The sequence below is a fragment of the Pieris rapae genome, chromosome 18 (assembly GCF_905147795.1).
Source record: "Pieris rapae chromosome 18, ilPieRapa1.1, whole genome shotgun sequence".
NCBI lineage: Eukaryota > Metazoa > Arthropoda > Insecta > Lepidoptera > Pieridae > Pieris > Pieris rapae.
Window position 1 is genome coordinate 9,102,461 of NC_059526.1, and position 126,264 is coordinate 9,228,724.

The window sequence follows — 126,264 nt, forward strand, 5'->3', positions numbered from 1 at the left end:
AAATACTGCCGTGGGCATTAATAATGTCAGATAAAAATTTACGTAGAGCATATAAACAGGGCAATGGCAGCCCTATCAACTGACTATTTGAATGCTAATCGCGGCACTCTACCTTCTTTTATTATTTCTCATTGTTCCTTTATTTATTCATAAAATTCTAGCAACTCTTTCTGATACTCTCTTAGGTGTTAGTACATTTTCTTTGACAAGCGTCTAGGTGTATACAGAATTTAAGATAAAAAGTCTATACAACTTCTGGTTTAAAACGTTTTAAAAAAGTTTCCTTTTAAAACTTATTTCAATTACCAGCACCCATTTCAAGCTTATACCCTTATTGCCACTTCTTCCTCATTGTTATTACTAAAGGATATTTGTTTTCCTGAATAGGTATATTTTGTAACTCTAATATATGTTTTCATTCTCTTTGTCTTCGTTAATTTTTACACCCATATCAGAACTCGCCTTTCCTAGGGACGCAACCATTGCTACGCATTTTATAGGAGTTTCTGCCAGAATAGTGATGTCATCAAGCCTAAGATGACTAAGATGTTGTTAATTTTATGGCAAATCTCTTATTCCTAAAATTATCATTATTATTAGTTCGTTGATTACTCAGGTCTATTTGTTAGGTCTATGATAATTAGTTTTTTTTTCATTTTAAAATAATCTAAGGCATCTTTTTCCTAATAAATACCTTATGTTTGTCTTTATATAGTAGGTATGTGAATTTTGGTTTCAGTCTCCTTAAGACAAGATTGTGTTTTTTGGAAATTCTAATGGCTTGCCACTTAAGTTGATGTTGATAGTTTAATTGTTTGTCATTGTTTTGTTTTTATCTTGGTTTATTATGAGCCCTAATTTTACGCTCTCCTATTTCAGTGTGTTTATCATTTCCTCTTGTTTGCCACAAATGTTGTTTCAAGAATGACGAGTTAGCCTCCTCCCATTTACCGTGATTCCATGTGCTGGCCAATGTATGTTATCAAAAGTAAGCTGTAGTACCGCAAAAAAATGCTTGGTGACAGAGGATCTCCATGTATTACTCCTCGGCAGATTGGTATATTTGTTTATCTTTTTTCCAATTTTATTCTGCTGGTACTTCCACTAGATGTTTTTAGTACTTTGATTTATTTTTCATTTCATTATTTCAGTCAGCCAGGGCTTTCCATTTAGAGGTATGAGAGATCGTATCGAAAGCTTTAGCGTAGTCGATGAAAGCTACGTATAGTGGTTTGTTGAACTCTTTATGTTTTTCTATTGTTTGTTGAAGTAGTAGTATGTAGTCTGTTGTTGAAAAGCCCGAACGGAAGCCAGCTTGTTCTAATGGTTGGTGTTCATCCATTTTTGGGGATAATCTGCTTTTTAGAATAAATGTGAATAATTTGTATACACTTCAAAGAAGTCTTATCGGTCTATAAATACCTACATCTTTTGGATCTCCTTTTTTGTACAGTAATGTTATATCGGAGTTCTTCCATTGTTCTGGCACCTTACCAGTGTCCAGGATATTGTTTTATATCAATCCTAATTGCGATATAAATATAAATCTGAACTCGTAGGTATTATGTGCACTGCATTCAATAATTTGAGGTTCAATAGATCTATCTAGTTTTCCACCTGTTTCACCCCACCTGTGGGGTTGCCCACACCCCGCCCCTTCATTAGTGACCCTAGCAACGTATTGGGATTACAGTCAATATTTAGTATTCAATTTTTCATCATGGTATACAAAACCAGCTTTCCGGTTAAAATATATACATTGGAATTTGAATTATTTGCAATGTGAGAAACATTCATTAAATTTTATGAATAACATAACAAACTGAAAAGAAGTAACAGTTGTGCACATTTAAGAATAATCTAGTTTTTTTTTTATAGAACAGGGGGCAAACGGGCAGGAGGCTCACCTGATGTTAAGTGATACCGCCGCCCATAGACATTCTCAATGCCAGAGGGCTCGCGAGTGCGTTGCCGGGCCTTTTAAGAATTGGTACGCTCTTTTCTTGAAGGACCCTAAGTCGAATTGAATTAAATCAAATCTCTAGAAAAGGTTTTGGGTGTTATAGCCAGAGATTCATGTATATGTATCTATTTGGTTCACAATTTTTCTTAATTGTGAATCCAGTAGATACAATAACATATTCTCCTCCTCATATGATCCTCAAGATATTTTAGGTGACCTCGAAGTTGTTATAAATATATGAATTGTACCTATTCTATGAAGAGATTTGCAGGCGGAATCCATAATTTGGCGAATGCATGACGTATAAATCTGTTAGGATCGCATTGATAGGTGCGCCTATCGGCGGTCGTTGGCCTCGGCCCGGGAGAGGGTGGCCATCCTGATTATATTCGACACTGTTTCCATTATTACACGATGCGTTATTACATGTTACGACACCAGCTCTTATACACAAATGTCTTGAATTCCTCATATTTCATATAGTATGGTCCAGGGGGTAATGGAGTTTTGTTGGAAAAGGATATTTTTATCAAATCGTATATTATTGTTCTTCATATTGTTATTTGTGTCTTTAGAATACTTTTACACATCAGACGCTATATCGCTATATGCACATATTATATTTAACAAACTGGGACACATAAGAACCTTAAAATATTATTATTGAATTAAAAATAAGATTGCAGATTATGTTATATTAAATTATATTATATTTCTTATATTTTTATTAAACTGAATTGTCACAATGGGAATATACTCATTCCTTGTAATACTGAAAAACGGAACAACCCTAATAAAGACGCTACCAAACTAATTTCAACCTTAACACTACGGGTTAGGTTCGTGTTTTCGTAGGAGCAGTAGTTTTGCAAAATTTAATATTATATTTTGTAGGAAACTCGACCTTAAATCAATGCACTAAATGTTATAATCCCACAGTGAGGTAAGGAATTCCTTATTACGAGTGCGCGGACATAAATCGTAATACACAGCTGATGTTTTTAGAAGTAGCGTCTACAAAACTCATTAATTTATATCTATATAAGAAGGCTATCTAATACACAAGAAGTGTGTATGTTTGTTGAATGTTAACAATGTTCATTATTATATTAGAGTAGACATTTGAAATAAAAAGTAAATTTAAATAGATATCTATTTCGTGTTAGGATAATAAAGCAAGTATTGTAAGTAAAATACGTTGTATTTAACATACATAATATGAATTTTTTAGATTATAAGAATTTAAGAAAGGTGGGGCATGGCACAAAAAAGGTTGGGAATCGCTGATTAAAAGAGAATTACAGTGTGGGATCTCATTTTTCTTAAGTAGTGTTCATTGTGCGATTAAAAGAGATAGATCAGTAGATGTTTTATGTGAAATATAGTCTAATTTATTTTTATATACAAAGCGTTTAAGGTTTTAAGTACTAGAAATTTGAAATAGACTTGCTATTTTCTTTGTTTTAACAAATATTGAATGGTGAAATTGTTAACCATGATTCGTGTTTGGAAAATGAAGCAATCATGAATATCGTGGAATGTTTGGAATGGTATTAAACACTGAACTACGATGTTGTAACCCCTTATGTCTAAACATGAATCAACCCTACGGTAATCTCTTGCATATATCAAATTTTAATGCAAATAGCACGCGAACATTGTAAGGCATTTTAAATAAAAAATATACCAAGAATCTGCTCATTGCTTTGAATTGTTTGATAATGTTATAAGCAAAATATTTTAAATTTTGACCTACTTTTTACTTAATATTTACAATATTATGTAACATTTTTTTAAAAATAATAGGGTAGGAGGCTCACCTGATGTAAAATGATACAGCTGTTATATTGCTAGAGGGCATCACCTACCTTCTAAGAATTGGTAATCTCTTTTATTTAAGGAAGTAGAATTTTTTCGAAAATACATCGGGGGTTTTACATTATGGTGGTGTACGGCAAAAACTGGCATAAGAAACGCTCAGAGAATATTTTGTATTCTGCTTGATGTGCGCTGATACCTAAAGCTCAGCTGCAAGTATTAATCCAAACATCTCCTGTGAAGGGTTCATGCTCCGTGGTAAATTCAGAATATGCAGAGTGACCGTATCAACATCTCCACGCAAAGCCAAGGGACCAAGCCGCTCGGAAAGTGACTGGGTCGTCGACTTTCGGTCGGTTTCCCTCCACCTACTCCACTACACCAAGCTTTTAAAACATAAGGCCTATTTAGCCTTTTCTTTTAAATGACTGCGAATCTGAACTCAATATGTCAAAGTATGTATGTATGTATGTATTCCGACGGTAGCTGTGGCTTTAAGGATTATCTTAGAAGAGAGAAGATCGATAAAGACTGCCTTTTTATCGGGAAACCCGCAAACTTGTGTTCTCCTGGGTTTAAGTTAAACTATATTAACTCGACCCCAGTCCGCGACTATAGCAGAATTTCAACAACTTTGTTCTATTTGATCGAAAACTGTCTAAAGAGAAGTCGCAGTGCCATCGTTCGCAAAGCAATGATAAATATCATTGATATGCCGAAGAAACAGTTTGGGGGACGGGACACAGCTTCGTTGTATCGTTCACGGGTGTTAGGTCGGAATATACTCCGTCAATGTTCTATTCAAACCACCTTAGAGTCAGACATTTTGGTAATGATTTAAAAAGTGTACCATAGACACTTCTTCTTCACTGGGCTATTGAAGTGATGCTAAGTATCGTCCGATACTGGCATTTATAATAATCTAAGCGCGTTCGCCCTACAAATAATTAAATTATTATTATGTAAAATCTCTAAGCATGACTCTCGCGAAACTTTTCATGACGCTTTATACTGTCAGTTGTTTTAACCACACTATGTATCTCTTTGTTTAGGAAAAAGGTTCAAAAAGCGCAAAGAAGGGGCTGCTGTCCCGTTCTCAGGGGGACAGACACACGCGACAAACATGTCCCGACTATATTTTGCTCGCCAATTGTGGAGACTTTCCGGTCATATAAAGTTGGCTCATTTGTTGGAAACATTTTTTTACATTAAGTTTCGAATTTTACAAGCCACATCAAAATAGTCAAATACTAATAGACTAGAAGAAAGAAGTATTAAAAAATATAGGATATAGCTGCATCATTCTTGTTATTGTTGCTTTCCGCCTAGGATATGGTCATTATTTACAGATTATACGAGAAGATAAATTAATAATTTCTTTAAATTGAAATAAATTTAATATTAGTGGCATTACGAACTTTTTAGGTTGGGGCCTCAAATTTATGTTTCTGTCACATGATCATTTATCAATCTAATAGGCAAGTAAGTGAAGCCTTCTGTGTCTGTCATATGCCGCAGCCGTTTTTGGGTCTACGGCAAGCTGTTCTCCGCCGTCCTCACGTTGTTTTCCTTCCCTGTTCGAGCAAACGTTAAATGCACAAGAAATTCTATAGGTGCACAACCGGGGCTCGAATGTACGATCTCAGCGTTATGTCAAACGGTTATATAACGCTGAGTCCTATTTACGAAATGAATTTGAAAATAAAGTCCTTTCCATATTTGATTCGCCATTTGTTCCGCATTTGCGCAGTTATAATTAGTTTAGACAGTGTCTTTTATCTCCCTTCGCCAGGGAATTGGTTTACCCTATACTCAAAGAGTTGTTTCTTTTTAATTTAAATTTTATTAAAAACTAGCGGACTCGACATACGTTATTCTGTATCCTTAATACAAAATTTCAAATAAAAAGAACAAAAACTAAAAGTAACTGATTGTAAATAATCTCACCACATCACATTTTTTGGTCGTAGCATTGTTAATGATAATATCAGCATGATAAGGTCCATCGATCAACTTTAAAATTGTAACTGTCTAATTTTCGTTACGTTAGTTAAGTAAATAAATGACGTAATGTTACGTTTGCTGTTAGTTACGTTTTGTTATATGTACCATGTTTTATTTTACGTTGCACAAAAACAGGATAATTATATCCTCTGTCTATCTCCTGGTTTTAGCTACCTTCCCTCCAATTTTCAGCCAAATACAGCTCATTCGTTCTTGAGGGATAAATAGTGTAACTAATACGACTTTCTTTTATTATACATAGATGTTAAGGCTTCACGTACCTTTCTAGTTTTTGGAACTCGTGTTGTAAGCTATTACTAATAGTTAAGTAATAGCTTACAACACGAGTTCCAAGTAAGTAAGTAGTAAATAAGTTCAACTTAATAATGTTTATAATTAAATACGTTGTTGCAAAACTTCGCAATGATGCAAACATGCAAGTTTTTTAAATGGAAACCTCGACAGAATTAAATTGATCTAGTCTAAATCAACTGTTTTTTATTTACAGAATATAAAAAGTAAATATTTAACAATCTATATTTCTATTAATTGTATAATGAACAGAATATATGTAATAAAAATTGACAATTCACCGACTCCTATTCCATATCAAGGCTGGTTCAACCCTTCATTAGCATTTTAAAACGGGGGTCTCTCGATCATTCACCCCGCAAATTGTCGTAACCCTTAAGTATTATGAGTAAAGTTTAATATCCCTTAACTAGTTCAGATTTCTATCAAAGCACGCTTGACCGGCAAAGGCATCAGCTGGGCTATAGATTGTGTCAGATTGCATTGTGTTTTTTTTTCTTTTATCAAAGTTAAGTGCGGCTGTCAAATGTGTGAAATCGGATTTATGTTATAAATTATGAGATAATTGTAATCTGTTATTATTCTGTTTATAGAATAATCCAAAACAGTAGGACAACTTGTGCAATTTGACTTGAACTAGAATCTTAAGGATGACATAGGATTCCTAAGACTTCTATAATATTCGTAGTGCGATAATTGTTATTATTTGCTTGTGTATCAGACGGCCTAACATTTTTCAATACTTGCAATTTAATAATAGCCTCGTAACTAACTCTAGTTGCATGCAGTTTTGGCAAGCTACGCTTCCTCGTCACAGTTCAAATGTATTATTATACAAGCCAAACCAAATCAAATAATATCTTCGTAAGGTCGGTTTTTCTGTAACAATATCTGTTTGACATTTTCTAGTACGTACACGTGAAGTTTTCAGACAAGAATAACAAATGACCCACAATCCAATCAGACGTAATTTGAAATTGAGTAGATTCAGACGGGTGTTTAATTATTTCGAAGTATATTTTAGTGTTGGTGTGAAACGAAATGAATTCCAAGAAAAGTAAACATAAAAAACCAAAATCAACTAATACTAGTGCAGTTTCAGCTCTTAGTGAAATCAATAAAAACTTAGAAGAAACTAAAATTGAAGAATTTGTAAGTCATGACAATGATACTTGCTCAAAAAATGAAAAAGATTTGAGTGTTGTTCTGGAAAGTGAAAATGTCTGTACTGAAGATGCACCAATTGCACCTGAAAAACCGAAAAGAAAAAAAGGAAAAAAGAAGAGAGAGGAACGTGCATCTGATATTTTAAGTGTTTCTGAAGCACCGAATAATGAATCTGATATTTTTAATGAACCTGAACAAACAGAGGCAAATATTGATAAAGGACATGAAGTCATTGCAACTCGAAAGAAAAGAAAAGGTAAGAAAAATACTAATAAGACCGAAGAAGGGTTTACGGATGTAACACAATCGACACCACATGTCTTTGTGGATGCGTCGGTAAGTGAAAATATTTCTTCAAGTGTTAAAAATGCAACTCCTATAAAGAAACAAAAGAAAAAGAAAGAACATTCAGATAAAACTGAATTAGAATCTTGTACATCGGCTTTTCAAAAGTTGTTGGAACCTGGAGAGTGTCAGCTAGAATCAGATCTATCTGATAACAGTTTTGCAGAGGGTTTGTCGCAAGAAAATATGGATAAATCTAACCAACTATCAGGTGCACTGCAAACAGGTAAAAAGAAAAAGAAAAACAAAAAAGACAAGAATAAGCTTGTTGAAGCTATAGCTACGCGTAACCCTTCCTCGGTTGTTATGGAAGAAAATAAAATCGAAAAGTTTGAAGAAATTACTAAGTTAGCTATCGAAGATGCAAAATCAAAAGCTGTTATTGCCAAGCCTGTAGATAAGAAGCGTAAAAATAGGAAATGTGACAATGCATCATCTGCAACTGACATTGAAGAAACAATATCCAATAATCCAATTCCTGAAGAACTTAACAAAATTATTAAAGCTAATAAGGATGCAGATGTCAGCTTATTAAAATCAGAAGCAAAGCACTCCATGATGGACAATGAGAATTCAGGAAAGCAAAGTGAAAAAAATATTACATTAGAAGTAATTTGTAATGAACAAAGTACAGAACAAAGCTGTGAAGATGTTCAAAGTGATAAAACTACGGAGTTTACGGAAGCACGCCCGAGAAAGAAAAAGAGATTTGGTAAACATACTGACAAAGAGAATATTAAAGAAACTGAACCAAGTACAGATAAAGAACTTAATAAGAGTGATATGAAGTTAAATATTGCTAGCTGTTCCTTACAAAGTGATTTAAAAGAAGAAGAATCTCATGTAACGCCAGATTTAATACAATACCCACGATCTAGTAGTCAACAGCAATTTGACAACAATAATAATAATATGGTTATACGTGAAATTAATTCCCCAGATCAGGCACAGCAAGGCATTCCCATTTTAATGTCAGTTCCTATAGTAGAAGGTTCTGGTGAATCTCCAGAAGTAGTATCTAAACAGGATCCATTAGATTTAAAAGTTATAGAGTTAAAAACAGAAACGTTAAATAACAGTGACAAAGGCCGGCCACTTAAAGAAAATGTTCTTATCCAAGAAGTACAGGAATTAAAAATGACTATTGAAAAATCCCTAGCTGAACTTACTGAATTAGAAAGAAACGACTTAGAAGCTGAAAGAGAATTTGCAGAGGTACTAGAGTATAATTTGAAAGATTCAACTGCGATGCAAGAAGAAAAATCGTTAAAAGAAATTATTTTAACTACACCCTGTGAAATCAACAAGACAGAAAACATTATGCTAGAAGAGATCAACATAATACCAGAATCAGTTGCCGCTCCTGTGTGCCCTTCAAGAAAAGATAAAAAGAGCAAGACTAAAAAAAAGGGTAAAAAAACACCCGAAGCCTGTAGTGTTACTACTACTACTACTACTACTACTAGCGGTATCAATGTAAGTGTATCCAGTTCAAGTAAGAGCGCCCAAGAAACAAATAAAAATGAAAACAAAAATAAAAAGTCAGATAATCAGGAGACTAAAGGCAAACAGCAGTCTACAAATCTAGACAAACTAGACTCCCAAGAAACATTACCAGCTTCAGTATTACCAGCTCTCTATGAACCAATTGAAAAGTTTGAGGACGCTTTAACGTCGAGTACTGAAGATATTAATGATACATTTGAGATGATCGCTAAAGAGGCAAGTGAATTACCGATTCAGAAAAAGTTGTTCCAAAAACCTGAAATAAGTGTTACTGAACCAGAAGAAGATGCAAAAGCAAAACCTATTAAAGTAAACCCTGCTTCACAGCCAAAAAACTTATTAGGTCATCCCAACATTCCTGCACAATCGAATAAGACAGATTATAAAAAAGAAAAGAATAAACCGCCGAATACAATGACAGCTAAAGTGAAAGTAAGAGACGCTAATGAAATAGAGAAAGCCCAAACTAAAGACTCTGAGACAAAAAACAATTTATTGAAGCAAGCATCTAAGGAATCGTACAGTTACAGAACTACTGAAAACAATGATTTTGTGTATAAATATAGTTTTCGAAAAGTGTTTTTACCAAATTTCTGTCATGTATGTACGAAAGAGTTGGGATCTAGAGTCGCTTGTAAATTTTGCAACTTGTTGTTCTACTGTAGTCAAAAACATAAAGATGAAGATTGGCCTCAGCATCAGTTTTTGTGCTTCGTTGTGTGTACAATGGCGCATTTAAAAGGTAATGATTAAAGTTTTTATCATACTAAGACTAGAACTTTAAGACATACAGCTTTGCGCGTCCAATTTAAATTAATGATATTATTTTACGTAATTTTTATCTTTCAGAACAAAAGTTTATTTATGGAGATGCGAAAAACATAACAGGACAGGATTACAGAGTACTAAGAATGCAACTAATAATATCGTGCGAAAAAATGTTAAGAAGAAAACTAGTCCCATGGGAGCAGGAGGCGCTGCTATATCCCAGAATTTGCAATAATAGTGCTTGTCGAGAATGGAGGCAAGATCTTTTAACCGACTGTCAAGAATGTGGACAGGTTTGATATGTAAAATATTTCGTGTGTTTAAAATACAGATAATATCCGTTTAATAGAAATTTCATTTAACTCGAGTGTTAGACGACAATTGACAAGAAAAATAAATAATTGGAATTGTCTTACAAAAACTTAATATTATGAAATACTAACTGACCCGGCGAACTTTGTTCCGTCTTAATGGCAATTAATAAGCAGTTTTTTTTATTGAAAAAAATACATAACAATTAAACACCTACATTAATCATTCATTATACGAATGGGCAATGGCACTATCATTACATTATAATTGTTAATTATTTATTTAATAGAAATAGTTTGAATATTGATTTCTTACAAATATCAAATTGTCATCTATACGTCATTACATAGCTGTCATTATACGTTAATTACATAGCTATCATTTGCGTTTTGTTATTCCCGTTTTATAGTGACTGACGTTTAATGTCAAGTCACACGGGAACGCTGTCGAACGGGATAAAAAGTATCTTATGTCCGTCTCCTAGCTCTAAGCTACCTCCATACCAATTTTCACCCAAATCTGTTCTGCCGTTATATATATAGATTTAATTGGAACGTGGACTATCGAATATGATTACATTGGGCCATAATAAAAATAACTGAAGAATAGTCGTACAAAATCAATGCAACTGGTGTTGATTGATATAACATTTGGAAGAGAGAAGAGTCTCTCCAATGCTCAGTGCTATAATTAGTATTTTTGGCGGCGCGAAGTAGGTTAGGCTCTGTTAAATCGTATGCCAAAGCTTTGCTGTTTAAAAGTTAAATTTAAATTTAAACCCATACCGTCCCGTCTTTGCCAATTCAACTTTAAATTATTTAATTTTTTTATGTGGCACGGCTAGTACCTACTAGATTCTTGAGCTTTAAAAGTCAAAGCCTAGAATTCCCTATAGATAAGGTACATATGAGTCACATCTTTAAAAATAATTGATTAAAATCGACATTTCGGTTTCTTTAACAAAAAGCCTACATTTGATTTGTTTATTGCCCTTTCAAGGTATTTTGTATTTTTAAATAATAAGGATTATAAGCCTTTTTAACCTAATAAAAACCTATAAACATTTTATTGTTATTTCATTTACAGATTTCTTACTGCACGGAGCATCCCGAACATTTGCCATTATCTCACCAACGTTGGTGCAAATCGTACGCTCTCTATCAAAAGTTGGTCAGCTACCAACAAAAACTAGGTCGGTTGGAGCCAAAGTTGCCTACTAAAGTAATGCCAGCAGAGTATCAGATGCCGGAAACGATGAACGAAGTATTAGCTTCACTATATGAAGAGAAACTTGGTAAGAAATGTTTTATTATTCCCAGTACAAACTTTTTTTTGTACGTATTTACAACTCACGGCTTCACCTTGAGCGTGTTTTATTCAATTAATTTGGAAATAAATGCGCCTATGTTACTTGAAGAAAAATATTATGGCATTGTAATATTGAAAGAACTTTAATATTCTCAGTCAGTAGTTTTTTTGTTACAAATGTACAAAAATATAAATAATCCTATTTATGATTACGATAGATAATAACGTAGTAAGTACATATAATAATTATGGCATAATAGTGATACTTTTTCTCTCATGCCATAGGCTCAAGTACTTGTAATATAAAGCATTTGTTAACATACATAGATTAAATAAGAATTACAGAACTTAGAAGACAATTTTTAATGTTTTACAGAAAAATGAAGTTTTAGAAACTCTAAACTCGTATTATTTAAGCATTTATTAGCAAAAATATTTAAACATTAATTACCATTTTGTTTGTCTACGAAAGTAAGTATTATTTATTGGACTTTTATAGATATGAACGACGTAGATTATGCAGCCGTGACTCAAATAGCGACGGCGCCCCTTACGGCAGCCTTTTGCTATCAGACGAACGGAAAGAATTTTGGGTTAAAGGGTCTGACTAAGGTGATTTTTGTTATCGTCCTCCTTTCATATTTCTATGTTGGCATGTGTGGTAGATGTTTGGAAGTCATATTCAGGCATTTTCCTACAAGTATATTAGCAATTGCAACTATTGCTAAGTGCTAATCGTATACATGAAAAATACACACATAACGCACATATTTTTAATTATTTATTTCAATCTTCATGCTTTTTTCCGAAGAGGAAACCAGACACCACGTATCCCTATTTGCTACGGTCCTGACTTACCTCTCTCGCTTTATCCACGTTCTTACATTGATCCTTCTGTAGTCCCTCCTGGATTTTATCCAAGTTGGTACATACCTGCCTACATACAAGGCCTACACGAACATATCCACTTGTTCCACTTTTTATCCATCTATCAAAATATCGCATACGTTGGCACCTCTTTAAAATATCATAGATATTGTTTTTCCTATTTTCACTTTTTCCTCTTAACACTCAAAGAATTTTTCATACCTTTTACCAGCGCCTGCAATACCTCCACCAAATATGCAAGTATTACTGGGTCGTCAGCGTATAGAAGACATTTCACTTGTAGCTGGCCCATTTTCAATCCCCGTTCACTATTTGATATCTTTCTGACCATAACAATTCTTTAGTATAAATCAAGTTCTTCAAGGTGTTTAAAGGTTTGTTACTGTGAATAATATTATGAAAACGTCAACAGAAATCAACTCTAACAATTCACATAGTGGGTGCTGAACTCCAATTCGAGGCAGATATACTGAATAAGTGGGAGGTCTTTTTCCTCCACATTCACCCTGATGTAAAGGATTTGAGGGTGGTTCTCATCAGTCGTGACCTCAACCCTTCCAACCTACCACTGGACCTGCTTAGTAAGATTAAGTAAGTAGCTCCGATTTCAAAACATGAATGAGTAGGAGGTTGATCTAAAACCTTTTTTATTACTACAACTAAACTTCATCACGAAGTTTCCATCAAGTTTGCCTTGATTGTACACCAACCCGTTCTATCATTTGCTAAGAAGCAGTAGCTATTTAAAATATTGATGGTTGTAAACATACGTTTTATATCTGTTATGCACGTCTGTCACAATGTATAACTTATATACTACTTCAAGAATAACAATTAGCCAAGGCTAATAAATTTTCCTACAGTTATTGCTATGGTAACAAATTATTTCTCATAAACCGGGTTAATGTGAATCACTAAAGCTCGATATGAAATTTGCAAATATTATATTTTTGTTTCAGATTATGTGAGAGCTGTCGTTTAAGTAGTCGGCGGCTTCTGTTTAAATTTATAGACAAAAAGACTTATCAAGATTATTTTAACAGTGACGAGTTTTTGAAACCTGACATCGGTAAGTCCTATAGTTAATATTATTAAAATATGTCTCTTTTTAATTTATATTTTTCTGTAAAACTTTTGTTTACTCCAAGTGTCATACATTTTAGATATATAGATCTCTCACTTGTAAAAAGTTTTGATCCCTAAAATGTTACTTTACACTGAATGTACAGTGTGTATGGCTTTAGACATCTTTTTGAATATGGGTTATATATAAATATATATATTTATCTATCAACATATTTTTAAGCAAATAACGTTGCTTTTGCTAATTACACATGAACAAACAAAAATCAAAACCCGACGATTCGCCCTTAATACTTATGGAAAGTTATTAGTATTTATTGTCCATTTCTTTTCAGTTTGTTCCTTTAATCAAAGCATCGAAAGGGCATCGATTTACAATGGGAGAGATCATTGGCCTTCTACAATCAAATGCATCTCCAAACTGAAGACACCGTTACTCATCACCGGCTACACGTTAAACGAATTGATCAGAGATATATCTAGAGTTCAGAAATTGTCCAATTTCAATGTAATTACTGAACCGAAACATAATTATTTTGCAAGTATAAGACCTGATAGAAATTTTATAACAGACGATGAAATGCCACTTTTATTCAAAAACTACTGTTATACTATTGTCTGTGGTTGATTTTAACGACTGTTATTTATTTAAAGACGAATTTAAGAAATCTATTTGTCTATGGTCACATGGATTTCAATGTTTACGTTCACTACAACCTCGAACCGTCGCAGGTGGCGGCGTTAGTTTCGTCAAGTATTTACTCTATGACCCCTCCAACGCGTCGATCTATAGATACCTTTGTACATTACACGCATCCTATTCGAACTATGTATGTTAGTGTTTACGTTTAGTTACAAATACGTCCACAGAGCACTTCCTAGGTTTTCTATACAAATCTGTTGTTACTATTCTATTGCGATAGCTGGCTAACTATAGAAGCAGTACTTAAGCAGTACCCGTTTATTTAAAGAATTACAAATTTAAATTAATCTTTTGTCAGAACTCCTCGTTTGGGTTTCAATTATAGGCTCTAAGGGTATATTACCTATATCAATATTAAAATAATTCTATTACATCTTTACACGTTTTTTGTATAATTGTGTAATCCTTACAATATGTGGCGCGCATCATACCTATTTGAGTAATAGTTTCTTAACAGGATTTTTCTTTTAATATGCTATGTATTGATATTCTATAACCACCAAACACCACAAACTCTGCCAACTTAGAATAGGTTTCCGTAGTGAAATAAAATTGTGTTATAAGTACGTACATTCTGGTTTTATTTTTATTTGTTCTATTTGGTAAGTTATGTTAGTTGTGGAACGTTTGAATTATTGAATGTGAAACAAAATTTAATTTGTACAACATTTTATTGGTCAGAACTATTTTTCTGACTAAGATGCCATTTTATAGATTTACACGTTGCGACATCAACAAAATTTTTTCATTTTATTTATATTATATGATATAATAATATTTAATAATATAATTCACAGACATTATGAATAAAAATAAGATGGGGAATTATTTCTTTTTTTTTTCTTCTTTTTACTACATCTTACATTTTTACTTTTACGACTAATTACATTCCTAGGCATCTTTATTAGTCAGTTTTCGCGCCATCTAGTACCCAATAGACTAAAACAACACCAGACGTTGTTAACATTATCCAACGCTTGCGATCCCATATGAGTGACCCCAGGATTTTTTATTAGGCGATAGTTGTTGATAACGTTTAACATGTGTACCAGGCCGCATAAATACCTTAATAGTACGCGGCGCGTAAGTGTTTTCAAAGTTAGTAAATATCATATCAAAAGCCTAAGAAAATGTTTAATAACACTCCTCAATTATGTTAATTTGAGGATTTCGAAGATTCCACATCTGAAAACCTTATTTTTTAAACCATTTAAGTACTATACAATACTAACACATAACTATCACCTTAACTACTATACAATATAATTTAAGGCGATGACTGCTTTAAAGAATTTGTCATCCTAACCTAAGACGATTCATAATAGAAATCTGTAAGGCTCTAATTGCACATTCAAAAAATCAAATAAATATTTAAAAATATATCGGTGAAGATAATTGGTTAAACACAAAAATCTTGATATATCTGACATAGATCAAGCAGATAAGTAGTCGTAAGCGCACAGTTTTATAATTTGAAAAATGTCTAGACGTAGTTGCTTCGATTGTAGTAAAGGAATGGGAGGGTATATCTCCGAAGTCCGATTCAAATATCTTGTATATAGTCAAAAACCATAAAAAAGGGCCCGACCAAATACAGCAGACGAGGAGTTTGAGAGACCAGAATACTTTTTATTTATTTTCTGGGAGATTAGATGTGAGGTTCTAAAGCAATGGAAAGTACCTACTTAAGCATATGTGCATATGTGGGAAGTATAATAAGAATGTGGTAATAATGATAAAGGACAAAAGTTTTTTCCAAATCTTAAAACATAAACGACAATAAATAAAAACACAAAAATGTGATTTCTCCTAATAAATAAATTATGAATTATAAATATAGCTAACCACTTCGTCGACAGATTCTGTCGGAGTGTAAAAGTCTGACGATTCACTTGTTGTTTCACGAAAACTTGTACTGGGTTCATTTAAATCTAAATGTTTCTCAACATTATCGGTTGTAAAATCTAAAATTTGTGATGATAGATTTGTGAATAAAATGATAAATTCATCGTTTATCATTATTTTCTCTTCTGAAGCGTCTACACTTTTTTCGGTTGTTGTTTCCACACCTTCAGTAGTTATTTCAGACGAAAAAATAAATTCCGAAAAGACGTTAATTGTATTTGATGTTTCTGTAGTAACCTCTTCACTAGTCTCACGTATTTGAGTCGTACTCAGATCTGTGGTAGATGTTGCCTCCGTCATCGCTGGAGATGAAGTATTATTTAGAATGTATTTATCCTCCTTAACTTTATCACCATCGACCTTAAAAATGATGCTCGTTAAATTATTAATTAAATATTCTTCTTCTAATACTGGAGTTTCTTTCATGATATTGCTCTCACTTTGACTCTCTTCGGCGAAGTTTTCTAAATTTGGTTGAAGGGGAAAAAAATAATTTTCCTCAATCGCGGGCTTCGACGTGAATTCTTCATCGTTTTGAACTTTCCGATTGTTTTTAGTATATTTGGCGACGTATGGGCCAAAAGTCTCACGTATGTAGTCTTTTAGTTTTGTACATTTCTCTACAGTGTTGACATCGCTCGAGCTTCCCCAAATAATAATACCGGAGGCCTCCGAGTTATATATAGTTTCTAAAGCTCTCGATAGGTCTCTCTGAAATAATATAATTGAAAAGTAAGAATTTTGTAAGTATATTAATTATTTTCTTTAATAAAGATTGATTTATCGCGAAAACCTACAGGACATGCAATGGAAATTTACATATCGACTCAAAATATCTTAACATTAGCGCCTTCAGTTTACATATTAGACGAGATGATACATTAATTTTGAGAATGAAACAATTATGTAAAAAAGCAATTAATTGAGATCTTTAATCATGTATTTTGCATACTGACCTCTCTCAAGAACCCCCCGTCTCTATAACGATACCAGAAGTAGGGAAGTATCGGGGTGCCCTTCACCTGCAGCCTAGACGCTTCTCGGATTCGTCCCCTGATTAGGGAAACCAGCTCCGACGATGAAAGGCTCTGTGAGCTGTAGATTGAAGGGTAAAGGCCGGTGCTTTCAGCCCAGAGCCAGTAGATTCTAAAACATTGCATCACATAGAGAGAGGTGAAAACATTCCTGTCGACTTCACTGATAATTTTTCTAAGCATAGTAAAAGTTTTTAAAGTGAAACTTCTTTAGAATCGTTGTGATTTCAAACCCGATGCAACGGAAAAGCGACAGTAAAAAGAGACAGAAACATTAATTCATATGATTTAACGTGGGAGAAAATGAGATAGATAAACTTCTTTCGAATCGTCGTGATTTCAAACCGGATGCAGCGGTAAAGAGAGACAGAAACATCAATTCATCATATGATTTAACGTGGGAGAAAATGAGATAGGAGGCATTATACAGCCTCTATTTACTGCCGCTTTTTTTTTGATCGAATTTCAAACTTTCGTTGTTTTAGTTTTTGTCAAATTAAAGATTTATATTAAACTTATAAATTAAAATGTATAATTAAAATATACTGTTTTTAAAGAACACACACATTTAGATAGTGGAAAATGATTAATTTATATTTGTTTTTGAAGGTTTCACTTCTACCATGTGTGAATTGCACAAATGTTTTTTTATCGATTATGTGATGAAAGCTGATCATAGTCATGAAAAACCTTAATAAAGATAGAAACGTAGTACGTAAGTAGGTAATGATCAACAAGTGTAACGATATCAAATAATCATACCCTGACGTACTTAATACTTTAGGAGTCAACACGGCAACACTGATTCTAAAATATAATTCAACTTTCTATGATCATTTAAACAATACGGCTATCAGAGTATAACGTGAAACTCACTGATTATTCTCTTCTTTGACATTGTGTGGACAATCCTCTGCCATGTTTTTGGCCGCCATGTTGAAGCAGTAAGGAAACCCGTAATAGCCCCACCGGGCTTTAGGCCTCATTTTCTTCGCGATGGCAATTGTCGTCTCCATAAAGTCGCGAGCCGATGACTCGAAACGATATTTTGCCTGTAAAAAAATTGTAGGAACGAATAAGTGATTTCTACTAAGTAATTAGTCAGCGCCGAGTATATACATTACAAGTTACAGATTTTATGAATTAATCCTAAGACAATTTTACTGTTTTTTTTTAAATTTTCAAATAAAGAGACACAATAAATGATGTAATATGTGTTCGATTTTAAAAAAAATTACATCCCTAGCTTGTTAATAATTACGAACTAAGTTTAAGGCTTAGCAAAATATCATCAAAACAAAAAAATATTCGGTTCTGCCCTTTAATTTAAAGTAGATTAATAATTAATGATCTTTGGCAGAAAATTATCTATCTAATCTGATCGATAAGTAAACAACTTATTAGTAATCTTTTTATTAAAAGTACATAGATACAAAAGCGCATTCCTGCGCGTGCGCGTCTCAATTATTTTAGAATATGGAACGAGACACGCCTCTTGATCTAGGGCACATCATAATATGCCAACTTCAATTAGTGTGGTATTTAAATTAAACCGTTTCTGTTATAATGATTTTCATAAGCTTGCATTATTTAGTTTGTTCGACAGGGTTTCTGGGAATCAAAACTTCTTAAACAATGATTGTTACAAATACTACTCGTATACTTACAGTGTCGCGTAAATATTGTTTTAACGGTTTCTTAAAATTAAAGAGGCGATCGATATGCGTGATGAGCTAAGGAGAGAAGGAGAAATTAAAATAAAGAAATGTGTTGCTTCATAAAAACATTCCGCGCAATAAATAGTTTTTTCATTTTTTTTTTCCGCACAGAGTGATTCGTTTAGTCCATATAATTTAACTGTAAAGTAATAAACTAACCTCAGAAGCGACCCAGCTCTCAGGCCACCACCAATGCTTGTCATATTCCTTCTTGTAGGAGATGTCTTTATAGACTGACAGTACGCCGAAATTCTGTCGAAACACTGGACGCCAAGACTCGAAATCGATTATGGCAATGCCTGAAATGTATTAGCATTTTATTATAGTTTTCAATTATTTATGCTGTTTTGAATTTAACCGTTCAAATTTTAAAATAGTTTGCCCCACAAACAACAACAAGCTAAAATATAATATAGGTAAGGTAAGTGTGCCTATATAAATAATGCGCCATATACAATTCCCTATAGCATAAAATGTTTCTTAGAACTTATTACTCTTCTGGTATATATACCAATACATTGGTTTATACTAATACTTATTTTACGATATATTTAAAATTAAAAAATAAATACAACCATCTCGCTTTAAAAAAATCATCTCAATAGTTATTGACAGTGGTCATGGAGAATTCCGCCCTGAACGATAATTGATGGTAAACGGTGACCTTGACAAGGCCGATGTAATTACTATCGGCACTATGGGGATTCAACCTATCGTTGAATTATTTGTACGTACATAGTTTACGTAGCGTGAGCCTGTCCCAACTTCGAACGACTGGAAATTACTTTTTAGATAAAGAAATAAAGTAAAGTGTCATTCTTTTTATTTGTTATTAAAATATAATTATACTAAAAACCCTTGCCCATTCCGATCCATATGAAACCTATACCTTTTGGAAGGGGCAACTACTTTATTTTAAATATTTTTATCTTAACTTTCTAAATGCAAATAAATGATTGGACTTTGACTTTTTATATTAAGTTATTATGTTATCATAGGTGTATTAGTTACGTGCGAAGATCATAACACATCAAGTAGACCGAAGGCGTTATGTCATTGAGGTTTTGTTGTGTGTTTAGCAAAAACTCATGTTTGCGATGCCGTCCGGATTTTGATTTGTCACGTCCCACCTACTTATATGCTTTAAAATTATTATGATGTCAGTGAAGTTTTACAAAGCCTGTCTTAAACATCTAGGTACACCAGTTTTCCCTTACGAGCGAGTGTTAAGGATCTGTCCGGTCGCTAAACTCCAAAAAAGTACATTGTGTCTTTCTAAGCAAATGAAAAAAATATATTATGGTGGTGTTGAATAGTTTAGGTATCAATTTTCAAAAATCAATACACGATACACAACACTTTGAATTCATTTTATAAAGAAAATTTATATAGAACATAATTTTGAAAGTAACACATTATTTATATGTTGTCGCAAACCAAGTAATCCATTTCAGAAATTTTTTTTTACATAAATTTGTAAAATGTTTTACTTCTACTAATTGTTATTACGAGCTGCGCGCCTCAGTGCTCTCCATTACGCATCCATCCTGAGACACTGACACAACAATCCGTCTTGGGATAAAAAAAATAGGTATAATAGGTATTAATACTTGCTTTTAGTTATACAGTTAAGTATAATTTCGGGGTTAACTTTTTAACGAAGAAGGTACTATTTGTAAAGGTTAGTTCATATATTTGTCATGTCTCGTAGCTTCGTTCAATATCGTTTGTATTATGAAATATGATAAGTTCGTATAACGCTTACTTGCACTTGTCTGTTTACATGCGATAAAGTTGTTGTTTGATTAAGGAATTTCACTGTTTGTATTTTTATTTAAGTAATCGGAATAAAATTGTAAACAGTGCATACGTAAATAACTTTCGTGATTAGAGAGAGTTTATTAAGTAGATATTTGAAAAGTCACAGATATTTATTTTATAAAATTAACATATTTTTATAGATGTTTAGTCATTAGTTGCAATAAAGGAGTTGAATAGAGAAGACGTGTTTAAATTTTATTTAACAATATGTGGTATTAGTATAGTGGTAGTTATTTGAATATTGAACCTTAAGTGACCGAATATTTGGTCTATAATCGAGCCGGATGAAGTAAACGTGCAAAACAAAAAAATAGTGAGCTCGGCCGCATTCCTTAGATAAGAAACCGGTTTTGATGCATTGAGTGGTCGTTTTGCGCATAGAAAGAAAAAAATCTGAATAAGTGAAGAATAAAGACGTTTTGAAGTTTTAAGATATTATATTTAAAATATAAACAATATATATATATATATATATATATATATATATAAATAATCATGACGTCAACAGTTAGTGCTGAACAGCAAGTGCTTTTAAATAAACTAGAAGATTTAGCCTCGAAAATTAAAAAAACCGAAGTAAATTTTAAGAAAAGTCCGAAGTCAAGAATAACTACTGGATATATTCGTGCGAGGCTGGAATGTATTGAAGATTATTGGAGGTTATTTAATGTAGCACATGAAGATTTGTCGTCATGCACTCTAAGGGAACAAAAGGGAATATTACCCTATTTTCTAAACGAAGAATATTATAAATCTGAAGAGTTGTATTTGTATTTTAAAGCCGATATGTTGGACTTATTAAGTAAGAATGTAATTGGTAGCCAAGAAAGTTGCAGTAACCACCAGAGGTTAAGCACCGAAACAAATTCATCTTGTGTAAAACTGCCTCAAATCGAATTACCCGTATTTTCCGGTAATTATGAAGATTTCTTAACTTTTCAAGATTTATTTTTAACCCTCATCCACAATAATAATTCGCTTGCCAATGTACAAAAGTTGCACTATCTGAAGTTAAGTGTTACCGGCGAAGCAGCTGCCTTGTTAAAACATATTAGTGTAACAGAAAATAGCTATGACCAAGCATGGAATATTTTAAAGAAGCGTTACGGAAATAAGAGAATAATTATAAATTACATATTAAAAAGACTGTTTAACCTACGTAAAATCAACACACAGACATCAAATCAAATTAAAATAATTTTGGATACAACAAGTGAGTGCTTAAATAATTTAAATAACTTAGGAATATCGACTGAGTCTTGGAGTCCGATTATAATACATATAGTGGTAAATAAACTTGATCAAGATACGCATAAAAATTGGGAAGAACATATATACAAGGATGACTCCGACTACTTACCAACTTGGGAAGACCTAAAGAATTTTCTAGAATCCAAGTATCGAACTTTGGAGCTAGTAAACACAACTAACCAAAACTGTTCAAAAGATCTAAGACAAATAGTACAAAAGAGTTTTTACGTGGCTAAAGAAGGTGTTGATACTAAGCCCTCATGCTCCTTATGTAACAAAGACCATTACATTCATAATTGCACAGATTTTATTAAGCAAAGTGTGGAAGACAGACATAATATTGCATTAAAAAACAACCTGTGTTTTAATTGCTTGCTACCAAATCACAAGGTGACTGAATGCAAGCGACACATTTCATGTAAGTTATGTGGACGAAAACATAATTTTCTTCTGCATTTAAAAACGAAACAAGAAGCTCCTGCATCACTAAAAACAACTTCATTAACATCGCAAGATATTGAAACAAAAGTAGCATCACATTATTCCAGCGAAGAAAAATCGAGTCAAGGTGTTTTATTGGCTACTGCACTAGTTCACGTGAAATCAAGCTCGGGTGACTATCATACACTCCGTGCCCTTGTTGACCAGGGTTCAGAAGCGACTTTTGTAACAACCAGAGTCGTTGAACTTCTTAACTTAAAGAAAGAGAAAGTCAACGGCACAGTTTCGGGTATCGGTGAAGAAAAGCATTGCCTTAAGTCTAAAGTCCAGCTATCAATTAAAGCTAATTCTACTTACATTTACACTGAAGCCTACGTTCTAAAAACTATTTCATCATTAATACCTGCGAAGAAGGTAATTATGAATAAAAGTGATTTACTAAATATTGAGTTGGCTGACCCTACCTGTTTTATGCCAAGTCGAATTGATTTATTATTGGGTGCTGGTGATTTTGCAAAAATAATAGAAGATGGGTTAATCCGTCTTGAATGCGGTTTAGTAGCTCAGAAGACTAGTCTTGGTTGGATACTGTCTGGGAAAACCCTATGCTCCAACTATAAAATTAATATTACAAGTATGCACATTAAAGAAGACAATGATTTACTGAAATCTTTTTGGGAAATTGACAAAGATTTATTTAAGAAGAAAGTTATATACACAAAAGAAGAAGAAGAATGTGAAAGAATTTACTCAAGCACAACCCAAAGAGACATTGACGGTAAATATATTGTACAACTACCACTAAAGCGAAGTAAAGAAGATACTATTAAGCAAGTAGGAGATACTAAAGAACAAGCAATAAAGAGATTTCAGCATCTAGAGAAAAGATTAAATAAAGATAAACAATTAAAAGATGAATATACAAAAGTTATAAAAGAATATATCGATTTGGGTCATATGAAAGAGCTTGAAGATCAGAATGACTGCAATACAATTTATCTACCTCATCATGCGGTAGTAAGACAAGACAAAGATACTACAAAGGTTCGAGTAGTCTTTGATGCATCAGCAAAAGGTTCTCAAGGGTATTCCTTGAACGATACAATGTTGGTTGGTCCTGTAATACAACAAGACCTTCGAAGTTTAATTATCACATGGAGACGACATTATATTTGTTTTGTCGGTGATATAATGAAGATGTACAGAATGGTGAAAATGTCCGAGGAACACACAAAATTACAATGCATTGTTTGGCGAGACAATTCAGATGAAATATTAAAAAGTTACCAATTAACGACTGTAACATTTGGCACGGCTGCAGCTCCATTCCTAGCTGTAAGAACTCTATTAAGGTTAGCCGACGATGAATGTTCTAGTGTCGTTAAGTATTCTGAAGCTATGAAAGCAATAAAAGAGTCATTTTACGTTGATGATTTAATGGGGGGTCATGAAGATGTAGAGAAGGCAAAAAAGTTATGTGTTGACATTAAAGAGATATTAGAAAAAGGCGGTTTCAAAATAAAAAAATGGTCAAGTAATTCTGAAGAAGTACTACAACACATTCAAGAAAACAACAAAATTGAAGATTCATTGGAAATTAAATTAGACAAAGTTATTAAAATCTTAGGACTTACTTGGGATCGAAGAGAAGATGCATTTAAAATAACAGTTAACTTACCTTTACTTACCTTTCCTATAACAAAAAGATCTATCCTGTCTGACATTGCCCGTTTATTTGACCCTTTTGGGTGGTTATCTCCTGTCATCATCATAGCAAAAACTTTTATACAAAAGCTATGGCTTCTAAAATTTGAGTGGGATGATGAACTTCCTGAAAATCTAGTTAAAGAATGGATAGATTATAGAAATGACTTACCAGCTCTACAACACATTAAAGTGCCTCGTTGGTTTCATATGTCATCATACACGAAAGAAGTACAAATTCACGGCTTCGCAGATGCCTCAGAAAAGGCGTTTGCAGCTGTTGCTTACCTGCGAGTAGTTGATGAAAATAATGCAATCTATGTATCAATGATTGCATCTCGAACAAAAGTGGCTCCTCTAAAACAGCTTTCTATTCCAAGACTTGAATTGTGTGCTGCTGCATTGCTGTCAGAATTAATTGAAGAAGTCACTGAAATACTAAAAGTTTCCATCGATAATGTTTACGTGTACACCGATTCCATGGTAGTGCTATCTTGGCTTCAATCTCAGCCGGGTAGATGGCACACATTCGTCGCCAACAGAGTGGCAGAAATACAAAGATATCTTAATAGTAGCAAGTGGAATCACGTACAATCATATGAAAATCCAGCTGACGTTGCCTCCAGAGGAGTAAAATCCAGTGAACTTAACAACATTGACTTATGGTGGAATGGGCCAGAATGGCTTAAACATGAAAGAATACAAATCTTAAGAAATTATTCTATACATAAGACCTATGAAGAAGAAAAAGAAGGAAGTGAAAAAGAAGGTTTTTATCATACCAACATATTACAGGAAGACGAAAAACCAATATGGGAACGATTTTCAACCTTAAACAGATTGAAAAGAGTTATATCGTACTGTATGAGAATGAAGAAAGGAAGCAAGAAGTTACATATAACAACCGAAGAAATGGAAAATACATTACAAAGGTGTTCATTTTTATCAAGAAAGAATATATCAAAAGGACATAGAAGACTTGAAGAAAGAAAGAAAAGTCAAACCCAAAAGGTCACTGTCAACATTGTGTCCTTTTCTAGATGGTATATTAAGAGAAGGAGGAAGACTGCAGAATGCAGAAATTTCTGCAGTTAGTCAACATCCAATTATTTTATCTCAAGAAGTGTAAACGTTTCGACGTTACTAGCATAAACAGAAGCATGTCTAAACTCCCGCCCCATATACCAAAAGAGAAAGATTTCATGTAATCTGCATGATATTTTTTATTAATACAGTCCACTATTCGAAAGGAAGTTTTTCAAGTATTGTTACATTTTTTTTATAAGGTTAATAAGCATTGTTATTTTTTGTATAAGGTTAAGTAAGAAGTCAATATATATAATAAAATGTAAAGCTTTAAGTTAAAAACAATATGTTTTGGTGAGCGGTATGTTTAGTCATTAGTTGCAATAAAGGAGTTGAATAGAGAAGACGTGTTTAAATTTTATTTAACAATATGTGGTATTAGTATAGTGGTAGTTATTTGAATATTGAACCTTAAGTGATGGAACAATAGATATGACGCTAAATGTTTAAGTTTGAGCTCGCTTCATCTAGGTCAAGTGCTCTTCAAACTCTAGATTCTATTAAAATAGAGATAAGTACTAAAATGGATATTATAAATAAAAATTAAGGTCAATAGGTCTTCAGTGATAATAAATTTAAGACCTCTTGAGAATGTTACACCTTTCACAGACTTTTATAAGACTGAATCTGAAAATCTAAACAGTTTTTGCAATTAATACAAATATTACCGTTAAATTCTGGGTCAGGTATCCTCTTTGAGACAGTATCCTTGAATGCGTCCACGTGCTCCTCTATATTACCGTCTTGTGGTACGCCACCATTACGCTCAACGTACTTTCCACTGCTGTCAGTCTCGAAAAGTGCTGGAAACTTTCCAGGGTCATACAAAATGGCGACGCTCTCGCCTAAAAAATCGTCATCTTTATTTTGTATTATGCCGTATTTCTCGTATAGGCCGTCGAACGGTATTTTTTTCGATTTGCATTGCATTGTCGGCACATTCCAATATACTTTGAAGGACTTTTGATAGTCCTTGAGCGGGTTTGGGACCTCGATGACATAATAGTTACTGGAACAATGCATTTAACTGGTTACACAGGTCGGTATTGTTCCATTCAGGTCAAAGATATGTGGAAAAAAGTTGGTTGGCATGGTTGTAAACGTTAATTATAATTTGATATTTCTTACGTCAAATAAAATACATTAAAACATACTTTGTATAATTTTATAACCAGTGAGTTAATTATTGATACATGCTTTGTTCTTAAATTTAAACGACGCCTCGGTAGATAGGTATAGATATCAGAAGACCTGAGGTTATTGATTTTCCTTGAAAACCTTAACAGAATTCCTATGAGCATAGTTTTATGAACATTAAACAGGTCTCACAGGTTTGTAGGTATATCCTATTAAAATATTATGATCGCGAATGCGGTAAAGAAAGTAACAATGAGAATAAAAAATTCCAATTGGCTTTTTACTGTAATTTAATTTGTTTTTTTTTATTCTAGATGAAGGAAATATATTATAAAGTACCTATCAGGTGTCAAAGAGAGAAAAATATTAACAAAATTGCACTGAGTTTTATAACATTAATAATAAATTTAAAATTAGTCATATTTTGTATAGCAACAGATGAAAATCTAAGTAAATAATAATTAACGTACAAAGACGATTTATGCTCATTGTTGTCATGAAATAATAATAATAAATGCAAAAGTAATGGTAGCAGAGGCATCATTAAATAGCTTAGTCTTATGACTTATAATCATATAATATGACCTCTTTATTAATATACTTTTATTAGTACTTTCAGCAGAAGGTAGCAACAGCAACAGGGTGGATAACTTAATGTTAACGATATCTTTGCTTGACGCCTTGATAAAACTGTTTTTTTTTTGTCTACTACATTCTTATGTTTTTCCTCCTACAGTTTTTAACAATCTTGATAAGTTTTGATAGGTTTAAAGTGACTATCAAAATATATACGTATTCGTTCGACGACGTTCGCTCTATACTTTTTTTTAAATAATTTTATGAAACCTCTCGACTATAAATAAGGTCATCAATTAATCAATATCTTTATCGAAATAAATTTATTTATAATTGTATTAAAAATTCTCTTGAAAATGTTAGATTATATTGACCTCTAAATCGGAAGCTGAATCAAGATATTAATATCTTGATTATCTTGAGATCACGGAAATAAGACAAAGAACCGAGTCATTGACATTGGCACAAAGATAGCTCTTAGCAGTGGTTTTTGTTTGGAGATCGACAACACATATAACGCAAAAGTTTAGGATTCGCTTCCCACGATATCGTATATAATCGTGACGATTTGACATTCAAAATTCTCTTTAGAAAGTAAAAAGACGGATAACAATAATAGTAGACTTAAAATAATCTTATTTTTCTTAATTTTGTTTTGTACACACTAATTTTTATCTTTAATAATTTACGACTTGATCGACTTGCAATTAAATCCTTTTTACGCTATATTTTTTTTACTTTCTAAATAAATTATGATATTAGTCTTACAAATAAATTAGATTGCAAACTGTATTTAACTACGTGTTTTTTGTTTGAATAAAACTAATCAATGTCACCAGCGTACTTCCTACATGGCAACGTATGAGTAATTTGAACTCATTTATTTGATGTTTACAAACAATTTGTTTTTGAAATATTAACTACAGTTAGACTATATATAATGATAAAGATACTTGTGACAATTAAACTGTTATTTAAGATTAGGAGAATTTGTCGAATTTTGCATTGTTATGTAAGTCTTGCAGATAATATAATTTTAATGATATGAAAATCGGAAATAGTAACGTTGAAGATTTAAATCTATTTGCACAAATCAATAATTATATCTTATTGTTTTAAACAAAAGTAAATACAATGTTTTCTTTTCATTCAAAATAAATTGGTATTATCTTAAATAGCTGAGGATGTAATTTCGGATAAGTTAGCCAATAAATTTGTCGTTCACAACATAAATTGCAAAACTATACAGATAAAAGTTTATCACTGTTTTAGTGGAGTAGGCTATCGAAGTACAAATTACCTTTTAATTAAAACAATTAACTTAAGTTGACATTAACCGTCCATTATTGGCTTAGAAAATAAATCAAGTAGCATTTTTCATTAGCCTTTAGAGATTGAAGGAATAATCTTATTGTTTTTACTTTGTTCTTTAAAATTTGAAAGACTATATATATTTTTACCTGTCATCTTCGCATAGAACACCATACCGCGCCAAAATTAAAAAGAACAAAAACCTCATTTTAGCGAACACGAACCTCTGTCCTTTGCACCATAGTCTTGGGACTAAGTCAACTTCACTAATCAACGAAATTAATTTTCAACTGCGCCTAAATTTATGCAATTTATTCACGTGTATTCCTAATAATTATTTAATTAATTTCTTTATTATTTATAAAAAAATAGCTCTCAAATTGGCGCGTAATATTTCCCGCCAATTCGTAAGTCAGAAAATACGTTGAGTTCCCGCGGTCGCTCGAGACTCTTTACATGACAGTACCATATTAAATACCACTTCATTCAGGTTTTAGGACCGTCTACCACCAATTTAGTAATATCTTTAGACAGATTCATTGCATATATTATGTTTTCGTTCCAGCAAAACAATCAAGTATTTCTATTTAATTATGGCAGAATCAAATATTTTCTTTCCAGTTTTCAGTAAGCAAGTAAAACAAGTTTTCTTATAATTTTACTTACACTTAAATAATACTTCATGTGCATTACTTACCACTAATTCACCGATCTGGCGATGGTATTTCTGTTATGGTATTCCATATTAAATTCTATTGAGTACCTTTTTCTCGATTACAAACCAGATAATAACACATATAACAAATATTTAATAGTTTATATTTTGATTGATGATAGCATCGCTAGGACTGGACACACAACTTTGTGCCTGAGAACTTACGGAAAATAATATATTGTTTACTAGAACACAACGTGATATGAATTATTGCATATTTAACTAGTAATGAAACCGATATCTTTCTCCGTAAGATTGTACTCTGATGGAATATTAAAAGTGATCTTTCCATCTTATATATAGAACAGCCAAAATGTGTTTAAGCAATATTAATTCTTTCTATTTTTAAGGGTGAAAAATAGGGAAAATGCATTGTGAGTTACGGGAGTAAGAATAAATTCTAAATCGCATCCTTTGCTTCAGTGACTTCGTTTTAACAAGGCATTAAATGTCCCATACATTAAGTTTCCGGTAAACATTTGCTTAGTTAATTATTTTAAAAATAGTAGTGTTTATTTGTAGTTTTCATATTGTGTTGAATATATTCTTAGATTCAATTAAATAATTATATGTATTGTTTGGAAAATACAATTATATTGTCTTGATATAGTTATATTATTATTGTAACAACAATTTAGCATGCACGAATGTCAAAGATAATATTTATGTAAGTTGTATTATAATTGTATATATCATTTACACCATACTATTAGCCTAGTGGTTAAGTCTGCCATCAAGACTAAGATCGTGCTAAGCACAAATTGATATTTCTTTTCCGTAAACAATTGCACGCACCTTGAAGCAAAAACATCGCGAGGCAGTTTGCCTTTGTTAGAAAGAAAATAATTAAAAACAAATGGATCCGCTATTTAGTTATTTATTTCATAAATACAACTATGGGGCTTTCATTCATCATTTAATTTAATGAATAAATTAAGTTTTTGTAGTCCTGTTAAAAATCTTTTGAATCTCAATTACTTTTAATTTAGAACACATTAATTCAACTCCTACACTAAGCGTGATTGGTATAATTTGATAAAGGGCAATTTCAATGAAATCTTCCGTTCGTTAATTGTTTTGTTTGTCTAAGGAAAGGCATTCTTTGTCCCAGTTGTCACCTTATGAGGCTATTATTTATGCCTATTTTGTCTATTTTTAAACATGCTTTATTTTTTATCTTTCAACAACCTAAATTATTTACGGGCTCAAAGTCCGTTCAAGTTATTTGAAATTACACAAATATATCGAAAGTTATCGGTTTATGCTATGGAAGAATGAATGTAATTCCTTCAGTAATGTATCGTTTTCCAATTTTTAGGAGCAAGAGAATAAAATCACTAAGATATAAACAAAATAATCGTCTCGAGATTTATCAGATCTTATGATCTATCTAATTTTTATTTGTTGGTTATAAAAATGTTTATAAAATGGATGCCTAACAAGCTTTTAATTAAATTATCTTACATCATTGGACTTGTATTACCCATAAATATTAATTTAAAATAAATAAATGTTTTGTTCAGAAATTTCAAAACATCGCTGCATGATGACAAAAGAGGGGAAGGAACACACAGAAACGTCTTAACAATTCCATCTGTCATCAGCTTCTCTTATCAATTTGGTTAATAGTTACCATAGGTACTAAAACTGGATAAGAAGTTTGCAATTCCGAAATAATTGACTCGTGACTAATTATCTCATCAATACCCAATTACGTGCTGACAAGTATTTTCAGAACAAACAACTACATTAATAATACGGAAAACTTGACGATGCATCCGTGACTCATTTAATTAATATATGTAATAGTAATAATCTAGTAAGAGTAAATTTCTAGCGGCCTTGTCAGGGATAATCTTGTATTGCACTATTTTTTTTTAAATTTTTGTTTTTCCGTTTAATTTTTTGGTATTATTATTATAAGTTTATTATTAATACATTCAACAATTGGTTAGTGTATATTTCTTAATAAAGTATCATTTGTATTTGTATTTTTATGGCCCTTGGTGGGATATTCTCCTCCATGTTTTTCCATTTCATTTTGTCTTGACAACAATCATCCAGTTTTCATCTCCATCATGTCCATCTTTCCGTTCATTTGCTATCTTATTCATCCTTCCAGTAGATCCAGTCATTGTTGTTTCAAGTGTCCATCTTTTATCCAGTTTAATCGTTACAAACATACAAAAACACAAATTATTAATAGTTTGAAATAAAATTTCAATATTAACGAATATTTGCACTATTTATATTTCGACGTTGAGGCATATCTCTGACTTGTACCATACTGATGTCGAGGATTTGTAAATAAGATTAGTTTCGGTCTGTTACTGTCTCACGTTGATCTTTACCTAAAATTGACAATTTTAATGAATATTGTGTGTAACATTTTAACATCAATTTTTACCCGTATTGACAACTCTTAAAACTATTCTGTGCAATGCAGTTCGTTTATGTGGGGAAACATTTGCAAATAAACAACTACATATTTGAAGAATATTAATCTTAGGTAAATATAAAACAGTGTTGTATGTCACCTCTTTTCAGTCATTAAATATAATCTTATTTGATGTTACAAAACCTTATCAAGTCATTTCGACATTTTACAGCGAGCCAATTTGAAACCGGTGGGTTTTGAGTCACAACTGATTTTAATTTTAAAAGAAAATTATTTTAATCTGTTATACGATTAAATATTACAAATATGTCCCTATGATAAAAAAATATCACTAAAAACTGTCACTTTATGTTATGCTTGTAATTAATAACATTACAAACTCTTGAAAATGAAAAATCTATAATTTAATTAAAATATTTAAATAAATTTAGCCTAGGTTAAGTCGTCACGATGTTTATTCTTCTCTTGTTTGTCTATCTGTAATAAATCTTCTATAATTCCATCCATAACTCCTTTGAGTTCCAGTCCTACTCATAGCTGGAGAAAGAGAATCGTCCTTAGAGAGCAACGACCCTTCACATTGAGACAATGATTCCGGAAGATCAGTTTTCATGTCAATTTCCAAGCCTTTTAATGTACTGGCGCTGCAGAGTGGTGTTTCCACTTGCTCTACCGTATTAAGATTATCTGTGTCTATCATGTAGGCTTCTTCTTTCTTGCAATACCTATAAATATTAAACTTATATCATGTCATCTAAAAAATAGATCTAAAAGACATCAAATAGCCATTGAATGAATTGAATTTTAAAACTCGTTACACTTTGGAAATAAATAAACGTAACAAAATATTCGTTAGTTGACTAAGGCTTATAGTAATAGGAAATAGCACTCTACAATTGTCTTGCTTGCTAGGTTACTGAGTTTTGGAGTAGTAAACATACTTTACTGATCTACTCCAGTTTTATTCCACATTTTAATTATTTAAAACTTAAATTTTATATTTACACATGTAAATATGTAAAATTTTATAATCATGCAAGTAAAAAAGTATTTATGGCGCTAGTTGTGATGAATAATTATTACGTTTTAGGCATGTTAAACTAACAATAACCACCAGCCGTTACTTACTTTAAAACATTTTTGAACCTATATCCCCAAATGATTTCCTTGGATAAATAGGAAGTTCTGCTTTGTGTACATGTGCCCATACTCTTGGATGAGCCGTTAAGACATACCACTATTTCGAACCTGCGAAGTTAATCCTATGTATAGAAAAAAAGATATATTGTTTTACTACATGTAGACCTACTTGTCAAATACTTTTTTGTCTTGTTTTTAGTATTGATTGATATACGAGACCTGCACCATCAACGCAGAACCCTAAATCAGAATAGCCCAATGTATCGTATATTCCTTGATCCAATCTCCACACTGACACACTGTCATTCAAACTACCTGTAATCCATCATATCTTGAGCTGAAAGGTCATACAGCGGACTTTCGGCGTCAATTATGTGTACAACTGTGATAGGCCATAGAAGGAACGAATTGCTTTCTTTTAGCTTCAGTTGGTGGATGTAGTTGGAGACATACTCTCCCTCCAATGTTCTGAAAACAAAATCCTATGGTAAGTATGTGTATGGAAGTGGGACTATATTTCTTCTCTACTTCTATCCAATAAAATAGAATAGTCTAGAAGGTAAAAAGTTCAACAATTTTGCTTGTCAACGATTGTTAAGAAAAACATATATATTTGGGTTACTAGAGCATATATTTAGAGGAGGGCGTGTTAAAAATATGTATTGTATGTAAAATCCCTGACCTGATTGGTTTTAGTAGATAGGCTGTGATGCTGCTTCCAATTAGATGTAAATTGAGTAAATCCCAAACGCGGAATTGCAGACACATATCACCATCACGAAGGCATACCTAGGCGAAAGACAATTCTTAATAAAATTAATTAGCAATTGCAACTGTTGTGAGTGTTATGATGTGGAAATATATTCTTAAAGAGCCAGCACCTAAGCCTAATTTGAGTTTATAGATTATAATTTAAGAAAAATATATATATTAGGTACTGCGGGTACGGATGGATCAGGAGAAAAATGTTTACCGTAGCCTTCTTACTGAATCCAACTGAGCTGACATGTTTGTTCGGTCGTATAAGTTTTGTGAAGAGCAAACTTGTAAGACCACCGGATAAAGCTGTACCCGCCACTATCTGCACACAAAACATAAATTACACTTTTACAAACTTCAATTTACTGTGCCTTAAACAGTTGATAGAACTAGAGTTGAATCTAATAGTATATTTTTTATTTCTACTCATAACTGAGATATATAGTTACCTCTAACACCATGACAATAATAGCTTCAGGGCATTCTTCATTTGGAAATCTAACTCCATATCCAATTGTCATCTAAAATGTACAAAAAATTATATTAATATTAATATATTTTCGTCAAGTTTAACTTTGAATCAATACGTATTGAGAAATCCTTATAAGGTTTTATTATAATTAAAACAATGTTAATTTACATTTATACCTGGACATCAGATATTAGTAGTACATACCTGAGTCTCAACAGCCATCATCAGGAGCCCAGCAAAGGACGACGTGCCTGTTACACAATGAGGTTTTCCATCGCCAATATCCTCTTGATAAGAAGCTGTCACCACCCACCAAATACTAGCAAAGAACAGCCAAAATGTGAAATGGGCTGCGACCAGTAGTAGCAACAGGTAACGCCATTTACTATTGATCTGAAAGGAGATATAGGGTTTCTTTTATTAAACAGGTTGGGTATATCATTTCATACATACATCTAGAACATAAGTAAAGGACTTAAGGAATTGGGTTTTCTGTGGCACATGATTAAAAGATGATTCAATTCAAAATGGTCGAAGAGAAACAAAAAAAAGATAGTGGCAGTACAAATCGAATGTAAAAATATTTTGATTTAAGGCCATAAATGCCGTGCCTGCCTATCGTCGTTTTTGGTAAATGTTTTTATTTAAAAATCTATAGGTATAGTTACGGTAGATAAGCAAATATCATGTATTTATAATTCTGTTGTACATTCCTGTTTTACTTTAGATCTATTTTACTATAGTAAAACAAGGTTAAGGACTTTAAAATTACACTCATAAAATAAGACTCAATTATAGCAAGACCAAACAGGCTTTGTTTGTTTTTTTTAAATTAAGGTCCAAAGACCTTAAAGGTGACGTAGACTTTTTTCCGACTCGTATCTCTACAACTGATTTGTGTGCAAAATAATAAAAACATTCTAAATTATATTGCTGAATTAACTTCAACGAAAACATAATTCTTACCGTTTACACGTATTTGAGTTTTTTATTAATAACGAACTACTTACAACAGTGTTAACAATGTCCCTCATATATTTCATAGATTTTGCGGGGATATTACTTCTGATGGGGACATTTTCCTCTCCAGTCTTGAATACCACACGCCGTGAACGAATCTGTCTGCCAATGCCATGGTGACGACTGAAATTAGCGAAATAACTAACTGTTTTAATCGTTTAGCACTTTGTTAAACAATCTATATAATTAATTATGGCCTCAATAATACATGTAATCTGTTGCATTATTTGTATTTTGTGTTTAAAAAACTGCGTAAATAGGCCTTGGTATTTGCTTCAGAAGTCAGATTGGCAATAAATTACACTCTACTTACGTACGTTTTTTCCCAATCCGCTTTCGTCTACTTGTATACGGTGTCGAGTAACCATAGAGTGATGGTACCTCATTGTACGTACTGTCATTGTAGGTATCTGGCTCAATACTTTCGTAGATTTGGTCTGGAGGACTTGAACTGACCAAGGGTTGAGTGGATGCATCGGAAGTGTGCCTCTTTTCAGACGATTTAGGGCTCTCAGTTTCAACATCAATTGTCATGACTAGACCATTGTCTGCTTCTTGTTCGTCGTCACTTGATGGTGAATCAACGTATCCTCCTCCTTGATAGCTGATCGGAACTCTTGTATCAAGGTTTTTGAGGCAAGGAAACGCGATTTCTTTTCCTAAAAACGTAAGTTTGTCATGTCATGGATTGTGAAGATATTTTTAATGATTCTTTAGTAATTACTTTTTATTAGTGTAATACAGATAAGAAAACGTTATTAATTGCTTTGATAAATAAAATAATCTATTTCTATCATATTTTTGGAAATACTTCGCATATAATTTCAAAGAAACCTATATTTTCAGTGTGCTTACATGTGTGCGTTTTCGATACGAGTAGCAAGTATCAATTTAATTTAAATCAGAACTGCTAAGTGCTACTAATGCAAAAAAGGATTATCGCACCGAATATTTAATACAGTGATTACATATGTCATGTACATAATATGAGTGTGTTTTCTATTCAGAGAAATCGTTATTCGTGTCTGATATCAGATACATCATGTCTATGTTTCATCATAGCTAGTAGAGGAAAAAAGTGTACATCCTGCGTACAAAATAATACAGCAATTTTCTACGTAAATTGCTTTAATATAGATTAGGCGTTCTAATATAAATATAACTTAAGTTTGATGTTTTATTCCAGTTAACCTTATGATTATTGCCTTACCTTCGACATATGTCTGTGAGATCCTGTACTGCTTCTTTATTTCTTCATTAGTATACACTTCTGTTTGAGTCATTCTTGGTATTTCTATGGAAGATCGACCAGATGAATTTCCAATTGCTTCTGAGTAGCTCAGGGACCTTTCTAGGACCCTATTTTTGCTACCTCTTCTTTCTGATTCGTAATTATTCGCCATAATATTTCACTAACACTTTATTGGTATCTTTTAATATGACATTTCACTAATGAGACGGTCGTTTTCGAGTCTTGAATTTGCAAAACACTTTAAATTATCTATAAGATAAATTTTGATAAGAAATAGCCAATTTACTGCGTAGCTTCATTAGTTTGTTACTAAAAAATGTTCTTAGTTATTTAACAGATTTATTTTAACAATATTTAATTTAATATGTTTCATAAAATGTTGTCTTTTGTCTTTAACTTAGCCCCGTTTTACGTCAAATAGTTATTCCAAGTTTATTTTCGATGAGAATAGATGTGTTATCTCGTGTCAAGATATTGTGTCGAGATAAGGATAATAAGATATAATGTTTTCAATAAACGGGCGTGAAATGTAGGTCGGTGAATTATTTACACTTAGCAAAGATTTGCATGGAAAATTACTTCAATTATATCTAAGAATTCTACGTGATTTACGCAAATGCGCATAAAACGCTAAAAAATGTTCCGATTGGACATAGATACGTTGAGTTACTATTCTGATTTATTGATTAAACTTGGTATGGCTCGCTAGCCTAAATAATAAATGGCAGATAATCACTTTATTAAAAGTATAATACAATTATTTCAATGAATAATAATGATATAATCATATCGAAAAATGTTATGATTTCTTATTGCTCCTAAACGATGAACTCCTTTGCAGTTCGAAGCTTGACACCTTCTCGCTGAAGCTGCCAGGAGTACCAGGTCGGTGAGACTTGGATCGCGAAGATGGCCTTGAACTGAAAATAAAATTATTATTCTAATTTAGTATATAGTTACGAGAGACGTTGTAACTACACATTTAAATGGAAACATCTAGCGAATATTAACATTTATTAAATTATTTAAGTTGTCTTTTCTTACAAATTTCACGCTATTGTATATAAAAATTATATATAAATTACCATAAAAAAGGCTTATTACTTATAAAAAACTGTGAAAGATTAATTCATACTTATCAAGATCATAGGCACTGCAATAAGGAGTATCCACTGCCTCCATTGTGTCCAATTTATTATGCTCAATTACATATTTCTGCTTCTTTGTATTGTATCTGAATGGAAGAAAAATTTTAGTTACGTCTTTGGGGAACGCATACACTTAACATCACAGAATCACATAATATGTTTATTTTACATTTAATATTTTTGACGGCATCCTTCCTATCGTCCAAATAAGTTCCTTTATATCTTATTAATGGGGTCACACAAGACGAATTCATATTTAAATCTATCACCACGCGATAGCAACTATTATTGAATCACTGACCTGACGACGGGGGGAAATCTCTTGCCCCATACCACCTCTCTTGGTAGATATGAACTCTGGCTCTGAGTATATGTACCCATAGATGCTGATGCACCTTTCAGGCTTACTGTGATTTCATAACTGGAATAAAAAAAGAGATAAGTTAAAATTTGAATTAAATAGGCATATGGAAATTCTCCAAATCTTCAGTAACCAGCAGTATCGACTTTTGCAGGTCATTTTTTTTTATAGGTCAAGGGGAAACTCGTAGAAGGCTCACCTGATGAACAATGATACCATCGCCTATGGAATCTAGAAGAAGCAAAATAGGTCTAGTTAGTGGAATAATTGTTCAGATTGGCAATGAACAAGAAGAATTTCCGAAGATTGACTGCCAACCTTTAGCAAATTGACAGGCACCACAAGAGAGAGAGAGAGAAACTAACGATTCCTTTATTACATTCATAGTATATTTATTTACTACTTTTATTTATACCCGTCTCTAAACTATTTTAAGCAAATAAATAAAGCAAAGTACCAATCAAGCCTACGTAGGCTACGTATATACAACATATATTTAATAAGTTATAATGTTTCATGGTTCAGTTTCAAATAGAAATAAAGTTACCTGTTATCAGCAAAATTTTGAGGTGTGAATGTGTAAAGTGGGCTGTCGGCATCAATGACGTGCAGAAGAGTGACAGGCCACAGCAGGAACTGACGCTGCTGCAGCTTTAACGATTCCGCGTAGTAGCGTACTACCTCACCTTCCTTTGTTCTGGAAGTAATGGGTAGCTCACGTTTTAGTGTCCCTTCTATTTAAATGTATATATAAAATTATTGGCGTAGTAAAAACAAAAGCAAATCTTTTAATATAGGTTAATGTAAGGATGGGGGAGGGGAGTAGTATGGTAGTTACCATGGTTAAGAGAAAATAAATATTGAACCTTAGATTGAAAACAGTCTAGTAGCAAATGCATTTCCAAATTATTTCACGATAGTTAAAAGACAAAAATTCATACTTATGTAAAGTTATTTGCTGTGAAAATCTGAAATTCGTATTCTTAAGTTTAGTTAGTTAGTTAATTTTTTAAGTTTTGTTTTAGAAACATTATACCTTCTTGTGTGTATGTAGTGAGCGCTAAACTCCGAACATATAATATGGTCGTAGTTGAGATCCCATGCTCTGATCATGAGGCAAAGGCGGCCATCTCGCATACTTATCTGAAACACGAATAGCATTACAATGTATTATATCTTCCAGAATTTATGCAAATTGAATTGCGTGCTGATAGTAGCAAACTACAACAATGGTCGTTCATAAGTGTTATAAGCATTCTATAATCTATATTCGTGTAAGTGCAACTGCAGTAGTATACACATTGATTCCCTTAAATTTGATTTGAGCATTATCAGGTATCAATCTATGTAAGATTGAAGTTACTTCGAGCAATATTTAAGCCATATAACAAAGCATCATTCGTTGGCAGAGGTTTCTTCGTGAACATATTTTGCATGAACACTATAATCTGTTAAATAACTGATTAATAAAACATGAGATCATTACCACGGCCTTCTTACTAAACCCGACGCCATCTCTTGAGAGTTTCTCAGGTCTCGTTAACTTTGCATACACCACACATGTAAGAACTCCAGACAGCCCGGTTCCAAGTATTAACTGAAAAGTATATTCCAGTGATAAATGGCACTAATCATTTCAATGTCATTAACGGTCGCGCTGTTAATATATGTGATGTGATGAAGAACGCATACTATTAAATTACAAATATACAGAACAGTAAACTTTTAAAGCTATGATTTCTGGTATCAGGCACTTTTCTATACAGTACAGTACAGTCGTCGTGTCGCCCAATTATATATTTAAAAAATACCTGCATGACAAAAAGAAATATAGACTCCGGACATTCTTCATCAATTGCTCGATCACCAAATCCGATGGTCGTCTGAAATTATAATTTCCTCATTTTAGTAATGAATTAAATGATCGCATTCCTTTATTAAATAAGTGCTTTTAGGTCATCAAAGAGACCGAACGAATCAACACATTGAATAGCCAAATTCGCTCTAGTGAAGGACAAATCAAATTTATTATTTTTGAAATTAAGGTTCAAATTATAGTTATAGTAATGTTTATTTTACACAATTTAATATTAGACAAACCTGTGCCTCAACAGAAGCCAAGAATATGGTAACAAAATCCTTTCCACCAGTTACGCAGAGGCGTTGTGGAGGTTCAGGTTCGAAATCGTAATGTGCCAGAGCAGAGATGTACCAGAATACTGCAAAGACCAGCCAGATTGCGAAATGGAGACAGACGGTTCCCATCACAATCCAACGCCAGCGAAGGTTTATCTGAAGTTTTTAGAAAGAAATTTTACGTAATTTTCTTATTGCTTGTATTTTATTACTGATATTAGGCTTATTTCTGTGTATCATTGTTTCTTATAGGCAAGGAATAAAAGAGTGGGAAAAAATTAGAAGTATTTCTTGCTAGTTCTTCTCGTGTGTCCTGGAGTCTTTATTTTTTTAATTATGTTCAACTCTCTCTCTTTAGCAGTCAGTAGGTTCGTGTCTGATCCCCCTGGTCAGCAAGGAATCATTCTGCTGCAGCTGCAGAAGCTGACAAGCTGTCTCTACCATTTTCTGTCCAGTGCATCTCTTATTATTATATTATATTACAGAATATAGTTCTTAAATGTACATTATATTACCTATATATAAGTGATATTTTAATTTGATTTGATAAATGATAATTATGTAACATTATCCCACAAATTGAGTGTCTGATGGTAATGGGCGCATTAGAAGGTTGCTGATTTGAGAGATGTGGTTAATTTATTGAACCTAAAAAGAACTGGTGACTAAAAGGCAGCTAGTTCTTACCAGTGTATGAAAAGTATCGTTTAACAGTCGTATCTTTCCAAATGGTACGTTTGATATCAGAGCGATATTTTCCACTCCGTCCTTGGACACTAACCGCTTTGGATACTCACAGTGACGTCTGCGAAAAGATGGCTCTGATCTGAAAAATAATCAAAGAAATTCTTTAGGCATTCCGAAATAGATTATTATAATCTTAACCTTGATTTAATAACATATTTTATTAAAATCTGGATATCACTATTTGTTATATTAGATGCGTGTTCGTCTTTTAAATCTTAGTTTTTTTTATTATTCTTGTTACATGGCTTATGTGTAAATATTATATTGCTTATCTTAAATTTACGTTATATGTTAATTTATTTATGACTACGATTCTTTCTTATACTTACCTTTTTCTCGAAGGTGGCGTTTTAATTACAGACGGTATTGGTACAAAATGATTGACTTTCTCTCGTTGTTCCAAACTAGAATTACTATTGGTTATTATAATTTTTGGCAACTGTTTCGATAGTCGCCGCAACCTCTCTGATTTAGCTTCTCCTAATATTGAATGTATGCTTTCATTCGACTTTAATTCATTAATAACATTAAAACCTATCTGAGGTTCATCTGTATCATAATTTTCATTTAAATGTTCTTGTTTCTTACAATTTAAATCGTTATCAGTGTTTTTTTCCTTGATACTTTCGTAATCAGGATCATCACTTTCACTCAAATCTTTGTAATCCTTCAGATATTCCAAACACTCATCATATATTTGAGTTATTTGATGGTATTCACTATCTATTAGGTTATCATTTTCCATGATTTTTTATTATTTCACAATAACCCGTGTGATATTAAATTGTGATCTCAAACCAGGTTAATATCTGAATTTTTTAGTTAAAACTCCAACCACTACTATAACAATATTTTAATTTTCTTTTCTTTAACAATGATTACAATGTCACTGGCACTGATGTTATCTTGTGTTATCAGTTGTGATTGCTCGAGAGATCACTGCAAGATACGCGACCTTCTCTCGCGAAGGTTTTTCACATTTGCTACAACTTTGCCTGTAAGGTAGCCTAATTCAATATAATGTAACACGTACCTAGAACTATTTTGCTTTAACTTTAAAACTGAATAAATATTTTTATTTTTTACTGAGACTTTACTTTACATATAAATGCGAATATAGAAAATATCAAAAGCTTCAAGGTTCAAACCTTCTCAAAATTACACTAGTTCTCTTAAAGTAAATGATAAATTCTGTCATCGAAGAAATTAAAAAGAAGATATTAAAATTTCGAATGAAATTAATATAAATAAATTTTAATATTAAAAAAATAAGTGGCACGACAACCTTGTTAGGACTAGGCATTTCTTTATCTGTTTAAATTTGAATCTTGGAAAATTTAGAACCTTTAAAATTTTGCTCACAAAAAAACATTCTGGCATAAATATTGTTATACGTAAGAAACGTCATAACGGAACATACCACGAATCTATCACGACATTTTCCTTTGTTAAATATGCATTACTATCTTTCTAGACACGACCGAGCAAACATAAGATTAGAACGCTTAGTCAGTACCAATCATTACCTCAACCTATATCAGTCTTATTAGTTGTACACAACTTTAACTTTAGCACTGATCTCTCTTAAAACCACAGTCGAACACATACGATAGAAAGAGACCAAAAATATGTTTATTGGCTGAGAGGTTTAATAAATTTTTCAAAATTGTTCAATGTAACTTCTACGATTTTTCGCGTTATTATGCGTTTAGGAAGATTTCTTTAAGACGAAGCAGACATGTTAGAGTTTTGTTTAGATTATCTCACACCACAGATAGATAAAAATAATAATCTTCTGATCTTTCGTTGTACTTGATTTTAACTACAATAAAACTGTGAACGTTCTAAGTGTGTGTTAATTTAGCGTCTTATTATTTGCTTAGTGGGTTCTTCGATTTACAGTATCACATAAGTATTTAGACATTTCGTTTAATAATGAATATCTAACAATGACATGTTTGTTTTTCTGTATTAAATCAAAAACTAATAATAACTATCGCATATTATATTAATGAGTCCTTCCGGCTTACTTTATTAACAATAAATTAAATAAATTATGCATAAAATTTCGAATATTATTTGACACGTCTTGCACGATAGTAATTGCTACTTGCTAGCGTAGTGTAGTGATTAATCTAATAAAATCTTCCTGTGTAGACAGACAGGCCGGATATGACATACATTATGTAATGTTTTCTTAATGTAAACTAGGCAAAGGCAAGCAACACTTGTTGTAGTGAAATAGATGATGTATGCCCAGTATCTTACGTTACTGGTAAGTAACTGGCGTACTGGCAAAAGATCGAGTCCACACAAGTGATTTTCTTAAGGCAAGCGAACGATCTGTGATAAATTTTCCTGTATCTACTTTAGTGACCAAGCGGTTAATTGACTTATTTGTCGAATTTTATCTCAGGAGTATACAAGTTACAAAGTAATGGTACGGTTCCTGGGGCATCGTCATGTTTTAAATAACGCAAAATATAAGTTTTACTTGTTGTTGATTATTTTTTGTTTTATAATGTAACTACAAAATGTAAATATTTTATTTTTGTCTAACACACTGTTTTATTGTTCTTGTATAACATTTGATGTATAATATTCTACGGTTTCGATATTTGTAAATATGTGAGGAACATGTATACTTACAATACTGTGTGTGTTATTCTATGAGTACCTTGTCTTCACATATAATTATTCAACTTATATAAAAAAATGTAAATTCTGTTTTAAAGAGTAGGTGTGAAGTTTATATCTCATTGTAGGTGGTCTAATTAAAATAAATGATTTGGAATTTGAATTTTTATTAATGAAATAAAATGCAATGCTATACTAATAAAATGCTGAAATCAGTCCTTCGTCCAGCCGATTCCCAGCTATATCTCGGGGTGTATAGCCGACTATTGAGGATATCGTTATAAATATAAAACTCAGAAAGCCTGAAAGAGAGAAATGTATGGAATTATCTCGTACAATTATGTATAATGTGACGAATAAGTTTAGGTAAACAGGTCCAATAATAAACATAATACACGAACATAACATTTATATTTTTATGAAATGCAGGTAGTGCACATAGTATCTATTCTTATGCTGACATAATAAATAATGATTATCTGCTATCTTCTATATATTTTTTTATATAAATCTATTTAATTATTATTTCAACTCCTATTTATTAGCTATTTGTTGTAACGTTTTATATTGTTTTTATATATTTTCAACATTAAATAATTAATTTAATAGATTTATGAGTTTATTAATAATTAAACTAGGTACACTCATATATAACAAATTTACTTAAACACCTTACGACTACATAAAGAATGGAATAATATTTTGATTATACTTCATATTTTGTATGTTCTAAATTGTATTTGATTTATTTAAAAAATGTCACAACCATGTATATTTACAACGTTTTGGGGCAATGGGTATTAGCAGATATTTTTATTAACTCAAATAAAAAAAAACACAAAAATTAAAACAACCATTTATTGAAATCAAATGTAAATTAAAAATAAATAATATAAAATGAAAACTTACAACAGAAATAAAAATTGTTTTAAATTACAACAGCTGCGTTTCATATTTCTATTTTATTTAAAACATAAATCTTACTTCTAGGAATATGTTTTGAGCACCTAACTCGAGGGGACTAAAATCATTCACAGAAACAACCCTTTGCATTGATCGTTCTATTTTTATTCTATGATTTTGTATTGTATATGTTTCGCAAAGCGTCAATAAGACATTTTGCCTGAACGTGCAATGCGACGCTATGCTTGACGTGTTACGCACAGTTTATATATTAGTGTTGTGAAATATGGGTAGAATGTCGTATAAGGTTGGATATATTAAGGATGAGTTATATTTACTACAAGCATTTATAACGATTCATTAATCGAAACCTATTTCCACCTTTTCCCCTCATGATATATTGTGCTTACGTTTAATAGTTATATTATCTATATTTAAACTAAATACTTTAATACAATATTGCTTCATATTTTATAAAATTTATCTCACTGATCATAGTTAAAACTTTATAACTATTTTACGATTCAAAAATGCATGAGGCATGTAACGGAGTCGATATCATAAATACTATATTTATTTTAGACCTATTATTTCTTATATTATATAGAAATGTAATTAATATTGAACTCTTATGTTTATAATATATTTCGTTGCCACTCAGGCACAATAAGTAAACAATGGGCTCAAGCAAATGTTAAGAATAATAGGTCTAAACTGACAATTTGTTACAGAAATTTATTTTAAATAGTAACTATAATAATTTGGTAAAATTTCACACATTGTAAATATCACGAGGACTGATGGCACCAGAGTGATTTCTGAAATGTTAATAAAAGCAACATTAATTCTCTTTTCGTATCTTCGAAAATGGCATTCTGAAGTATAAAGCAAATAAAAGTATTAACTTTAATTATAAAAGGTTTTACTTCATACCACATACAAATGGAAGTGAACAAAAAGAGTAAGATATTAATGAGAAAATCAAAAGCATACCGTAACATCTCGGCTACACGTCTGTTGTGTACCTCCTGAAATTATTGAAACAATGTGATAGTATCTGAGGCACGGCTATAATATGTGCTCAGTGCAATGGTTAGTGACATGAAGTATTATTTTATGAATGGTCAACGAAGATATAAATTATGAAAACATTTCAAAGTACATAAAGTAACTTACTTGAATAGAATATTAGAAGAGAATAATGTTAAAAACACGATAATTCAGTAAATAAATAAATCTTATAGCATGAAATATGTTTTTGTTAACACATAAAAATATGTAAGGCCATACCTATCGGGAGCGCGAAAAGCTTCGTCGTCAGAGTCCATGTCATAGATATCCTGCATGTAACTCTTGTTTGAGAAGCCGACATCTGAAAAATAGAGTGAATTTGACTTGCTATTAATATATATTGAGAGAACATAGGGAAGACCACTGATAGGAAGACAAGATTAAAGCAATAGGAGTCAATGATTGGGAAAAAATGCGCAATAATGGAAATGCCTTGAGAAGGCGGTCAGACTCCAATGTGGGAAATTTGTTATAGTCATAAATTTAGACAATTTGTATTATTTTATGTTAAAAAATTGTGACTGTCAAATAATGAATAAATGTTTTATTATTATGTGAGATAATGACCTTAGATGTGTAACATATACAGCCTACGTGACGCAACAAAAAGGCTTAGTGTTATTAGATAAGACAAGCTACGCAAATGATCGTTTACTACTTCTTTAACAATAGGTCGATATAATGTTTATCATCTACATATTTAACTTAAACCTGTGTGCAATTGTGGTCAGTAATACACAACCACATAATTGCTGAGTATTCGATATGTCAAGTTATATAATTGTCAATAAATTTGGTTTCAATATATTATTATAACAATACTTAATATCAATCCTTATTACCTTTATTGCTGTACACATCATCGGCCCACTTGATATTGTCGTCCGAGTAGAGAGGGGGCAGCGTCTGATGAGGAGTAGGGTAGAGGTCCAACACTCGTTTTTCATCTCGCAGGCTGTCCGTGTCACTGAAGGCAGGCATCCTGAAAGTAGAAAAGGAAATGTATGATTTATTAATTTACTTACACAGTGTTTCTTACACAAAAGCCGCTAATCACCAAAAATCCCGTCAATCGCTGTAGTACTTCTGAATAGCAAATAATTGTACTAAAAGATAGTACTAGAGCCAGTACAGCTTAATTGAAAAGCCCTCACGTCTACGTTTTATCGTGATAACTTTTGATAACTTTTGACCACCAGTCGCCAGGCAACTACAATAAATCTTGAAGGAAAATGTGCTTACTTGGTGTACTCTTCAAAGCAGCTAAACCTCCACAATGCAAAGGCAAGCATGGCCATCGAAATGATGACCCCAGCGGCGATCACCAGCCATACAGTGAGTGTGGTTTCGTCATCTGGGTATGTAAATTCCTGCAAATGATAATATAATTATCAATTTAAAGAACCATTAGGGTTTTTGCATTCGTAGCATGTGGCATTTGTTATTTACACATTTAGGCCAATGATTACGGAACGTAACTTTGAATTGGAATCATAAAATCCAACTTATATCACCTCAAGGAATGCTTAAAACAGTCAGCCATGACCTGTGATGAGAGATTTAGGTAAAGATTACCGTAATGTAAATTATTGATTTACGTTTATATTAAACCTACCCGAATACCCATCCTCTCTAAGCGCACAGCGAAAGGATCTATTCCCGAATAACTGTCCCACATCTCTCTAAGATCCTGCTTGGTGAACCTGGTCTCCAGAGTTTCATTTTCGTATACCAAGGGAACAGAAAACACGATTTCAGTACAGAGATCGGAGCCTGGCCAATTGTGAAAGCAGAGACCTCGGCTAAGGATCCGTGTTACTTCCAATCTGAAATACAAATAAAAGCAAATGTAGATTTATTTAAAGAAGCTAAAAGAGATATAAACTCTTACTATGATGAAATTAGTAAGCTTTGAAAGGTATTTAAAATTATACAGTACAGGAGATTATTATAATATATTTACCATTATAATAATAAATAATTTATTGCATTAAATATCGAAATATTAAATGCATATAAATTCCTTAGTATAGTATATACTTATAATATAATTTAAATACAAACACTTTCTTCAACCTTGATAATATGTGTTTGTATTCTAGGTCAGAGGTCAAAATTGTATATTAAATATATTACGTGCCCATGCATAGTTTTACATGCAGTCGTCGTAAATATAAGCTAGATAAGAAATGCGGTTTACGACAAACTTATTTCAAAAATATTTAAATGTTAATTTTACTTTTAATTATTTTTGAAATAAGTTTGTCGTTTTTAAACTTAACTAAAAAAATTACATTATGTTAATTTTACTTAATGTAATTTTTTAGTTAAGTTTAACGACTCATTTACAGATTTTTAAAATTATATGATGTATGTTGCAAATTTTGAAAATGCTGCAACAATACTAGTCGAGTATTTTCGAATGAATAAGTGACGTTTGGATTCACACAAGCCCGATATATTTGCTTAATCCAGATCAACTCCTGACAGTGCACGAAATATAAAAGCCGTTTAAGTTACTAGAAATATCGCACTCACTAATTGTCTTAAGGAAAAGCCGAAGCCTAACGTTGACAATTACAATTCTAATCAACATACAAGAGATACAAAGCAGCATGTGTATTATGTGTGTGTAGATATCAGAGCGCGCGATCCGCTAAGACGTTTGGCCTCATTCCAAATGCTGATTGCCCTTTGGTGGAACATTGCAGGTGTATTGTTATTTTTAGATTATACTAGTTTCCGTCAGTAGATTGTACATATATAATAGTGTGCATTCCATAGAATTTCTTTAGTCAAAATATTTTGTATACTTTTATTATTTAGTAAATATAAAACACCTTATACGACACAAAACATAAACATTATTATTTTAACATTTTTACAGAGCTTACAATTTTCTAAATAAGTTAATTTGTAATGGAGTTATATCTACCCATGAGAAAGTAAAATTTTCTCTGCATTTACGTAGTAAATTATTTCAGCGTGTAGTAATCGTCCCATACATTGTGTAGGTGGACAAGATACAGTGGTATGCGTTTGAACATCATAGTAAGATGTTTAGCAGTTAGGGCAATTACCTCCTGCACTATAAATAGCTTTAATTAAACGCCCGGACTATTTCTAATTTAGCACTCCAGCGCACTTAAGTGCATCGCAGGTCATTTGTTACTTAATGTACTTAGTTTGCTTGAATTCTTATTCAACTTATACAGTATAAGCATATACATAGTATATACATGTAGGAAACACTAGTCTAGAAGAAACAAATATAGATAAATAGAGGAATTTCTCTCTGTTAAAAACAACGTACAGCCTAATGGCATGAACATTAGTTAAAACTTAACATTTCGTTTATTTGCAAATGTATACATTAGTAACCAGTCAAAATACGGTAATATGTTAAATTTAATATAACTGACGGAATATAAATGTTTTATGTAAAACACTATAAAAAACAAAAGTTTATAGATACGTTGTGTACAAAGCAGCGATGTGAAACTGGGACATCTCACTTGTACATTTAATTAATAATTATATCTTACTTGATTTTGGGACCAAATAGTTAAAAGGCATGTAACTAAATGAAAATGCAGAAACACAAATTGAAGTTTAACTCGAGTGCGTTCTGGTTTCGATTGTGATAGAGCTTTGTCACAATTATCGATTTGTTCTTAATTCACGCTGAAATGGAACACCTGATTGTTGGAATTCAAAGATAATGCTGGCAAAAAATGTTGGTACTAAAAAGTAAGCAATAGTGTTTGCAAAATAAATACATTTTATATAGATAGGTTTTGCAAAAAGCTAATTCAACTGGCAAAGATTCTGTGTTTTAATTTAAAAACTTTACTTTGTCAGTGTATTTATCCAGGATACTTACGTCATCGGGTTCGTAAAAGATAGTCTAGACATAATGGAGAGGTTGGGTCTACGGGTACCGAGTAAAACCCTGAGGCGGAAGTCTAAACTTTTGGATGTACCGTGCGCACATTCCAACTGGGTATATAATAAATAGAAATTCTATCGAGATAGACCTTTTTTGTACACTGGCTCAGTTCACAAGAGTTGCTTTATATATATATATACCTAGGTACCTTGATCTATACATAGAATAATTATGTGGAAATAAAAAATAAATGTATTTAGATTCGTTCAAATTACTCAAATGATTTAGCGAGGCACGGATGGACTAAATGAATAAAATATTATTAATTGTCAAAACTTACCGAAACTAAAAGAACTATTCTTCTTACACTTTAAATCTTCTGAGACGGAATCGACTAGCTATCTTAGTGACATTGAATTATTCTTATTTACAACCATTAGTATCTATAAATCAGGTATAATGTATCCAGTCTTATTTTTATTTACAGCATTTTGTATTTGGATATGTTTTGTTTCACTCGTCCGGGTTTCTTGTACCAGAACTTCCATCTTCGCAAATGAAGAGTGAAGTTGGCTAACCCTCATACTAGTTTTTCTTCAGTAAACTTAACCGGCCTTGATACACTCTCTATATTATTAACACTATTAATTCTAATTATAGACTCATTATTATTACAATTACTATCATCGTTTATAGTTACTTTAGTTTCTACTTTCTGAGGTTTTGATACATTATTGTTATCTATTTTAACTTTATCTTTAATATGCCTCTTTGTGTGATGTAAGTGATTCTCGGTATTGTTCATTTGAGGATAATGATGAAGAATAGCTGTTGTGTTAAACGTTATTTTACCATATTTCACATATTCTGTTGCTTTTTCCTTACTAGTGCTAGGTAAATTTAAATCTAAATCGTCAGAAGGAGTTCTTAATCTTATATTTTTAATAGGAGTTTGATCTTCTCTTATCATATCTTTGGTATCATCTATTAAATCTAGTGCGAGTTTTTTGCTTTTTCGCAAATTTTCCATATATGCGTTATAACGATTCATATCCAATGTATTATTTTGTTTTAATGGCAACGAGTTTGGCAATTTAACTGGAGGACGCTCCTCAGCCGAGTATCACAATTGTTTGGGTGCGTTTTGGGCTTTTCCGTTACTTAAAGATTTGGCCGCAGCGCCATCACGCGCGGCGCCCGGTAGCTATGTCTGGGACTGTACCATCGATATGCTGGTGGTCTCGGTGATGATAGTGGGCGCCGCAAACTCCTCCCTTGTGTAGTCGTATATCGGAAACTCACAACAAATAAAACACTTAAGGAATTTTGGCACTTCCACATAAAATGACGGCGGTATCGGTATAAAAGGGGACGTAGACGACTTGTAGTATAAATAATCTGGGTTATCTCTGTACTTTTCGTCCGCGGATCGTTCGAGGAGCGGTATCCCTGATAAGAATAAAATAATGGCGGTCGTGAACAGTGGTGATAATATTGCAATGAATTCGATACCTTCAATAATGTTGAGCGATATTATAAATATACCCCACCACAAAACTACTTCGCCAAAATAATTTGGATGTCGAGACAAACCCCATAATCCATCGTTACACCATTTCCCTTGATTGGCCGGTTCCTGCCTAAAAGCGAATTTCTGTAAATCTGCATAGGTCTCAATCAACAATCCACAAACAAAAACCCCAGCTCCCGCTGAATCCAAAGTTGTCATTGTTTTTGGAGCTTTTGGATACGAATGATGTGAAGAATTGATGATAATAACTGGAAGGCTGACTATGTACACCCAAACAGCTTGAAATGTATAAAAAACGGCAAACCTCAGTGTGTTACTCTTGCGATCTTCGAATTGTTTATCTCGCCCTATGTGGTAGATCCTGTATATAAGATACCCGGATAGTCTTATACCCCACAAACATACGAACGCCGTGACCATGAGTTGTCTGCTGTCATAGCTTTTCAAAGTGTTGCCCCCTTGTCCCAGAAAGAAAGTCAATAGAGCGATAATAATAAAATTGGCACCACCTGTAAAATCTGTCACCTTATCACTCTGCGAGAGCGATGCGATTGTGAAGAATAAGACTTGCATCGCGACAGTAACCATAGCACTCACAGCGAAGTTATTCCTATCGATAAGAGGCTCCATTGTAAATATTTGACACTACAAAGTTTTGGCATCAGGGAATTCTGTGATCGATGTGGCGCATTGCCGCATTTTAACACGTATGTTAATATAGTTTAGGTTCTTTAATCCATTGATTAGTTACTTTCATGTTTAACCGTTTTTTATAAATATATTTTATTGTTTTGTTTTTGGTTTATTTGCACGTTTGGTTGATTGAGTTAGGTTTTTGTAAGCGCGGTGCGATGTGCCGACCCGAATGGGAGCTGCCTACTAAAATAGTCGTGACGTTTCTGGCGCATGTGTAAATGGCGCGCATGCGCCTTGTAATGGTCTACGTATACCGGAATTTGATGGACGTAAGATTTACTTTGGTATTTTAATAATATTCCAAAAATATACGCAAACCTTACATCTATCTGCATTATATCTTAAGTAGACGTTACTAAAACTCGAAGAAGGTTGTCAATTCGATGCTCCTTGCTTATCCATCTTTAAACAAACGTTAATAATTGCGATGTTAAATGAGTAGGTTTGTTGTGATCTAAATATATAGAATTATACCAAAATCACGGAATAATGCAGTTATATAAAGAAAAATTGTGGCTATTGTTCTATAGACCTTAAAAGTATTATCTATATCTTTTTGGTTTACGCAAGTATTACACACTAAAAAATAAATCTTTTGGCTTTGGCTAACTACTACTAATACAGTAAAATATGTATTATATCTGCCATCAATATATATTTAGATAGATATATATACTATATCAATTTAATTATATAATTTTTTATAAATTCTGTATCGTTTAAATTATATTTATTTATAATTAGGAAGTTGTTATTCAAAACTATTTAATTCAACAATATAATATAACATGCTTATCAGATGACACACAGATATACGCCGCGGCCGATAATATTATTTATTGAGGAATAATGCAAATTGTTATTTATGACTGATAAGGTTCACAATGTTTCTTTTTAAAAGGTATTATTTACTAGTTATTCTTTGTGTAATTATCTTCAGACTTCTTGGTCATGTCCTTACGTATTATGTATTTGTACTTACGTCGTGTTCAGTCCAGAGTAGATTCCTTTTGTGTTGATGTATAATGTAGCCATATCGGCAACAACTTTTCTAAAGTCCTCTTCTTTTGAGATAAAACCGTTAATGCTGACTCCTCCAAGATTCACGGTAATAGTCGCGTTAGATGTAAAGTAAATTTTGTCTTCTTCGGGGTTTGGAAGTTTTACTATGTCTGGTCGAGACACTAAAAATAATTTGATTAAGCTTATATATATTTATGATTGAATTGATAAATTCAATCATAATCTTTATATATATTATATTATATATCTTTATATTTATTATTATATGAAGATGGATCGTAAGAATGTAAGAAACAGGAGGCAAATGGGCTAGAAGCACACTTATTGTTAAGTAATACCGCCGTCCATGGACGATGACACTACCTAAAGGTTTGTGAGTGCGTTGCCTTTTACAAAGATGAAGTAGTGACTTAGTTTTTAACACTTTATGTGAACTGAACTTATTAATAAACCGAAATAAAACTATAAATTTATTCTATCTTGCTTAGCTTAAAAGATCTTGACGATTTTTTAAGCTAGGCAAGATCGATATATATAGCTAGTTTCCTTAAGGAAAATAGCAATTTACTTACTGATATTTCGGAGACTTATATTAAAACCCCGTTGAAACTGCATCCCGGCTTTTGCTTCGAAACGTATAAACATCTTGTCTACGTCAGTGAAACGGAAACGACGTTCCTTTCGTAACGAATAACTGATCAGGATGCCGTCGGAACCTTTTTCTTCAGTTTCACCTATAATCCATTAAGCTCACTATAGCGTTGATAATAATATATTTCTTTAATGATTTTATGTAATGATAATATGATATACACGTTGTAATAAAATGTTAAATTTCTGGCATAAAACACTAACCTGGTATAATAAGTACATAATCTCCTACAAAGCTGTTAACAGAAAAATCTGTAATGTTCATCTCTATCCCTTGTCCTACTCCTGTAATCACGTAATCAGTGATTTGGTTTGTTGGGTAGAAGTTTGGGTAATTCGGAGAACACACTATAGAATTATCATTGACATTTAAATGTATTTGAACCGTGTTTGTTGCTTCTGAATGAGCTGCGCGTTCAGCTTGATACTTTTCATTAAACTTACGTTGGTCATCAGAATCTAGTTCATTAAATTCTGGAATTTCAGATTTATTTTCTATAAAATTTACGGCTTTAGTAGTGTCAACCGACTGAGTTGTTATTAGTTCCGTTTCAGCATCTGAAATTGTTGCAGCATTAAGCTGCGTGGATAGAGAAGAATCTATATTGCTCGAGTCAGTTAGTTCTCTCTCAGTTACTTCGGAGACTGTAGTTTCAGATGGTGTAGAATCAACTGCAGATAAAGCATCATTTGAGTAATAAATTTTTTTATCTTGTTGACCTACTGGATAATCATGTCTTGATGGTTCATCGTCATACACTTTTTCCTCTGATTCTTCATAAAATATTCTGTCTAAATCGTCATCACCTATTTCCTGATAGTCCTGGTCATCGGCTTTTTCTTCACTTAAATCATATCCCAAGTTAGTGTCTGCATTCAACTCTGTATCCAAATCTTCTCCTAGATTACTCCGAACGGCATCCAACTCCGACAAATCATTTTTTAAATCATTGAAAGCATTGTATGTTGTATTTGGTGTGGCTTTTGTGGTATCTGAATCTTGTGTGGATAGCTTTTTATTTATATCATTATTATCAGTTTCTTCTAACAACTTGGTAGATCCCGCATTAATGTTTTCTATAGTATCTTTTGAATTCTTTAATTGAATATCTGTAAAATTATTATCACTTTCTCTTAAAATAGCTTCAGTTTCTTCCAAAATATCTTTATTTGAGCTGTCTTGTTTAGTATTATCCAGATATTTTTTTATATCATCCTCAAACCCATCGTTAAAAAATTGATCTTTTTTATTTGTTGATTTAATTTGGTCTTTATTTAGTGTTTCATTAGCTCGTTCTGAATATTTAGACGGTAATTTAATGTTTTTATCTTTCATATCTTCTTCTGATCTATTATCTTTAATTTGATAATCTCCAATACTATCATACTGTGCCTCATTATCGAATTTTATGTTATTTTTAAATAGTTTTACGTCATCAAAAATGTCTTCATCCTCATCTAAGGGTTTGATTTTATGTTTTGTAGGTTTTTCTGGTTCTTGGTCACTAAAAGGAATCTCTTTGCTTTCATCGCCATAATAATCGCCATAATCGTAGTCCACTGCACTGAGAACTAAAAAAAATTAATTAGAAAATGGTCTCATATAGCATTTCATACACAATTTTTAAATACAGCAGGTTCTAATAATTTATACATAACTAGCGGATCCGACAGACGTTGTCCTGTCTACACGTCTTTAATTTCAAAATTTCAATTTTTAATAAGCCATTTTGATGAAAATTATTATTCAAATGTTATGACAATATCTAACGATCCAGCACATGGTCACACACGATATAACACAATGATAACAAAACATTTTTTAAATTTCGGGACAGACTAAAATTAAAATTCGAATATTATTTAAAATTTGACACTGCGATGGTAGCGCCGTCTGTCGGATCCAATGTAAAACATTCCAAAATCAACAACAACTAATAAATTGAAAATTAATTAAAAAAACATTGTCCAGCGGACAAAATTGTGAATCCCAGTGTGGTTTACATTCCCAGATCCCCTTGAACACACACAAAAAATTTCGTCTAAATCGGTCCAGTCGTTTAGGAGGAGTTCAGTCACATACACACGCACACAAGAAATATATATATTAAGATTTGCAATGAAGTCCACCAGTTTAAGCGCGACAGACTAACAGATAAAAACCTATTTGCGGTAACGTAAACGCGAGCATTTAACGACGTAATAACACAAAAATCAGAACATTTAAAGCATGCCAGATAAATTCAGACTTCATAACAAAATCTTGAATCAAGGCAACCTGACGTTCACTATAATCCATAAATTACATTTGACGTCGATCATAAAAATAGTTTACGTCAGTAAAATAATTTATCATTTTCAGTTAGATATTGATTTTATGTGGTGTTGGAAACCAACATTCGGTTGAGATTACCAAATTGATAAAGGAAATAATAAATTAATTTAAATACTAGATACTTTTGCATAGAATTAACTTTAAAGGCTAAACTTTTTAAAAACTTCTGTACTGGTGTAAGGTTATATAGAGCAATTACGAGTATAATGAACGATTATGCTATTTAAATGTAACATCAAAGTGATTGCAGTGAACGGCGGGCGATCAGCGGGTGCCAAAAAGTAACTGACACGTTCCGCACTGCAGATGCAGACATACCTACGTGTATTCATATAATATAACTATATCAAGAACCTTAAGATATATTTTTCTTATTATATGGCCATTACATTTTGGAATTTCCATATAAAATATCATATTTAACACGTAATAAGCAAGTTTACTTGAGAGACATAATGAATTGAGTGCATGATAAAATATTGTCATAAATATATCAAGAAACAGTCTTTTTTGACGATATCCGATGAAAATAGTTTCAATTATCAAGTAGTTGAAGATACCGTACTCGAAACAAACAAAGGTTACTTAAACCACTGAGTTAAAGCGGCAGTATTGCTTTAACCGCTAATAAAATTGTAAATTTACATTATGATATTTATTATCAATTGACAAATTTTGTCCAAAAATCATGGACCAGGGTCCAATAACCACGATAATTAAAAGGAAACATAGATAATATACTATTAAAAAATAATATTCATAATTTAAAAGGTTAAAATTTATCTTTCAAACATAATTCAAACTATCCAAAGAATTAAATACAGGTTGAAGTATTTCTAGAATGAATCATAATTATTGAAAAGATTATATCTGCTCCTGATATAAATCTTGATAAAGAGCTTATATGAATAAGTAGTTCCATAAACAAAGAGGTTAATGAAGCATTTTTGCAAAAAATATATTATTTAATACGGTTGATATTATAAAATGTTAAAATCCGTTCGTCATTGGCTATAGGTAGGTATATTATAATAATATATTTAAATATGTAACATTTAAAAAACAAAGCACATTTCCATTTATTTCTATGCCACATTAAAAGTTATTACCAACTTAAAGTTGCTAAAACTAATATGGTTATTTAGAGGTATTTATGCTTTAATATTTCTAAGATTCATATTTTTTCCGTATTCTTCATATTATTGAAATGAACGCTAAAGATTATGTGCACGATTTTAATATGTGTGGAAATATATAATTCTGGAGAATCACACAGTTATTTCTGTAACATAAATACATAGATAATGATTTAATTTATTTTGTCAAGCACAGCAACGTCAATTTTTAATATTCCGTTTACATAACTTGTTCTTAAAGTAGGTGATTATTCATTTGCGTCTTCATTTACTTAAGTAGTTGTAGTAAACTGAATAAAAAACTATGTAGTTAGTAGATTACAAAGATAACCTAAAAATAATAGTTTTTGGGTAATAAACCGATAAAGTTGTTAAGGATTAGAATTAAACAGATTTATTTTCAACAAATGTACAGTATTTACAGTTTTTTTCTTAATTTTTCCTTTAATTAATCTTTACAATATTTTTTGCCTTCGTATTAAGAAGCATGAACATCATTTAAAAATCTAGTATAAACTGTCTTTCCTCTGCAATTTAACATAAAATAAATTACATAAAATTTTGTAATGTCTGACAAACCTTTATCAAAACAAAAGTAATTTGCATGAACTTTGCTTTAAGTTGTAAATCGCGACTTGGAATTGGGAATTTAAATTAAACCCAGACGAAGTGATTTACACCAGCTATGTATTCAAGAAATAATTAATTATGTTCGGATATGTAAAAGACGAAATAGTAAACAACTGGAAAACCACAACTTAGCAATGTACCCTAGATTACCTATAGTGATTCACCCTACCGATGTCATCTGACTCATGATTTTTGGACAATATTTTTCAAAATATAGAATTTTACAACTTAGCTTTTTTATACTTCAACTATTTGATAATTGTTGTCGCTAGATTAAAGAAAGAAATGTGTTTGTTTTTTATAAGTAGATACATACAGGTGATTAATATGTTAATCATACATACTTTAATTTAGTTACGTAGAATAATTATTGTTAAAACAAAAAATAATTAACTCTTTCAATTTTATTCAAAATTTCAATTGTTATTTGAATAATATCATTTCTTATCAATTTCATTTATAGGTTCCCTGAGTACCTACTTCTTCCACAAACCGTGACTGTGATGAACTGATAATAACGTTTTATCGGATTAAAACAATAAATATTTCCGTATCGAATATAAGTATGTAAATCTTCCATTAGAAAGAATCCATTTGTCATATTATAATAAAATAAACAATATATGTACAGAATAAATGAAAATAAGACGCTGTAAATAACTTTAATTATCTTATTGTTATACGTAAAACTGTATACTATTAAAATTGGGTACAAACCAGACACGGCGTTTAGACTCAATCCAAATAAACACAGATAAACAAGCACCTTCAACATAGTTGCATGCGCACGATTGCTTGCGCTGGCATCACAAAATAAACTGAAGTTGTCAGTTGTCACTGCTTAAATGACATAAGCGTAAGTTAAGCGTGTCAAACACGATGGTTTAATAATGACCGGCCAGGGCCACCTTTGAGTGAGAGTGATATAGTCTGTTATTTCTGATCGGTGAAACTTTCACAATAAAATATAATCTTGCACTTACATATTATATATCAAAAATATATAGATAATGTGTTATAGAAATGCGCAATTATTTAATGCCTACATTATATTGCAGATGAACATTTACGTAGCTCAGGGATTATCGCACGTAACATAATATAACCAACATGAAGTGAGTTCGATTCTCAATGAAGCAATAACTATTTAATGTTGATTGTCTAATAAACATTAACGGATAATTACGCGTTTTATTATTATCTCCTGGTACCGAACCCTTTAAGCCAAAATAATTACGTGCAACAATAAACCATAGACAATTAATGAGTTTATTTGGGCGTATTATCTTAATATATATATTTCTTGTGTGCGTGTGTATGTGACTGAACTCCTCCTAAACGACTGGACCGATTTAGACGAAATTTTTTGTGTGTGTTCAAGGGGATCTGGGAATGTAAACCACACTGGGATTCACAATTTTGTCCGCTGGACAATGTTTTTTTAATTAATTTTCAATTTATTAGTTGTTGTTGATTTTGGAATGTTTTACATTGGATCCGACAGACGGCGCTACCATCGCAGTGTCAAATTTTAAATAATATTCGAATTTTAATTTTAGTCTGTCCCGAAATTTAAAAAAAGTTTTGTTATCATTGTGTTATATCGTGTGTGACCATGTGCTGGATCGTTAGATATTGTCATAACATTAGAATAATAATTTTCATCAAAATGGCTTATTAAAAATTGAAATTTTGAAATTAAAGACGTGTAGACAGGACAACGTCTGTCGGATCCGCTAGTAGAAATATAATTTTATATTCATCCTCCATCCTACTCATACATTTAGTTTCGAAAATAAATTTCATAAAAAATAGATAACCTGGTGTTATCGTGACATTGATAAGACGTCTTTCTCTCACATTTCTTTGTTTTTTTTCCTTATTTTTGAAGATTTTAATATGTTTAGTGAATAATATTCACACATAGCTGTTTTTTATAAAATTTTCTCGTAAGTTTTTTAATCGTGATAAATTTCAAAATGCTATAACGCATTGTGCAACGCAAACGCGGAGTGTTAGTTTTAAATCCTAAAAATATAAAAAATTTAAAAAATGTAAATTATCATGCGAGTATATATAAAGTTCTTTTTATTTTTTTATTTTATTCTTTTGTTAGGTAGCTGCTCAATGAATAGTTATTCATTTTACTTAGTAATGAAAATCATTGTAATTTGTGTAAGTATTGTTAACTTTGGAAGGAACTGCCTTTCTCTACATATGTAGCAGTTTTCCGAACGAGGAATCACACTTCACAGCCAATTTTTAAGTATCAACATCTAAACAATTTTTTTTATTTCATTTGATACAGTTTACAATCGACTCACTTTAGAATGTTTCTGCTGCCATCTTTTATAAAGCGCAGATAAGTTTGTAGTATGAAAAAATTAAATAGTTTACATCATTGATACTAGATGGCGCAGATATCGAAGCAAAATAAAAATAACCAAGTAGGTAAAATTCCTTTACATGTTCCGTACTGACTTAAGAATATCATATTATTTCCCTTATTTACCCTAAGGGACAAGGTCGTATTTATGGACCACCACAATATTGGAGAAAATTCAGGATTAAGACGAAGCATTTCATTATTTTTTTTTTAATTTTTTCATAAGGTTGTAAATCAATAACTATCACAATAATAAGCGTGGTACTGATAAGATACCACACAATACCTACCTAAATGTTATAGAAATCAATACCACAAACTTTGGCCGCCAAAATTCGCGACATTGCAGATTACCCTTGACGAGAGGTGAGACCTTGCTGATCAAGGATTTGTCCTTGTCACAAGGCCGTAGCCTCGGAGCGAGGCCAACCTTGGCTGAGGACGAGGGCACTCGGGAACCTTGGTCCCAAGGTTGGCTATTGGCGGACTTGCGAAGGTCAAAGACGCGTAATTCTTACTGATAATTATAAGCATTACGTATCACATACGTAGTTTTGCTTCGAGTTTCATTTGTCATCGGGTATTAATAGTTGAACAATGAACAATTTAAAGTTGAAACATTCTTAAATCAAATTTAATAAAGTAGATTGGATGCTGAAGCTGGTATAAAAACACAAAATACAAATCGCCATGAATGTCATTTGTGTAAAACTGTCCTCGGAACTTCAGAGAAATCACTCAGAAGATTCGCCAATGGACGTTGGACATGACAGATAAAAATGCACATTTTAATTCATTCATTATTCGCACAAATTATAGAAAAATATTGATACCTATTTAATATGTTTGTAAGACATCTGTCAATAAATTGTAATTTATTTATAAATAATCATAATATAAAGTAACTTGTATTTCACAAAAGTTTTTACTTATTTATTAACACTTTAAATATTATTATTAACACTTTAATTTAGCGTACTATCAAAATATATATTTCAACCTAAATAATCTACACATCACGTTTTATTTTATAAATAAATTACGCATAACATTAATAATTTCTTTATACAAAAATTCTTAACAATAATTTATTACAACCTACATATTTTTAAATAATAATACAATACTTCACGTTAAAAGAATAATGTTCCTCATTTTAATTTTAACTAATAATAAAAGCGGTTATTACAAAATGAAATGTCAATAAATAAATATAAAATTACGTTACTATTAACATTATTAAAATACTTCATAATTTATATAATCTTTTTTAAACTTGACATGTCACCCTTTTATGATATTATACGTTCTGAACTGCTATGACAGTCAGTTAAAAGTTAAAACAAAAGTAACAAATAATTTTTGATGAAAACATTTAAAAAACTTCTTTTCGGAAATCGAACCCGAACTGATCGCATTTGACCCTCAGGATTCGGGCGAGAAGCGGCGGTCCGCAGTAGAAGACTGTTACCTTGCCCTTGCCCTGCTCCTGCAAGCGCTGGAACACTTTGTCCCAGTTGGGACGACCAGCGTTTGTTCGCGTCTTCAGACCTGTTATCAGGTCTCGTTTCTCCTGAAAAGTTGTAAACTAAATAATTACACTGTTCTGATTAGGAGGTTCATCGCTCTTTTATTTATAAAATTATACTCTTTGAGGCATAAAATTAAGGAGGATACAATTTTGCTACGTACACGATGGACACACATAATATAATCTAGGTTTACGCCGTGTAAAGCTTTCCAGGGAAAGTTGCTTTAATTTTAATGCATGTGCTTTATAGCGTCTGAGAGTATTTAGACCATACATTTTGACAACAATTATAAATTACTTAACTGTTTTATTATTATGACATTATGATGATTAATATGACATTTGCATACCTACTACTACATACTTTGTATGGCTGAGTACGCCTTTTTAAATGAAATGAAATGAAATCGTTTATTTTCTCTGATAGTGGTATACTTAGATAGATTAGTTATAAAAACCGCACAATCTGCCATATATAAATGGGCATGCAAATGTCATATTAATTTTATAATTTCATCAAAACAAACATTAACATAATATCATAATAATATATAAGCTTAGTTATTTAGAATTGGTGCAAAACTTATACACTAGATACTTGCCCACTCATATACCTAATCAATATGAATGTGCCGTTTTCTTTGCAAATAAACGATTTATTGATTTGTTATATTTGAAACATGTTTTGGAAATTTTAAAGCATAAAAAGTTCGAGTAAGTTATCGCCAAACTAATAGAAATATATTCCTCACCTTCTCATGTAATAGATCCAACGCCAGTTGCAGTCCGACAGCCTTCATGTCACTTCGCTGCAACGCACTGGTTATATACATGTGCATCTCCAGAAACCTCTCGGCATCACCCGCTTCGGCCTGCTCTATCTCCAGCTGAGATAAAAGGGAGACGAACCACTCGAATGACCGCTGCTCTCGATTTATCCAGAAGAAATCAACCTGTTTGCAATTATTAAAGTGTTTTCTGTAATTTCGTTGAGAGTTGAATCCGGGACACCATGTTCGATATTGACTAAGCCATTGCAAATATACAAAACACACATTATAATGAAATTTCTAAAGCCGCATAAATGATATTAACAATAACTCTACTTTAAGTTTACCTTTCTAAGGGTCATGTCAGTTCTTGGTCTACAGGGCCATGTATGGCTACAGTTTGGACAAGTGACTCTCGCGTGTCGGTATTTGTACATGATGGCTTGTAAGATTGATGCGAAAGGCGTGACTCCGATACCAGCTGCTATTAAGACGGCGTGCTGAGCTCGGAAGATGTGGGAGGATGCTGCACCGTATGGACCGTCTAAGTAAATCTGGAAATGTTGTTGACAAGAGGTGATTATGGCAGTGTAAAGGTATAAAGGTAACCCTAGCGTTTTATAGGCCCTGGCTTTCAATCAAGGCAGGTAGATAAAGTAGTTTGTGCTTGACGTTGTGTCGACTGTGGAGATTACTGGGCGTCAGTTTCACATGTTAATATTCATGATAAATGCGCTCGTAGAAATTGAAAGGTATTTCACAATCACTTATGTAAAGTGTTTATGTGTCGCTTAAAGTTTGTGTAACTGAAATTTTAAGGAAAACAAATTTTTCACCCTTGATATCCCCTAAAATTTATTTTTGGTTTTTAGGCAAAATTAATTGTTTTTTTAATGATACACATACAAAAATAAATACAACCTTTTATTTTAAGTTCTCTTCGATCAACCCCTATTTTTTATTTGTTAATATATACATCCTCCATCCATCCTTAGAGTTCAAGTCATATATACTTATGACTTGAACTCTAAGGTTTCTATAGAGAAAAACTGCGGAAAACTGAACAGCCTTTGGGGTAGTATAGCAAATTATCCATGTTGAATGTACTAAAAAAGTTTGCTAAGTCAAATCACTTTAAGGAGAAAAGAAAATCGCGGTGGCAGTTAGTAAATAGTAAAATTATAAAATATATTCATTTTTTACGCCCGTCAAAATATATAAAGCAAAAGTTACTAACGCAATGATGAATAATTTTGTTGCAATGAGTGGTTGATTGCAATGATTTACATGAAATGAGTTTGAACTTCAGAAACAGTTAATATAACACATCCACTGGTGCACTTAATTTCACGAAAATTCATATTAATATATACATATGTATGTATATATTAATACTGATTTTCAATCTAAAACAGTTAAGTTTATGTAAAATGTACCACGCACCTCGAGTGGTTTCCCAGAAGGGTAGTCCTCGCAGACAGAGTCAGGGCTCTCCTCTTGTATTACAGGAGCTTCCTTTTCTACATCTCGCTCGGGAGAACGGCTCTTTGAGAATCTACGACGAGCTGAAAAGACAAGTTTCAGTCTTAGGAAGGAAGTTTAGCAGATTTTAAGTAGTTAAACTATAATCTGTTAGATTTTTTTGCAATATATTATTATTCCTTTCTGTATATATGTAGTCACAGATTGTAAGATTTGAGAATTTCTATGCTCAAGGTTCTCAGAGGTTCAATCGGCTCTACGCCCTTGACTTGGGACCTAGTAGTAAATATAAATTTTAAATCAATTTAACACTTTATTGTTGACGTTTGAGAGTCATTAATACGTATCATACCAAGGCTTAGTATGCTTTCGTTGGATCTCCTTCTCTCGTCCGGGGGTCGGCAGGAGATGATGGTGGGTTTGGTTCTCATGTAGCGAAAACTGTGCGCCAAGGCCGCGTCCCTGGTGCCTCCCGTGATGCGTCTTCGGGGGACTTCCGCTATGTAGAGCTCTGAACCACATCTTAGGCTCTCCGGTGAACTAACAAATTGATTTAGCTCGTGATTTAGTTCAGGTATTAGTTGTATAAAGCCTATCCATATCAAAATTAGCTGTTTCAATTTCTCTGTTTTTTTTCTCGATTATTATTTCTATTATATGTACGAGTATGTGCTCCAAATTGTTGTGTTTAAATATTCGTGCTTATTATTGTTTTCCTTTTTACCTAACTTATGATACACAAAAAATTGAATAAATAAATATGACTCACAAATTTGGTTTCAGTTTCTTTTTCTTATTGTTGAAAACGTCCGGCATCGAATGGGACTTCTCCAGTAGCTTCATGGGTGACAGGAATTTTGAGCGCGTGGTCTGAAGAGGGGATAATGCTGGAAATGAGAAGAGAACATTAATATATTGGAGATACAATCTTCAAGCCCAAAAATATAATAAAGTTCTATTTATTTCTAAGAAAAATAAAAGTAGAAAGCGTAAACAACATTTTTTTGTTCTGAGGGATAGAATCTCTTAAATAAATATTATTTTTATGTCTGCTAATAATTTCTAAAATTAATAAACACCTTTAAAAGTTAAAAGAAAACAGTTTTTACGGATTCAAGTTATGTATTAATCCGTAAAAAAATGTTTTTCTTTAAATGTGTAATAGTTATGTTAATAAAAGACAATACTACCTTTAAAAGTATTGCTTTCGTCAGCACAAAAGGCAGTATTGTCAAACGCAAGAGGAGAAAAGTCCACCGAGCGAGGTTTGCTGGCACCGGAACCTTTGCGTCTGCTCATCGCACTCTTACAGCTTTCACCGGAATGTGTTCGGTTCACTGCCCTGAAAAATTCAGTTTTAGCCAAGTGATTAAACCTACATGTCTTGAGGCCGAGTGTAATCCGGGAGATTTTTCTCACTTATCGACGAATACACACCGTTATATTATAGTGCTGATAACATACAGTTAGTCATAAACTCAACGATATAAAGTAATAAAATAAAATATTGAAACCAACTGATGTGTGTTCGCGTGCAAACGTTGTTGTTCCATCTCGAAGTACTCGTACAATCTGTTGGTCCATTGCCCCACTCCGCGGATGTGAAGCCAGATGTAGTCTGAAATAAACGAAGATAAAAGTACTATATTTAAGAGTTATAATGAGTCATCCTAGCAATATAATATAATAAAATTTTCCTAAGAATCCATACGATAATTTGAAAATGAGAAATCACAAGCGATCACAACACATATTACATTAGGTAGGCCTTTATAGGTTGGTAAGTACGATTACTAGATTAATTTAGCAGTTAAATGTCTTCTTTCTAACTGTGGCTTAGTTAGCGTAAATAGTTTAATGTAGCATATAATATAAAGTAAATAGACATGTCTTTCAATTTGTTTGCGTTGCGTACCTTCTTGATCTGGTGCACTGCTGATGGTGAAAGGATGCCACTCATAGCTCGCGATATCTGGAATGTTGACGAAGACGTAGTCTCCGGCGTGAAAGTGGAATAGCGAGGGCCGCTTCACCACGAGGTGTGTCACGCGAGACGGGAGCAGGATTCCGCTCGCTATGTAGCTCTTCCCTCGTTCTGACCTACATATTTATATAAACCAGTAGGTAGTAATAGTTGAATCACGAACATCTAAACTGTATACACAAATGGTACACAGGGAAATCGCCAATTCAAGCCGAGCTGAGCTAAATGCCCTTAAGGCCAACATCGAAATTACAAAAAAGCTCGTGGTAATCGCTAGCAGACCACCGGGACCACCTTCAGTAGCTTTTCTTGACCGATAGCCATCGGTGAGCCTCAGCAAGATGAACAAAAGAGTTCAATGCCCCGCGTCCTCCCAAAGGTTCAATGTTAGGTTACTCATAGTGCACCTACCTACTATAATGTATTCAATATTGTATCAATAAAAACAATCAATGAGTTTCTTAAGAACGATTGAGTTTCATTTTAAACACGTTCTTACAGCTAATATTTCAATGTACATGGCATTGCTAAATATAAATAATTCAATTTCTGAGGCATTCAAGTTAAAATCAATAGACCAACGCTAGTGATAGCTAGTCAAAATAATAAGTTAAAAAACATAATATCCAGTGAATAATAAACAAAATTACCTCATCCAAGTAAGTCTTAGTACTCTCTCTAAGATGTAGATGGTGCCAGGTGCAATGAACCACTTCCAGAAGTTGGGAGCGTGGAACAATAACAACACCCAGAAGGGAATGTACAGCAGATGGGTGAAATAAAAGATCTGAAATATTAATATAGTTATAGTCTCATTATTTTCTAATATTTCAAACATTGTTTGATTTCTGTAAGTATTTAGACTCTTGTCTGTCAATTTGTCCAACGCTTTATTACACTTAAAATTACGAACTCTTGTTCAAATAACATAAAATTTATGAACTATAATTTATTTATTTTTATTTTATTTATTGTTTTATTCCAAACATAAACATATTATCTTTACAGCCTATGCCAATACGACAATGTGGAGAAACATTTAATAAAAATATAATAATGTACATAAAAATTAGACACCTAATTTACACAATATCGCTACTGTGAATTCACTCTGCGAACATACAAACATGTCGATAGTATCGGAGACAGCATTTAGTAAGCGCAACGTCCTGTATAACGGGGATCTGTGCAACAGACTGGGTCTTGCCTTTGGTATCGCAAATAACCTTCGCCGTCGCCGTTGCACATATCCGATAGGTTGAACTAAATCAGAAATGAAGATCATAATCTTAAAAATAACCTCAAAACATCCCCCACGACGCACAGCAGGCCTGCTGCAGGTGGCGAGTATAAACAGCGTGAAGCACAATGCGAGACCAGTTGGATTGGCACAGCCACCGACTAAGCCAAAAAGACCTGGCTTCGTGGATCCGATCCATTCCCATAAGGTGTAGTTATTCGCATTAAGTACTGGGTCATTTACTACGATTACACCTGAAAAATAAAACATACGTTTTTTTATTTGAATACATATATGTACGTTCATCTAAGAAAGCTTGTAGCGAACTTTAACTGAGTGAATTTACTGGATTTTGCCTTATAAATTGAAACATAAAATGCCTTATAAAAATTTAAGGCACCGACAAATTTAAAGAATAAGTCTTCTCTCTCTTAACCTCTATCTATAAGCATCAATATTAAGAATAGATAGAAAATATTTATCAATGATTAAGTTTCGATATAAATTTTCAAACTATTAACATTCAGTTATTTTGAAAACAAAGGAAACTAATGACAACTTACTAAAGTTACACAAATGCATTATGGTGTGAATGACACTGTACACGAGAATCAGTACTCCAGTCAATTTGTGTAAATAAATATGATGGTCAAGCGGTAGTAAGGAACCGATGCCGCGAGTTCTTAGGGCCGTGATGCAACACCGCAGCATTAATACTAGCACCCAGCTACAGGTGAAGTTCAGGCATTGACCTGGAAGAAAAAGGGAAGGATGATTCCATTAAATAAAAGCGTTTCAGACATGTGTAACGAATGCGTTGCTCGAATATTTTTACAGGCGCAATCTATTACTTCTCAAAACCTTTACAAGCCTCATATATTATATTTATAATAACAAATACCAAATATAATAAACATCACTTACCACAAGCTCTAGCAAAAATGACAAACACATTAGAATGCCAATACTCGACGATTCGAGCCACAAATAGTGCCAGGTTGAGGAGAAAGAACATGAGCAGGTACATCACGAACACATGATTATTCTTGAAGTAGGGGAACGACATCTGGTAGGGCTTTAGGGAGGAGAGACGAGTCAGGAGAGTGGAAGAGGGCTTTGGAGCAGGAGGAACCAGCCAGCGGTCAATGCTGTAACAAATATACCATGAGTTACTCGTAATTAAATACAAATCTTACTAATAAGGCCGAATATTTGTAAGAAGTTTATTCTATTACTTTAAAAGGGTAGAGCCATTTTTGAAAATGCATTTTCCATTTTAATATTGAAAAGTTTAAAGTGTTGCAAGCTATATAAGTAAAGTAAGGAGATATACACTGTACTATATATACGATAAATATTATATACGTTATACTATCAAAAAATAATGCTGTATGTCCAATATTCTTCACCTAATTGAAAGATTTTCCAGCAACCCTCCATGCTTACTGAGCTGGTCTTTCAAGGCCTCATACGTGATAGCCCCTCTGCCTTCAAGGTCAGCATCGCAAAACATGGCCTCTGTCAGCTCACAGAGCTGTTCCTCGCTGAAGTGCATCCCGTTCTCATGCATACATGCTCTCATCACTTCTTGCAGCTCATTTTGTTGAATGAGACCGTCGCCTGATATTTAGATAGATATATTTATTTATAAAATATGCTTCATAGGGTTATTCCTCAATAAAAGATAGTTATCAACAAGTCAGCAAAAAACATCAATTTAATACAAACTTATTTTGTTACCTCACATCATCCTAATTAATTATATTTCAGACTAAATAAACGCCATACTAAGCGTTTAACATTGAATGTCGTTTAAACACAGTAAAATAACGAAAATGTGTATCAAAAAAGTAAAAACAAATATTTTATTACAATAAGCAATAACATAGTACAACACAAAATATTAATCCGATAAATATTAAACCAAATTTGAGGTGCATAACTTAAATTATATAATTTATTTTTAAAAACCTACCGTCAACATCGTAGACCTTGAAAAGAAATCGAATCTTGTCCTCGGGGGTCTGACGGCCGAAGCGATGTACAGCAGCTATGAACTCTTGCAACGAAATAGCCCCCGAGTTGTCCTCATCGAATATTTGGAACACCCGCTTTGTGAAGAAAGACTGCAAATCGGAAACACCGATAGATGTAAGTGAGACTCATCTTCGCGCACAAGTCCATCCAGGTCCAAAAGCTTAGTAATAAAAAAAATATCTTATTTGAGTCTTATTCAAAATGACTACTTTCTTTGATTTTATCTGCAGTCACGCTTTTCACCATGTAGCTTTGAAAAATTAAATTACATAAAGAACAAATCCACATAATATGAAACTCATGCTTGATAATGCTTTAAAACTTACATTCTTGGAGACGAATATTTTCTGAAAGTGTTCACTGGTGATCTCCCTTTGGTCTCCTACAGTCTCACGAAAGAGCCGCTCAAGGCGATCAACGCTGGATTGGTCGATACCCGCCCGAGGCCTGCAAAATTATTGCAATAAAAGGCATATTAGTTTCACCACGCATTCTCATTATCACACAGACTTTTATATTTTATATGTAGTCTAACGTTTTATAATACTAGATGTTAGTGCTTAGAAATGTCATAACCTCGAGAGTGGGCTGTTTAAGTCCTGTTATAATCATCACAAAAAAATTGACATATTTTTTCTAATAATTCTTATTTCTGTTGAGTTTTAAGCAGACATTTTTGGAAAGGTTTCGAAATCCGTCAAGTATTTATTTTCAAAAAAACATGCCTCATATGTTGTACATTAAAGCTGTATTTTTTTTAAGTCAAAAGAATTATCAACATAATATATTGCAGGTGCATTCACCTTGAAGTGCTGACGGCAGAAAGGAAGTCCATTATCTCGTCAGCTGTTACCGACCCGTCACCATCTGAGTCTACCGCAACTAGAAGCTTCTTAGTGACCTAAACAAGTCGTAAAACTTTATGTACTTCTGAGTATCATATTTGGTTTCATAGTTTTGTCGTTGGCTACGCCTGCTGTAGAAGACCCGCTTTAAAAACTATTTAAATAAATAATGTAAAAAAGAACTTTTATTTAAATTAGTTCAGCAGTCTCCGTTACAATTGCTTAAAAATATGGAATATTCTTTAGAATATATATACAAATAAACCAATTGAAATTTTTACCACTTTATTCTTTAGTATGAGTTGGAAGGAGTCTGGTGTGACCACCCCCTCACCACACAGCACATAGGCCACGCTCTCAACCTGTTCCACAAAATCTAGCTGCTTCTCTTCTCTGAAAAAAAATATGATAGTAAGTCTTAGCTCTCGAAACATTCATAACCCTAGATATCTCTGAACGAACTACCGATGAGACGGTTTTTATTAATTTTTACCACTTACCTTAATTTCAAAATAACTAGAAATGATTAGTTATTAAACGTTCATAAATCTTTATAATCTATAATATAATATTCTCGTGTCACAATGTTAGTTCCCATACTCCTCCGAAACGGCTCGACCGATTCTTATGAAATTTATTATCCGTATTCAGAGGTCTGAGAATCGGCTACTATATATTTTTCAAACCCCTAAGCGATAAGTGTCCAGCCCAAACAAAATATTTTTTTATTTTTTTGTTTGTTTTTATTTTTTTATGATACAACATTCAAAAATACATAAAACCCTTAATTTTACTATTGCCATTAAATAAAAACCCTTAATTTTCACCCTACTACATTTTACACCTATTTTTTATTTGTCTATTAAAAACTTGTCTCATAAACTCTGAAAATAATAAATTTCTCTATATGAACATTTAGAGAAATTTATTATTTCTTATTACATGAGAAAAATTCACAGAACAACCTAAAAAGTTTTCATTCCGAAAAACCAAACAGTCTCTGGGGAAGCATAGCAAATGTTCCATGTTGGTATGTACTAAAAAGTTAGGCTAGGCATTAAGGAGAAACGAAGTTCGCGGGGGCAGCTTGTAATATAATAAATATAATAAAGATATACTTATACTTACGTTAACCTCTCCTTGAGGAACTCAATCCAGTCCTCTTGGATCAGGTAGTCTTTGCCTTCTAGATCAAACAATCGAAATATTTTTTCCAAGAAGCCCTAGAAAATCACACTTTAATTATTAAATTGTAACGAGTTTTAAAATATTATTTTTTTGTGTAAATCCTATACTGAAAATTTTTAGATTGCAGGATAATTATAATACTTAAAATTAAAATGAAATGCGTAACTATCATTATAATCACAACCTACAACAACTAAATGCTTCATCAGAACATAAATATATTGTACAAGTACTTGTAAATAAATGTTTTACATCTACCTTCATTTAGTTGAATCTAAAATTATATATCAAGCAACAATAAATTTACAATTATATAACAAGCGAGTGAGAATGCAGATTAATATTTGTTCGACTTATGAGGCAGAGTTTAAATTATTTTTCGTAATATTTTTATGTGAAATAAAATTTTTGAAGAACACCGTTTAAATTGTTCTTATCGGTACGAGTTAGTATTTTTGTTGGAATGAAAAGCTCAAAATAACTTTTACATTTATGGATTATTTGTTTTTAGCTAAAGTTTCTCATGGATTCAGCTAAAAACGAAACAATTTGTGATAATGACCTTTATAAAAGTCGAGTAAATTCATTTATATTATTTCATGATATTATAACGTAAAGTAATCAATTTGTGGCCAGGTCGTGACGCGTCAAGGTGTGAGGTGTCACGATATCTTTATCAGATGACAGATGTGTACGTGTACGAGTTACTAATAGCGCTTTGAAGGGCTGGAGTCTACAGTTGTCTATTAAAACTTTTATTTTTTCGTTACCAACGTCTGCAATTCATATGGATTGTGTCAAGCTTCAGTGTTTAAGCCAATCACGACTCACTTCTTCTTCTGGAGCGAAGCGTTCTGGAGATATTCAGCGCAGAGCTTTTCACTTACTTTGCATTACCGAACATTGACAACGATGCTTTTTGATAATACAGCATAGTGCATGATTATAGCTTGATAATAGTAGGTTAACGTAAATGTTTAGATGTTTTAGTGTTTAAAGTTGATATTTTTAGATAAACTTCGATGTAGTTTTCTTATGTATAATGTTGAATATTTTTATTGTTTCCATTATTTTGTAGTGTTATACCTATTTCAATATCAATATTAATTCTTATTACCGTTCATTCAGTAGGAGAAGTCGCAGACGTTAGATAGTTTTATATAAAGTTAATTAGCTTTAATCCGACCTCACATATGTAGATCAATGCTACGGAGTGACGTACACTGATTTATTGACACGTATAACATGTAAATATATGTTAGCGCTTACGATCAATTAAAATAATTACTCGTCAGAGGAAATGCCAATACGTATTGGCAATACGTAACTATAATATATAATTTCATTATGTATTTTTTTTATTACAAACTTAGAAGGCTTCTTATAGTCGAATTATATATTAGTTTGGATATTTGCTCCGCTTATACAGAAATAAAACCCTTAAACACAAAAAACTTATTTCAAATATCAGAAGAAATAAACAGTTTTTTCTTTAATTTATTTTTCTCTTAAAACTTTAACATATTTTAAAACCTTTTTTGATATATGTATATTCTATACTTTGATTGAAAAATATAAGTATGATTGAATTATCGGTGTTATCCAACGTCAAAATATAACACACCTGCAGCCATCGCAGTCGAGTAAATGTATCAAAAGATAAAATCAAGATACACTATTAAATATATATCAATGTCATCTGAACATCGTAATCGAAGTACTGGCTTTAATGCTTATTTCGTGACGAGGAGATTAAGATCGTACGTCTGTCACAGCACAGCGTACACGAGCGACCAATAAATCGCAAACTACCTACATGTGTCCTATTAGAGACCTAACTTTCAAATAACTTATCATTTTATGTTTAGCACAGCTAAATCTTATTATTGCCATAGTAATAACAAACAGTTATTAATGTTGATGAGGCTTTTTATTTATCAAAGCAGTCGGAGAAAGTAAGTCTCTCGTCTACACTAGGCTAAAAAATATGAGAGAGACATCTGCTGCATCATTCGACGACACATTGTCTTCCAACAGGTTTATGCGTTAAATACTTTTTTAATATAGGAGTTCTTGACTTAATTAATTAGGCTGCCTTTGAGCGCTTATTTGACTTTCAACTTTTTATCGCCATAGTCCTACTGAGGTGGTTACGGGTAAATTGTTACCAACGGAACTTGAGTTTTAAAGATGTACGCTGTCGATTAAGTAAAGCCCTTAGAGGTATTATCATCAATCAGGCGCTGACGAAGACAGGGAACGGTGGAAAAAAATTGTGTGGCGACACAAACATGACCTTCAAATTTGCTTACGATTTCACTATGTGCCTCAAATTTATTAAATTATTTTTAATTTAGAGTTATTTTAATGAACAAATTGTTCAACGATCCTTCATGATATTCTCTTGGTGGCTGTACACACTCGGCGAGAGCCTCTCGCCGAGAGTCTCGACCGAGAGGACCGAGAGAAAAGCGCTGCTGTAACACATAATAACCACAATAACCACAGTCATCGAGCAAGTGATTGAACGAGTGTGTACAGGTCGCTCTCGTTTTACTCGCGAGACCCTTTGACTCGTGCGCAAAAAACCGACAGGCGACCGAGAGAGGCGAGACCGACTGCGAGGAAGCGAGGCGAGACGAGAGCTCTACTGTACACTCTCGCCCTCGGCCTGTCTCGGGGTGTCTCGCCGAGTGTGTACAGCTACCATCTAATTTTCAATATTTTTCTTGGAACATTTCGAATGTGTACGGTTGTCATAAATGGAAGTATTAGCTTCTCCTTGCGACCCTTTTAGGTTCTAATGAGGCACCGAATGCTTACGTGTGTCGGTAAAATATTTTTATACCACATTTGGTATATTATTGAATTTTAAATTTTAATAGTATTTAAGTCTACATCGGTGTCACCATCGGTATTGCCTGATTAGCTTCAAGTTTTGCCATTTCATATTACACATGCTAAAAATGTCTTTTTAAAGTATGTAAGCGCATAAAACAGGCAAATAAATACCAAATATAGAATGCTTAATATATATTGACATATTAAACAAATGCAATATATTAAAAGTACTAGCGTTACTGTCAATTGCTGCCAAGTGCGAGAACTGCGTAGTTAGCAGCCGACCCAGGCTTGAAGCTTACCTTATGCCAAATAGCGTCAACTTTCAATGGAGATAAAAAATGTTTTTATTTTTATTTTCCTACAGAGGTAACTAAAAACACCACACAAAATAATGTAACATTTTGTGTTACATAACGAATACGATTAATTTAAATCAATCTAAAAAATCTACAATTAATCAAAGTGAATTTTATTGTTAATGAATGCGAAGGTAGCACCTTAGCGATAAATAACAAGCAAAGGCCTGCTTAGCAATTACAGTAAGCTAAGAATAATCGATTTTAACGACAGGTCATTTCGTATGATCGATTGTCTATTCGACCGTTTATATCAATCATCGCGCAACGAAAGGCTTGCTGTGGCTTTGACTTCTTGTGGCCAAACTGGTCTTACGATACAAAATGTGATGGATTCATTCAGGAACCCTAGGCATAGCTTTCCTGACTTGTTTTAAAATGAAGTCCCCAAGTCTGTATTCTATTATCTATATATTTATTTATTTAATGTACATTCACCTTCGAATGCGAAATATTTTTTATTTGTAAAAAGTGTTTTCGTAGTGCTTAAATATGACTAATAATACTTCTAATACTACACTTGATACAATGAAACTTTTGTTAAGATGGTTAGATCAATACTTGTTGCAACATCAAGTTTTCATCACAATGCGCTGTGGGCAGACAAATCGTACAAGTACATTGGAACGAGATCTGAGCGACAGGTGGCGTGGGTGTTGGCGTTGCTTCACATTAAATCATAATCACAAATGTTACTATGTTTTTTTGGCTTTCAATAACATTGGAACTGAGTCAATAAAATGAACCGCAGCTTTCATAAATCTCGATTAGTTAAATAAACATTTTTCACTTTTAAAATTTATGATTAAGACAGTTAATCTTTAAAAAGTTTAAACCTGAAAAATAGCAAATCACATATAATAAAAACATAAGCAGTAGCCAGGGGAGGATCGATATAAGGACTTATTGGCAAATTCACGATCCGCCCTTTGCCACTAGCGTTACGCTTTTCGGTCTGAAACTGAGATTTTTGTATCTATTTTGTGATTTTTTTCTCACAGGCAAGCAAGCCTGACTTTTTGAGTCTGTCTATTTGCGGGTCGCACGATGAAGCCTTATCAAACACCGCTCAGAAAGTCTCCCCTAATGTACGATAGAAAATCATCGTTTTCATAAAGTAGTAGAAATTGTGTAGATCATAGATCATTATCTCAGTAACTAGTCGCGGGTTTCAATACAAAGTATAAAAATGAAATCATACGTCAATTGAATTACAGAAAGCTAGTGTCAAGGGTCTTTTCACATCTCGCCTAATGTTTAATTGCATAACCTAAATACGAAAGAATTTATATCTTATATAATATATATGTTCATATCTTTTTAAATTAACAAGGTGTTGATGGTTGGATTCTTTGATCGTAGATTAACCAGTCTATAATAAAAATACATTTTGGTACACAAATTTGTTATTTTTGATAAATAATTTATTTATTTATTCAATGAATCGTCAGTTATGTGAGGAAATATTAACTATGAGTTAGGGCTAGACTTTCAAGCCAAATTCAATGAACAGTCGACGGTACAAGAATCTTTAGGAATCATGATTAATTCCCTCTTGACCACAAAAACTATTCATATTTCTGTAGTTTACTTATGTATGAATATTATTAATTAGTTTTCGTAAGATGCACATTTTTTTATTATTAAAGTGTTTTATTTTACCGAACCCGACATCATTTATTTATTTTAACCCAACATATTTTGAATATTTATAATTACCTATTTACCAACAAAAACCGCTTTAATTTTTTTTGTTTGATTAAAGGTATTAAGAGTTACGGTTAGATGTGTCTGAGCCTTTGGCTTATGAATAAAAACCTGCAAACATGTTGGAGTGAACTGAGCTCGTTACCGCTGTTCATTAGGGGATAATTGGAATTTATCATATAAATATGTCCTATACGTCTCAACTTACAATATTTTAATGTTCATTGGGTACAGAATAAGTTTATCTGATATTTTGTTTATTAAGTAGGTACTAATTTAATCAATTGTTAACTTACTTACATATTTACAGTACGTCATACATCATCCGTTCAGTATGCACGTGTGTAGTGTTTGTTGATTTATCAAGTATTTATATAAATACAAAATAAAAAGATCAGAACTCGTTAATTTGTTAGCTTTTTCTCCTTCCGAGGCTTTTCATCTTTAATTACTTTATTAAATACAAAATTATCACTAACATAAATTCAAAAATCACATAACATACATTAGCTAAAAATCGCAAACAATATCTTGTTAACCTGTCCTATACTGATACAGAAAATATTCTCATTGTACAAAATTTGCTTGAATATAGAAATAATTAAGGAAAAACTGTTTACATATGAAAAGGAAGAGACTGGCTGCCTACAGCACAGGGAATCTTAGAATGGGGGCCAGTTCACTTTACTTTATCTATATTTTCCTGTATATTGTGTTTATTAAAGTTTTTTATTTCTTTCTTTAGTTTGCGGGTCAGATCATTTAAATGACAAATGTTAATTCTTATGTTATACGGTGTATTTTTGTACGTGTGATACAGAATATATAATATGTTGGATTTCCGAATAGTTGAATTGTTGTGTGTTAAATATAAAAATGTATTATTATAAGGGGATTTAATATTATTATCAGAGCCTAGAGAAAGGGATATGCATGGCATGCGCACTAGATTTAATTTGATTACCTACCGAGAGTACTACTAGTAACTATTATAATAAATATTACTATCCTGAATTTAATAAGTGACCTACAGCTAAAAGCACAATTACACAAGAAATAAAAATGTGCTATATCTCCGAATGAGTACCGTGATTTTACTGCATGTAGGGCACGGAATAAGAGAAGATAGACAATAATGTAGTTAGCGATCCTATGTCTTTTTTTGTCAAAAAATTCTATTTAAAAAAATGGTGAGGTACTTTCAGATACGGATTGTGCGGCTGAAGTTTCAGCGTATTTTCACTCAATCTACAGTAGGGACACTGCGCGGATGAATGTGGAGACGATGCCTATTACAGTATTATCTATTTTATCTCGACACTACCGTATTGGCATAGTCTCTAAGGATAATGGATGTATTTCTGTATTAAATAAATAAGTAAATAAAAACAATAAAAAATGTTATAGATATAAAAGTTGCCAAGTATAACTTTTTTATTCCACGTTTGTTCTACACCACGTGCGTTTATACCACGGAGGCAGAGGTGAACACTTATAAAATAAGTGTGTTTAATTTTGACTTTGTTTAAAATATTTTATTCTGTTATTTGCGTTTAATTTCAGCTTGCGCAACTGTTTCGATTAGTCTGTGTCCCCCACAGCCTCATATAAATCTGTCAAGCCCATGTCGAGCAATGTTAACTAACAGCAATTATAATTGCCAATTCTGTCTGCTGTTAATGTTTCATTTGTGTTTATGATCCAAGACTGTTAGCACATGTTTAAACACGAAAGTTTATTATATTTCAGTGTGTGTGAAAATACACCGTTTTTCTTCTTCTTCTTGCTTCCATTATTAATGAAGGCCTAAGAATGAAGAATGCCACTTCATTAATAATGGGTACATATCTTGCGCTGGTCTAAACAGTTCCGTGATTCCACCACGACTTCTTCCTTCTACCAGTACGTCACTTGCCTGGCCTTTTGACCATCATTAAGAGCTGCAACAAGTTGTATCGAAGATGATTCAAAACGTATCCGATATGCGACTTTCCATATTTTAAGAGTCTCTTTCGTGTCGGCACCACTGCCACATTTATGAGCAGAGCAGACCGGAACCCCAAGCGGCAGTCAGGTCGCGATTCAGAGCCTGTCAGGTTCAAGAAAAGTTCCTGTATTTGACAAAGACTAAGTGTGAAGCCAGTAGCCGACCTCATGCGTACCCACGGCCAAAAGCCTAGCATGGTCGAACCTGTGCTACAGCTTAAAAGATTGTCTTAAGTACATTTGCTGTCTATGTTGTCCCAGCTCCTCTAATTTAGAGAACATGGAATTTTTTTTTACCTGGTCATGCAATAAAGAAAGCGTTATAGCTGGCTTCTTAAAATTTTACTTATGAGATTTGCTGGATAGAAGATAGGAAGGCTGGTAAAGCGACACTGGAAATTTTGCGAATCCCTAAACCACCATCACGCATCCGTTCGTTACCCATCGGTACGGATGAGTGGTTCCACTATTGCTCGTTCAGCTGCATATTAAGAAGCGATTCTAAGCTAATTTTGATTATGTCATCGACTGATACATCATAAGATCTGGGTGATTCCAAAAGGAGCAGCAACGGAGCGGAGGAAAAGACAGAATTTTAAGATGCAAAGTCAACTAATAAAGTCCGACTAATTCAAGGAGATGGTCAGCAGATGTCACAGAATATTAATATTATATATTCATATACAATATATAATATTAATATTCTATGACATACAATAGACTTATTAATATATTCAAAAATAGATTCATCAAAAATAAGACCTATTGAAAATTAATATAATTGCTATAATAACGCAATGCAGTTTCGTTAATTTTTGTGTCAGCACGTTGAGAAGATAATTATTGAATAACGTGTGTAAAAATAGTGTCAAAATATTTCTTTAAGGTCGACAAGTGACGGGCACTCACGATGTGAGGGACTCCACACATTCGCTTCGTAAATACGAGAATACTATCAACGCAACGAAAATAAAATTAATTTTAACCCTGAACCCTCAGTTAAAGTTAAACATAAACGATTTAAATTTTACTTAATAACATGACTGAATAAAAAAACTCGGTTTAATTGGAAGTTCGATGTGAATATAATTAAAGATATAGAGAGATCTTAGATGACTTTGTGAATATATGCTGTGCCCCGAACAGAAAGTGGATCTATTAAATAATGTAGATAACATTGAAATTGATTTGATCTCAGTCTAAAGCAACATTTGGCGGGCCTTTTGAAGGCTTAAATCTACTACCGACTGGATTGCTTGAAGTAAAGGATATATTTTCAATCAATATAATACGGAATTGAAATTGCACATCTAACTCAATAGAAATTAATTAGAGATATAAACGAACTGTTTTAACAAAGAACGATGTATTTTAATGAGAAAAGTTCAATGCGCCCATTGTATTTCATGTATTTATATTATACTTAACCCATCTAGAAATAATACTAATAGTACAATGTTGGAGGAAATACTCTTCTTATATTTATGTGTATTATCTTCGCCTGTACTGCGGCCGAGACAGCTTTTGTGCTTGTCTGAAGGAGGTGAGACGGGGCTAACGTTTCCAGAGAAGTATTAATTATCATATGATCATAGAATTAAAAACTACAGAGCGAGCTCCTATTCAAAAATTATAGCTTGTTGATTCTTACTTTATATAAAAAAATAAACGAAAGGTTAGTTCATTAGGTTAAGGGTAGTTTTTTATTAAATTAAATTATTGTGAAGTGTAAATTTGACACATAGACTTCGTCCTAGTGTCGGAGAAAAAGCATTCTCACGAAGGGCAGGAAATGTAATGTTAATTATTATGTCTGGACTCTTGTCACACCTTATCCTATTCAAACATTCCATGTTCAGAGCATTAAAACGGCCGCTGATACGTTTTTTAACAATTTTATCGTTTCCTATCTTTAAACTCGTTTTCTCTGGAGAAGATTTTTCGTTTTTTATTTTATTTTCGTTCTTGTTTCCTCGATTTCTGGAATACGTATATTGATCATGTCAAGAAAGTCATCATTTTCGAAGTGTTTCCCGCCAACTATCACTTTTGGGTAGAAATATTCAAGAAATACAACATTTCCAACATTTGAAGCTATTTGAAGGTAATTAAAATACATAACAGAATATATTTTGATTTTCGTTGGAATGAGATACATGAGTTAATTTTTAAAATTTTACAGAAAGATATAGAATATTTTTATAGTGACCTTATTTTATTTTAAAAGGTCCACATTTGATGAAGTTGATGATACTGATGATGGAGACTAAGACTAGATGGTTCAGTTCGAAAAGGAATGTCTTGCTTATTATTTATTCCTGGAAGGTATCATTTTGCAAATTTGTTTTGAAAGAGCGCAGGACAATAATTCGATCCTAAAAACGAGAATCTAAATTACGCTAGCCTTCTCTAAATTTTGTTTAATCCCTTATAGAGAAATCAGAGAATCATCCGGATTATAACTAGTGTCAGAGGTGCCAAATACATAGTCCCAATAATTAATTGGTTATCCTTAATAAAGACATGATGCCATTAATCATATCCTTGTAAGTCCATGCCATCTTGTATCGTAATTAACTAGTGATTAACATAATTAGCATACTATGTTAATTGTATCTAGTATGGTACTGACCGTAACGGAGTTTTTTTATGTTACAGCTAATATGAAAACTCTGTTGCAGACAAACATTACAACTCACAGGCAAAAATTGTTTTGAAAATTTCACTTGTTATATGGGCCTTTTTCCTACGATTGATAATTGTGTTAACTTTTTTGGTAAATTAAATAAACTAGTAAATAATTATTCTTTTAAGTACACCAAAGGCCACCGAACCGTTCCTTGTTGTACATTATATCATATGATTGGAATTGCAAAAACAATATTCCTCGGATGATTTCTACCGGCGACATTCTTGTTAGGGAGCACAAGAATTTAAAATAACTCTATGACACTGTGGTTGCAGTCTAAAAGGAGATAAGAACACGAGTTTTTAGCTCGTGTTTTCATTAAAATACCTTTCATTGAGCCGCGGGAAGAAGCCTTATTTATTCACTTTGTCGCCATAGCGTTATGTTAATCATTACTTGGACAGACAAAGAAATGGACTCTTCGATTTCTACACAGTAGTATTATCTTTTATAAGCGTGGCGATTTGCTATTTCGTTGGATACGCCCCAGAGTCAGACACAAGCAATCTTTTAAGCATAACAATCATAGCAAAGTTTAATTTATACTATGAATCGAGTGACAGTAAACAATGTACTTGTTATATTATTAAATGCATCCCGTTGACCTAGGAATCGTAAACTATCGTTACTGATTAGGGATTTAATTTCTTTTGCAACGTAAAGAAAAAAGCACAGCTTTTTCTCATTTTGTGTCTTCTATAAGAAACACAATTAAAACTCTTAAATATTTTTTGAAATGTATGATTTATACCTCTAAAAAGAGATTTCATTAATAACTAGAGCTGATTAAGAAAAATACACAACTAATGGCATTCCTTATACGTATGAAATAGTCAAACAAGAAATAAAAACACACCGCTCTAATTATGTGACCATAATTTAGTACTCAGTTCTAGATTTTTTTCCGACCACAATGGTTTAATGTTTGTATTATTAATTAATTAAGCCGGGATGTTTATACTTATAACATTAACGTGCACATAATTGATTGCAAAGGCCTCCCTCGAATAATATACTATGGCGAGATATTTATACCCATTCTCAAATAAAACTGTCTTCAGTTTTAAAAATAACTATTATATTATAATATATATATTTATACGTTAAAGTATCACCGCGCGACGGGCCTGACTTTATAAAATGCAAATGATTTTTTATAATTTGGTGATAACACAAAATATTTAATCTAAATTGAATGTTATTGCCTGTTCAGAATTATAAGTTAAAATGACTAGATCTGTTGTAAAATCAATAAATTAAAAGACAAAATACAGCTCCTGTATTGAAATGGTTCATAAATGATTTATACGTCCATTGATGTGCTGCAGTAGGCCGGAGTGATCGGCATCTCAATGCACCAATGTATGAATGATAGATAGATTAATTTTTGAATTAATATTTATCTTAATATTGTTTTAAGTTTTTGCTTCGCGATTAACTTAATTTAGCCACATGATATGCGGTTTTAAGATTTTATAAAGATATTTAGAAAAAGGGTCCACTTGATTGTATATATAATATATAGGTAAATTTCGGGATATGTTCTTGATTGCTGCGTTTCATAAAAAACAGGCGACCAAGTATACATTAGCGTTAAATAGTGATAAATGTATATATTACGTATACATATTTATATATTATATGATTATTTTCTAATATCACCTAAAAAATACAATGCCAGCCTGCTAATTTAATAACTCGCTGTTAGCTCTTTTCCTAATCCTGTTGTACAAATAAGAAACATTTGTCTTTTTTAAATTGTATTAGACGAATGGAAAGATTTTCAGTGACATAGAATACGTGTAGGTATAATGTCGATCCGTTGTCACACAAGTAGGTCAAGATTGGCCGCCATCATTGGTCCGTGTGTGGCCAATCCTACTGATCTAGTTGTATCTATTAAATTACTTTCAAATACTTGCATTGAATCAAAGCTTAAATGTCAATTCTTTTCTATTACACAGATTCACTGTCTCGAATAAGCTGTCTGAACAAATAGAACAATGGCTGAATTGTTGAAATCACTGATTCCATCCGGTCTCTTGGCATTTATCGAAAGTTGGACTTCTCTTCATAGTCTAAAAACCTATGTGTTGTTTTGGGCGAATTCTTTGTACCTTCATTATTTTTCAGATCGTAAATTCATTATTTCTTCGGAATTTGAAAAATAGTATTAAATAGATAAGCAGCTCAAGCATTTCCGAAAAAAATCGACTGAGGATCCTTCAAATAAAGAGAGTACCATTTCCTGATAGGCCGGCAATGCACTTGCGAGCCTTGTGGCTATGTGAATATCCATAGGCGACGATATCACTTAACATCAGATAAGCCTCCTGCCCCTTTGCCTCATGTTACATAAAAAAAGAATAGGTGGATATGTGGTATCTCATTAAAAATGTAAAATTTATAATAAAAAAGCGTTTGCATTTTGAGCATATGTATCATAAAATCTGTTATTAAAATTGGGTTCTTTTGCATAAGAATAGAATATATAAAAACAAATTGTTCGCCTTATTTTCTAACGATTGATTAGTTGTTATTGAATCCATCGATCATGAGCAGTTATCAATAAATCATTGCTATCACACATCAGTGTGCTTAATGTTACCCATTTTAGCACATTTCACTTTTTCATACAAACACGTTGATTAATTATCTCTAACACCTTTTCGAACGGCGACTAGTTATTGAAGAAGGAATTTCTTTTAACTGTCTATTGGGGCATAGGGCTATCTCTTGTTGTTCTGGTTGGTGTAGCCACATAGTTTTACTATTTTGTCATACGTTATTTTATTTTATCTTTTATCTTTTCCTTGACTTTAATCACCTGGATATATATCTCTCATAGAAATTCATGCAGTTTTAACTGAACAGGACTTATTTTACCGATTTATGTCAGTGAATTTGTATGAATTTCAATTTTTTAGACTAAATATAATTTATGTAACTTTTTTTTAGAGAAATCCTAAATGTTGAAACTTTATTTTTTAATTATATTAGTAAATGTGAAACATAGTATCCAACCAACATTAAATTTTGAATAATTTAAATCATATAATTTGCCTCAAAACGATGTCATAATTTACCAAAGAATCTCATTAAATCGAATAAAACAGGTTTTTATTTAATATTCTTACGTCCGGTTCGTTGTTGTGCTATTTTTGGATAATAATTTACCAGAAAGACATTATTGCGAAGCTTGTCATTTTTTAGTATCCACTTATATGAATTCTTTATTTTGCCAATTCTTCAGAAGTGATATCTAGTGAAGGAAAAAGTTTAATAATGTTGCTTGTTGTTTTATATAATTATTGCCAGATATTACGTTATACCAGTTTTGAGAATATGACAAATTTATTATTGTTTTTTTTATATTCTGCAATAATTATCAACTGTAAATCTATTCCTAACAACTAAAGAACCACTTATTAGGGGGTAACAGATAGCAACATTTTAACATTTTTCAGTTACATGACAAGCTAAATGGGTTATTTAGCTATAAAAAAAACTAAACTTAAACAATTTACAAAACATAACGTTTTTCAATTTGAGTCAGGACTTTTATAAGCCTCTATTTCGATAGCTTTACATACGAAAGTAGTCCGTACGGAGGTCATGTAATTTTCAATGCTGAATCGATATTACCTTAAATATTAATAAAATTACACTTCGTTTTTTCGCTTACTTTAACGTTATCATATTTTTATGAATTCTGTTACATTACATATAATTTAGATTAAAGCTGACGTTTCGGTATTGAATATTTTTAACAATACGTATTTATTTATATACAATTGGATTTACTACAATGGCAGACGGGTTTTTCTGGAATCGGAGACACAAATAGAGCCAAGAAAAATGTTAGAAACTTGCTATAACCGAAAATCTTACCTCATCTTGAAATGTTCTATGAAGAGCATCCTTATTGTACTTCTGTTCGTTCAGCTTCAATAGAGCCGAACACTGCCTCAACAGAGAGACCCTTGCTTTCTCTTTCGCACTCTCCTCCTCCATGAAAGATTTTCGGTGTCCAGTTCTTGGGACTCCCAACAAGTCCTTAGGACCATTCTGTATCCTATCATGATTCATCTCTAAGCATTTGGCTCCAATCTGATTTATGCAATCGTCAATATTTTTATTATCCACTTTACCCCTCACAGAAGCATCACGTTTCCCAACATTGGTTATTTCAAACGAATCGTTATCCGTAGACATTTTGTTTCACACTTAAATACTGTTTCATTATTTCACTAATTTTAGTTTGTGTCTAATATTCAAATTAAATTAAACTAAACGCCGTCGGGTCACTAATCGATCACGATCCATGTCAGTTTGATGAGATTAATCTTAATATTATGCGCATTATAAAGATTACATCGACTTATTCATAGATGGCTGTGGCATATTTATATGTACTTTCAATAAGTATTACACCTCAAAGTATTTTAACTGTATAGTTGCGGCATTAACATTGACAAGCAAAATATAAGTTAATATTTGAGTTTTACAAGGGATGTTGGGATATTCCGAACACGGTTCTTGTCTCTTCTTTTTTCCACAGAAATCAAATCGTTCGAGTTTTACGCACTTTACGAAATAGATACGACGGTTAAAACTTGCTTCACTTTACTGATTATGTTTTTTTTTGGTCTTTGCCGTAACATGTAAATTGCTTTGATTTTATATCTTTCAACGTTTTCGAAAAATAATAATATTTTTTTTTTATATTTCGTATATTAGAAATATTATTGCATAATTTTTGAAAATAAAAAATAAATATTAGAATAATTTTATTGATTGCTACATAAATTGCATTTACTGATATTATTTTATGAAAAGGCGCACGTATTGAAAGCAAAGATAATTTGTGACAATTGCGAAATAGTATTTTATTTTAAGTAATTCCAACAAAATGTTTTGATCAGTTTTTACATATTTTTATATTTTGTGAATTAGATTTAATGTCTTACTGGAATTTATATACATATATGTATTTTTAATTCATTTAAATTACTACACATTCATTTATAATATGTAAACCTTATTCGAAATAGTTTTCATGCCTATAAGCATTTACTTTATAAAATCTTCAAACTCTATTTATACAAGTATTATAAAAAAATATTATGGTTATTTAAGGTAGTGTCTCACTAATGCCAAACTTCGACCAGCCTGCCGTTTACCCTTTAAGGTAAAATACAAACGTCATTTAAAGTCAGTTTAAATAAATTTCAAGATGATTAAATTAAGACTTTCTTAGATGATTAATTATATTTATAAGTTTAATATTTTCGTCAAAACACAAATAATATTCGCAGCTATACACAGTAGCTTATAAATTTGATATCCGAAATTCGATTTACTTTCACTTTTAAACAACGACACGCGAGTAAGCGCGTCTCAGCCACTTTTATCACTGAAGCTAGAAGCTTGTGAGTTGTGAGCATGGTTGGATGGTGTCTCAAAATCCCTTTGAATTCATGTGATAAGCAAAATATGTAGTTGACGGCGTCTACACGTACAATACCGATATAACATAAAAAACCATCGTCTAACCTAACATGTTAAGCTTTTTACAAAGCTGCTTTTTAGTTTTTATCATTTTCTCCACTTGAACTAAGTAATAACACGGCCTTAACTTTCAATTCGTAATTACGTTTCGAATTAATAATATAATTTTATGAAATGATATCTTACAAGCAAAATAATTAAATGAGTGTTTTATCTGGCATTTGTATCTAATGAGATAATTAAATCGATATAATAATTATAATATGAGTGTAAGCTGTCACTCAAAATGTGTGAAGCGTGAATCCGATTTGACTTTGGGTGACAGTGAATTTATTTATTTGGGAATACTTCAAAAGTAGGAATCATGTCGGTATGATAAATATAGGCTGATTTTGGGAATGGCGAATGGGGAAACGCTTTATAAACTCTTACAGTAGGTAGCCAATTTTAGTCAAAGGTAATTTTTTACAGCGAGCTGAATACTGCGTATTGACCTAGTGGTTGAAGCTTGCGACTCTCAACCCAGAGGTCGCGTCTAAATCACGACTGAGCACAAATGTACTTTTCTTTCTATGTGCGCTGTTTGCAATCAATCGATGAAGGAAAAAATCGTTATCGTGAATCCACCTACCTTAAACACACCCCGCAAGTTTTTTGGGTTTAAACCCACACAGACGAATGATGACCCGCTTGCCTATTGCCAATAAAGATATCACGAATAGGATACTGGAATCTTAGGCCAAGACCACTGTTTTTTTAACAATTTCAGGCCGACATACTAACTATACAACTATCATAAATAATGTATGACTTAAATAATGCATTACAATGTTAAATAGCTCAGTAGGTACTGGTTTCGTCACCCATTCGACAAAAAGGTCTCGACCTATAAGTTTTAAGCAAGTTGATCGTGTATCCAAAGTGAATACATCGTTTTGAACCCAAACTGAAATGTCCTTTTTTCCTCTCTTTGGCATTTTATACAAATCAGTCGTTATTCGTCGTAAAAAGTGTAACCCAGTGTTAAATTGTGCATGTAAGAAACATGAATTTTGAAATTAAATCGGGTTCTGAGAAGGCAGTTGGCAAGTTTTGAGATATAACTAACTAATATTGGCCCGCGGGTGCACCCGCTACTCAACAAGTTTCACAACATTTGGCAACTCAGTGAAGTGTACGTAAGATAATTACATTTTAATTTGTTGAATTTATTTGAACATTAATGTCATTGCCATTTCCTCTCGAAATATTGATTAGTAAACTTTTTTTGCATATCGCAGTTGACAAGTTAACAACTAGGATTACATTGATGACTATGAAAAAGTAGATTCATCAACAAATAACAGCATATTGTTGAATATGGGTCAGTAAATTGGGTCTCTGCTAAAAAAAACTAGTTTATATTGCAAAGAACAAATTTATAAAGTTGAATTAGTTATTAAAGTTAAATGCTCAATATATCTATATTCTATATTATGATAACGAATAAATATATCTCAGAAGAAAACTTCGTATTGTAATTTAAACAGTTTCTCAACATTGAACTATACATATATTTATCATTCTACTCAATCTTATTTTCACATTCTTCTGTAAATAATTTAAATACTTTTAGATGCACCTAAAATACATTAACTTCGAGTTAAATATTCATTAGCAATGGCTTTCCAGTCAGTTGGGTCATCTTCAGGGTTTGGTTTTGATTTCCGTAATTTCTTAAGCATACCCCAACCGTCTGCCTTCTCGGTCGACGTAACGTACTGGTTGTTGGGGTCTTGGACAATGGAGTAAGCCCCCAGAGTAAGGCTCTGCACTAGACGGGCTGAAATTAGGGTCTGAAAATCGAAAATGTCATTAGTACACAAACAATACTACTGCCTGCTAATATGTAATTCTAATATCAAAAACATCAGACATAAAACACGAAATCCTGAGTTAATCAGCTCTTTTGAATATCAAAAGTCAGACAGGAGGCAGTCCAAATTCAAACATACATAACGTATATAAACGCATCTGATAACAAATTTGATTGCTTCTTGTACTTTTGTATTTTTTTTTTGTACGTTTTTTTTCAAAAGTTTAGTTATTTTAAAAGAAGATAGCGACTTAGTTTGTATCTTTAAACTTTGAATCTTATTTAGGTAAACACTCGATGTCTCTGTAATAAAGACTCTTCTTACTTTAAGTAGGCGGTATTCGTCATCAGGTAATCTCCTGTTGACTGTGTACCCCGCTAGCACTAGGCCACCCGAGCGAAGGTCTCCAGATAGCAGCATCACGTAGGTCATAGTGATGGCCAACTCGAAGACATAGTAGCTGTACTGAATGTCTCCAAAGTCCAGAACACCGGAAATGCGATAGTCGGATTTGCTAGAGAGTAATCAAATTAAGTAATATTAATATTAATTACCTGTGCTTTTAAATGCAACAATAACAAGACTGATAAGTGTACTTCTATAAGACTACCTTCAGCGACATAAAATACCCAGTTTTATTTTCAGGAAAACATTCCCAACAGTCAGATTTTGGGTTATTTCAAAGATTTTAGCAATTTTGTTAGTAACCACGGAACCAACAATGTTTGTTTTTTTACAAAGCGAAGGGGGAATGAAGTCTAAATAAACATTTTTTTTAATAAACCATAAATTTGTATTTTTATATTATTATTAAGTTTCATAAAGAGACATATAGTTAATTATCACATTGTATGAAATGGTAAGAGATTAAATTGTTTTATAAGTTTGTATAAAAAATTATCATAGTATCGTAAAACATACTACGAAACAAGTTACCTAATTAATTTGTCACGAATATCGAATATCGTCTTTTAAATGTGTTTTATTAGTACGATTTAGATTTTTAATTGTTGGTGTGACTTTATTTTTAGTTTATTAATAGTTGTATCTGTAATTTGTTAGGTTCAGCGAGGCGACATGGGACAGACAAACGTAAAAAGCGCAATTGCATTAAAAATGCATTACATATCCAGTTTACAACCGGGGCTCGAACCGCTATAGATAATAAAAGAAATATATCGAAATCGGATTTTTATATAATACTTAATATTAGATACGGTTCTGTGGTTCTTATCGTTCGATCATTATTAACTGTTAATTTAAAGCGTATTAGTTGCTTAATGTGTATGTACAGCGAAAAATTTAAGTTTTCCTAAAAGCCAACGCCCAAAGAACAGATTTTGTATTAGCCAGGAAAGCCAAGTGGAGCCTTGGCTTACCTCAGAATAATTCCATTTAGTATTTGTCTGCAAACTCTCGTAACAGTTGGTGACACTTTCCTATTACGAAAACTGTTTGATAAATTGTTGCGGTAAATATAACATTTTACTTCTCCGTCTTCTTAATAGCTTGATGACATACCTATGTTTCGATTTGAAGATTTTTGCAGATCAACTACTATTTTGTAATAGAATGCTAGCTCATAAAAGAGTTGTATCTCAAGGTCGTTAATTTGTTTAGTAAAAACAAGAATATAGTTACCTGTTGGGTATTTTGGAAGTGGTGAGGATGTTCATCTCGTTGATATCACCATGTATCACGCCCTTCTCTAGTTCATCTAGACGAGGAACTATGGCATATTTGAATTCTTCTATTACCTGGTATAAAAATTGAGTCGAATTAAATATGTTGATATTAATACGAATACGATCATCGTTTTATAATTCTAATGAATACACTTGTACTCTTCTCTTCTTCGTCGTCTTCATTATTAAAGATCTTGTGCCAGTCTGGAAAAACCCTAACCGGTAAGTCGACTTGCTGCCTCCCCCCACTTAGGTTTTAGTTAGGGATTTTGAGACCCATAATTGTTTGAATTTACCAAAATTACCAACGGGTAATATTTCTTTTAATACGTGCGTCTATACTAAGACATCTTGAAAGATGCCTAAATTGAGACTAATAAGTAATTTAAGGGTAAATAATGTAAAATATGAGTATGAATATGTTGAATATATGTAAATTACCTCTTCAACCAAATCGAGTTTTTCAGTATCCTTGATGACGTATTTGAACTTTTCCAACTCCGGGACCTTTGTTAGCATCCACATGTGCTCACGGGAGACCAGACCCGAGTGGTTAAAGTTCTAAATGACATTCAAATATTCTTTACTTGCAAATAAAATCACAAAGTCATTAAATGTTAGATTATGTGCCGCATGAACGGCAGATCAAATATCTTGGTGAAATACTCTTACCTGCAATTTATTATCCAAATTAGCAACGAATTCTCCAAGTTGGTAGAACAGTGCCTCAGACGTTGGCACATCCTTCAACAGCTCGCCTGGTACGAACTCCAGTAAGCGGACTGCGTGCTGCTTGCCACCGATGTTTTCCACCGAGTGTAAATGTCCGAAGACATTGCGCACGGGCTTCGGGCAAGTCACTGAACGCGTCACTGAGATTGATAAAATTATTATATTAATAGCCTATTCATTTTAATTATTATTCTTATTGCTATATTACAAAATGTAAATAAGGTAAAAAGAATGGTGACAGATAATAGTTATGGTCTGCGAGAAGACCGACTCGGTCAAGGAAACTAGTTATGAATAGGTAATAAAATTTGAGAAAGATGTCAAGCGCACAAAACAAATATTAACTTGAACAATAGTATTTTAAGTCGAGGTGAATGCACTATTATGTTACACGGTTATCTATTTTCGGATTTTACAAAATTATGTAAATTACACTTAAATGTAAACATGTAAATGTAACAACTCTAAGATAAGTAATTTGTGAAAACTAAAAAAAAATCCTTAAGTATCATTTCGGCCTCCATTCCCAAGAAGTAGGTATTAAGTCATTTTTTGCCTTTCGTAGTTTCGTATTAGAAATTTCTGGTATATTTGAATGCAAAACTTACGTAAAAAGTTCATAATCTCATTCTGGGCCTCTACGAAGTCGACATTTTTAGAGTCCATAGAGTTCATGATTTTCAGAACGTATCCGTGAGGCGAGTGGTTCGTTATTAGAGGATTTTTGACATTTGGGTCTTCGATGATCTTGTAATTCTTGTCATCGTAACCATTCATTTCGATGAGTTCCAAGACCGATATGCCATACAGCCTTTCGACCAGTAATTTGACCCCTTCATGGTCAATGATAGGTCGAATAACCGTACCCGGTTGTAGTAATGTTGCTTCAGACATTTTATTCTGAAAATAATTGGTATTGCGTTATTTATATGTGCCGTATTAAATTCACTAAATTAATTAAGAATAAAGCTGTACTGTATAAATAATTTATAACACCATCAAAAATTACCTAGTTTTTAATATTGTGTTTGTTATACGAAATTACAAAGTTAAATAACAAGATGAATTTACTAATATAAGTTAATTGGTTAGTCAATATTTAAGATTTGTTTAACTGAACCAAAATAGCAATGTTATCTTTTATCGTGATAAAAGTGATGATAGGCCCTCTAGCGGCTGATTTGTCAAACTTTCATCACATGATTCGGAATGTTTTACCATTCAGTAAAATTTGTGAAAAACAGTATTTTTACGAATTATCACCAAATTATTTTAGGTAAATTATTTCACAATTGATACTAAAATCATTAATGTTATGTAAAACATTAAAATTAAAGGTTTTTTTAGAATTATATTTTACTTGAAAACTGCTCTTTCAAGAGCTTCAAAAATATAAAAAAATGTAATTATACAACATACATTTTTATTAATAACACATCATTAAATTATTAAATATTTAATAATATTAGCTGAAATTTAACAATTTTTCTATACAAGTAAAACCCGCAAAAGTCTATATTGAAATCTAAATTAAATATAAATAAACACTAATTCTAATTATAAAAAGCCACAAGTACCTCACTGCACTATCCACACAGAGAGTTAAAGTTGAACTGATGATACAAACAAGGCTCAACAACTAAACAAATTCATTACACCACTTGACTGATAACTGAGATGCGTCTATTACGTATCTCTATACAGATCGGTGTCTATTGTTCACTTACAGACTACACTTTCTCTAATACGACTGACGAAAACACGGAAGAAGTTTTAATATTAATTTTCTACTTATATATTTTATATTGATATTAGTAGGTTTAAATTCCAAATAATTTTAATGTTGACTATTATCTTCAGATATAGATAGCAATACATTAGAAATAAAATCTAATCATAACTGAACCTGAAAATCTAAAAAAAACGATTCACAATTAAGTACTTGCAACCACAATCCTGTAGCAAATATTATATTATTATGACAATTTTTAAAATTGTTGAAAAACTTGTTTATTTATAACCTATCTGTGGCCACATATTTGCTATAAAATATATCTGAATCCAAAATAAAAGATGAAATGAAAGACAAGATGGTCGAAGTGGCCTTTGCAACAAAAACTGAATTGACGCTAATAGCCAATTGCCACTCGTGGTTGGCCACACAGGACACTCGTGATTGTACATTTCACACAATAAAGTTACATATTTATAGTTCAATATACTCTACACGCAGTTGGTCTGACATTATTTTTGGTCATCTTAAGATAAACCATAACAAAGTTTATTGATTTTAATTAACGTGTAAGTTTGTTTAGTAAAATGAATGAAAAGAAATTGTTTCAAAACATATTGAAAAGTATTATTTGTCGATAAATACCTAAATTTGCGATATGGCAAGCTGTTTGGAATTTCTTATGAAATATATAGATACTTTCAACTTAAAATTGCCATATAATTAGATCCTAGAGAAGATTTTCCGCGTGAAAATCACCTTACTATTCATTCCCGATTCTGGATTTTAGCAAGATAACTTTTAACAGGCGCTTCGCAAATGGCTGATTGAAATGAGATTTTAATTTAACGAATCTTTAATGCTACTCCGAGATAAATATCCGTTCAGTAGCTTCAACAGTAGCTTGTAAACACTTGCAGGCATTCAAACATTTTTTTAAATAAATTTCCACAACAGTAGATATTTAGTAAAAGGTTGAATAGTCTTTTATCGCGATCTTGACATTTTGATTGAGTTCTTGTATGTTTCCAGTACTTTGCACTTCTCAGGTCTCCTGCCGTGACCTTCAATTTCTTTAAGATAACAAGATAAAGCGAAAGTATTCAAAGTGACCGATAACGATTTACTCTAAGGAATCATAATATATGTACATATTTAAAGTACTTAACGGTTTTTATAGTTTTAGTGCCACCTATCGATTTATACTTAAACTGTCTCAGGGACGATATGTTTTGTAATAAAACGTTGTATGTTTTATCATAGATGGCGCTTTAAATAATTATCTTAAATATACTCTTTCGCTATTGGATACTAGGGGGCGCCACCTACAAATTCTAACATTAAATTTAAAGTAGTACAGCAATTTCCCACTTTCTCACAAGCCAAATTCGTCTTTTGGACATGCTGACACTAATATGGTGTTAACTTCAATATTATTTCCTCGCCAATTATGAATCCGTTTATTTACTTTATCTTAAGCTCCATTCCAGTACGGTAAACTCTTTACGAGACCTCAAGTAGATACAATTATTCTGAGGATTTGTCTGTTTTGCAAATCAAATATCTTTTTTCGGCTTTTGCGTCAGGTTCCTGAATCACTGGCACCCTAAGTGGTATCTATTATTTATTGAAACAAGTATCAAACCTGAATTCATTTATATTTGTTTTAAAAACTCACGTGATGCTTTTTTCTTTATGTGGATCCGTCTAAAACTAGATTAGAATTAAATGTTGTAGTAACCCAGTACAGAAATACAAAGTATTAATTGTTATTAAAGCAAAATACCAAATCACTTTTCATCGTCTGCTTTAAATGATTTTGAAATGACGTCCCATGTGTGAAAACATCCCAACTTTATTTTACAAACACACTTGCCTGAATGGTTTAAAGAGCTATCAGCTAGCTAATGGAGTTGTCTTGCCTAATCTTATTAATAAATTTGAAATCTTCATTAAAAACAAGTACGATAAGTAAAGAGAAGAACAGATTTAGTTGAGTTGTGATAATGAATCACCTCGTTGTTTCATCTGTTGGTTGTTATGTCGTAAACCTCGCGTTCAGACAAATAAAAGTAACAATAATTTTCTACTACGTTAGAATTTATACACTCTAATACCCAATTTAACATAAATTAGATTCTAATTAAATTTATCTCATTGAAATCCGGCAGTCAATTTAAAGAACAAAGTGGTTCAATTAGAGAGGCGTCGCCCGATGTGTTAATTAGTTTAGAATGGAATGCGACACTAATCTGTGGCACGCGGCCATCGCAGACTGACATTTATCGTTCTACACATTATTTGCGAAGAAACGCCGCGATTTTTTCCATTAGCTTTCATGTCCTGTGGCCCAGAACAGAGGCGTCCACAGTCTGCTTTCTTAAGGTGTCCTTTGCCTATGCCTATGTGTAAAGCCTATCCAGTCTTGTTGATTGATCTGCTGCCTAATCTGGATTTTGCGGCAGCTCTCCCAGAGTTACTCGTTGGTGATCCTCTCGGGTCAGTAGATACATAGAATAAGGTGAAGACAGTTGTTGACTCCTGTGCGAGATGACGTTATTCGGGATCCGAATATTTTTTCCTGAAGTCAAGACAACTTTCATGATTGCCACAACAGCCGAAGCTGTGCGAAGTTTCTTCGGGGATTAGATCTGTTAAGTGATATCGAATTTCATAATTACAGTTTAAGACAAGACGTTTCCGAGGTAAACAAAGCAATGAACGCATTCCACATCCACTACATTATTCCGTAATAAATTTTTTGGTCTTCCGGTTGTTTATTTTGAGTCCGGCAGCATACAGTTCAACGGCATAATCCCAGTCACCGAAGGTGTTAGATAATCCTCACTCTATTCCGGGGTGTTTGTTCTATTCATAATCCCGTCGGGAATACTCAGGAAAATGAGTGGCGAGACTAAACAGCCTTGTTGAACGCCCGCGTGCACTTTAATATCGTCTGAAACGAGGCCATCTTCGGCGGGAGACCAATGTTAGAGAGTCGTGATTCCATCTCACATTTTTCGAAGTCAACATATCCCCTTTGCTATTCTGTTGTTTGCCCGGAAATAAAAAGAGAAGTGTTAATGTGGGAAACGATTAATTTGGGCAGAGGAAGCCAGACAACCTGTCCGAGATAAATTTAAAAAAAAAATTGAACGGACCGCGAGCAAGGCTGCATTGGCTTAGATCAACTTTCTTTGGCACAGGTTGAAGTAGTCAACTACAAAACCATAATATAACATTTCCGTTATACCTGGTGCTTGGCTGGGTGCCAGTTGGGAAGCAATAATTGGCAACTTGGACAAAATAATAATTGACCACTTGTCACCATTTACATTTACATCACAAATATCAAGTACTCAATATAATATTAAGTATAATTTATATAAGGTATTGAGTAGTTTCTTTCCTTTTTCAAATTAGTACTAATTCCAATTTATGTAATACATTTTGAAATAATAAATAAATAATATTGAAATCCATGTCAAAACGCCTTTTGTATGTTGTGGCATAAGGTGACAGAGAGGGATCGGGAGGGTGGAAAAAAGATTTTAATTTGTACTTAATGTTGAAGAGGTGTGGCGGTGACAGCACTACGCGACCCTGATAATATTTAAATTACATTTTTGTGTGTTTGTTTATTAGCCGGGTAAAGGGTTTTGTGTTTGTAAATAAACGGAACTGTCATGTAGTAATCAATTTTGGCGAGGGTGTATCAGTTGGCAGCATTCTTAAAAATCAGTACAATTTCTTTAAAGGAATTGTATTTGATAAATTTATATCATCTCGCTCTGTGCGGCATGCACCTAGTTTTCCTTGTTTGCCCCCGTGCGGAAGGTAATTTTTTCAAGTACATATTCGTACAAGTAAAAGTACAAAAACTTCTATTGGTAAAATTTACCTGTATTCACCGAAAACACAAACGTCAAATTCAACATCATTAGGTATACCTACACTACTACATTGACCAAATGTAATGTAAATTGAGATTCCTGAGGTCGTAGGAACTGTCTTTCTATGTTAGCATTTAACATTAGCCGTTCGAGGTGGAAGGAAACAATATACCTACGATATATTATAACGACACGATTTCTGTCTTTCATCCCTCTCCACAATAAAACACTCAAATCAAAACAACCACAATCTTGTAAAGCTTCACAAAATAATTAAAAGAACACGAAACTGTACAACCAACGGAAGAACACAAAATTGGTATTGGAGAGAGATGACCTTATGTATGTCAAAATAAGTTGGAAGAAGAAAGATGTATTGTCGAGTACAAAGCCAAGTAATTGTAGACAATGGTACTGAAAAAGACGTTCTTATAACAAGATCCTATCTTCGTACGTTTTGCCTGAGGACCTCAGCACCGACTTACTCACGCATCTCAAAAACTGAGAATACACTCTATTTCATTGTGATAAAGATCAGAATCCGCCAAAGATATGTTCATTTACGTTGGTAAAATGTACGCGACTTTGTGAACGCATTTGAAGCGTAAAACTAGATTTTGTCAAAGTATTATCGTCCGACGTTACTTGAACTCTGGTCGTGTAGGTTATTCGTTTGTTGGGAGGTCAATACTCTGGTTTACTTGAGTCGCGTTTGATGTAAGTACTTCTTAATGTTTAATTTAATTGTTAGTTATGTCTTTTATCTTCTGATAACAGAACAAACGTTTCTAAATTTTACACTCCAAATCAAAGGTACCATATCTACTATAGATAGGTATACGGATAACCATACAATACATAAAAAAGGTACAATATATAAATATTGTCTTTATAGGTATTTCGGTGTTGTTTTAATAAAACGCAAATTTAGAATAATTTGTATAGATTTATGCACATTTTTAACTTATTTATGCACTGAAACATATAGGTATCATTTAGTGAGTTGGATTGCCACGGCGGTAATTAAACAAATATTCGAATCAAGACCAGTTTGGTTATTGTTCATTGATACAAACAAAAACGAAATCAAATTCTCTTTTTAGATTTTCTGTTTCTATTAATTCAGTTCGTAAACAAAGCTTCCCCATCGCGGTAGAACACTTAAAGCTAAGGAATTTGTATAAAAATGCGAATATAAACGATATTATTGCACATCCAGGCTCTCGCCTGTACGTGATAGATGCGTCTTCGGAATCAGGGTTGTCGGTTTAAACGTTTTAAACATTCTAAAATTATTATATTTTGCTACTTGTTAAGTTTATACAAGGGACGGAAAGGTGAGCCGATTGGGTTCAATTCTCGACAATATTTGTTTTGGCTTAAAAGGTATCTATTGATCCATGACAAAAAAAAATTAACATCAAAAACAAATGTGTGTTTGCTGTACGTTACGAAATTTGACAAACATAATTATTCGTATTCCAATAAATATGTATGACAAATTTACATTTTTTTTTAAAATAATTGTGTCAGCCCTAAATAACCGAGTGACCCCAAGCTGTTAAAAAGAGATAAAAAAGTAATAAAACGCAATGCACAATAAAAAGCATGCGGAAGGGTTCTCCTCCACAATGATCATCACTTCATGCATTATCGTCTCCTTATTTTATAAAATTAAGATTTCCACAACCAAGTTTGTTTATGGAAATCTGAATTTTGAAAAATTGATTATTTATTTCTTTACTGAAGAAAGAAATCAACGACCTACAATATACGTTGTTATTAAGAAAGCGTAGGTACTTCTTGCAGGCCTTTGGATGCCACTTAACACAACGTGAGCTTATTATCCGTTTTCTCTCTGTTCTATAAGATAATTCAGAAACAACAAAATCCTATAATTATAACTTTTTAGTATACCTTTAGTCCTGTATAAGGAGAAACATTTCTATTTACCGAGTCCCTTCACGTATTCTAGTAAGTATGTTGAATCAGTGGTTAGTGCACAAAACGTAGGTATATCTTGGCGTTCGCAATTAAAATTTCCAGTCTCTAAGATCTCCAGGCATATTGAAGAGTTAAGATACTATTTCATATTATCTCTCTTATATAAGGTTTATAAGAAGAGTAATGTCCAATAATAAATATACATTTATTGGAATAAAAAACTACTCTAAAGTGAAATTGTGTGTGTATAGAAGTCGCTGTCGGCGCATCACAGATCACAGCAAGTCAAGTGGGCAGACGCAAGTCTCAAGTGGCACAGGAACGAATTATAACTGACCACATCATACATCATCATTTTAAATAGTTCTTATACAAAATCTCGAAATTCTTCGTAAACATAAATCAATCCAATCACAACATGTCCTGGTGACCTGTGACTGGTCCATGAGAATCAGAGAATAAATTATGTGGCAATTTGCTATTTATAAAAATACATCATTTAATCAATAGAGTGGCGAATTCGGTACTCTATGTTAATTGTATGAACTATTGATATGAATCATTTAGGTACTTACATTCCTACCCATATTGAAAATGTATTTTCTATGTCATAAAATGTGTTTGAGGTTATGCGCACGCGTAAGCGACAGATTTTTGTAAGTTCGTCTCTGTATTGCCACCATGCTAGTATTTTGTTAGTCGGCAGCTTTGTTACTCCGAGCTAGACGCTTCCTCCCTCTCGCACGTGAGTCGCTAGACAAAGAGATGCGTCGCGGGACACTTGCTGGCACAATATTTGAGTACTTCGCTACAATGCACTCAAAAAATTAATATTTGTACACTTTCAGCTCAGAACATTTCGCTTTTTTGAATTCTTTACCTTTTTTTAAAATTAGACAACTGCGACTGTCAACTGGTTGTGAGGACGAGTTTTTAAAATCAATTTAGGAACTAAAAATGTTGTCTCTATACGAAAATTGCGTAAAAATGCATAATGTAAGTGAAAGTAAACAATCACACTTGTTCTCCTACGCAAGACCTAAAAAACTTCCACACTAAATATTAGACGAAATTTAATGGATGCAAATACGCGATTAGATAAAACTATTTAAACAATGACTAGTAAATTGATGATTAATATTGATTTAATCAAAGCGATTTACTGTAGTTCGTAGGAAATATCTATTAAAAGTTGACCAACCGTTTGCCCAACGCTACGCGGATAGCGGCTACTTAAGAGTACGGATAGCAAACAATTTTACTAATTTCCACTTCGAAACACTTCGTTATATACAAAAATAAATTAAAGAGATTGCTTTTTAGTGATATGGCCGATTGTCTACTGTCTCCGGATCGGATCCGGATTTGTATATGTAATTTAGCGGTTAATTAATAACAAGCTATGATATTTATTGTTATCAAGTAATGTTTCGTTAGACACTTGATATAACTACACGTGTGTTAAAGACGATCTATATTTCAACACACTGTTTAACAATGAAGTTTATTCTCGTCTTCCGACTTTGTTGGTTTTCTTCGATTAGCTTAAATTACCTACGTGTTCTTAGAAAATGAATCTACTGACCGTATGAAATTTGAGAAAATTTTTAATACGTTGTCAAACTGGAAAACACATTAGATGAATTAAGTGTGTACACACAAGTACACAGACTAACACATAAGCATTTTGTTATTCTAGCGAGTGACGCAACTAATCCCAACTTTATTTCATTAGCATTTTAAAATTTAAACAAGTACAGTCATCGGGAACTTGATTTTTCTTTGGCTTTGAAATGGTAAACGCGTAAACTAATTTTTTGTACAATAATTTTGGTCGTAATAATTCAAAACCAAACCATGTCTTAGGATCTTTTGGGTGCAGAAGTGTAAAGATAAAGGGCCTTTCTTTGTTTTTTATAAGAAAGATAAATACAGCGAAAGAATTGATGCCCGCGTCTGTCCGTTGCGAGGTAACACGATCGGTTCTTCGGTTGATCACCTAGCGGCGACTATTTGTCCTCCATATTTGTCCACTACCCATACATACAATATTTAAACTTTTAGAAACTCGCATTTCGATTTTTACTACGCTCGTACATTTTACAAAATAAATATTTAGTTAAGAAAATCACTTTTGTGCCAAAGTATGTCTTGATTAAAATTTTTAACGATGTTAGAATAAAGGGTTTCTATTTTTTGTTTTTATATCTTTCCTAATCTATATACACTCCCACAACCACCACAACTAAAAACCTGCCCATAACCCCAACCCCACAAGTTGCGGAAACTAACTTTCTCCACAATCGAACAATTCTCAACATCCTTTTTATATCTTTAAAGTAGAAGTAAAAAAATGTTTTATAGAGTTTTAATAGTAATGACAACGGGTTACTGTCACTTAATACTACACAACTTCAGCTGGTAACCGCAATATTAATTGTTCATTAAAAAAAACTAAAATCAGTCAAGGCAGTTATATTTTTGACGAGCACGAGTTCTGCATACAATTGTATAGTAAATGAGTATTAATAAGATTAAAAATTATTTAAAAACTAAATATGCTTTGAGGAGACTACTACGTTGAGGTATAAGTAAGAGAAACAAATTAAATCAAAGATCTATAAAAATTTAAAAGAAACAAACACAAAGTATAAAAGTTCACATGTTCAATTATATTTCTTAAGGATCTCTAGAACACTTAAATCATTCAATGAAAACTTCAACATAATAGCAGGTAAAAATGTATAACCACTGCACGTTGATCCGCAAGAAAGCTCGTAACTTCGTATTGCTCGAGCAAAAATGAACGAGCTTAGAGATTCGGGAGATCTAGACAAATTGGTCACGTTCGAAACTAAAGACATATCAATTACTTATTGTTGAGAAATTATTGCAGAATCGACTGAATAAAAACTTTTTATTATAACCTTTGTGCCAGCATTTTATTTATATTTGTATTCTTTAGTATTATGGTATAAAGCCCATTTTTATTTTGTATTTATTGTGCGTGGGAGATAGCTTTAGGGTTTCTATATTGTTTGATATTTTAATTTCTTTTTGTGGTGATTTCTATTCAAGATGCCATGTGACTGGTAATTTGGGTTTCAATACATTTGCGTACTCGGGATAAACTCGATATTACTTAAAGGGTTATCAAAAGGTTTTTTCTAGGCTGTAGGTATGTGGTATCGTATAATTCCTTTTTGTATTTAACTTCCGTTATTTTGTAGTCTTAAGCGCAATAACATACACGTATATTTTATTAATATCAGTAAGAAACATGAAGTGTTTTAGAAATTTTAAACAGACTTCACACAATTCCGAGTATCAATTAAAAAGTGAGTAAGTTTTTGCGCAAAGTAACCAAAGAGGATCAAACATACAAAAGACTTCCCAAAGATGAAGTGAAGCATCAAATCCAATTGTATCGACCTGTGCCTCTGTAATTGTTGTGGGCAGGTTGTTTGCACAATTTACAATTTCACGCCGCATCAATCCCAAGACCACTGTTCGCCTTGACATCATTTGTATTGATTCCGTGAAGTCCTGGGCGGATTATTGACACCAACAAAATCATGAAAGGGATTTTGCTACTTTTTATAAATGGCAAAGCACTACGTTTAGCTACGGTCTATTAATGTTGTCTTATTTTCTGTGTCGTATTAATAAATAACCCAATAGTTATTTATTAATACGTCGATATTCCTGTATTGTACCTAGCTGTATCTGTGTTATCTTTTATAACAATAATGGCTTTGGTTTAAGAGTTCAATGAAATAAACAATTGCGGTTAACAATTAGCGGCACTAAACATACTCCAAAACAAACAATTGTACTATTCTTAGCTGCACAATAGCGAAGGACTGTTATACGTAACACAAAAGTCACGAACAGTTAAATGTCAATTAGCGGTTTAAAGCGCCCTTAAAACTTTTAACCACGCCCCGAACAATTACACAATAAACGATCGTTAAACAATTTAAAAAGATTTGACTTTAAACTATAATTATATCGACTCTATTTCAAGGAAATAATTGTTAATATCGAGCGTAATTTTCGATAGACTTTTGGGGGGAAATTGGTTCGTACGATAACAATAATCACTGAGGGTTTTACAAAGGAAATAATAAAACAATTACCTAAGTGCAGAGTCAATGGATATCGTGTGGCGTAGTTATTGTATTTTCTATCGATTTTTTCATTGTTTGAAGTGATTTTCAATTGGTACGGTATTAGTTGGGCGCTTATGACGAACATTTGCCCCAGCATTTACATAACAGCTATTATATAGACTACATATTTAGGGGATGAAATCATACGAATCATTCCAAATAACATGGACATTTAAGTTTTCTAGAAATGAAGATACCTCTGAAACGAGTTAATAAAGGTATTTTTTTCTATACTATACTTAAGCAAATGGAACTATATAATGACTACTCACAATGTTTAACCCGTATTGTAAACGATATCTTATTGTATCTAAGTTTAAACCACTTGTAACCACCTGCAAAGCCTTTAACGTGGGAGAGATTTAAGATATGACTGTGCCTCTCTTTCATACCATTGGAAGAGAAAAGAGACATACAACAGATGACAATCAATTATTGTGCAATAACCCGCGAAGCCTTTGTAACCGAAGATTCTTATCTGCGGTAGGATAAAGGTTATTGTTACAGATTATTGGCAACTTACACTGTTATTTTGCGTTTTTTATGGTAAAAATCGCTGAATATGGCCCAAACCTTCGCTTTATTAAAGTTTGGACAAGTTTGAACGTCATGCAATGAAGATAAAGTTAAATTCTTTGTTATAAACACAAAAATATATATTAAGTATAAAGGTATGTTTTGCAAGATTTGTAGATTATCGAAGTATGTCTTATAGAAGTATGATTTTTATTTACGTGCTGGAATCTAGTCTAAGGCCACGTTTCATGCCATGACCGCTACCACCTTCTTGAATTGATTGTCATGGTTGAAATCCAGGATAAAGGGCGTGTTGCTAGAAGGAAATAGTCATGGCTTTGTACCGGTAAGTAGACGCGTATTGCAACTGCGGAAGACAAGACCAGACACGCTTCACGAAACTAACGGCCAACCTCCAATAATGGAGAAACACCAAAAGAAGAAACTAGTAGAAGATAACCCATGTAATCCATATTAATGATAATCATTAATATCCCTGTGTTTGCTTTTCTCTATTACAATCAAGGTATACGCTTTATTTAAATTCTTTTTTTAGGTACGTAAGCGTAGACAACAAAAACAAGGAAACCTGCCTCTAGATATTTTAGAACTTTATGTTTTTTACCTCCTGGGCGGTAGTTTATTAGCCAGGTCAGGAATGCCACCGCGGATGCGTTAAATCGAGAAATGAAGGGAAACATGAATATAATCAATTTAGTATTTCAAGCGAATAGAAGTTAATGATAAACTAATGAAGGGAATTGATGACAGAAATTTATTTATTTGTTACAGATGGAATTTTTGGGAGTACTGATGGTGAACTCTGTAATCTAACCCTTGTATTGACAATTCCACATTATTAAAAACCGAGTGGACAATTAGAAATTGTGATTAAGCAATGTCCCACATGCTTTTCACTTAGGTGAGGTTTTTATAAAGCAAAGTCTTTGCGAAGCTCTAGTCTGAGTCGCATTAAAAAATTCAGGTAGTTATTAAATGCAAATTTAAAGGCAAACGATTTCAACTCGTTACGATGTCTTATATTGGGTACGTAATAGCAATTATTCAACTCCACGATAGGTAATTCGTATTCCGCGTTATATGTAGTATTAAGCGACAATAAACACACAACAGCTCGTATTTCCGTACATTTCCATCGACACGGATTGTGTGTCGATTAACTGGCAATACTTGTGCATATCATATTTTATGTTCGACTGGTACGTAACCATGGAAGCGGCTCTTAAAATACACCGACGTAGCAAATATCATACAGTTGTGATTATTTCATAGATTAGTTAATATGGCAACTGCTGTTTGAAAAACAATATTACTAAGATTAAAATCCTTCTACATATGCATGGCAGGCTGTTTACAGTTTTGTAGGGTGTAACAGCAGTTGAGTTTACGCCTCAGTGAGAGAAAACAGATACGGGCCCAATTCCATTATTTATATTTACTATTTCTTAAAATTTAAATATACAACTCTTGGGTAAAATTAATCTAGATAAAGCCATCTCCACACAGAGCTACCCTACCGCTGTCAGCGACACTCACTCAGTAATTATTTTTATTATTGCCCCCCCTTCGGCCGATGGCACCCCTCTCACCCCTTATGGCCACAATATTTTATTTTTACTTGATCGATGTGTGTTCGTAATTAATTTATTTTCATTCGTTGCGTATAAAAATGTACATGTTGTTGTGAAAATTAATTTAATATGTACATTTCTTATTTAATTATGCTTAAGTTACTGAAAACCTTTTTTTTTATAGAACAGGGGACAAAGGGGCTGGATGTTCACCTGATGGGAAGTGAAACGCCGCTCATGGACATTTCCGATGTCAGAGGGCTCGCGAGTGCATTGCCGGGCTTTTAAGAATTGGTACGTTTCTTGAAGAACCTAGTCGACTTGGTTCGTAAATACTTCAGGCAGCTGGTTCCAGGTGGTGGTTAACAAAAGCTTAAGCCTTGACAACGCTAAATTGTGGAACGTTGAGGTGATACGGATGGAATTTCGTATTGTGCCTCTACGTCTACTTAAAAAATAATTATTAATGACTTTACCTACAATAAAAAACGAAAACGAAATACTATCTATTAAAACTGAATATATAATAAAAATGCGATATTAGATTATCAAGGATTACTAGAGTATGGCGATATTTATGTAATTCGTAAAACTTTTTCGTTACTCTAAGTTTTACATTACATTTGAAATTGTATTATTAAATCAACAGATTAACCACACTAGACGATTAATGGGCGGCGGTATCGCTTGACATCAGGTGAGCCTCCTGCCCGTTTGCCCCCTGTTCTATAAATAAATATATATATTTAAAAAATCATTAACGCGTTTATCTGTATACAAAACTTAAATTAAAAATAAGGTTTATTCCAATGTCGCACCATTCCACGTTTTAACTGACTACTCAATATTCCAAACTTAATAATAGCACAGGCTGTCTCTGTCTAACTTTAGATATCTTATATTTCTATCTCATTCGAGGCAAGTTATTGTAATAGTGAGAGTTCGTTAAAAAGTATTGAATTATGGCGTCCGGAGAGCTTTATGCAAAAGATGTTTCAAATATAGATCAGTTAAGTGTTTTAAAAGAGCATTAGTCACAACAGGTGATGGACGTGGCGTATAACGTTGAAGCCATCAGAACGATTGCAGATGTACCAATAATGTTTTCGGGTCTGGAAAAGATGATTAAGTTTTTGCCTTGTCTTCGAAAGGTCGTATCTTTAAAAGGAATCTTGTACTGATTTTGTGCAATTAAGAAAGTTTGTTGCCCAAATCTATAATTTAGTATGTTCAAAATGTTATGTTGTATATTTTGTTACATAAGCATAAACTAAGAATGGTTTCTCATTCAGCCACCAGCACACAGCAATTTAAACTGGTGTTATTTTAGTAAAATTTTCCTAATAAATGCCAGTTTATATGCATAACATTGTTCTTACTGCTGAGTCCATAGCAGACCGTAGCACTCCGTAGCAGTTCGTAGCGCTCGTAGTAAACCCGACAGTGTTTGAATTTGAATTATACATAAAGTTGCCCAATAACTTGCACTCCGAGCCCATTGTAGTGATAGGGCTGCCTCCAAATTTATATTAATTCAACCAGGCCACCGAGACTAACCGTTCTAGTATTATTTTTGTGTTTTGTTTATGTATTCTTAATTATTATTATTATTGTGTACAAGTAAATGAAATGTTTATTCGGTAAGAATATTTAAAATTGGTATAAAAAAACACCACATCACAAATCGATGGCGTGTCTCAGGCACAGAAGGCTTACAAATGTAGTATTTACTTACTTGTATGTAGATATTATGAAAGACGATACAGCAATTTATGACCGGAACATTTCACAAAACTATATCAAGCAGTAGCTTGCCTCATACAGTAGTATGAGGGATGTAGTCTTCATAACAAATTTTCTCTTTTAAAATTAATAAAAACTCAATTCATTTCCCACAAATACAATTGAAATGGAACGTATAATCTGATTATTTATATTCCCACAAACACACTAACCCATTTCACCACCCCTTCCGGTGTTTCGCCGTCACGTGGCCGACCCGTGACGACCAAATTCAAAACTCATGAATACAAATCCAACCACAGCTTAAAAATAAATGTGTGTCCTAAGTCCAACACATATGGGCTATTTTAGTTTAAGTATATTAGTTGTATAAAAATAGTTTAATATGGTTTAAAACGCTACGCTATTTTAGACTGTAATAAGTTGAGATAAATGGTACTTTAATATGATAAACGCTTCATGTCTTCAAGGGGTTTAAATTATTTGGTTAAACTAATCTCTGGTCAGACACTTATGAGTTACACGCTTATGTCATTTGCAGTTCCTTTGATTTTTGATTCGTAATCCAGGATTAACCAGTTGCAATTGCTTTTAGATTTTATCTAAAAAATCGTTAACAATTTATTTTAATAGTAGAAGTTTTAATGACAGATATTTATTTATAATACAATATTGTCTATATTGTATTTTGTTGAAAACTGAAGGAAAACTAAGCATATTTTAACATTGCAGGAGCTATGGAACCAACTTTAGTTAAGTTACAGATAAATATTATAAAAAATAATTCAAAGCGTAAACAATTATCGTACACTTGAAGCCAATATTTAACACTTTAGTTTTTACCACACTTAAATCGTATTTTATAATTCTCGTTTCGAATAATGGCCATAAGTATTATTTAGATTTATTAACACTATCATAAGCCACTACCGAATTGAACACAAGTTATACATAAGCTCTGTTTATTACCCTGATAAGTACACTCCAAGTCAGGTATATATTTATTTATAGCAGTTATTAAAAAAATACAGTATTGGGTATGTTGTAACAAAGTATGTATAATATGGTATGAAGATTAAAATTATTAAGGGTAGTTGACGGAAAATAATGACATATATTTCTGGATAATTTTATCAGATTTGTCAAACCAGCGGAGCAATAATCTGTCATTACTTTACTTGACAATTATCATTAATAATTAAACATCACTGTGCTAAAAAAAACAAGCCAAATTCCTAAAAGGAAAAAATCAATCTAATTCATCTCATTGAGCTGGTTTAGTCTTTAACAAATAGAAAACTAGTAACTTCAATTTCTACGGTTCCTCAGTTGCCCCAATAACTAAGCTAGTAATATGTCACTTTTTTATATTTCTTACTGCTGAATCGTATTAGCTATTCGACGAGTACAGCTGCATTTCCTTCGTGCCAAGAATCAAAAACCATTTTGAACTAAGTAGTTCCCCACACCAGCACAAAATAGGTCACTAAACTCTGATTTGGTATAAGTACAAATTGCATTTGAATAATGTTTACACGTAAAAGGCTGCTACCCAATGGTGACGGATGGGATCTGACACGGCTAGCCGTGTAACAATTTATGTCTAACAATTTTGTAGGTCTAATAGTTGGTATTTCACAATGTATATTACGCATAGATATTTGGTTTGCATATTTATTTATTATTTTTGTTAAGCATTAAAAACAATTCTTTAAACAACAAACCTTAGCCATTTATAAGTGACACAACCAGTTCCTCTCGGCTGTTCTACGTCCTTGACTTGAGAACTGGCAGTAATGTAAATTTAGAAACATTAAATGTTTTATTAACATTCATAAGTGTATTCATAAATGATATTTTAATTCGATTTACAACTACTTCTTCTAATATGTCTGTATTCGCAATCAAGTGTTCTCAAAATCAATTATCGATAGCGAATCAGTTGTCTCTTGTTACCCCTATGTCTGCGTTCAACTATTAAACAAAGGGCCGATTCTGGACCATCATTTACAAGCACACGGCTTCTATACTAATAAGTATATTCCGAGAATTGCCTCGTATAAAATTTCATTCATTTGTGTATTAATATAGCTATCGTACTTACATAACATGTTTTGCATTTATTCATTTCAACATATTTCCTTCTTTGAGCTTCAAGGACCTAGAATCCTTTTAATCGAGAGAAATCACTGTTCGTGTGTCCATCGTTAAATTTAACTTGAGGTCACCATCTTGCCGTCAACTTAACGTCAACATCGGCAATCGGTGCTCAATGTCGGCCAGAGTAGTCGACGAGTGTAGGCCTGTCACCGAATGGCTTTGGTGAAGGCTATTACTAAGGCTATATCTAGATGTGTACTATCGGACGCATATTTGTTTACAAGCCGCTTGGTTATGGGAGCTGACAATATGTAGGAACAAATTAAAAATCGTGTATGACCAGACGTCAAGGTAATACGATTATGTTTATAAATGCTAAGATTGAACAATTAGTGTTGCAATAAAACAAATATTGACATAATGATCTATTTATTGAGCGAAAGTTTATACAATTACCAACTATGTATAAGGTACTTATTAAAATTACTACGAGATTACATTCTGCACTATTTACATTATACACTACTGAACACTAATCATATGAGTATTTCTTATTATATTACTCTAATAGGTAGGTATATAGTTACTTTTTAAAATTAATTACTTACAAGAGCAAAATCCAAAAATCTAATTTTTATTATATTTATCTATTGTAAAAATGTTTGTGAACTTATGAAGTAATTCGTAATATGTGTTTTAACGTCTTTAAAAACAGCAGATTGAATAATAATATGTATGTGTTTAACATAGTTTTAGTATTTTAATTACAATTTCTAAATAATTATCTAACTACGTACAATAAAAAGTTAGATGAATGAAGCCACAAAAAAATGTGAATATTATTTACGTTTGTATTTTCATGTTAACATTATAATTTTTTATTGCGTCGCAAGTGAATCTAATGTTTTATATGGATTATTATTTTATGAAAATACATTGATTGATTTTTAGTAAATCATTACATTGCATTTTAATTTTTATAAATATGTTGTATTAAGACGGAAAATATTATTAATTTTCCAACTCATTTATAAAAGAAGTTCATTTGAGTTATGAAAACTAAAAACTAAATATTTTGTTGGTGAATTTTTGTTATATTTAATAAATCCCACGTGCGCCAATTTTCCACTTTTTAATAAAAACTTATTTCTTGTTATGTTATGTTGAGAGTAGGACTTCAATGTTTGTAAGATAACAACCCTATAATAATTACGTATACACAAGGTATTTATTTTTACATAACGAATACGTTTGACGCAGTTGATATTCTGACGTAACTAACATTAAATATGAATAATTAAACGTACCTATACGGCAAACACAAAATATAAATATTGTGTAAATTTTAATTTGTGGAAAAAAACACTGTCCCATTCACGATGAGATTTATTTTGGATAAGTCAATTAACTCAACAAATTAACACGTTTTTTTGATACATCTCTTATAAGATATTTTTTTTAAATATGAGATTACTGTAAGTACAATTTTATGACAAACTCAACACAAAAGACTTATTTTATGAAAAAACGTGTTTTGTGTTACATGGATTTTATTTTCGCACATGAAAGTGTAATTTGAAACAAAAAGATTCTTAGAAAACTAATTGAAAAGAAAATCTATGAACTCGATTATTAAATATTAGAATTAACTGAATATTTAGAGTAAAGAGATGGTGTTGGCGGTTGACAGAAAAATAACAAAACACGTATTAATTTGTAAGTATTGCTTTCTAAACTATTAAGTCCAATTATAATACAGAAATGACAATTATTAATTTAATAATAACGTATACTTAGATAAATCTTAATCAATAAATTCTACTATAATTATTTTTATTCAGTAGTTATTTACAATTTTTTATTAATTACCTATATCACCTAAGGTTTTCTTTATTATCTTTTATAACTTCATTGTACAACAATATAAGAAATAAACCTTACAACACTACTGTTGTAAGGTTAGCAAAAAATAATATCACTAATTTTATTCGTCAAGAGCATCTTTTTCTTATTACCGAATATTATTTCCTTGAAAGGATATTAAACATAGGTACTATTGATATATTACAACTTGTGTGAACGGATCTCCTAAGCTATTTATTATTTTGCTAAAATAACGAAATACCTCATTTCAATGTGACCATTTTTTTATATTTACAGTGAACATTATAAGACAGCTTACAGCACTGTCCAATTTTGCAAACCCTAATCGGAGAACCCTTCATTATTCGTATTATCAGAGGTAGGTGAAGTACCAGGAGATGGCACCTGCAGCTGCCTGCCATACATCAGTTCAGAAGGTGGTAGAAACGAAGACATATATTCTGGAGGTGGCCTTATCACCGTAGGTAAATATCCTGTTCCACTGTAGGGAGGAGTAAGGAATCTTCTAGAAGGCGAGAACTTAAAGCTATGATTAGAGAGCGGAGAAAACGCAGACTTGGACTGGTAGTTCATGTAGGGTGAATCTGGAGTCATGTAGGAAGATTCAGGGCCGTTGACCATAGTTTCCATAGCGGCCACAACGTCCCCTTTACATCTGGCGAGGATGACTTCTATTTCCTGAATCATAAAGAGAACACAGAATAAACTTAAGAAGCGACTCAAATGTTGTTGCTAATTGATAAAAGGTCAGACACAAATGAATGTTATTATTTGAAACCGCCTTATGTCCTCACCTGTCTGCTCCGCCTGGGAAATACTTTAATGAGGACATCGACGGGTGATTTTTGGAAGGGCGAGGTGTCCTCCAGAGACTCTGGCGTGTGACCCTCCTGTTTACCACGTCTGTACTTGAAGTTGTTGTCCCATTTATCATCGTCCTCTTTCTTGACCTATGCACATTTCAATAATTAGCTTATTTTTAATTCTATCGAGTATAAAATCGTTGAAAAATGCTATACAAATTATAACCCATAAAGATCATAATTGAAATACATATAATTAATGAAATACCTTCAGATATATCATACCCCTTCACAAATTACATAACTACATACTTAATAATGAAAAAAATACCCATTAAAAAGACCAACCTCATCCTGCCTTTCTTTGAGCGACAGATTTTCTGGCGTCAATGAAGGTTCCGAATGCTCCAATTCTTCCTCCACGTTCAATTCATGGTCTGACGGAGATCGTGGTGGGGGCGAATCTAGAGGGGAGGTCCTTATCGGGGTCTTGGAATCCTGGGTCTCGGGTGGTGATGGACTGGAGCATACCTCGGTAATTCGGGCGCGTTTTTGAACTAAGGACAAAGAGTAGTTTTTATAAAAGTTTCTTCTTGTTACACTTAGCTGTCACGGACTAAAAACAATGTTAAGCAGATTTGAGAATTAGATTTCAAGTCAAGTCATTTGTATTTTGACGCAGTCTTATGGTTTTGTATGTTGATGTGACTTCAAAATGTATATCACTCTATATCGCTTTAACAAAGACCAGAGAATATAAAATCAACAGTCGCGTGAACAAACCACTTTGAAACACTTTCCGTGTATCGTTAAAAAGGTACATTGCGTTAAAAATACAGTCGTGGACAAAAGTGCTCAAATTATGTGCCGAGGTACGGAGGTTCAAATATTTGCACTTTAAGTTTCTGTTATTTATTTTTAAGTGTTTCTTTTGAATATTTCCTTTAGTATTCCTCTCTTTATACCTAAACAGATACGCTACTCTAAGAATATATCATTATTTACATTTACATATTTAAATACTTAGTTTACATAAAAACGTAAATGAAAAAACACTTCGCTAGACGTGTATCGGGATAACAATGCGTGCTCGTGTGAGTAATGCAGCAATATTAAATTACAATTATCAAAAGCATAGCGGTTGTTTTTCAGCAGGTATATTTATAATGTCAAGTACAATAGAAACATTTGACGTTGTGCATTGTGTGTCGAGCAATTAGAAGCGGGCTCGTTTTCAGTGACGTGTGCGAATTTAATGGTCGAACTTATTGTTTTTTTGAGACTCAAGTACTGAGAGGGAACTCGACTCGGGGGAAACACGATTCGATTACATTTATCGTGCGACTAGTTCAATACAATATGTGCGATTCGATATCGAGTGAAAAGCGGATTTTTTGTTTCTTATTTTTAACGAAAATGTTTTCGATACGGCTTTTGGGGTTTTATTTGTTTTGAGTGTTCCGTTCGGTTTCGAGTGTTTAACGTTGGGAATAGAAAATGCAGGCAAATATCCTTTTTTTGTTAGTTTTTAGTGGAGTTTTACAAACCCTATCAGAACAGCTGATCACATATGATGGATGATATGTTTATTTAACTTTGAGTCATTATAACTAACGTAGGTGTGTTTAAATTATTAAAAATCATTTTACATTCAAGCTGTTTATTTCTGTCAGCCTTTAAAATACTTATGTAATAATATGTTGTCTATTTAGATAATCATACACAAATAAATCAATTATAAACAAATATTAAATCAACTTACAAAACCAAACTTTACAAAGTAAAGGACGTATGGAGAAAGGAGCCAAACAAAAAAACAATAAAACCCTCCCTCGAGCACATACTGAATTTCATTAAAATAATACACTATTATGAATCCAATACAAACACTTATACTCTGGCCTTTTCGGTCCTCATTACACGTGTGAGGGGGATAGAAATATCGAATCGTATGTGTGTAACTGAATAAGAACATTTGAATAGATGAATTGTATTTGATAGGACATCTGCTTGTATTATGTACATTTGTTATTCATATAATTGTGTATATTAAATAAGTGGGTGTTTTTGTTGGAACACAATGTTAGCCATAGTATTTTTTAATGCTTTTCATTCTTTTGATTAAATATTTTATAACTCCAAGGAAACCTGGACCTGCTATCTACCCATAATCTCAACAATATTTATACTTTATCTTTGAAAACTATTTACGACCATATCTACTGCACGTTGACTTGTCATCGGTCGCCCTACAGCTACTGCTCCGTTTAACAAACATCAAATGATATTAATACAGTGTGGTTCGGATGGACTCTCGATTTATTTAATCCACTTTCTCATCTGAGCTGTTACTCGTTCGTGCAATGAAAAGCTACACGCAATAACCATACCTCAAGGCAGGGCGAGCGCGATGGTTGTTTGCATTGCGCGACACAGTAATGCGTCGGCGATAAATCAAGCGCACAATGCTCTGGCGGCCGGCCACGGTACTGTCGCGGCGTATTGTGCTCGGATTTACTGACGTCTGCGAGCGACGGCCGACGTGTCGCTTCAATACAATTGTACAGACGTTTGCGGCCGACTGTACATGCATATTCAATGTTCCCACTTCCCGACAATCCTTTACCGAGCCAAAACGACATCGCCGAGGATTGGCTACTATTTTGTCTGTTTAATACTCTTTGATATCCAAATCAATAAAAGCCTTTCGTATATAAAGAATTAAACAAAAACTAAAACCGCCGGTAATTAGCCGAGTCCACGAAGAAATAATGACGTAATTAACTTTTATTTATTATTGAGGGGAGCGGCTCGGCCAACGCTCAAAGCTTTATCTGTAGACGCTAATTGTGGTTGAAGGGATAACTTTGCATATTACAATGTATTTATTTTTAATAAAGCATTATTAACTTAACAAACTAAAAAAAATTAACACATAGGTTAACAACCTATGTATTAATTTTTTTTTATTCATTGGTTTTTGTATTATATGTAAATGTCCAACATAGTAATTATATAAGCAACACAATTGCTACGACGAGCTACGGTGCACATTAGCTACGCCGGTAGAGCTACGGTTTAGAGAGGCGTAGTAATAACAATGGAAATAAAAAATTCATACATTTTAATTTAATAATATCCTTTGCAAGAGATTTTAATTCTATACAATTATAATTCCATTACCAGGCATCAAACCACAAATCCCAAAGATAAATATTTGTATACAGGTCCAAGTGGCACTCATAATCTAATGATTGATACACCGTACACACTCATAAAAACTCAAGTGGAGAAAAACTCTATAGAATTAGGAAGGGCAAATTCAACAAGTTATAAAACCTCTATTGTACTGACCGGCGATTATTGAAACCGAGGAAATTAAAAATAACCCCGTGTCTTGTTAGAGCGAAAGAATCGTTTATCGAAGAAATTTTAACTTTATTATGAGAGTGATAGGACGATTAATGTTGTAACTTTCTGTACAACTTTATAAAAAAATTGTTTTTCGAATTTAAGTCGTATTTGAAATAGGCACGAGTGATTTTTTATTGCGCTCAAGATAAGTGCTCTTCGATATCGGGTTAGGGTGGTGCGTGGGCCATTAAATTTTCACTTTTACACTAAACTGTTGTTAGTTATCTCGCCTCAATTATTCTGTATTGACTACCTTTAATTTAATAAAATGCCAAAGACTAAAACGTAGTGTTGGATTGCTTTTAGATATTATCTCTCTGTTTCTTGTTCTTGTGATTTCGTTAGATTTTCACATGATTGAGGACTACTTGCCATTTCTTTTCATTAGCATATTATTCGACCCGGTTATCCCTGTTCGCCCTCAAGGTAATTCGGCGCTCAGTGCGTTTGATGTGTGACGTGTGATGGCCCCTACCCGCGATACTGAACTATTGTGTCTCTGATCAATTAGACATCTCTCCATGGAGTCGAATAATCACCAGTATTGTATTGTCACTGTTTAATTGAGTCTGATTTGTCCTCATATAGAATTATGTACAGTATTAAAACTGTTTTTAATGTTAATAAAATATACAATTATCCACGTTTGCGTATTATTTAATAGGTACTAAAATGATGAGGTGAAAACATAACAATTGTTATCGAAGTAAACAAAAAATTTAATCAAACCTTGTAAGTATTCGTACGTTTGTAACATGGCGTCAGGTAACATTTAATGAAAAAATAAAACGAAGAAAGCAAATAAAAACAGCGGAAGCCGCGAGATCGTGTTACAGCTAAATCAATTTTTCTGCCTGTATCGTTTACACTAAAGGGCGGGGATGTCAGACTAACTGGGACCCCCTGTTGCACGCATTTCTAACATAAAAGCAACTCTAATTTTTTTAATTCATAAATGAGATAAATCCCGGTTTTATTTCTAAATACCCTCCCTTACATCTCCCGTAAAACAATGGCTCCAGTACAATTAAATTACAAAGATAGATGTTGTCATAATTCAAAAGTGAAGAAGGGCGTCGCCAGAAAGTAATAAAATGTTAATAAAGTGTGATTACAAAAGAACTCGACATACGATCGGAATTTACTGTCTCTAATACTCGGCTCTTATTGAAAGCCAGTAATCCCATCAGCCTATATTAAATATAACTCCGTCTCCAGGGTTGGCGCAATGTGTATAATATTTGTTAAAAATTATAACTGACCTATCGATCGAACTTTTACTTATATAATATCGTCACATTAATTTATCAGTTAATTTGTTTCATCCATATATCTACGACCTTTTTATTCATACTTTAGTATATTCATATAGACAAATTGAGCCAAAAAATTATATGGAATAATAAAATACCAATTGCTTCGAGCATCAATTTAACAACATGCCAGCCCTAAACCACTATGATTATAGACTACTAATTCCTCAATCGAATGAATTTTAGCGTACAAAGACGCCACGCGAACTCATACTGTATTATTTCAAACACAAGGGTAAATTTCGTGTGACCACGTGAATAATAGAAGCACCCAACAATTGGTTTTATTGTTACCACCCGCCGATTTAGAGTTACTCAATCCAATATCAAAGTTTAAATTTTAAACACAAGCAACTTTCGACCCTAAACTATTTCAATACAGGCGCTTCTGTAATTAAATCGAACCACCAGACTGTGCGATCAAATCGAACATCTATCGGCCTGTTAATAAAGTTAATTTTCTAATAATAAAGGTAAATCTATCGAACAATTTTAAACTTTAACTTTGTGATTAAAATTTAAACTTTGAGCCACGGCGATTGAGATGAGTTTTGAGTAAAAAGTGGTCGCTCGTAAATAATAGGTGTCGCGAACAAGCCGTGGACGAAGCGGGGTCGCATTGTTAGTATCGCTAATCACTCCACTCGGGGGTCGAGGGTTAAGTTTTGTATTAATAGAGTTTCACAAATACACTGATCTTCATTTCGCGAGGGACATCTGCTATTTTTCATTTAAATCCATTTAAAAATGATATGATCGCGTTCCCGTTGTGTACATCTACATATAATCGTCATATAACTAATAAGTAGGCACTTGTATAATTACCAAAGTTAAACGAATGCTCACAAAACGGAGCAAAATATATTATTCGTTAAGCGAAAGCCCGACATTTAGCCACAAAGAGCATTAATTAAAGAATCCCAAACTCAAACCGGCATTAAATTAAACTTTACTTTTGCAATAAACTGTAAAAATAAAATACTGAGTACCCTTCCCTTTCAAACGGGTTCATTATAAGTTATACAATAAAAACCCAGGTTGCATCCGACTGACCTAAGTGGACGTGCGATAGGGATAGACTACACAAATACTCTCGAGTTGGAGTGGGATGGATATACGGCAAGTGCCACTCGAAATATAAATGGTATCGAAATCGTGTGTGGCTGAGAAGGATATATGCGATCTAAAAGTGTGAGGGGGAGGGATAGTTTGATATCTTTGAGGGAAAAGATCAAAATGATAACGAACCATTTGAAAAATGATTCGAACGGAAAATTGTGGAAAAGGGTTTTCTTGGAGTGGCGGTTAATGATACAGGTTTCAAAACGGATATAGGAGATAGATCAAATAGACAAATTTTCATTAATGACATTTCATAAGATATCTTGGCAGTGAAAACCTCTTTTGTTTCACATAATTATTAATTCAACTCACACTAACAGAGTGATTATGCTCTGGATATATGAAACCAATATACAAGCGAAACCGCGAGCCAGTGCTGTATACTTATAACCAATTAAGTTGTAAAGTGCAATTGAACGCAGTGCTATTGATCCTGTTTCAGTGCGCTAATGATTTAATATGCTTTACATATTATAACGAACAACCATATATTTTATCAATTCACACGCACACTTTGCTATGTATTTTCATGGTACGAATATATCAACGAACTGATATGTTCTGACAAAACATTTTTAAATCGTGACACATTGAGAGTTATTGGAGTTCCCGCTTATTTTATCGGTTTGGGCTTCCAGAAGATACTTAAGTATTGGAAAATGTAGACCTTGATCGCCATGGTCAACGTTGTTTGACATGGAACACACATTATAACCATGGCAAAGAATTTTTAAGATGTACCGTGAATGCACCTAACAGTAGCAGGCAAGATAAAAGATTGCTTGGGTTGTTCGGCTGACAAGTCGCGTTCAAACGTTGAACGACTTTCATTACATTAATACAATTTTAGAACTAAAAATCGATTTACCAAAGATTTGGTATACTTACTTTGTAACATAAAAAGAAATATGTGTAAGTGATGTCAAATATGACTAAACATCATTTTAAAGAAGCGGTTTAGTAGTTTTTGATATTTCATCTTTTACTTTGCGTATTTACCGATATACGTAATGTGTAATAAACGTGCCTTACATAATATTGCTAAGTATTACAAGGCAGATATTGATTTATATATACATCGCGACGTTAAAAAAATTAATTAAGTAAAACTAAAAACTGAAATCTCACGGATTCATGAATTATAATGCAATAAAAGTAAGAAATACTCGTACAATAATTTTGTTCGAGTACGATTGAACAGGATAGGATATGGTTAAGAAAAGTTTATATAGAAGTGTCTTAAAAGGGGCTAAAGTGATGGGCACTCACATGGAGTCGGGAGCCTATTCCAGAACTTAAGGACAAGCCTTGAGATGGAATTGAAATAAAAACAAAATGCATCCAATAGAGGAGCGTCACCTATAGATGTAAGGACCTATAGGTGTAAGATTTTTAAGATTAGAGGTAATTTTGAGATTGAAAAGAATTGAACATAGAAGTTGAATTATATGCGTGTCACGTCTGAGTCGAAAAGGGCATATATCCTAAGACCAAATATAAAGCATATGCAGACATTCTGCAGGCGATCAATCTTGTCAAGCAGCTTTTCCATTCATATAAGAGATGCATGTGTCGAGAATATTGTGATTAGAAGATTAGAAGATTGCGCTATCATATTGCGTTTTAGTGCGGGCAGGAAAAAAACTGTAAAGATAGTTTTCAAACCAGTCAGTAGCCAGTCAATCAAAAGTCAAAGCAACGCAAGCAGAATTTCAAAATCCATGGTTTTGAAAGCATTGCTAAGGTCAAGCAGGTATCATAGGAGTAAGCAGAAGCATTAGATCCTGCCAATTGGTATCTGGAAAAGTAGACAAGGGAAATTTTGGATTGCTATCCTAGAAAGGAAAGTCGACGACAACTTAAGAGATGGTAGGATGACCAACCGTCAAAGGACAGCCCGATGAAATAACTGTTTTAAGTAAATTTAGTTTTTCTTGTTGTTTGTGAGTTTAAAGTTAGAACTGTCATATTGTGCTTCGTAATGCTTGTTTCAAGTGAGAAGTGTAATGTATGAAACCATGAAACGCATGGAATACATTTCATTAGTTTTTAATAATACCTAAATGATAAATTGTTAACCAGTCATAAAAGTATACCCCAATAACACTCGACTCATAACATGTACAATATGTGATACGAGTCACGTATTAACAGTTACAGTGTAGGGTACTGGAGGCATTCCACGCCAGAAAGTCTCACTTTATTAAGGCTTTATTGAACAGCCTTATGGACATCGTGCGTAGTATTTAGATCGACGACAGACGTTATTTTAGAATTGTTATCATTCCTAGCAACTTATCATTAATGCCAGTTTATTGCCAGTTTTCCTCTTCCGTTCTACGCCCTTGATTTAAGAACTAGCAGTAAATGTAAATTCACAATTAATTTAATTTTTTTGACGTTCTTGTTTAATTATATGAATAAAGATATTTTTGTTTGTTTTTTTTTGTTTGTTTGTTAATAACAACTTAAGGAATTAAAAAACTTTCATTAAGAAACTGCTCTTACCTTACCACCGGTGATTATCTATATAAATGCTTATCAGTGTTTTATGGCTGATAAGGAATTACTATAATAGGTACGTAGTTATATTTTATTTATTTCCTTTTATGGTAAAGTAATAGCGAGAAGTTCATAAAAAATAGTAAAATCATTAGGAAGGCGGCCAACCATTGTGTCATACTATTCGCCTTTCATATAAAAACATTAATTAAAAGAAAAGCAGGCACTTAATATAGGGAAAACAGGAAAAGTTATAGTAGCGAGGGTGGGTCATGTGGGGAAATGGGAGCTTTACCGCATTTGTAATTAAAGCTATGTTTCCGTGAAGTGAAAAGAACTCTTTTGATGTTTCAGCAAATTATAAAGATTTGTTAGTAAGGCGCAATTAAATAAATGCTGAAATTCGTTTGAAACTGTTTAAAAAAAACATCACACGTTTCCGTCGCGAGGGAAAGTGCTGTTGGACTTTGCGCATTTAGGTTTTTTGCAGAACGACTACATCTTACTTCCTTCCTTGTCTGAATCTTTAAAATAAAATACAGTGTGAATGATTTGGGTAGCTACAAGTTTGGTAAGTTCTTAAGGGACGGGTTATATTAATTTAATTTAACATTTCCATGGATAAAGAAAGTCTGTTTTACTATAAATATGAATCACTATTTGAAATAAAAACCATTTGAAACCAATTCAATGAAACATTCCGCAAGCAAAATTAAAACTGTTCGAGAAAGGGCAAATATTAAAATGTCGCACAATTCCCTTTTTTAGCGGCAACATGAGTATGTTGTGACGATAAACACATGTGTGTTTATATGTATATGTCTTAGATCAACACCCACCGAGTGAGCTTTAGAAAAGAAAATTGTTTTCATTTCTCGACAGCACCCTGTGTTTAAGTCCCGCTATAAAAGGTGTTTTATTTCACTTTAATATAATATACTCTCAATTAAATACATAATAAGAATATTTCGCTATTCAGTAGATTTTTATGATAAAAAGCTTGCGGAAACATTTACGGCTTTGGTTTGAAAAAGTAATTTCCGTCGCTAACGACATTTTAAGATCTTTTTGTGACGCATTTCAGACGTTAATTAACTCTAATATCCGAATAAACGTGTAGTTAGAATGACTAGATAACATGTCATCAAATCGCTTTACTCGAAATCATGAAAGACGGCTCAACACCTTGACCTTTTAACACCTAATTTCAGGTGAATTTATAAAGGTGATTATGAAGTTAAAATCACAACAAATAATATGCGATCATTCGCACGGACGGACGAAACATTTAAAAAGTTGTATAAGTATCTTCGGAAATCCCTATTTTTTACCATTACCATTTAGCAAATGACTGTGTATTTTCTTTTTCCTTAATCTATTTACTGAAGAACATCGCTCACAGGCGTCTATGTAAAAATGAGTAGATAGTAGGTATACCATCAATCATTCACAAAACTCGTTGCACTTAGCGCTATTGTTTAATATGTAGAAATTACAGAAACCTTAATGCAAAGATAATATAATAATGCCTATTTGCACCATTTATTATATATAAATAAATGTTTTTATTACTATTATCTACCAGAATACTGTTTTTAGGCAATCAATGGTAGGACCTAATATAACGTATCATGACATAACGAATATATTCCTGAAAGTCGTTTGGTTAACATATACTTCATTGCTTAAATGTTTTTGGCTTGTGATGTTAAAAAGCTCACCTGGTTCGTCAGTTAATTCTGGAAAGTGCGGTCCAGCAGACGGCTGACCTCCGTACAACAAGTTCAGCTCTCGAGCTTCGTTCTCTTCTTGAGCCTGCTGACGTCTTAACGCCACCTGCACGATATACTGATTATATTACGATTTTATAACGTTGAAAAATCTCAGAGACACTGAAGCCTTTGTAAAAGTCCTGTGTGCGCTCACTCTCATCATTTAAAGCCTGGTGAAATTAAAGCAATAAATAGAAAGATCTCAGGCATAGGTCACGGAGTGACGGAGACTATCTGCCTTGAACACAATGTTGGCTTAATGAAGCTAGTAAACTAATTATTTAAAATAATTGTATCAATTAAGCAAATCTAGGAATGTCAACCGGCAACAAAGCACGTTCAAAAGATGCGATTTAAGTAAATCAGTATATAAATAATACCTGTGCTGCCATGACCCGCTGCCGCTCAGCGATGAGCGTGCATTTTGCGCAGACGCAGTCTCGCCAGCGACAGTATCGCTTGTGGCCCTTCAAGGCAGATACCACGCCGTGGTTGCGGCACCTCGCGCACTTCGGGGTCCGCTGGAATACAAAACATATCTTTCAGCACTTATTGCTGCACGGATTCTACTTAAGTAAATTTTAATAAAAGACTGTGGCGACTGTTGCAATCTATAAATAAACTGAAATAAATATGTTTCTAAATTTGGCTGAGTTTCATTTGTATTATTATTTGCAATTATTTATTCCATAAATTAGGCTTCTATAGGTTTCTCATAAAGAAATAAATTACGTGTAATTACTAGAATATTGTATATAAAGGATACAATGGCATATTAAACGTCGAGGTTATCTATTATATAGTATGTATTTTTTTGTGATTTTATTCACGTTCCAGTCGTGATAAAAGAATGTTGGGTTATGGAGGTTGTTGTACCTTCAAACCCTCCTCTAGAGTAATGACAGCAACAACTCCAAAATCATAAGAAAGAAGAACCAGAGATACCTACTTATTTCAATTAACAACTCCATAACATTTTTTTTATTTCTCGAAAAGAGAATAATAGCAAAGGGATTGTATGTTTTGAAGTTGTGATCTCTTTTATACTTTTCAGAGAGAAACAATTTATGTGAAACTATTAATTTTACAATCAATTCTCAAAAAGCACTTAAAACCAAATAAAGTATATTTTTAACTCAGTAGGCGGGAATAAGTATTGTGAGATCAGAACAAAAATAATCAATTCTTCAGTTTACTAAATTAATAACTTGTAAATATTAATTAAATTTACAAAATAATTATTTTTATCTGAAGGTAGCAAATATATTTTTAATTTCATATTAATTAATTTTTGTTTCGACTTTTACTCCGTTTTTATGATATTGGCCGATGTGTAAAGAAAATGTGACTCGCTCTATAACCAGAACTGAATTAAATTAAAGAAAAGTCAACAGACATTCAAAACACATTGTTTAAAATATATTTTTTTAAATAAGACAATTACCTATATGGTTTAAGTAGGTAATACTTAAGAACCGTATATAAATGTATAATTATTACCAAAGTTAAGACATTGTTAATAATAATAATCCTGGCTGTTGATAAATGTATAATAATACATATTATATTTTACAACAATAAAAGGTATCTCAAATTTTATTTTCACTCTAATGAAAAGATAGAGAAAAAACGTAGGTACGACAAGTAGATATTAATGTGTCTTTCCAGATGAATAGGTAAGTATTAAAACTTTCGGGGAATTTTAGACAAATATTTTTTAACATATCATTACGACAAAATTAGGCGCTAAATGACTGATAAATGTTATTAAGAACCTATAGAACCTATAGAATATATATATATATATATATATATCTATGTATATTCCTGTACCTATATATCTACTTATATGTTTTACGTATTTAATCTACACAAAGTTACCCCCGGCGGCAACTAATAGTCTAGGTATTAACAATATATCGGTAACATCTTTCACGATCTTTAAACTTAAGGACTAGACTAATTTTTGAAACAACTATTTATGACAACATACAAAATTAATTAACAAGACATACATTAAGGGAAAAAGCGAATTGCAAACCAAATCCTGAGCTGAGCTAGCAACATCTTCAAAAAAAATAATCGTTTCACTCAATAATGCCTGAATAACTCTAAGCAAACGTCTCTGATTTCGCACTTTTTTTAAATATCTCTTATGCTCTTGCAACTACTGACCTACAAACCGGAAATTACGAAAATATCGTGTTACAACAAAACACGCGAATGAATGTAACGATAATATAATTAAAGGTCTCACTAACCCTTAATATAGAGTTCATTTACAATAAAGTTGTAATATTATAATTTAATTACGTTGTAACTTTGGCACCTTTATCCGCAACGGTGGAGCGGCGGAAGTGTTACGAGAGACCGCTTTTTAATCTTTTGTAATTTTATATTAAAATTGTTGGGTATTTTACAAGTTTGGTACGGCAGTTTTATAAGAACACAAGTTTTAAATTCGGATTGGGTTCTCAATTCAACTACCGAAATTAGATTACCAATAAAAATATTGGTCTAGATTATTTTAAGTTCCTAGTTTATTCAATGTAACAAATAAGAATAAATGATATGTCACGTTATCAGCATTCACTGACCTGATATCTCTCGGAGGCTCGCAGGAAGAAAGGTGGGAGAGCAGCTAAAACTGGATGCTGCACCAGTTGTGATACATCAACACCGTTCGGTAGAGACATTTTCGCTTTCGAGTCCAGTCAAAAGTATAAGTTACAAACACACGAAACACATCTTTAAACGTCACTGAATAATATTTATCTTTGGGAATGGCTATTATTGTATAGTATTAGGTCAATATTAGGAGAGTATTAGGACAGTATTAGGACGTACAAAAGCGCGAGCGGCAAACGGAACGAGACACCGTTCCTTGGCAAGTTGTAACGAACACTGTTGCTTCATTTTTGGTGGAACGCCGACAGTTGCGGGGCCGGGCGCGAGCGGGACGAAGCGATACACTGTATACAAACCGCGTAGCTCCATCCCGCTCTCGCTGGAGTGTTAACTGTATATGTTGTATCATCCGGTTATATAAAATGTTATGAGAAGAGTGGATCTGAAGCACCAATGGGAAGGCCGCTAACCCCGCCCTCGGCCCGCGATTGGCTCGCCGACGATGAAACTTAATTTATAAAGGTGACTTTTTTGAGTTCGCGAACAAAGCTCTATTGAATGGAGCACAAAAAAACACAATTATATTTGTTATTCGAGTCGTGGATACGTTTTTTATTAATATATTCTCGGTTTTGTGAGCTGTTTCCAGTGTTAACCCATGTTTTATTTGGCTTTAATGAGATTTATATTGATAACATTGCTGCAGTAGCTCTGCCTCTATTAAGTCGTTCATTTCACTTCGCATCAAGTGATAGCATCGATGTTGTCAATGAGATAACAATTTTATTCACTGAATATTCATTCTTAAGAAATAATTCCATATACACATACAGTGATCAACTATTAAAGCGGTAACTCACAAAAAAACGTAATTCAGACAACAACACTAAATTGTTTTTGCTTTATTAACTGCTTATAGTGAAAAATATACTTTATAGTTAGAGTTCGTTGTAATTAAAATTGTAAAATGCAATCCGATGAAAACGGTTATTAAATTGGATATCAATTTTATCTGAGTGAGGAAGGTGAGACCGAATTGAAATATTTCAATTTAGTTGTCGCCTGAGCCACAGTTTACACAATTCATTCAGTTGGATATTTATTCAGCGGCGGGTACAAATCTGCAAAAGACGGGGGACGTATCTTTGTACAGTATTCAAGCTTAAAAAAACGAAAGAACAATTCGTTTTTTTTGAAACCGTCACTATCAATTAGAGTAGGCCGATATGAAAAATATTATCTGAAAAATTGACTCTTTCCTTACGGAATGAATAAAACACATTTTTGTGATAGCAAGTTACGCAATGCGACAAAAGGCTGTTAGCATATTTAGCGGAGAGTTTATTGCCAGTTCTTCTCTTCCGTTCTACGCCCTTGATTGAGAACTGGCATTTAAAGTAAAATTACAAGCATTTAATGTATTTCTTTATTACGTTTATAAGTGTACCTACATTGTTTTATCTATATGAATCAATGATTTTTGTTTTTGATCTTCCGCGGCGATTACTGTTTAGACATCGACGCTTAATCTGTGCCAGAATCCATTTAAATTACAATGAGAGGGGGCGGTGGGGGCGGAAGGGGGTGCGACAATTATTAATGTATAACTGAATATCTCGTAGCGCTGACGGAATTTCACTGTTCCAGTCGGAATTTATTAAAAGTCATTGTTATTATTATTAAGTCTGCTTTCTCTGGAATTATTGTTTATGGTATTTTCACGTAATTCCGTCAATTATCAATTCTGTACGTGTAAACAAGATATATTTGCCTTTTAAGGCACTAATTACGACGTATTCATTCCAATGGAGTTTCAATTTATACCTAATATGAATGGGACCACATTGTGTTAAAAGTATTCTACGATCTTTGTACCTAAATGGTTTATTTAAATCATTTAGGTGAGACAGAGGTTCTGCGATTAACGTTTCGGAAAATATACACCATGCTACATTATGAAGAACATGGAATAGGCCAACAGATGCGTTGTTCCATTTTATTTCAGTTATTATACATTACCGTATGCCTTGCGGTTGATATGATATGACCTGCTGAACTCTATTTAACGCCGTTGTGATGAAACTAATTTGATAAACACTAATGGAAAGTCCCCATCAGAGATATGTCGTGTGAGCCGAGGGAGCGGCGGCGGAGAGGGCGACGGGGAAGGGATCGACTAAATGAGAATTCCGCAGACGATCAATTCGCGAAATGTTCACATTTCGTAAACGTCTCAACTTCGGATAGTGTTTGCACTTGCATTGGCGTGTCGATGATTTTATCTTTAAATTGATACCGGAACATAGGTATCATTAATTAAAAGTTCACTTCCGCAAGTTAATATGAAATACATACCTAATCACTATGAAATAATAGAAAGTGACTAAATTTTCATTTATTTAAGTAGCCAACAGCAGTAGGCATAATCAGAAAAAATACCTACCCCAGAAAAATGTAGTCCTATTTTGGTGTAACTAATTGTGCGTGCGTACATAAGTGTGACTATCTACTAAATAATTTCTTTTTACGTTTAGCTTATGTTTCGACATAAGTACCTACCAGTGCAAACAATTACAAAATTATTTTAATAATAACTAACGTTATTATTTTCCTACTAAATTTTGTGAAAATGTTTCGTAGACTGTCAGGTAATTTAATAGCGTTTTGTACTTTAAAGCTTCTTAAGCATTCCTCAAATTAAAACAAAAAAGGTAGTGATCATCGTATGATTCATCGACACGGTATTACCACTAGAGGAGCGTGGGAGCGAGCGAATATCTTCGCAAAGCGTTAAAATGAAATGTTCGCAATTTGAATATCATTCCGTGCGGCTCCCCTCCGCTCCCCTCACCACGGCCCCGCACTTTGTTCTACTTTGGAGAGTTTTGTGGCAGAAAGAGGTACATTCAAAGGTCTTATATGGCTTTCTTTCAAATCAATAGGTAAGGTAGAATTGCAGACAGCTCTTTAGTTGTTACATAGTAGGTAATAGGTAGATTTTATCATATAGAGCCTTAATATAACATCAGAGAAGTATTAGAATATTGTTATCGTGGTGGTTGAATATGTGACTCAACCCTGCGGTCGTGTTTAGCCCCGGGTTAGCATCAATCAATAATAATATCCTACAATCAAAAACATATAGCAATTACTGTAGGCTGAGTCCTGCTCGCGTATTACATTATCAGTTAAACATTATATTTGTGTCTATCTGCACATGAGTAATTGGAGCGTCACAAGATATCATTCACCTATTAATACAATTTTACCGCAAACTATTTGCAGTGTCATACTCACAGACGAATTTCGGAACCTTCCCTGATGCCGTTTCGGCAGTAAAATGAGAGCTCAGTTCACAGAGGGCTCACTAGTCTCAAGTAAATATCTGAATACATAAGTCAGCGGATAATGAAGTGCGGGCGTGTCCCCGCTGTTAGCTACAGTTGCGACCAATCGCGGCGCCCGCTACAGTTGCCACTCTCCCCATTGGCTTA

General features: G+C 32.8%; 9 protein-coding genes and 1 long non-coding RNA gene across 13 annotated transcripts; 2 read left to right on the forward strand and 8 right to left on the reverse strand.

Annotated features, from left to right (window-relative positions):
- Positions 1–7,057: 7,057 nt before the first annotated feature.
- Positions 7,058–14,742, forward strand: LOC111001368 (FK506-binding protein 5). Its single transcript, XM_022271248.2, has 7 exons — positions 7,058–9,857; positions 9,965–10,176; positions 11,282–11,489; positions 12,003–12,115; positions 12,804–12,982; positions 13,351–13,460; positions 13,810–14,742. Exons 1-7 carry the CDS (start codon positions 7,139–7,141, stop codon positions 14,100–14,102), a joined length of 3,834 nt encoding a protein of 1,277 aa, XP_022126940.2. The 5' UTR covers positions 7,058–7,138; the 3' UTR covers positions 14,103–14,742.
- Positions 14,742–28,603, reverse strand: LOC111001369 (hyaluronidase-like). Of its 2 annotated transcripts, XM_022271252.2 has the most exons (7): positions 28,311–28,603; positions 25,806–26,146; positions 18,994–19,133; positions 17,993–18,168; positions 17,039–17,228; positions 16,523–16,793; positions 16,326–16,442 (listed from the first exon to the last, which is right to left on the reverse strand). In XM_022271252.2, the coding sequence occupies exons 1-7, from the start codon at positions 28,367–28,369 to the stop codon at positions 16,432–16,434; spliced, it is 1,188 nt and encodes a 395-aa protein (XP_022126944.2). In that variant the 5' UTR covers positions 28,370–28,603; the 3' UTR covers positions 16,326–16,431. The 2 variants fall into 2 exon arrangements, with proteins under 2 accessions (XP_022126942.2, XP_022126944.2); XM_022271250.2 differs by having other exon boundaries at positions 14,742–16,793.
- Positions 28,604–30,627: 2,024 nt separating this feature from the next.
- LOC111001370 (G protein-activated inward rectifier potassium channel 3) lies at positions 30,628–36,440 on the reverse strand. Its single transcript, XM_045632217.1, has 10 exons — positions 35,876–36,440; positions 34,979–35,324; positions 34,656–34,788; positions 33,850–34,038; positions 33,623–33,694; positions 33,388–33,495; positions 33,097–33,203; positions 32,730–32,882; positions 32,403–32,522; positions 30,628–31,999 (listed from the first exon to the last, which is right to left on the reverse strand). The coding sequence occupies exons 1-10, from the start codon at positions 36,066–36,068 to the stop codon at positions 31,729–31,731; spliced, it is 1,692 nt and encodes a 563-aa protein (XP_045488173.1). The 5' UTR covers positions 36,069–36,440; the 3' UTR covers positions 30,628–31,728.
- Positions 36,441–36,639: 199 nt separating this feature from the next.
- LOC111001371 (ATP-sensitive inward rectifier potassium channel 11-like) lies at positions 36,640–41,304 on the reverse strand. Its single transcript, XM_022271254.2, has 10 exons — positions 40,639–41,304; positions 40,250–40,388; positions 39,527–39,718; positions 39,238–39,309; positions 38,913–39,023; positions 38,463–38,569; positions 37,974–38,123; positions 37,367–37,486; positions 37,053–37,151; positions 36,640–36,837 (listed from the first exon to the last, which is right to left on the reverse strand). The coding sequence occupies exons 1-10, from the start codon at positions 41,052–41,054 to the stop codon at positions 36,717–36,719; spliced, it is 1,527 nt and encodes a 508-aa protein (XP_022126946.1). The 5' UTR covers positions 41,055–41,304; the 3' UTR covers positions 36,640–36,716.
- A 2,730-nt stretch (positions 41,305–44,034) lies between these two features.
- Positions 44,035–57,706, reverse strand: LOC111001376. 2 transcript variants are annotated; one of them, XM_022271262.2, is made up of 10 exons: positions 57,529–57,705; positions 52,915–54,282; positions 52,632–52,793; positions 52,019–52,220; positions 46,536–46,746; positions 46,163–46,290; positions 45,763–45,902; positions 45,140–45,221; positions 44,843–44,877; positions 44,035–44,667 (listed from the first exon to the last, which is right to left on the reverse strand). In XM_022271262.2, exons 1-9 carry the CDS (start codon positions 57,584–57,586, stop codon positions 44,856–44,858), a joined length of 2,373 nt encoding a protein of 790 aa, XP_022126954.2. In that variant the 5' UTR covers positions 57,587–57,705; the 3' UTR covers positions 44,035–44,667; positions 44,843–44,855. The 2 variants fall into 2 exon arrangements, with proteins under 2 accessions (XP_022126954.2, XP_022126953.2); XM_022271261.2 differs by lacking the exon at positions 44,843–44,877 and having other exon boundaries at positions 57,529–57,706.
- LOC111001377 lies at positions 49,862–51,673 on the reverse strand. Its single transcript, XM_022271263.2, has one exon. It carries the CDS (start codon positions 50,968–50,970, stop codon positions 50,014–50,016), a length of 957 nt encoding a protein of 318 aa, XP_022126955.1. The 5' UTR covers positions 50,971–51,673; the 3' UTR covers positions 49,862–50,013.
- LOC111001378 lies at positions 55,991–57,993 on the forward strand. The gene is made up of 2 exons (XR_002600473.2): positions 55,991–56,062; positions 57,870–57,993. It is a non-coding gene; the product is annotated as an uncharacterized LOC111001378 (long non-coding RNA).
- A 2,152-nt stretch (positions 57,994–60,145) lies between these two features.
- LOC111001375 (NADPH oxidase 5) lies at positions 60,146–86,809 on the reverse strand. Its single transcript, XM_022271260.2, has 21 exons — positions 85,220–86,809; positions 83,748–84,163; positions 70,215–70,309; positions 69,368–69,479; positions 69,045–69,142; positions 68,568–68,688; positions 68,180–68,330; positions 67,614–67,824; positions 67,129–67,352; positions 66,768–66,956; positions 66,265–66,458; positions 65,615–65,751; positions 64,896–65,080; positions 64,499–64,598; positions 64,171–64,322; positions 63,750–63,867; positions 63,333–63,520; positions 62,942–63,063; positions 61,846–62,052; positions 61,481–61,681; positions 60,146–60,770 (listed from the first exon to the last, which is right to left on the reverse strand). The coding sequence occupies exons 2-21, from the start codon at positions 84,069–84,071 to the stop codon at positions 60,573–60,575; spliced, it is 3,327 nt and encodes a 1,108-aa protein (XP_022126952.2). The 5' UTR covers positions 84,072–84,163; positions 85,220–86,809; the 3' UTR covers positions 60,146–60,572.
- Positions 86,810–86,905: 96 nt separating this feature from the next.
- LOC111001363 (hydroxylysine kinase) lies at positions 86,906–91,372 on the reverse strand. 2 transcript variants are annotated; one of them, XM_022271243.2, is made up of 7 exons: positions 91,218–91,372; positions 90,249–90,540; positions 89,581–89,780; positions 89,350–89,469; positions 88,865–88,980; positions 87,548–87,737; positions 86,906–87,202 (listed from the first exon to the last, which is right to left on the reverse strand). In XM_022271243.2, the coding sequence occupies exons 2-7, from the start codon at positions 90,532–90,534 to the stop codon at positions 86,999–87,001; spliced, it is 1,116 nt and encodes a 371-aa protein (XP_022126935.2). In that variant the 5' UTR covers positions 90,535–90,540; positions 91,218–91,372; the 3' UTR covers positions 86,906–86,998. The 2 variants fall into 2 exon arrangements, with proteins under 2 accessions (XP_022126935.2, XP_022126936.2); XM_022271244.2 differs by lacking the exon at positions 91,218–91,372 and adding an exon at positions 90,650–90,672.
- Positions 91,373–109,298: 17,926 nt separating this feature from the next.
- Positions 109,299–123,029, reverse strand: LOC111001373 (doublesex- and mab-3-related transcription factor A2). Its single transcript, XM_022271256.2, has 6 exons — positions 122,740–123,029; positions 120,523–120,663; positions 120,092–120,206; positions 110,368–110,576; positions 110,011–110,166; positions 109,299–109,894 (listed from the first exon to the last, which is right to left on the reverse strand). Exons 1-6 carry the CDS (start codon positions 122,836–122,838, stop codon positions 109,538–109,540), a joined length of 1,077 nt encoding a protein of 358 aa, XP_022126948.2. The 5' UTR covers positions 122,839–123,029; the 3' UTR covers positions 109,299–109,537.
- Positions 123,030–126,264: the final 3,235 nt, after the last annotated feature.

What these genes read in the sequence shown, in the direction of transcription:
- LOC111001376 (XM_022271261.2), bottom strand. Translation starts at nt 57,586, where the DNA reads ATGTTGAAGGTGCTTGTTTATCTGTGTTTATTTGGATTGAGTCTAAAC. An exon ending in GAGTCTAAACGCCGTGTCTG is followed by an intron (nt 54,283 to 57,528) that starts GTTTGTACCCAA and finishes AATTTTTTTTAG; the next exon opens with TTCTCAGTGCAGTGGACTAC. An exon ending in TGCTTTGAAGAGTACACCAA is followed by an intron (nt 45,903 to 46,162) that starts GTAAGCACATTT and finishes TTCTACTTTCAG; the next exon opens with GATGCCTGCCTTCAGTGACA.
- LOC111001363 (XM_022271243.2), bottom strand. Translation starts at nt 90,534, where the DNA reads ATGTCTGAAGCAACATTACTACAACCGGGTACGGTTATTCGACCTATC. An exon ending in TGAGATTATGAACTTTTTAC is followed by an intron (nt 89,781 to 90,248) that starts GTAAGTTTTGCA and finishes TATCAATCTCAG; the next exon opens with TGACGCGTTCAGTGACTTGC. An exon ending in AACTCGATTTGGTTGAAGAG is followed by an intron (nt 88,981 to 89,349) that starts GTAATTTACATA and finishes TTTTTATACCAG; the next exon opens with GTAATAGAAGAATTCAAATA.
- LOC111001373 (XM_022271256.2), bottom strand. Translation starts at nt 122,838, where the DNA reads ATGTCTCTACCGAACGGTGTTGATGTATCACAACTGGTGCAGCATCCA. An exon ending in GAGCCTCCGAGAGATATCAG is followed by an intron (nt 120,664 to 122,739) that starts GTCAGTGAATGC and finishes TTTGTATTCCAG; the next exon opens with CGGACCCCGAAGTGCGCGAG. An exon ending in TCAAAGAAAGGCAGGATGAG is followed by an intron (nt 110,167 to 110,367) that starts GTTGGTCTTTTT and finishes AAATGTGCATAG; the next exon opens with GTCAAGAAAGAGGACGATGA.
- LOC111001369 (XM_022271250.2), bottom strand. Translation starts at nt 28,369, where the DNA reads ATGAGGTTTTTGTTCTTTTTAATTTTGGCGCGGTATGGTGTTCTATGC. An exon ending in GTCAAAGAAGAGAATAATCA is followed by an intron (nt 17,229 to 17,992) that starts GTGAGTTTCACG and finishes GCAATGTTTTAG; the next exon opens with AATCTACTGGCTCTGGGCTG. An exon ending in ACGGGGGGTTCTTGAGAGAG is followed by an intron (nt 16,794 to 17,038) that starts GTCAGTATGCAA and finishes ATATTATTTCAG; the next exon opens with AGAGACCTATCGAGAGCTTT.
- LOC111001375 (XM_022271260.2), bottom strand. Translation starts at nt 84,071, where the DNA reads ATGTCTACGGATAACGATTCGTTTGAAATAACCAATGTTGGGAAACGT. An exon ending in ATAGAACATTTCAAGATGAG is followed by an intron (nt 70,310 to 83,747) that starts GTAAGATTTTCG and finishes GTGATTTTCTAG; the next exon opens with GGCTTCTTGGAAAAAATATT. An exon ending in CTGACATGACCCTTAGAAAG is followed by an intron (nt 61,682 to 61,845) that starts GTAAACTTAAAG and finishes AATTGCAAACAG; the next exon opens with GTTGATTTCTTCTGGATAAA.
- LOC111001377 (XM_022271263.2), bottom strand. Translation starts at nt 50,970, where the DNA reads ATGGAGCCTCTTATCGATAGGAATAACTTCGCTGTGAGTGCTATGGTT.
- LOC111001368 (XM_022271248.2), top strand. Translation starts at nt 7,139, where the DNA reads ATGAATTCCAAGAAAAGTAAACATAAAAAACCAAAATCAACTAATACT. An exon ending in TACAATGGCGCATTTAAAAG is followed by an intron (nt 9,858 to 9,964) that starts GTAATGATTAAA and finishes TTTATCTTTCAG; the next exon opens with AACAAAAGTTTATTTATGGA. An exon ending in ACTATATGAAGAGAAACTTG is followed by an intron (nt 11,490 to 12,002) that starts GTAAGAAATGTT and finishes GGACTTTTATAG; the next exon opens with ATATGAACGACGTAGATTAT.
- LOC111001371 (XM_022271254.2), bottom strand. Translation starts at nt 41,054, where the DNA reads ATGGAAAATGATAACCTAATAGATAGTGAATACCATCAAATAACTCAA. An exon ending in ACGCCACCTTCGAGAAAAAG is followed by an intron (nt 40,389 to 40,638) that starts GTAAGTATAAGA and finishes ATTATTTTTCAG; the next exon opens with ATCAGAGCCATCTTTTCGCA. An exon ending in TGGCTTCTGTTGAGGCACAG is followed by an intron (nt 39,310 to 39,526) that starts GTTTGTCTAATA and finishes TTATAATTTCAG; the next exon opens with ACGACCATCGGATTTGGTGA.
- LOC111001370 (XM_045632217.1), bottom strand. Translation starts at nt 36,068, where the DNA reads ATGGCGAATAATTACGAATCAGAAAGAAGAGGTAGCAAAAATAGGGTC. An exon ending in CGGATTGGGAAAAAACGTAC is followed by an intron (nt 34,789 to 34,978) that starts GTAAGTAGAGTG and finishes CGCTAATTTCAG; the next exon opens with TCGTCACCATGGCATTGGCA. An exon ending in CAAGATATGATGGATTACAG is followed by an intron (nt 32,523 to 32,729) that starts GTAGTTTGAATG and finishes TTAACTTCGCAG; the next exon opens with GTTCGAAATAGTGGTATGTC.